Source organism: Pipra filicauda, unplaced genomic scaffold (assembly GCF_003945595.2).
Source record: "Pipra filicauda isolate LSUMZ 115617 unplaced genomic scaffold, ASM394559v2 scaffold4_size7858003_pilon, whole genome shotgun sequence".
Classification (NCBI taxonomy): Eukaryota; Metazoa; Chordata; class Aves; order Passeriformes; family Pipridae; genus Pipra; species Pipra filicauda.
The window spans coordinates 1,127,258-1,256,861 of NW_024104643.1; the positions used below are offsets into that span (position 1 = coordinate 1,127,258).

The 129,604-nt window shown below is 37.2% G+C and overlaps 1 protein-coding gene across 3 annotated transcripts; it reads left to right on the forward strand.

The window, feature by feature from the left end:
• The first annotated feature begins 5,831 nt into the window (after positions 1 to 5,831).
• Positions 5,832 to 119,436, forward strand: PPP1R12A (protein phosphatase 1 regulatory subunit 12A). Of its 3 annotated transcripts, none has more exons than XM_027747743.2 (25): positions 5,832 to 6,163; positions 44,129 to 44,259; positions 61,793 to 61,911; positions 70,268 to 70,427; positions 72,237 to 72,381; positions 74,932 to 75,006; positions 75,417 to 75,505; positions 75,633 to 75,781; positions 79,416 to 79,537; positions 81,898 to 82,113; positions 82,945 to 83,039; positions 85,984 to 86,106; positions 87,627 to 87,788; positions 88,238 to 88,414; positions 91,817 to 91,907; positions 93,408 to 93,605; positions 93,782 to 93,950; positions 95,961 to 96,079; positions 97,275 to 97,340; positions 102,959 to 102,975; positions 104,064 to 104,205; positions 104,884 to 104,988; positions 105,819 to 105,866; positions 110,397 to 110,447; positions 117,000 to 119,436. In XM_027747743.2, exons 1-25 carry the CDS (start codon positions 5,927 to 5,929, stop codon positions 117,084 to 117,086), a joined length of 3,093 nt encoding a protein of 1,030 aa, XP_027603544.1. In that variant the 5' UTR covers positions 5,832 to 5,926; the 3' UTR covers positions 117,087 to 119,436. The 3 variants fall into 3 exon arrangements, with proteins under 3 accessions (XP_027603544.1, XP_039242629.1, XP_039242628.1); XM_039386695.1 differs by lacking the exon at positions 117,000 to 119,436 and adding an exon at positions 112,116 to 114,600; XM_039386694.1 differs by lacking the exon at positions 88,238 to 88,414.
• The last annotated feature ends 10,168 nt before the right edge of the window (positions 119,437 to 129,604 follow it).

Here is a 129,604-nt window from a genome sequence, read left to right on the forward strand (position 1 = left end):
TGTGCTAAAGAACAATAGGAGGTCACCAAAGGAGTCACCTGATGGTTTGGGATGAAGCCTGATCAGTTGAGCTGTAGCCTGAGGAGTTACAGAAGCAGCAGCTTTCCATAGCAAACAAAGGGCTTGTAACAAATTCAGGGGAGAGAAAAGCTGCAGTAGAAGTGTTTATTAGGACACTGAACTACTGGAAAAAAAGTGATTTCTGAGCAAGGAAACTGCTTTCAGTTGCTTCTTTCTGTTGTATTCAGAGACACAGCTCTTTATGAATATTCTTATAATAAGCATTGCTGTACTTTAACAGCCAATTCTCTTTCTTAAGAAACTACTTGGTTTTCACCTTAATGGCTGTCTGAAAAGACTAAAGGATGACATTATTTTTGCGGTGATATAGGTGTGTCACTATGTTACTGCATTGCTAAGACTAATCATGATGTGAGAGCACAGGTATGCCATATGCTCTGCTGGCTCACAAAAATAGAGCCTGTAGGCACCATGAGCAGCAGGGCATACTCCTAGATGTCCAAAATCCAAGCCAAGCCAATTGTTCAGCCACATAGAAATTTTAGTATTTTTAATTTAGAGAAATAACATATTTATATACCCCAAAAATACTTTAAAAGGAAATTCATATACCTTCTGGTAGCAGAAAGGCAGAAATCTAAGTGTCATGGCTGTCAATAACCCTTGAGTGTATGTATATATGCATTGTCAGTGAGAATCTAGGACAGGATGTCTTTCATTTCTATTTGTCCAAAACATCTTCCTGCAGCCCTGGAAGTATATTTCTCAGCTGTGATATGTTCAGAATGCAGCTCACAGGGAACATCTCGCATGCATTTCAGAGGGACAGGTCATTCCATTTAAATCGTGTGTTTCAACAGTAAACTCCTTGACTCAAGACACACACAAAAGTGGGAAAGAAACATTTTAACCTCAGAAATGCTGAGCAAAGGTTCATAAAAGCTACCGTAGGATTGCATGGCCTTTTGGACATCAAAATAAAGCAAAGATCCTTGTTCTCAAGACCAAGAGGCCAAAATGGACAACTGTCATGGCAGAGTGTTTGACACTCTGTCTACATCCACACACATGCAGTATTCCCAGTACTGCAAATACTGAAGAGAAACAGAGCATACATATTTCTGTTACACAACATATGGCCCAGTTCTTTTTTTTTTCATGAAGTGACTAGACAAAACTTAATTGAAAGTAGGAGTGGTTTTATAAAGTCAATGTTATAAAAAAGTATATTTTCCTATTTCTGAAGGATATACTTTTTACTAGCCATGACAATTATTTTTAGCTTAACCTATGTACTGTTGAAATTGTCCACTGAACATATGTCTAACTGAGCAAGTATAGAGAGAGATGGGTACACACAGAAATACGTGAGAGCATCTCTAGGTGACTAAAGTTTAAATGTTATCTTGCATTGCCATTCAGGAACAGAGAGACACCAATCTGTGTAAAGCTCATAGAAGATGCTGGTAGAATACACCACTGTAAATCTGATTCTGAACTGCACAGTTTATAAATCTGTGCTCTGGTTGCTATGGTAGTGTTAGTTTTGGTTTTGGTGACTCAGGATTATGCAGCATCAAAAAGTAACTCACTTCGAAACGTGGGGTTTCTGTGTAAGAATCTTACTTAGAACTGACAAAATCAAAGAGCAAGAAATCTGCTTCGTACATAGTTTACTTGAAAATTTTGATAGCAATTTGTGCATAGTCCTTTTTTTTTCCTTTTTATAAGGAATGTATCTACCAGAGTTTTCACTGTTACTTGTGTAGGTGTGTCACACAATAATAGAGAATACACCAGATTTAAAGATAGAAAAGACTATCAAGTGAAACAATGAAAGAAATGCCTTATTCTTATGATAAGTATCTCTGCCGTGGCCTTTTCATGTGAAAAAAGATTTTTATATTTTCTTATCCTATCTCTCCTTTTACCATCCATGATTATTTAAAAATTCTGTTAGATTTATCAGATAGAAAGTTTTGTGTCAATATATATACAATATTTGTCACTATCCTTTCAAATTACCCTTTTTTTACCAGAGCTGGGTTTGATGAAATTAACTGTGATATATTAGTTTTTCTTCAACGGGGAGAGAAAAATGTTAGGACAAAATTTTTAGAAGCTACACTGTGTCTAATGCTGTTCAAAATGAAAGACAAGACAATAATTATCATGTTGGAGGTCAGAACAAAAATTCTACATCTCAAAAGCTGACTACTTTGGGTAGTGCAAAAGCTTCATCTGCATAGTTCTGTGGTCTAAAAGCCTATGGGAAATAGCTTTGAACAATGGTTGTAACACTTTTGAGAAAAAATGGAAAACCAGAGAGCACACTGATAAGAATCTCATTGCTAAATCATTGTATTGATCACTTGAAGCCTGACATTTAATTAACTGGAAATACATACACACATTGATGCTATCTCTGCAGATGTTTACATGGTTACCTCTAGATGAAAGTAGTCCTACTGAATTCAATCTTAGTATTTGCATGTGGAAAATTACATATTCAATCAGCTTTAGTGCTATGTATATACACACAAACAAAGGATTTAAGAGCACATCTAGTGTGTTGGGTAGTCTGGTAGCATCAAAACAGCCCAATAAAAATAGATCTACTTACTGTGTCCTTAAGTTGGGCACATCAGGCAGCTCAAATGGTTGTGTCTCCTTTTAGCATACTATGATTATTGTAAACACACATGCACACTTATGCAGTCATCTAATTCACTCTTGTGGTATTCTCTTGCAGTAGTAGTGACTCTTTCAGAATCAATTTTATACTCACTTTCAATATGGCCTTCAAAGAGAGTTTGCTTTAGCCCTCTGCACTGATGAATTTCACCCTCCATGCTTACGTAAATAATTGGAAAAGAATATTAGATTTCTACAGCAATTATTACTGGTAGTTACATATGTTTATCTCAATTAGTACTGAATTAGAATCTGTAGACAGTCTCATCTCCTCTCAGCTACACTGATTTTACAATGAAATTGAATGACATTAGAATGGTACGATGAGGTAAAGAATATGAGGCAAAGGCCCAGTATGCCTTTGCTATTGAAGTTACAAACTTTTATGAGAGATATGACATAGAAAAAATAAAAATACAAAAATTAAAAAAAGTTGTTGTTATTAGTAATAATAATTTTATTATTTTTTCTTGCCTTTTTTTCAGTTTTGTTGAATACAGAAAATATGAACAACTGCAGAGATTAACTAGTTTACATGAATGACAGCTCTACTTTTTGGTTAAGGAAGACCATATGCTTTGCTAGATTTAAGAGCCCCATATAATTTTCTCCAGAGCACACAGCTATCTCAGAACGACATATATATTCTACATACATGGAATATCTGAATTTCAGCTGGCTGTACAGCTGAATTATATGTTGTCTGTAGAGTCTGCAAAAAGCCTCAAACATAACATCCAACCATGAGGTGCAACCCGAAAAAATTTAAAAGTCAAGGAAAAATAAAGTCAAGAATGTGGAACATACAAATAGCTGCAGTGTATGGAAACATATTTGCTGAGGTTTTCTGAAAAAGCTGTAGATGAATCAGTGAAAAATGCCCTGGAAAAAGGAATAAAAGGAAAGTATTAGATCTGATCTTTAAAACCAGACTGCGTGATACTTAAGAGCAGAATTGAACTGTAAAACCTCTGCATTTCACTAAGAGGCCAAGAAGAGAAAGTTAGAGTTAAAGGGGGATCCATGACCAGAAAGAAAATGCTGAGCAGGAAAATTTAAATCAAGAAGAGGAGACTGGAGCCTATCAATTTGCCTAGAACTACTTTGTTGCTAATAAAGAACTGACTTAAATATTGCTTGCTGAAATCAGTGTATTACATTCTGCAGCTATATGGTTTCTTGAAGAGTCAAATTGTCAGACAGTCAACTGAGAGAGAGAAAGAGAGAAGCAGCATGTTGGAGAGGAGAGTAGTTGTACAATATCAGAGACAGGGAAGGAGAATGCAGCTTTTATCTTGCTTTACTTTTTTCTGGCTTATAGTTTTCAGGTCCTTAGGAAATGGATTGAGAGTCTGTCCCCAAGGAAGTTTGCCCATGAGGACAAGACCACAGCAGGCGGCTGGAGCCCACGCAAATCCCCTCCTTAGACATGAGTCAGGTGATCCAGCCAAGCTCCCACATGGTAACTATCCATACAGGGCTGATGGTACCAGCACTACACCAAAGCACAACTGAATCACTTGTGTGAGTAATAAAAACTCAAAGACTGCTTTTGAAGTGCACTCTGAAGAGTCAGCCATATTTTCAAACCCAGGAACCTAAAATGTACCCTGGATAGTCACACAGGCTATATACCTTCAATAGGAAGGTATAAATTAGGTGCCAGGTAATCAGTCATCCACCTACTTAACTGCAAATCTTTCTCTGGCAAATCTTTCATCTTGACTACCAGATGTTGTCTTTTGTTCTCAGTCACATTGCGCCTGCAAATTGTCATTGCATGTATCTCATACACTGCTGTATGAGTAAATCTGACAGATACTATGCAAATATCTCCGATGGAAATCTGTTCTGAAAGATATTAAGAACGGCACATTGCTGCAGGCACCTTACAGCTATTACTTCTTGTGAAATGCTGCTGACATCTTTATCAATAAAAATGGAAATAAGAACCCTGAGTTGGCTGTGAGACTGCCCACCATAAGAAGGAGACATTATAATTAGAAAAGTGCAAATCATGCAAAATTTGAAGTGCATGAGGTTTGGTGACCCTCTCAAACTATATTTTGTTTCCTATAGCTGAAAATAAACCCCACATTTTATCCCCAAAGATTATTCCATTTAAAGCAAAATACATATTGCCTTTAGCTAAAGAAACCATGGAAAATAGTTTATTATCTGTAATAGCTTGGTTCCTAGAAGTTGCAACTCCGAACAAAAAAATTTTAGTCTTTGTATCTTCAAATGCTGCACTTGTTTTCTCCCAAGAGAAAGGATGATGTGCTACCCCAGGTTTTCACATCAAGGAAGTGAACTTTAGGCAAAATGGACAATAAGCACAAGGCTTTGTTCACTGTCACACAGAATCACAGAATGTTGAGGAATGTATGTACCTTAAAGATTATCTAGTCCCAAGTCCTCCATGTGCAGGATCACCTCCCACTAGACCGGGTTGCTCAAAGCCTTATCCAGCCTGGCCTTGAACACCACCAGGGTTGGGGCATCTACAGCTTCCCTGGGCAATCTGTTCCAGTGTCTCACCACTGTGACAGTAAAGAATTTCTTTCTCATATCTAGTCTGAATTTCCCGTCTTTCAGTTTGTACCCATTACTCCTTGTGCTGTCACTACGGTTCCTGATGAAGAGTCTCTCTCCGGCTTCCCTGTGGGCCCCCTAAAGGATAGGCGCAAATGTGGAAGGAAGTGTAGGGGCAAATGGCAGCTGGTGCTTTTGTATGTCACGCCGGCCTGACGTAGTCATGTGTAACCTCCCAAAACAAAGGACCCTCAGGAGCTGTCCCATTTCTTTCCTCTTTTCCCTCCAAGTGTCTGCACGTGCCCCGTTTGTCATTACAGGCAGAAACGCGGGTGTTGCTACAGGTGACACAGAGGTCGCACGCAAGGGCTGGCAGCATCTTCAGCTGAGCTGCCCGACGCAAACCACGAACTCCCCCACTTCCACTCCCACCTCCACTCCCACTTCCACTCCGGCACCGCCCATCCCGCGCCGCTCGCGCACGCGCCCCGCCCCCTGGAGCTCTCGCGAGGTTATGCTAACGAGCAGCCACCGCCCCGCCCCTCCGGTCCCCGCCCGCCCCGCGCCCTCCGGCTGGGCGGGTGAGCGCGCGCGGCCGCGGTGCGCTGTGGGATAGTGGCGGTATAAAGTGTACGCTCGGCGCGGCCGGGGCTGAGGGGGCTGGCGCGAGCGGGGCATGAAGATGGCGGACGCCAAGCAGAAGCGGAACGAGCAGCTGAAGCGCTGGATCGGCTCCGAGACCGACCTGGAGCCGCCCGTGGTCAAGCGCAAGAAGACCAAGGTGAAGTTCGACGACGGCGCTGTGTTCCTGGCCGCCTGCTCCAGCGGGGACACTGAGGAGGTGCTGCGGTTGCTGGAGCGGGGCGCCGACATCAACTACGCCAATGTGGACGGGCTGACCGCGCTCCACCAGGTCGGTGCGGGGCTGATCGAGGGGGGCCTGGCCGGGTCAGGCAGGCGGGGAAGGGGGGGGCGAGGCCGGCTGAATGTTTCCCTCGGCGGAGGTGGAGGAGGAAGGGGCCGGAGGCGGCCGCGCTCCCTCCGCTGGGGGGTGTCGGGGCGGGGAGGCGGCGGCGGGGTCGGGCTGGGACAGGCCGGAGGGGCCGGAGCCGAGCCCCGGGGCCGGCGGGGCTGCAAGGGCGGGAGGCTGCGCCCCCTCCCCGCGGGCCGGGCGTCGGAAGGGGCGGCTGGGCCTCTCCTCTGGCGGGGAGGAGGTGCCGCTGACCCCTTTCGCTTTCCCCTGTTGGCAGCGCCTCCCTTGGAGGGCCGGGGGCAGCAGGCCCTGCCCTGAGGGGGTTGCGGGGTCGGGGGCAGCTGCTCTCCGGCGCGGGGGGGTGATTGCAGGTGAGGAGGGCGGACTCGCTTTCCCCGCTGCCCCTTGCCTGGGATCCCGGTAGCAGTTCCCTGCGTCCCCCGTCTCCACGGTTCCGCAGCAGTTGAGCCGATTAAACCCCGCTCGTGTGTGCGAGCAGGAGTGGGGAGAGACGGATCATCTATTTCTCTCCGGTTTCTATGGGGAACCAGTGTTTTGTTCCTTATATAGAAACGCGTATCAATAAGAGGCTGCTTGTTTTCGTTACCGATGGCTCCCGCCGCAGTGGGAAAGCTGAACTTCAAGGGAAGCAGGGCTCTTACATTTTTCTTCCGTGCGTTGGAAAGTAGTAAAAAACCCAATCCATCTCGCTTTGTTCTGGTTGTGAGTATGTGGGAGGGGGTTGGTGCCGAGGGAGATAACTTTCACTTGGGCCGGGGGGGAATGGAAGGGAAACTGGCTATGGAGTTTCCTCAAAATGGATGCTTTGTGCATGTTGAACTTCATAGCAGTCTGATTGGAATCTCAAAACGTTAGCCAAATAAGGAAAGACTGTGGCAATCCGGAGATAATGCGGGTTTGCCTGAATAGTTTTTTTTCTCTAGAAGGCCAAAAGCTTCCACACAATATTAGATTCACTGAATATTTGGAAAACAAAAAATGATCTTTGACAGGCTAGCTTCTCATTCTTAATTTTAGAAGTTCTTCAGTAGTTTAAAAAAAAAATCTTAGTGATTATGAGGTGTAGGTTGATCAAGTAGAAATTTTCCCAAAATGATTAGGTGAGGTAGTTAGGATATTGTTTTTATGCAGCATTTTTCTCGCATAAACCAAAAATGAGATGGTTAGTTTATTTTCTGCATTCCATATAGATTTTTCAAGGGTGTGAGACTCTAGAAATATATAAATTGCCCTGCAATTATCCCCTCCTGAAGATAAAAGTTTCTATCACTCTTTGCTCTGTTTCCTGTGTATGAGTTGTCACTTGCTCCCCTGTAAAGGGTGTTGGTTTACTTTCAGTTGTGAACTGAACTGGAAGAATGAATGTGTGTTGTGGTTAAGCCTGTCAGCATGTTACTGCAGCACAGTTACCTGACTGCAGGCTAGCCTGTCACTTCAGTATGAGTTTTATGTATTTATCCTCCTCTAATCAAGTTATGATTGCTTCATGCTTCCAGGGAGCTCTGTACTAGAAGTCATACCTTAACTGGTTAGATCCTTGGGTCTGCAAGTTACTGTACTCCAGTGATTGGTAGTGATTCGTAGGAAAGGATGACGTTTGGCTGAACTCTATTGTTAGAATAAGAGATGGTGTTATCTCTCTTTACGAAGTCCAGATGGCATTTTCAAAATGTCTTTGATACTATAAACAACAAAGCTTTCATCAGGATAATTCAGCACTTATTCTCTCCTTTTTACCTGTAGTCAGCTTGCCATTTGGAAGGTAAAAGTTGAAGGGAACAGAGGCAAAGATTTACATCACTTCTAAAATTCTCACTCTCCCACCCCCTCTTTAGTGATACCACAGGGTCTTTTCTGCTTTTATGATATTGAAAGCAAATAAGAAGATCGGTTGTAAAGTTATAATCCTCTTGAGGCAGTCCCATAAATGAATGTTGCCTGTTGCTATTTAAGAAAAAGGCATATAACAAATCCCTGCCTATAACCAACTCTGAATGGTTTCACTTCATTATTATCAATAAATCTTATTTTCCTCTAGTATGCCATATAAAAGGTGCAAGTCAAACATGATGCAGTCTATAACATGGATTCATTTAATCAGATTTGGCTGCGGCATGAACAAAGCTGTGTCTGTTCTCAAAGGAAACTTCAGAAGCTTGTCATTCTTCCTCACAGTTTTGACTGACTGATGTCAGTTGTGTCAAAGTCCGTGTTGTTGTGTTTCAGACCGCTATGGTTTGCTGTTGCTTTGTGGGTTTTTGGTTGGTTGGTTTTTTTGTTTCGTGTCATCTGTCAGATCCCATGTAGATGTTACTGCTTCACAGGAATAAATTTATCATAGCAAAGAGAAAATGATTGTACCTCTTTGGGTTGTGTCTTTTTTTTTTTTCTTCCATCAATTTTTTTTTTGCAGTTATGGAGGGCAAATGCATGTGTCTGAAATAGCAATAGAGTTAAATATTTAATATACTGTTTAGCTTCTGATTTTCCTGATGCATATGGCAGTTATAGGAAGAGACTTCAGCTGTGTTTTCTTTTCCATGGCCCAGGTAGTTGGAAGTGCTGAGGGGGAAGTACCATTAATCCTGAAATTCTGATAGACTTCAGATCTGGTCTTTAGTGGAGCATCAAGCTTTTACTAAAGCCATTAGCTAAGCTTTTCCTTTATCAATGGGGTAGAATGCCATCACCATCAGAAAGCTTTATGTGGAATTGTTTCTCTTTCTGCATATGGGAAAGAAAAAATTACAGTTGACTTGGTAACTCAGTTGTGGAAGGGGGGGATTATATTTGTAGATACCTGCTTCATGTCTTGACACTGCCAATGAGTAATTTTGATTTATATTTGCATGTGCATAAATGAGGGGACTTGAGTGCATCGTATCTGAGGATAGGTCAATTAAATTTTTTTGAGATCTTGCAGAAGGGGAAAAACTTGTCATTATGTGATTATTATTATTCCTGTATGCAATGGTGTCAAATGTCACTTACTTTAAGAACTTGTTCTAGCACAAGTTCTCAGATTAGGCCTTTAGCACAAAGGACCAAACTGTGTGTACCATTTTTCTGTCTCAGAGATATGTGCAATGTAGGATATTGCAGCAGAATAATATGTACTCTGCTGCATAACCTGCATTTATATTGTGTGCATGTGTCTGGAAGATCAGAAAACTTACTTTTAGATTAGACCTTAAATTTACAATCAGATGTCAATGTTTACAATGCATTACTTTACTAGAAGTTGGTTTTCAGTGTTGCATTTGCAGACAGTTGTCATGCAGGATGAGATCTAACTTAAAGATAAGTGCAACTTTTCTAATCTCCTTAACAATTGAATGTAACAGGAACTTGAGACAAAAAAGAAGCCCAAAGGTGAGTTGTGACCTTGCAGGTTATTAGTTTCTGCAGAGTGGGGGGGGGTAAAAGTGTCATATTCTGAAATAATGTTAAGAAGAGATAATATAATATTTTCAATAAAACCTGGTCCCTTCGAGGGCAGACGTATTTCTTCAAAGCGATGTTCAGCTCTGTCATCCTGAAAGCTTAACACCTATCCTTCCTTCCTCAGAGTTTAGACTCTCTTCTGCTTTCCCTGGCTTCCATGAAAGAGGACTTGTTTCACTAGCTCTGAGTGGAATTTATTGCTTAGGTGGCTGAAAGTAGTTTATCTAGAAGTTATGTAGAGCTTTGTACAGGAAAGAGGAGCCCACCCTTTCTGGGCAGCACATGGGAAGGCTGTGTGTAGTAGGGAGGGATCACGATGTGGCCAGTTTCCTGGAAGCCTGGATTTCCTGTGCACGCTGCTCCACTGGGAGTATGGGATGTACACTGTGGAGTACCTGCACTCTCCTGATAAAGAAAGTGGCTGAGATTAGACTGTGCTTAGGTATAACAATTTATGCAGCCTGCTTTTTGACTGCCTTTATTCTTTGAGGCTGCTCAGACTTAGGAGATAGTAACCTGGTTTTTGACCTCATTCTCTCTGGTGAGAAGGTGAGTGCTGCAGCCTAATTCCACTACATAGCATGAAAAGAATATGTCCTGATCTTACTTCTTCCTAGGGAGGGTACTACTTTGGAGCTAAGATAAGGGAAATTGTCTTGGCTGTTTGTCTGTGGGGATCATCGAGTACCTGTAGGGGGTGTTACTGGTGAAGGCCCCTGCTCCTTGATGAAGGATTCATGTGCTCTCTTTTCGTCTGGACAAATACAGTTTACTTAAACAATATTCCTTAAAGTCTGTCTCTCTGTATCAAATAGTGGTTTTCTGCAACTCCTCAACTACTAAGCTGAATATGAAGGTCAGACTGTTTTACCAACATTTACGTAGCTACATATCAGTTTGCAGGCAGAGCAGTCTGCAGTGTTAAGTACAAGTTTTGATTTGATGCCACTGTTGAAGGACTCTGCTGCATTGATCCTTTGGTAGTAATTAAGGTGTTATGTGTTTCACTGAAATCTTCCCTTTTCTAACTGAGTAAGGACAGGTGTTGCTGTCTTAATATTTCCTTGAAAAGTTCTGTCAGGACTTCTGTTGGCATATTCTTAGTACTTGATATAGTAATGAGCATTGTTACAGTTGGCATCAACTGTCCTTGTTACAACACCCTTTCAAACACCGAGTGATACCAAAGGTACATAAAATCTACCAGCACTGGATCCGTTTGCCTTAGAACTTGAGAAGAGGGCATTAAGTCACACTGTTGGGATCCTTTTTGATGAATGATAACATGGATCATGTTTGAGCTGGGGCCACAGCATGTCAAGTCGTAAGAGCAAAGAACAGGTTGTTACAGTCTTAAATCTGTAAGGTGTTTGCATCATAGCAGCAGCACCCCAACAACCAAGGGTAAGGAAGGTATGGAAATAGCTCAGAGCTATCCTAGTAAAGTTGCACTCTTTTGGAGGGGAAGCAACCTTGCAATCACCAAATCTCCTAACGCTCTCATTGTAGATGTTCTACAACTGAGAATTTTGGAGAAATTTGCTAACCTTGTATTATTTTATCCCGGCTTTTTTTTTTTTTAAGTTTTCTGTCTGTGCAACAAAACACAGAGAAAAAGAGTCCTGAAATAATGGTAATATTGCCTTCACTTGGTGATTAGACTACAGAGGCATATTTGTTTAAAATCCCTTTTGTAATAGGAGTTGGTTCTTGTGTGGGCCATAGATCTTTCTCTCTGTAGTTACAGTAGCTAGGTTCAGATTGTACAATAAATACTTGTTAACTCTCTACTGATTTTGCCATCTAAGATTTTTTTTTTTTTACTCTTTGAAATGGAGGTAAGAAGAGGAGAAAAAAAGCTGTGATTTTTCATAATATACTGTAAATAGTGAAAATCTTAAATGCATTCAAAAGAATTGTGTTCTTTTTAGTGTTTTATAAAAGAAACAAATAACCCTCTCTTCACCTTTTTAAGTGTATTATTTCTGAGTGGTCTGTCAAGTCTGAACCTGGGATTTCTATGTTTTCTTTTCATTGCTATGGATATTTCTTGTACACAGATAGAATAACCCAAGTGAATTCTAGCATATAGAAATTATTAAAGTATTTAAAGCCAGTTTCCATGTTAGCGTAACTGACAGATTTCTTAAACTTGCTAGTCATGGGGGAAGAGTTCTACATTCCAGTGTAAGGATGAATTCAGCTGGTAGGGCTTTGGTGTTTACTGAAGCTAATGTTCAGGGACAGTTTCTGCTGGTCTATAGATATGAATTTCACCGTAGCATTATTGCTGCTTTTATAGTAGAGCTTTGTCTATGATTTTCTACATATTCTGGTTTCGGTATTATTAGAACACATTTTCATGATAAGTCATCAAAAAGCACCTTGTAAGAGTAGATGAGATGTGCTCTTTTATGTAAGAATCAAACTAATGGGAACATGGTTGAGTCAAGGCCTTTTTGATATTAGCTTTGTAGTAGCAATAATGCTATTTTTTACCAAATTACTGAATTTCAGTTAGCTAAATCTGAGGCTAGGAGACAGAAGCAGTCTGTATAAATCACTAGTACGGATACCACTTAAGTCTTCTGAGGGACCTGTATTCCAGGTTTAAGAATATATTAAATTTTAGTTGGAACAGATAATTTGACAGGGTCCTGTCCAGTTCTTTATTTGTTTATCGCTTTCCTCATACTCTCACTCTCTCAAAGTTATTACTTAGCCTAGTTAGACACTTGCTGCAATCCTCTCAAAACTTGAGAGCCCAATAATTGATAGCCTCTCTCTGTGTGATTGTGTCTCCAAAGGCTGGACTCACACCATGTGAAATTGAGGAACATGCACATATTCTGGCAAATGCTGAAATTTTATCCAGGGATATATTCAGATGAGTTGGATTTAGACCAACTAATATGCTCTGAAAGGAACGTGGTGGTAGTTTTGGACAACTGTAGCAGGAGTACACCTTTTCTGGAATTCTTGCAACCAAGAAATTGTAAATGATATCTTTACTGCTGTATTGTAGTATAAATATAGTTTATAACATGTAAGACATGCAGCATATGAGGACATTTGCCTAACAAATATTATATCAGTGCTCAACAATATGTTTTTCTTCATTGATCTGGGCAATGGTAAAATGCAGACTGGAGTTCAGCTGCAAGGCAGTGGAGCCATCCGTAAGCTGGGCAGCTTCTAATGCTGCTGGATGGGTGGTGACATTCCAAGCTCCTTTACTTTCCTATATGCATTCTTGAAATGACAGTCAATGGAAAGCATGGCATAAGAGTGGCAGCATTCCTCAGCTGTTTCCTTTCTAGTAGTTTCAAAACTGTAAGATAAAACAAGTAGGCAAAAGATGGTCAGGGTACTTGAGGGTATGGGGGAAGCATTGTTGGATTTTTTTTTTTTTTTTTTTTTTTTTTGGCAAGACCTGGTACCCAACTTTTCTGTTTTAGTTGTTTTTTGAGTTCACTGAATCAGCCTCTGTACTTATCCTGGAAACACTGAATCTTTTGATGGCTCTTTCACAAAACCAAAATTAGAGCAATATGATGAAGTTTTTGAACAAGACTGTTTCCCATTTATGCCTGTGTTAGCACTTAACAATAACAATTAACAATATATTTGTTAGACTAATGGCTTCTAAAGGTCTCTTAAACAGAGTGAAGAGTGGAGTTGGCTTTATAAAGAGGGTGAAACCCCTGAGAAAATCTTAACCACTAAATGTAGCCTCACTTTGGGGCTGCATACAAACTTAGGTTTGTCTTCAAGACTGCAAGTAAATAGTTCCTGTACTACCTTAATTTCTGAATATTTATATTTGGTCTGTAACTAGCACATAACCATCTATTTTGATACTAAATTATCTGTAAGCTGTGGTCGTTGGAAATGGTTCTAGCCCCTAAAACCTTCTATTTCACTGATGGTTTTTTTATCTTTTATTTTTAAATCAGTCTGAAATAGCCTTTGATTTATTTTCCTATGTTACGATTGTAATTCAGGCTCTTGAGTTCAAACTCTGACAGCTTGCTTTAATGTGACCAGTAAGCCAGCCAGTGGTGATTACTATGCAAGTTTTAGTTCTGGGGTGATTATTTGTTTAGTTTTGCAGTTTCTGTTTTGCCATACTGACAGTGAAGCTGGAAGAGTAGCCAGAGTTTTCTGTATACATACTTGAGTATTTGAGGTTTCCTGTACATCAGAGAATTATGTGCGAGTCTTGGCCTGTGTTGTGGATCTGAAATATATATATTTTCACATGAATTTCAGTTTCCTGGGGTTGTCCCAAGTTTTAACAAAGGTACTGTTTTTGCAGTATGTTCACAAATATATGCAATTATACATGAATAAGTAGGCTTAATTAAATGAATAATCTTAATGAAATCAATTAGTTTTCCAAAAGAGTGCCTCCCCATCCCAACAATGAAACAATCCAAAACTACTTGTATTATCTCCTCAATCAATTTGAATTTTTATTACCTTCCCTGTGTTCTATACAATATAAGTAACACTGCTTATTGTCATTGCATCAATAAATTATTTTTTAGCTAGTTATGAAAAGTCAGTGCTTTTAAGCTTGTTTTGTTAACCTGTTATTTGAAAATGCTTTTAAACCTGGTGCTTTAGGTTCTGAACTTGCTGCAAATTTGGGCAAAAATTATTGACCTTAGGTTTTAGTCAAAGTGAAAAGTGAAAGTTACGGTGACAGCATTATGTCTGTGGGCCAAATTTGGACTCTTGTTATTAAGGCACAATCTCATTTCTATGAAATTGTATAAAACAATGTCTTTAGAAAGCTTGCCAAATTTCACAATTTGCTACCACTTTTACTTTGTTCAATTACTGTAGCAAGTTGAATTATTTTAAGTCCTAACAATAAAGATTTTTTTTCATGAGGAGTCTGTGCTTTGTCTCCTACTCAGTAGAAAATGAAAGTAAAGTGTGTTACCTCTGAAAGAAGAATTTTTGTGTAATGTCACTTTCTCAGCTTCTGAGTGTAGCAGAGCAGAGAGGGTGAGTTGTGCTAACACGGACTGGCAGTGGCTTTTTGTGGATGAATTTCTCTGGACATGGCTTTCTGGTCACTCATTTTCTGCTTGCTTGCAGCCAGCCTAGCAAAATGCTTGGCACTTGCGTGTCCCTATAGCTATGCCTGAATATGTGTAACAGTGGTACTGGATACTAGCACTTGGATGGTGCAGTGCTTGTTGGGTATTGGTAGGCTTAGGAAGAGAAGCAGCTTTCCTCCACCTCTGCAAAGGAGTAACCTAACAGGTCTAGTGGCTCTTGTGCTTAACACTTCTAAAATACTTGTAAAATACTGAAGGTGGGCTTTGGCCTCATCTATCAAATATGACTCCGAAGAAGGCTTATGAAGTTACTGTATAAACCAAGTTTTACCTATAGCTGTATGTAAATATTGCAGCGGTGATTTTAAAACTACTATTTTTAAGGAAAATACAGAACAACTTGGTGTGAATGCCAGAAGATACATTATATATTTTATGTTTTATCAGTTAGCCACGTAAGATGTGGGGGTGGGGAGCTCTGTCTCGATTGTTTTCTCAGCAGTTAAAGAGATTGCTGTACTCTATAATACAGTAAAAAAGTGTTGATTGTAACTATAACAATAGCATTTGAAAGCTCAAGTGGCTCTTAGGACTTGACTGCTGCAAATAAATATTTTTAGAATTTTTTCTGCAAAAAGCCTACTCATATGAGAATCAGTGTACTGGTGAACAAGTTACCATAGCTTTCTGAAGCATGATCATTAGTATGTTCTGTGGCATAGGGAACATGGAAATGGGAGTTTTTCTGGATGTATATGGAGCAGTTCCTGAGAGAAGATCAACTGTTGGGTGTCAGCTTCAGTTTGACCTATAAAAACTTTACAAAAGCCAGAAAAACCTACAAAAACAAAATGTGTGATTAATAAGATGGTGGATTTTAAAAGCTGTTTGGCATCCTTTTTTAGAGTAAGTGACCTGCCATGTCAGGTGCATATGCTGGATTAAAACATAAAACCACAAAAGCTGTGGCATGGAAAAGCTTGCATGATAATATTCTTGTTAAAGACATTTTGCTTTTAAGTTGGTTTGTACGTGTTTGTTGTTTTTTTAATTTGATTTTTTTTTTTTTAAATTTGAGGGGGTTTTTTTTGTTGTTTTAAACAGCATATAAATTAAAAAGCATTAGTAAAAGTTGAAGGCATGCAAGCTATGGGGATTCAAAGTGAAAAACCAAACAGCACTAAATGTAACTTTCTATTAAGGAGCATTGGCATCAGAGCCATAGTTTCTTCAGTGACATCATTCATCATCAACTACTCAGAGATATGACTTGAAGAGCTGATGTGTAACTTCCCCCTTTTTGGAGATCCTCCAAGGACTTGGTATCTGAGCAGCTGTTTGCTTACCTGCACAAGTACTTAGTGTTTTCAAGACAGAAAATCTCATGACTGCATTTGGAAGGCTTTCTCTTAATTTCTTCTAGGATTTTGAGCACTTCTCATTTGTTCTCTGTAATTACCTAATATTATTTTCTATTGCCAAGATAAATGACTTAAATATGTGAGAATTTTCTTGGGTTTTTTTTCCCCTCTTCATTTTGCTTTGTCATGTTTTGCTGATAATGTATTTGGTAACATGCTTCTATTAATAACATGCATTCTATTAATACTTGGAGGGTGCTTATGCAGAACTTAAGTAACAGCCTGAATCAACTGATTTGGACTGCTTTATTGCAGCTTAAACTGCAAATATTACTTGGGTATTAAACTTTAGGTCAGAACCTTCAATTTCTAAAACAAATATGGTTTAAAATCTGGCTTCAGATGTTTGGCAGTTGAGCTCATGCATGATAGGCTGTAAAACTGAGGAGTGTCACTTAAGTAGGAGTGACATCACTGACTTTTTATCAATACACTTCTGTGCTTATCTTTAGTAGCTGTCCGTGATTCATGAGACCCATATTACATCGTACAGTTGCATAAGTTTCTCTTTTAAGAAGTTCTACTACCTAGAGGAAGTTGGGCATGGGGAGAGTACGATTCCCTCCTTGCTTGAAACACTGTATTCATACAACAACAATACTGTTGCCAGTTTAGCAGAGAATGCAGAGTGGAGGGAAGTTCTTGCTTACAAGACTATGCTAATACAGGATGAGTAGCAGAGAGATGGTGGTCTGCTGGAATAACTAGGCGAAGGTAATGTGTCTGCCCCACTTTCTTTGGGTGAGTGGAGGGGATGAGAGCAGCAACTAATTTGAAAATTACACCTGGCACAGTGTCTAAACTGAAAATTACAATAGGGCCACAAGCTACTGGCTAAATGGGTTGGTCTGTCATGCTGAGAAAATCCTCTCTTTAGCCATCAAGGCATGTGTTTCTGTAGTTGAGCCGGTGGTTCTGGCTACTTTGCTATCTTGGATTTGAATTGTGTGTTCTGATGCTTGTTTAACCTGGGGCTTTTGACTTGTCATCAGGCATCTCTGTCACAGAAAAGCAAGAATCAAAGGGAAGTGCTGCATCTCACTGAATGAGTGGAAAAGGTCAGATTGGACTGGTTACGGTAAAAGCTGTAGGAGCTGCAATATGAAGTAAAACTCACTGAAATACTCGTGCAGAAGATGCTATAGTTACAAGCAGCTATAGTCAAGAAAAGTTACATTTTTGCAATGGAAATAGATATCCCTTATCAGCAGGTATCAGGGGGTTATAGATTAGAGCAAACTCATAGTGATTTTGATTGTTTACGTAGCTTTAGAAGCATTTGGAGATGTCAAACTCTTTGATCTGTTTCACTTAAGGAATTTTTTGATTCTATCCCAAAGAGTGGTAGTGTATTTTTAAAACAGGCTGTTGTGATGGTTATGGTGTAAGTGTATATATTTTCCTCCCCTCCTACTTCGAGTGTAAGTTACATTCTATGGTTAATAGTTCTTAACATCTTGAGTGTCTTTGCAGCTATTAGGAGGAAATGTTTTCATGCCATGTAGTTTATTGACTCTTGTGGTATCTCTTGTGTTAAGGATCAAATATGGAGGTGTGCTGTAGAACCTAGATGTATTGTAGTGATGTAATAAACCTGTAATATCACCATGTCTTCATACTGTTTTTACTAGAGTTTACAGCTGCTAGAGTTACTGTATGAATAGTACAGGTGCTTAGGTTGTTAATAGCGCTCTTCAGCCATAAAACAAAGAGTTAAAATTTCGGCTTTAATTGTCTCTGAATCTTTGCAGTAAACTTCTACAGCATTCTTTTTGAGCTTGGGAATTCAAGTGAATGTCAGCAATATTTTTTTTTTTTTAGAAGAATGTTCAAATTGGCAAGCTTTAACTTTGTACTCTTCATTTTTTCATTGAGTTTGACCTGTGATTTCAAAATATGTCCCACATACAATGAAAGAATTCAGAATTTTTTGTATTGTCATAATTCAGTCATATATTATGCCCGTAGTTGTAACAACTTGTTCTTCCACCAAGTGCCATAAATCAGTAATCCTTTTTTTCCTGAGTTCTTTCAAAGGACTGTGGATATTCTGCACTTGCTAGTTGGCAAACATACGTTGAGTTGTACAGGCCACTCAATTTGGAGACAGAAGTCTTCGACTGCGTGAAGCCAAAGTCCTGACTCTACGTTACTGTGATATGGGATTATTTAATTTATAACTTCATCCAACACTTGAGCTAAAACTGCTAGAAGTAGATATAAAATTCTCCAGTAATAGCTGAATCTCAGTAGTAAAGTTCAGTGCAACTTTTGCCCCAGCTGAGGAAGTTCTAGTGCACTTGCTTTGATGAACTTAGATTTTATTTTGTGCAGGTACTGGCACAAGCAGCTCCTTCAGCTTGTAACCAGCTATGATGTGTAATCAAGTATAGCCAGATTGCTCTGACCTCCTGCAAGTTGGTCTCCTAAAATGGAAGTTATTCATTTTGCAGATGGAAATTGGAGCCAAGCAGCTCTGAATTCCGGGAGACAAATACCGAAGCAAATTCATAACTTTGTTCTTCTGTTCAACAACCAAATGACAGTTATTTGCCACTTGTTTTCAGTCTGTGATTCAAAGATCTTTTCTGTAAAGTCAGCAAATATTTGTATGAAGACAGTGCTTAATATCCAAAGTTTTTTTTGTTAGTTTGTTTAAATAAGTCTTTTTTTCAAAGTCCTCGCTTTCCCTAGCTCCTTCCTTTAAAACAACAAATTCTTGCTATTCCTCTGCCCTCACTTCTGTGGCTGCTGTTACAGGGAGTTTTGTTAATTTGCATTTAGTCACTTTTACAGATGAATGGCAGGAAAGTAGGATAGATTGCCAAATATGTGTGCACATTTTCATGCAGCAGTGATGCTGATTACCTGCAGTTGTAGAAGTTGGTGTAGAACTGCTGATATAAAAGGCCTATTAAAAGTGGCAAACTACATGCTTACAGATGGTAATTCCATGAATCTGTGCTCTGCTGTGGCTCGGTATAACTGTACTGTCTAGGTGAAAGGTTTACTGTTCCATGTGCGGTTTAGCTTTGGAAATAAGACAAAACCTGGGTGAAATTGTATTAGTGCTATGCTACTGTTCTGTGGTGTTCCCAGGGAACTACTTATTTAAATTTATAAAACCATAATTTAACTGTTGTAGAAATCTTTAGTCTTGTGTTGAAGTTTGCTGTATATTTCAGATTTTCATGGAGGCTTCCAACTAGCACTACTTCAGGTTTAGTTTTTGACAAAAATCTGACTTACAGGCAAAGGTAGAGCTGGAAATATATGCGGGCAAACTACCAAACAATTCTGCCAACATGTTCCCAAGGGTCCTACGTAAACTGGAAGAAAAATTATGCAGCCTCCTTAAACTGCAATCCTGGTAGCCATATTGAAACCTTGTCTTTGAAGAAAGAAGGATATTGTATTGTGCCCTAAGGCTGCAAAAAAACTAATACAGTGGCATAAATAGGCAAAATGGTAAGGATCTTTTCCCAATAGGCAGGTCACACTATAAATTCTTTTTGATGAAAAGTGCTTTCTTGGAGGACAGTTAAAAAGGTGAAAGACAAAGTAGAGCTGTGGTTTGATGAGAATTACTAAAAAAAAGTACTTCTACTGGTCCTTGAAGACAAAAACCTGCTATTGCACAGGTTTCACAACCTTTCGAATTTACCTCTCAAGGAGTAGACACTGAGCGTGGTACTACTTTGTTATGAGGTGGGCTGTATTTAAAGTATATAAAGTACCTTTAGATACTGGCTGTTGAGTACCTAGTGGAAGGCTCTACTACTTCTGCCACTGAAGTATCTGGAAGATATTTGTTTAACCTTTGTCCCTTTGCCTGAATACTTTTAAGTGAAACAAAAATGAGAGGGTTTTCTTTTACTTTAAAGATTTTTTTTTTTTTTTTACATCTGAGTTATGTGGCTTTTGATTTATAGGGTCTAAGGAATTCTGACTTCAAGTCCTTGGCCACAGAAGGCAAGTAAATATTTGGAGACAGGATACTTACTACAGTAGTGTACCAAACAGTCTTTTGTTTCTTCTATTCTGGTTGGCCTCTTTTTTTTTTTGTTTTTTTTTTTTTGTTTTTTTTTCCCCTTCCCAAGGCTACCCAAAGGAGAAGAATGACTTTTGCTCTGCACCTCTTTTAACTTTGTACATTTAGCCAACAGTTTTAGAATGCTGTTTGATATTATATTGGCCTTGATAGCTTGTAGTGTGGTCTTTCTTGTTTTAGTCAGTCCAGGCAAGGAGTTTCTCTCCAGTCTAAATGCAAGTATGCAGGCTTCAGTGTGCTGAGCAGGGTTGGCTTTGCTCCATCTATTTCTGGATGTAAGAGCTTACTTTTTTTGGCAGGTAGGTAGGCACGTGTTGTGTTGTAATCTTTCCACCTACTGCAAAGTTAGTCTGGACAGATGCTGTGTGGTCTTAGTTCCTGAAAAGTGTGATATGGAAGCAGGGAAACTACTGGAGAGGAGGAATGGCAGCAGCATACCAAACAGAAAAGGTTTGTTATGGAAAGAAAGTAACAAGTTTTGTTATAGCAAAGTATTCTTTGTTCTGCAAATGTAAAATGCAGTTGCTAACTTTCAGTGCTGTATAAGCAAGCAAATATTTATTTAATACATGTGTTATCTTGCATTACTTTCCTAGAGTTTTCAGAAATCTTATCTTAGATTGTCTTGACTTTTTTTTTTAAAAAGGACATGTGAACAGGTGAGTAAGAGAAGAGGTGGGGGCACTGGCTTGATGAGAAATGAGTTTGAAAAGGAGGTTTGTTTGTTTGGGTTTTTTTTAATGAAAGTATGGTTTAGATTGACTGCTTTGAATAATGATTCTTAGAATTGGATGCAGAAATTTAGATGCTCAGTATAGTTCTTCCAGGAGTATTGTTTGGGGAGATGGGGACTTTAACTGGTGTGCTAACTAATGCTTGTCTGCCTGTTTTGGGGTTTTTTGGTGTGGGGTTTTTTTTTCCTTTTTGAAGACTCTGCTGGTTTTTACTACACTCAGGCAGCTTTTTGGCTACTGAAGCTGAAATCTTTTCCAGAAAACTTGAATTGCTTCACAGATGTGGTTATAGATATTTCTGGAGGTCCTGGTGCATGTTTAGAGCTCCTGGGTGTTACAGTAATACAGGAACTTAAGTGGTAACTGCTGTACTCAATAGCTTTTCTCTCATGGTGTGCCTGACATACAGATACAGGAGTAATTCCTGATGAAACAGTGGCTTCACTTGTCCTAGGCTCCGTATAGACCCGTGGAGACATCGTTCCTGCTCTACAGTGCATCAGACTGGAAGATATGTATGAAGTTTGGCAAGGAAGAATACAATCAAATATATAAAATGTGCTTGCTTGCATTTTAATGTTGAATTCTTGTTGAAGAAAAATAAATTTTATTACTTATTATTCAGACATACGGTGTACTTCTTCTGTATCTGTATCTGTACTTCTTCTGTACCTGGTGAGTTGAGGGGCACTATAGTAATACTGGGGGGGGGGGGAATTGTCCACAGTTCCTGGGCTGTTTGATGTTTGCTTTGTGGTGTTTTGTTTGTTTTTTTCCTTATCTGATGAACTTAGAGTAGTTGGGTAGACATAAGTATTCAAAATTTCTTTTGAATGTGATAGAGTATCTTTCAACAGTCTATAGTTTTTTATAAGTTTTCATTTATGTAGAGCCAAGTTCCTAAAGTAATAAATTAAAACTAAATGGTTGGTTACCTTCTAGAAGTTGTGATGGTATAAATTAAGACACCTGGTGGCAAAAAAAAAAGTGCTTGAAATCCATCCAAAAGGTGTTAAACTGTTGCTATGTGTTACTTGATGGCAAAGAAGGCATGGGTTAAATTTTGTATATTGGTATTTAAGTATTGTAAAGTTTTTGGTTTTTTTTGGTTTGTTTTTTTTTTGTTTTTTTCTTTTTTAAGTAGATAGGCTCTTGCTTCAAGCTCATTGTAATTGTGAATTTCGGCAAATTTTATCTTGCTTTAACCACAGTTCTGTAGTTGTGATGTTCTGAACATACTTAGACTGAAAGCATCCAATAAAAATAAAGGTAGCTTGCAGTAATGGAAAAAATGACTCAGTACAAGTTGAGAACAGAAATTAGCCAAAAGGCAAACAGTAATCCTTAAAACAGCAGCTAAGTTTAAGCACTCCATAAACTAGATTTAAGATCATTCTGTTCTTCTGGTTTTCCAGTTACACGAGCACTTCAGTCGTAGTTCGTGTGTTATTTTTACTAAAATTTCCCATTTTTCCAAACCAATTTCATACTTGGGTGTACTTGTTTGAGGACCATAACCCAACACAATACAGTAATCTGAGATTAAGGTACAATTTAACTGAGGAAACTTATACCACACACTTCAAAATGACACCTGAAGCATAAGGGTGCTGCCAGTTCGTCTTCTGCCAATAGCTGCATATTTCTTTGGAGTAACAAGGAGGTTGCTGGTGACAAAAGGGCCATCAGCTGTTCAGCTTCTCTGGTACTAGTCTGCATGCCAGAGTTCTGAGATGTAGATCAATTTTCAAATGAAAGAAATAACCCATTTCCTTGTGAGCAAGACAAATCATGTATTGCAGTTCCATATTTAACCTTCATTTAGACCTCATATCTTCAGTTCAAGATGCTAAGTACAGGGTGATTTTAAATATTAAGCATCAATGGGGAAGACTGTTGTAATTAGGGAGTCATTGCTTCATAGTTGTGAGTGACACTAGGTCATAGATGTCTCATATAAAGAATCGATGTTGATCAAATTAACAATAAGGTGCTTCTTTCCTTGGATTCTTATTTAATTCAAGCTGTTCTATCTGTACCTTTGCCCAAAGTAAAACTAATAAATAGAATATTTGTCTTAAATTACCCAGTCATATTCTGCAGTGTTATACTCTTGGTAGATGTGTAGTAGGTACCTACCAAAAAAATACCTGGAACACAGCAATTGGGTAACGTTTATTTTACAGACACCTCTTTTGTTACCTCAGTGCTCCCTAAATATGCTTATAAATAACATGACAGGAACTAACTCCTGATTTTATGGCATCCAAATGAGCTCCAGATTACTGAAAACTGGCTTTGTCATTTGGTTTCTTAAGAGGAAGTGAAAATTAAACATAGCTTATTCTTAAAGTTCTTAACTTTTTTCAAGGTGATAATTCTCAGTTTTACACTCATTTTACCTTCCCACATTCACTCTTTGATGATGTTGGCTCCTGTGTGAATGATGTCTCTATTATGCAGATGGTTTAAAGCACAAGCATGCACAGACTTCTTCCCTAGATAGCATTAGCTCTCCAAATAAGAATGGGGAAATTCTGGAGCAAGGGCTTTGGCTTACCTGTAAGGCATTGGCCACATTTCAGTCCATCAATGTTTTCTAGTTTCATTGCTGGAGTCCACCTGAACACAGTGATTTAAAACATCAGGAAAATAAACACAATTCACTCTTTTTTGTTGTCCTATTTGTGATTAAATTGATTTAAGTTACACTTGATAACTTCTTAATCAGCTGTTGCTAATCCTTCTTTTAAGAATGTTGTTAATCCATGTCTGACACCTTCATCGGGAAACCTCAGTTATCAATGCTTGTCTAAGAAACAGTGATTAATTTATTTACAAGTCTTTATAGGCTTCTAGTGCGGACAGTAGTGAGCACAGACTCAAGAACTGGATGTTGCTTCTACACCTGGAAACACTTATACTCCTCTAAATAGCACAACTTCAGAAGAATTATCCATAAGTCTTGCCCATCTGTGGCTCAACTCTACAGCCCTGTATTGGTATACTTGGAGCGTTCTTTTTCAGTGCTCACATTTAAAATCATATATTCTAGATTCTCCTAAACTATAGCTGTAACTTCAATGGATCTTTCCAGTTTTTCCCTATCTCTAGAACAATAAACAACTCCTATCCACGCACACAGTTAGTATCTGTTTTAGGTAAATAAATTGCTTAGCAAAAGGAATTATCTGTGGTAATAACTAAACCTGTTCTACTGCAGTACTTATCAAAGTGCTGTTTCTGGTCTCTTGGATAATTATATACTCTGCTTTTGGAATAGTGTGGTTAAATGCAAACTTCCAGAGCAGCAAGGTGGTGTGATTGTATTTTGTCTCACCACTGTTTTTACTTGCCCTCTTCTTGTGGGGCAACTCTGATACAACTCAGCTCTTTCTTCAACTTGGTTAATTACCTCATCCATTCACAGATGTACTGGTGTCCTATTTTTCATTAGGGCTATGGGAAAGGATTTGCATAACCATCTTAAAGCCCTTTTTTCTGAAACTCAACATCTACATTGATTTTAAGGCAAATTTATACATATTTTATTGTTAAATATATTAACAAAATGGTGTTGTAGAAAAAACAAAGAACCCCCGCAAAGTTACTGGAAGCTTCCTGTCCAGAAAGTGGCAGCTAGTCTGGATCTGAACTTTTCTTCACTTTGAGCTTGGAAAGCTGGGGTTGCATTCTGCTTTCACAACTGTGTACTCTGCAGTTGAGATGCAATTTTGTGATTAGAGTGAGGATGAGCACTGCCCCAGCATGTGATCAAGGTCAGCTGTTGTTAGGTTTTGAAAGAAGAGTGCTTGTTTTCCTTTGTGACCTTACAAGGCTTAAAACTTCTAAGCTGTCTCTTATTAAAGCTTTTAATTTGCTCTGACCTGGATTTTCATTCTTCTCCTAAATGATCGGAAAGGCTGGTGGGCTGAGTTTTGTTGATAATCAGTTACCTTCTCCTCTCACAGTTCCTAGTGCAGCAGGAGTGGTATGAGGAAAAGGAAAGAGATGAACTGATTCTAAAATTTTTAGCTAATGACTGCTAGTGACTGGATACAAGGTCCAGAGTGACTGTGCAGCATCAGCTGATGCCTGTATAGAACCCCACTCCTTGCACATTGTGGCTCAGGATGTGTAAATGCAAAGTATGTGGCTGTTTTAGCAGCCTGTTCTGTCTTAGACCTTAGTGATTTCCTTGGGAAGAAAGTAGTCTATAGCCCAGACTAACTTGGATAGGGAGAAAACTTACTTGCCATCTCATTTCCTTCTCCCTTTTGCCTACTAGCACATTACAGAGGACTTTGGTGTGCTCATGTTATTAGGTCTGCAGCATGCTACAGTTGTGTTGAGTCTTTTGCCTAACCTGATTTAGTCTAATGAGTAAGTCCTCAGCAGAGCAGTAATAGGTATTTTCTGTGCCATTCCTAAGGCCAGGAGTGTGTTAATGTTATGTTGCTTCAGTGTTGGCATTTCATATTTAGTATGGGATTGATAGAGAATAAGTTTGATTCTAGAAGTGTCTCAGTATTGAGCCCTTCCAAACGAAAGCTCACCATCCCAGCTGAGGCATCCCACAGAGGCAATCTCTACCCTTGAAGATTTCTTCTAAATGGAGCCAATATATTTGGCTTTTTGAGTCCAAGCTCACATAAAATGTGCTTTTAGCAAGTTGATACCCTGCAGAGCAAAAATATAGTTGTAGCTACAATAAAGTTATCTGAAGTATCTTGGTATAATGATATATTTTTCTGAAATAAGCATGCATTTACTTTAGATACTTAGGGATGTAGATACTGTGAACTACAGTGCTGTCGTTGTTATAGCCTAAATGCCTACTTAAGCACAGTGCTTACTCATTGACAGCTCCTGTACATTCCCATGCTCATTCACTCTTCTGTAGAGAAGTTTAATTTGTTCACTTGGCAAGTCATGTGGCAGATGAACTTGCAGTTGGAGTGCAGTAACTTCTAAAATACTGGTATATGAACTAATTGAGCAGTCCATTAAATTACTGCTTAGGACAACTCAACATAAGATCTTGAGAAGTGGAGTCTTAGCTCTCCTCTGTGGATAAAATCACATAAATCTACAGCTTCTTATGGGATCTTTTTAATTTGGGGGAATGCTAGTCAAATGAATTCCAGACTTGAGTAGAGGTGGTTCTAGATTCACAGTGGAGCACATAGGTTTCAAAGGTGTTTAGTACTGAGGGCAAATTTAAGATCCAACTAAAATTTCATCTTTTACACAAATGTAGTTGTCATCTCTCCTCTTTGTGTGTGTATTTTTATATTTTCATGCTGGCACATACCTCTAACTTAGGCTTTTTGTATTCCTGTATTTGTCTGTCTAATCCTAAAGTTGGTATATATCTCTTTCTTGCTCCTTCTTTGAGACTGATGTTTCCTTCCATTGTCTTGAAAGCTCCCTTGCCCTTCTCAAGTGGAAGCCCTGCAGTCCTCTTTATTTTGCACCACTGTCTGTTCAAGAATGGTGCTTTCTCTAGTTCTCCCTGTCCTTTCTCTGTAGACTGTGTATTACCATCTCCTTATAAGCACTTGCTCGTTAGAGTTATTCTTGTTGGAATCTGGGCTACAAATAATCTTTCCATGCAGCAAGTTGCTGTCTCAGATGTATGCAGGCTGCAGCCAGTGGCTGGCAGGGAGATTCATTTGCTGTCAGACCCCTGAATTAGGCTTTTCTGGTACTTTTCATGTGCACCAAAATCAAGGGCATTGTGTTTATGAATGCTGCCTGCAGTTTGGAAATTGATCTGGTCTTAATATTATGTAAAGAAATGTATTCAGTTGAATGTTAAGCAGTAGATTCTTCTGGAAGGCTACTTACATGAACTCGGTTAAGGCGAAAGTAGCGCTGTATCTGTAAGGTTTAATTGTAAAGTGTCTTAAAAATGTACTGCAAATGTTCAACTTAACTATAATATATAAACTAAATAGACTGCATGGATCTGATTTGTGTAGGCATTTTCCTTGGGAATCCCAGTACCTTATATGGTCAACTTGCTTTGTAGTTCCAGTGAGATGAAGGCAGCCATCCAACAACAGGGGAAAAAAAAGCCAGCCTGGCTGGCTTTAGCTTTGTCTATAATACCCTGTTTCTTGGCCTCCTTCAGTAGTACAGTAGCTAATTATTAAAACTAAAAGTGTGCAAGAGCCTATGTAGGAAGTAGAAGAGATTTCTTTTGTAGTTGTGACTTTATACTTAAGATTTAATGTTAATTTAGTAAAGAGTAGTAGTATATTGATGATACAGCTTTGTTGCATAATGTACTATTGCCGTCATGTAAGTTGTTGTGCCTTTACTCAAGCTTGTTGTAAAGTGGTGATAATTCCTGTAGCTGTTACAGACAAAGTTTAGCCAACAGAATCCAGCATGCTTTTTTCTGTGTGTTTGGCCTGTTTGTTAACTGCTTGAATCCTAGCACGTTAAGGGTTGGAGTGGACCTTAAAGTTCTTTATCCACTGAGTGGTCCATCCATCAAATCCGTGTCTCTCCAATTCAGAGATAAGGATATTGGTGGAACAGCGTCAAATGCTTTGCATAAATCCAGGTAGATGATGTCAGTTGCTCTGCCCCTGTCCACCAATGCTGTAACCCTGCCAGATGCTAAGAGTTTAAATAAATGCCTTTTGAGGCTTGCATATTAAGGGATTGCTTCAGAGGAATCTGCTTCAGGTTCCTATGGAAAGAGCATCTCAGTAGGGTAGCACCAGTCATTGAAAATGACAAGTTTGTAGTTGAGGTAAGCTACCCTGCATTTACTCTCAAGTATTAGGATGCACATAAGCTTTACTGTAATGCTCCTTGTGGTAATTTGTACACCTGTACTTTAAAAATAACCCTCCTGAATGAGAGGCTAGACTGTTAAACTTAGTCATATCTCTTTATTCAGATACACAGGATCCTGTTTTACAAGAAGTATGATAAATCGAGAATGCAAGAATGTCAGCACCTTTCCTTGGAGTCCTCATAGAAACACAACATATTTTCTATTGCGGAAAAGAAAAATGGAGCACTTTGTCACTTACCTCCTGTGATGAGAGTAGTATCAGTAAAAATGCTATAATGTTAATTTTACTTGTAGTGAAGAGGGTTTTTTCTATATCTGGCTGTCTAAGGCCTTTAGGATTCTTTCAGTTAATCATATAGCTCCAGTGCCTGGTTTGTATGAAAAGGAAAGGCCAGTCTACTGAGATCAGTAATAAGCCATCTCTGCTTGGGCTGATATGGGGCATTCCAATCAGTTTTCAGAAAAGCAGCTTTTGCTTCTTTGTCTTTTGGTTGCAGCTTCTGCTGTCTTGATGTAATGACTTCAACTTATTGTATTAGCAGAAACTGTGAACAGCTGATTCCTATTTACTTTCTCTGTATTATTAATGATTTTGTAGTCAGGTATTGCATGGTCATCAGCATCATTTTGTTCTAGGCTGAAGAGTTCTGGCCTAGTGAGTTCTTTTTCAGGAAGATAGTCCATCCCTTTGGTCAAAACATGGATCTTCTACAAACTCATACTATTTTTGGTTACGAAACTGTAAAGGATGATGGATTTTTTTTTTTAATACAGAATCAGATTGGGAGAAGCAAGCAGAAGGTTTCCTTGGATGAATCTGTGTTTTACTATTCTAGCATTTTGGAGGGTGATAGGATTTTTCAGAAGAAATCCTTTATTCAAGCCTTTTCAGATTTACCAGAAGAGTGCTTCAGAAAAAAGCTGATATCCGACAGAATTTACCAAGACCTAAAGAAAACCCACAGTACCGTACGGTGATATATCTAATTTAATTTTGAGTATGATAATTCAGAGCACAGAAGCAGTACAGATGTCAGGCTGCTGTGGGCTTGTAAAATTCATTTAGAGGTATGCTAGTACTATCTGTGCTGTGACCCCTTTGCCTCCATTAGCACAGAGGAGGAAGCTGTAAGATGCAAAAATAGAGTAGGGGTGTAGGAGTGAGTCAGAAGAGTGGAGGCAAAAGCAAGCTGTCAGATGTGGGCTGGCTGTCACGATGAAACTGAGAGTTGGGAAAATTAATATGTGGAAAAGGAAGTGGGAAAGAAATGCTCATACTGGGAATACTGAAATAATGGAACTCAGGTGTTGGTATATTATATATTAGGTAATTAATGTGAAATCTGTACTTGGACTTAACATGCATTAACCTTTTAATACTCTATTATGTCATCATACCTAGATTATAGGGCCTCATAGAGGATTTGCTCTTGGGGTAGTTCAGGACATCTGAAAAAGATGCTGTTGGTCATGGAACTTCTGCTTTGTCAGTGAGGGGGAAAAGATGAGATTGGCATCTGGGGTAGAAGACTGCAGGGAAATCTGTAGGAACATTGTGTGCTTGTGACTGTGTAATGAAAGAAAACTTTCCTTTAGAGATACGAAATGGTATACATCCCAAAACCTCAGTTCCACGGTATTCCAAATTGTATGGTTAAATTAGGGGATATGGCTTATGATAACCTTTTTGTTTGTTTACCATCTGTAAAATGATAGCTTTTGTGGTAGACACTTTATGAATCCTTCTTATGTCCCTAAATGGTTGGTAAGTGCTGATAGTGGAAGAATGCATGAGAACGTGAGTTCTGTTTGGAACAGGATTTGAGTAGTGCAGGCTGAACTCTGAACAGTGAAGAAAAATCCCTAATTTTGAATAGCTGCACATTATGAAAGCACTGATCATCTAATAGATCGAATGGATCAAGTTCCTTTAGCCACAGGGAAGTAGAGGTCATGTAGGAATAGGTCATAGGTTTGTGGGGCCAATTGCTTTGGCTTAGGTAGCATTAATTAAAGCATTTACTAGGCCTGGAATATTTGACTGTTGAGCCTTACTATTGCTTATATATAGTCTGTGCATAAATGAATATTTAAAGTCAAAGTAGAGTCCTTAGAGAAGCATAAAACTTTAGCACATTTTGCCTAATTTAATAGTGTAAATTCAGCTGGCAGAACAGCTTTCCGCTCTGGGAATTTTTTTGTGTAGGTGTGCCCCCTGTAGAGCAGAAAAAGCAAGCTCAAAGCAGCAAAGGTAGTCTTGCGGCATGTCATGGAGCAGGTTTCTCTTTTCTGTCCAACATGGAGGCAGTCTCTTACCATGCACTCTGAGGTATTTGAAGCACAGCCCTTAGAGTGATGGATAGAGCTTTCTTGAAAATAAATCGAGAACCAGTTTTCAAAACAGTTTGCATTGCAGGAACTCTCAGTTTACAGCATGAACGGTGGACTGTTGAGTAGTAGAGAAAGTCAGATGAGCCTTTATCCATTTGTCTGAACTGAGGAAACTTGGAAGTCTTCCCTATCAAACCCTACCCCTGCCCTTGCCACTGCTCCACCCTCACCACTGAGTGGTTACCCACCAAAACTCTGCAGCGTTCCCCACGCTCAGGCAGTGTGTGTATTTTGTGTACTTTCTCCATATAATCAAATCAGTTTCATTTTTTGTGTTTTAACACTTGTTCTTAGGTATTTATGGGGGAAATGCAGTCAGTAAAACCAGTCCGCATTCCTGTGACTGACCTTGAAGCCAATGTGCTTTTCAACTAGGCTTTCATTTTTGTGCTCTTTAATAATAGTCATCTTTAACTAGCAGTCTGATGTACAAGAAGCAGACTTTAAAACATTCATGATTAATTTTGTGATGATGTGCATACTGCTAAGGTCAGGTAAACAACAGACTTCTGGGTACTTGTTATTTCTTTCATGCTGACACAGTCCTGGTGAAGAGAAGACCAGTGTGTTTTCCACCCTGGTGCAGTTCAAATATGTCAGCAGCCTCTCAGAAGCTAGAAGTCAATACAAATGAGTTACTGCATAATTAGAAATTTAGGCTTTTATCCCTTTCTCCATAATTCTTTTTTGAAAGAAAGTCAGAAATGGCTGCAGCTCCAGGTACAATTGAAGCAGTACTGTACTTTGTTGCCTTGAAAGGGTGTGCTCTTGCTTCTTCCTACCACTATGCTGTTTTCTTTCCCTCCTCCTTTTTTCTTTAATTCAATGGGTGGGGAGGGAGAAAGGGTTGTTTCTGCCTTGCTGGTTAGTTGAATTGGCTAATGGAGAGTCTGACAAATGCTTTTGGGAGTGTGCAGTTGAGAATGAGGAGAGAGACTGGGACCTCCCTGTTTGTCAACAGTGAGCTCGTGTAGAATCATGCCCTGAGTGATTAGTGTATGTTAGCTCAAATGAGTTAGGGTTTGCTAGTTCTGTTGTGCTACCTCCTGCAGGGAACAGAATATTTCTTAAACTCATCTTGAAACATAGAAAAAGGCAAATTATCCAATAGGGTGGTATTTATGAGTACTTTGAAACATTATCATCATCTGAATGTCATAGACTCTAAAGCAGAATATTCAAACGAGGGTCTAATTATTATCAACTAGAATATTGTTTTCATATAACTGCCTAAAATCAAGTGTGGCAGGGAAAGAATCGTGTAATAAACTCACTTAAAATGCTTTCCTAAAGTATGTGTTTTTATCAGCATTTGACTACAAGAGCTTTTACCAAAGCTATATTCTCCTAACCTCCTAAGGTGATATTATGTGCTGCTAAAGAGCGTGGAAAAAATACATCAGTGTCTTTCTTTCACTCAGGTGAAAGCTTCCTGTAAAATGACACTGTTGATGAAGTAATGAGCATAAGAACTTAACCTTTTTTAAGAAATACTTTGGCTTTCTGACAGGTTTCTTTAATGCCTTTTCTCCTTGGAACTCATGTCTGAGCTTCCAAAATCTGGCATGCGGGACTGAGAAGCTAGAGATGAACTGCTGCAGCCTGTGTAAGAATGCATGAATTCCTTGTGCTCTGGCAAAAGAGCAGAGTACACCATGATTTTGCCATGCTAATTTTGGCATGTGTGCTATTATGAGTTACAATTGCTCATCCAGGCACAGTATATTTCTCTTGCTTGCTTGCCTGCTTGGATAAAATTGCTGCTCAGAAGAAGAAATGGAAAACTTAGAATTTACTAGACTACAGGTTTGCCTTTATAGAGATAACTTGGTTTGTGAGGACCAAAGGCGCTGTAGAGGGTGGGGAAAATACAGCTGTATCCTTGCTTTTCTGTCAGCTCTTCCCTAGAACTTGTAGAGAATAAGGGGATGGCAGGCTTGACCTCTTAGTAGTGCAGGTTGTGCCACATAGAATAAGCAGTAACCAGAGCTGTGGCTGGAGAGTCCTAAAGTAATGCCATGTGAGGTGCTGCAGATCTGCTGTCTTAAGTGTTTGGTGGCAGTGGTGAAGGTGGTGTAGCATGAATCAGAGTATACAAACTGATTTGCCTGAATGAGGCTTGAGATGATCTCGGTACTGGAGCACACACAGCAGTTTGAAGAAAAAGAAGCTAATTTTGTAATATACTGATGAAAATTATAACATTCTTAGTATACTGATGCTTTTAATATAGTGACCAAAAGTCAGCATATATTGTTCTTTCCCTTTGTATCAGAGTAAATATGGAGTCAGGCTTGCTTTTCTCTTTAATGCTGTGAGGAGAACAGAAATGCTAGTTGCAGATGCACTCTAGAGAACTGCTTCTCAAAAAGACTCAATTTGTGATGGTTTTTCATGCATTGTGTGCCAAAACAGCAGACTGAGTCTTAGATACGTGATGTAATCAGGGTCTGCTGTGGTCAAAAAAAGAGAAATTGTTTAACTCAGATTTGAGGAGACATATTTAAGGGTGTCCTCTGAACCTCAGGTTCTGCACCTGAGCATTTATGAACAGTTGTTCTGTGTGGGGTCAACTTTTATCTGGCAAGGCTACTGGCTTAAAAACCCACAATGGACCCGTGTTGGTTCAAAACTGTTTCCTGGTGCCCCAGGCCATGGTAGTGAATGTCAAGTGGGTTCAGTGTTGATCAGGTCTGGCTCCATGGTGCAAAAAAAGCAATGGTGCTGTTGGTGAAGGTAGTGAACCTTTTGGAATAGTGTAACTGTTGACACGTTATTGCCTTCCTGCTTATAAGCCTAATGAACCTCAGTTATCTTGGTATCTGTCACATGAATTATTTTTTATTTGTTTGTTTGTTTTTTATTTATTTTATCCAGCACAGCTAACACTTTCAGGCATTTGTGTTACTGCTTTGCAGCGCTGGTACAGTGTAAACAGTCCTTTGCTGTTTCCCAGGTATTTCAAGATCTGTTTAGAAAACAAACATTGGCAAACTTGAAGCTGCATTAAGTTCTTGAATAGTGGCTAGAGAGCTGCCTAAGCACACTTGTGATTTGTATTACCAAGATCTACTGAGTTAAAATAGCGTTTAAAATACGGTTTTAGTGTTTTTCTTAATTACTAGTAGACGAGAAGATATATAAGCCTCATTACACAAGAGAAAACTTTCTGATTCTTTCAAAACACAAAGTAGAAGTATTTGTTGACCAATTTTCTATATTTTTTATATCTATATCTTGTTGCTATTTTTTTCCCATTCTTAACATATTTGAGAACTGCTTTAGTATTCCTGCCCCTGCCAGCCGTGTTTTTTCACTGAAGTTCATAACTTTTGTATCCAAATTTCTACTCTGTTACTTAAAGCTTGTACTATTTATACCCGGTTTTAAATCTGATTTTATCTTGATTTTTCAGGACTTTTATTTTGGGGGGTATTTTGTTTGTTTTTTTAGTTGCTGCCATACTTTTACTTTATTTCTCTACTATTGTAACTTCCTTATCAAATTGCTTTGTCGAATAATGACTTCTGGTCCATGTGATACCCATTCAGAGGACAAAAAAAAGACTTGAAAATCTGCCCTTTTAAAATGCCATGTATTGTGTATATATGGTGATACATACTGTCGTGGATGGATCTAAATAAACAGATTATTTTACTTGTTGTCTCTTGTCTTCCTGTCCGTTTTTCAATGTAATTGGGATGTAAGTGGTTTCTTAGAAACTTGTGATTACTTGCAGTTTCTTCTTTTAATCCGTCGTAACGAGTTTCTAATGGGACAACTGTACCAAAAAATTTCCTGTTTATATAGACCAGAAGGAGTCCAGTGTCCAAACTGGTATTTCTGTCCTGCTCTTTTGGGAGAGAGAAAGTTCCAAAGTGGATGTTGTTGTTAATTTTGTGGCTGGAGATGAGTCGTTAGGCTTCTGTCTCTGTTGGGAAGTACTCGTGACTGTTTTCTTGTGCTGGTGAAAAATTTGAGTACAGTCAAAAGACAGTTGTTGGAGGTGGGACTGGGGTTGCTGCTGGGGCAAAGGAAGCACACACATGCGAGTGCAGGTTTCATCTTTGCTCGAGTGAGGCTTTGCTCAGCAAGTTCACCATGTGGCGAGCCTATTGAAAAGGGTGTTAAGTTACACTGTGGCAAAAATGCCTTTTTTAGAAATTGCAGACCATATCTGTGCAGATGAACAGCTGCATAGCTGGCCTTTGAGAGAGAAGGAGATGGATCTTGAATACTTTTTTTATTCTTTATAATTGACAGAGGCTTGTAGTGCATTTGATTATTATCTCCTTATTTGTTTGCACGAACAGTTTTGTTTATTATTCTGAAACATGCAATGTATTTCATGTAGGTTATTTTAGAAGATTGTTTAGCAAATTTAGCAAAGGCACAGCATGAATACACGCTATTAACTTTGAAGGGATTCCTTAAGTGCCTAGACTGACTTGAATTTGGGCTTTTGGTATATCCTGAGTTGATCTTATCCTTGCAGAGGATTTGAGTTTTGGTTACCTTACTCTGTTGCAAGTACCTTACCTTTTGGAGACCACAGGGACATTTCTTTGTGCAGATTAAATGAGAAAAAAGGCTTTGGACAGGTTGTTCCAAACAATGTTCTGTGTGTACCTACAATGTGGAAATATGAAAATGTATATGGAAATTACCTGACACATATTTTTTAACATTGTCTATATGTTATGTGCTCCCCTGTTGGAAGTTTGAAGGAATTACTCAGAACAGAAAGCATACCAGGTCCCAGTTTCTTCTGATTTTGTTCTGAATATGAAGTCAGAAATGAACTGAGCTATTTTAAAATTAAGTTATGTGTGTACCACAGCCAGTCTTCTCTAAACAGGAAAACTGGAGAGCTGCTACTTGCTTGGGTTTTTTTGTTTGTTGAAAAGTGAAGTTAAAATGCATATGTGCCACTGCTATGTGTAAAACACACTGTACCAGGAGCATAGGTCTGTCCTGAGGAGCATTGAAGTGCTGGTACACCTGGCAAAAGTGTTGTCTGACACCTGCAGGATTGTGGGCACCGGAAGCTGTAGGTTTCTCACCTTATTACCATCTGAATAGACAAAATCCATATTAAATCTAGTTTTAAGAAAGAGCAGTGTTTGATATTTACTCTAAGAGGTTCAGATAATTTGCTTTTGGAGAATTTAACTTAAACTGTATTTAATTGGGTTTTTTTTAGAAGATCCTTCTTTTTTTTGTTAAAATTTTACTGAGACTCTTAGAATACTTTCATCCTGAACCTGCTGATTTGCAACCAATATCAGCTTCAAGACTTAATAGGATTTTTGAAGAGTTGAAATGCTTTGCTATTTATCCAGTCAATTCAGTGGATCATAAATTGAAAAATGTACTGGGATTTACATAAGAGAAGAATAGCTTTTCTTGTCTCAGTCTAGGAGGAGAAGGTAGCAGTGGCAAGATGCTCTTTCCTTAAAAATGGAAAATTATGGGAAACAATTAGTCAAGTTTCCTGTTTAGGTGTAGTCCTACCTTTGTTTAAGTGGTTTTGTGTACAAAATGCACTTTTGATAAACAAATATATTTACCACATTTAAGATTATCTGATTAATGTTTAAGCAATTTGAAGTGCCATTGTCACTTCTAATATAATTCTTCATTCCACATATGACATGATTATATTAACTTTTTACATATAAAATGCGTATAAATATAACTGATGCGTAATTCATACATCATATGTACTAGTTTATTCTATTATGTTAAATTGAATTATACAAATTAGTCATTTATTTGGATAGATTCTCCTGCTTAGGGGGTAAAAAAGTCCTGACTGGTACCAGCCTCATCAGCTTACTGCATCTGCTTTTACTGCTAATATGTTGTATAATGCTAAGGATAAAACCACACATGGCAAGTGCTAATTGAATGAGTATCTTACAGCCTTTTTGTACCTGTAATCTTGGTTTCTTCTGCTAAATGTGCTTTTTATTGTCAAATGTAATGTGTATTAGGAAAGTGAGTACACAGAAAGTCTGTCTTGGTTTCTCTGGTATGCTCTATCAACATGTATATTTTTTCCCTTGATGGGGTGAAGGGTTATCATTGTTTATACTAAATTCAGTGTTATTACTTCTAGTCAGCTCTGCCACTTCATTTAGCTAAAATTAGAAAGCAGTGAGAACTTCCCCTAGATCCTGCTAAAGCAGAAGATTAAACGTCAGTTGATGACTACAATACTAATGCAGCCTGTAAGAGTTAACAGAGGAGCGCTGATAGATGTGGTAAGGTTTACTTTCTTTCAAAGCAGTGCAGTTTTCCACTCTGAAGAACTCAGAACTGTATAAAGGTGATAGTCAGAAGCAGAGGGAAAAAACCCAAAAACTTGGCACGTGTGGTTTAAATTTAATACAAGGAACACAGAGGCAAACAAACCTATTTGTTTATGTAAACGGATTCTTCTAGTAAATTTTCTTGATGACTTTTTGTTAAGAAAGTGTATTAGGGCATATCAGGATGTTAGGTATTTTGGATTGAAAAGGTGCTTGAACTGGCTCATGAACTCAGTTAGTTGCCCATATGCTAAAAACAATTTGTTTACTCATTGAAAAAAATAACTGTTTGAAATATGATTGGCATATTATTAAATTTGACTGGGACAGAAATACATGTCCGATAAAATGCTGCTTTCTCCTTCTCAGATGTAATACTTACACATTGTGTGACCATGAAAAGTAATCGCTATCTGCCAAAGTTATAACAATAAATGCTTAATGAAAGCATAATTGTATAATAGCATTATATTTTTACAGTATGATAATTTTGTTTACTCCTAAACCCTATTTCTTTTCTATGAAGAAAGAGTGCTTCCATACCTGTCAGGAGGTAGATGTGGGTAGAGGATTGTATGTCTCTGTCCTACTGAGCATGGTGCATCAACCACAGGGCCTGTTCAGCCTTGAGAAGAGACATCTGAGTGGGGACCTGATCAATGTCTGTAAGTATCTGAAGGGAGAGTATCAAGAGGATGGATCCAGGCTCTGCTCAGTGGTGCCAAGCAATAGGACAAGAGACAACAGGCAGAAACTGATGCACAGGAAGTTCCACCTGAATCTGAGGAAGAACTTCTTTACTGTACACTGGAACAGATTGCCTTGACAGACTATGGAGTCTCCGTCACTGGAGATATTCAAGAACTGTCTGGACACAATCCTGTGCCATGTGCTCTGGGATGACCCTGCTTGAGCAGAGAGGTTGGACCAGATGACACACTGTGGTCCCTTCCAACTTCACCCATTCCGTGATTCTCTGATTTGTGGAAATTGCCTCAGAAAGCAATGTGCAAAGGCATGGGCTAGAAGAAAGAGAAAGCCACTTGTGAAACAAATGAGCCTGAAATTCGTTTCTGGATGTGACTCCCAAATTCAATGATTTGATAGGTTTCAACAACATGTAGCTAAAATGAGAATCTGTCATATATAATTTGTACATACCTACCTGTCTAAGCCTTCAGGGTTCAAGACAGCTTGTAATTTGCACATTGTATGAGCTATAATACCATGCTGTCAGTCACATTTTCTTTTCTGTATTTCACCCGAGAAACTCATGATCTTTCACCACGTTGACTAAGAAACCTGAATGTGAATTTAAAAGCAAGTTCCACATAATGTACTAGTTTTGTTTTTAAATTCAAAGAAACCAGAGGGAACAGCAGAAGTTGTTTATCAGGTGCTTAATACCACGAGTTTAAGGGAGAGCCTCATTTGTGTGAGCCCAAGGATTGTGTGAACTTCAGACAGAGTTTGCTTCATAGACCAAGGTGCTCCTCACCAACTTGGTCAATATATTGAGCCAGGAGAAAAAGAGCATTCAGGCAAATAGATCTGTGCCAGCATCAGTATCTTAGTTTTTCAATGCTGTCTTTTCCAAAATAATTTTTTTCCATGGCGTCTCATTTTCCCAGGATTGTCTGGGGGGTTTAGGTCAGGGGGGTTTTTGGCAAGTGGTCTTGAGAATTTTCTTTGAGTTGAAATACATGAGTACTATTAAAGTTTAATACTTAACATTTAGTTTGGTGGTTTTAATTAGGAGATAAATTTTAGTGTGCGGATCTCAAGCACTCCTGAAAATAGATTTGCACACAGCTAGAAAGAAAACAAGTATTTATTTGAAAATACATTTGCATGTAATACTAGGTAGCCTGGAATAGCTGGGGTTGTTTCAGCAAGAACAGGAAAGCAGGCATTAGACTAGGTCATTTTTCCATATTATGTCTGTCAGAATGAGTCTTGAGCCATTACTGGGATTGGGAACAGTAAGGGTAGCATCTCTGGTTATAGTAAATAACCTGTTGCAGCCAACGCTCCTCTTCCTCTTATTTGTCTTGGCAGGAGTTTAGAGGGGAAGCTCTATAGCTCTATCTCTATAGCTCTATCTTTACTTGAAACACTCTAAAACCACTTAAATATATGTATCCTATTACAGTCCTGATTAAGAATTATGATTAGGCATTCATTAGGATTTAAATAGTGGAAAGTCCCTATGAGATCAATTTTATAATATGTAGATTATATCAGTCTGAACAGCGATAGATTTTAGTATTTTTCATGAATTGTGCCCATAATTAAACTTATGGATTTAACTAAATTACAAAATAGCAAAGCTTTAGAGCATGTAATTAATTTAGTAATTCAGTGTAGCAAAGTAAACAAGGCAAAATTGTAGTATGGAAATTACATTATGCTCTTACTGCATATTGGGGCTATACAGTTACTGATTTCATGTAGCACCTGGTTTTATCCACCTCTCGGAGATGAAATAAAATCTAAGTGAATTTCTATTGACATATGAATATGACAAGTTGTTTACATGAAGTGGAAATAATAGCTAGAGAAGTTTGAGTTCTGTAATGATTTGTCTATTTTTGGCAATGTTTGACAGTTCTGCAGCATTCTAATTAAGTAACGGTGGTTAATGGTGCTCAGTTTCATAGTCTCTGCATGCCTTCCCCATGAGACTTGAATGGGCATGAAACATTGCATCAGGCTCAAGCAGTGCTTTCTCCTTAGGAGAAAGTGTCTTTTTCACCTGCTTTTGCAGGTGTCTAAAATGATTCTCATTTTCTACACTTAAAAGTGAAATGTTTTGAGAAATTTCTCTGGAGAAGAGTTTGCTGCCCTGCAGTGGAGGAAAGCCTTTGACATGGAAAGTTATGCCAAGATTGACTCACGTTCTGGGGTGAGAGAAATACAAACAGTAAACTTGAAATGCTGGAACTGGCAGAGGCCATGAGATGCTCTTGAAATGATTTGGGAGCTTGAGTTATTTGGTATGGCAACTGTAATTTTAACTCCTTTTTATGGACCAACTCTCCAGTATTTTAAATAGTAGGCCATTCTTAGATGAAAATAACACACAAGTGCAACATACACAAAATATTTACAAAGAAGTTAATTAAAATAATACTAGTCTAGCTAAACAGTAATGTTACTAGTTTAACAAGAATATTTGCACTGTAAACTGTTCCATTTTTATTAGAAAGCATGCTTTAATAAAGTAAAATATTCAATCCTAAAACTAGATTTTGGCAGTAGGCGAGGTATCAGGTATTACCCCAGCTCACTGAAAAATAGAAGCTCTGACTTGTGGTTTGTCTAAATGAACACTTAATTTCATTATTAAGCAACATTTGTCATCTGTAATATTAAATTAGTACCTGAAATTCTGTTACAACACCAAAACTCTCCTGTTTCTACTCGTAAATGTGAACATCAACAGCAGCCTTTCTGCCCTGTATGTACTATATTAAATAGAATACCTGGCCATTTTAAAATACCTGCTTTTGTATTGTTACTTGAATAGTAAATAAGTGTAATAATCCTAATATTTCGTGACCTAATTTGTTGGTAAAAAACTCAAATGTCTAGACCTCATTAGATGCCATTACCTCATTAGATGTTACCAGTAATGAAAAGCAGTAAAAATTGTAGCCCCGCATAAGGTACATACTGTATAGCTCTGCTGTGTGTGCGTGGGACAGTAGCCTAACTGATTGATGGTCTCCTTCCCTACAAGATTCCTGATTTCTAAAAAATAATTACAGACTTGTTTTTCCTGTCTTTTGGGGAGGAGTGCTATCTGCTGTATTCTTTGGCTGAAGAACCAAGCCCTTTTGGTATTCTTTTAAAGCTGTTTATTTTTAAAGTTACTCAGTTATGTCTACCCTTCACCTGTGTTCTTAACACCTGATTGTAATGAGAGCCAGTTGTATCACATGCCACTTGCACTGGGATATGAAGTCATGGTGAATACACTTAAAAGTCTAGCGTGTTTAACAGGTATCTGGTTATCCACTTTAGAGTATTTATGGGAAAAGGTTAAAATGTTGTCCCCAGCATAAATTGGGCCTATCTAGGACTGGTCTGTGTGGGAGCCAGGAGCTGCTGATCTTTGCTGGTATTTGCAGTCCAGGTTTCATGTTATTGTACAAATGGAAAGTGGTTTTTTTTCCTGGACTTTAATATATTTCTTTTGACATTTCATCTCTGTTCTTATCAGAAAAGGTAACTAGACTTTGTATTCTCAACTTTGCTTTGTTTTGCTTCCTTTATGACTGATTAGCTTAGTTTCTAAATTGGTTCCCAGATGAAAAAAGGTTTATATGATTGCATCGTGCAACTGTCATTGTATTTGGGTATCACTGGCTAACTTAGATCAAATTTGGCAGGGGAATGAGTGCTTCATGCAGAAATGCTGCCTTTCTACCAGCTGGTGGAGGCTGGGGATGAGAGACAGAAACCAGTGCATGGGATGAAGGGTATCTTGTGTGTGAGCTCCCCTGTTCTGCTTGCCCCAGGAGCTGGCTGGTGTGTGTGCTCTATAGATGTGGTTTGCAAGCACTCAAAAAGAGCTTTAGGGTGACCTGTTGTTCTGCTAAGTGGTAATTGAGGCTCGAAGTGGGAACTATTGACCATGAAAGGAGAGACTGGGAATGAGGGGAGATGAGCTCTAAGAAATGAGATGAATCCTGAAAGGATTGTAACATGTGGAAGAGGAAAGCCCACAGTTGTCTGTCCTCTGTGCAGATTCTGGGACAAATAATGGTGGGAATTTATCTTTTTGAATCACTCTAACATCAGTGGAACACTTGTTATTTACATCTTGCACGTACGTTGCTTTTTCCTTTGTAATATCTTTGAAGTTGAGGTCTAGAAGGGCAGACTATTTGGAGGCTGTTGCTTTAAGTTTATCATGCTGCTCTGACAAACTTTCCTTTTGTGGCTGAGGTGTCAGTCTTTAACAAGAGGCACTTCTGACACTTGATAAATATTGCTTTTAGAAGTGAGCAGTGCAGTAGAAATGGAAAAACATTGAGATAAAATTTCTTTTATAACATTTGTTTCTTGGCTTTCTGACTTAAGATACCTACTGATAGTCAGAGGTGCCTTTCGTATGGAAAGTGCTGAGACTGATAGGGGCTGCCAAACCACCTGCCTGGGATGCTGTTAAGGAGAAAAAGGGGACATGAAGAAAAGGATACACTATATACGTGTTCTTCAGCAACAGAATCAGTTGTATTTGCTTTTCTTCGTCTTAAGATAGATATTACCTTTTTGGAGGCCTCAGTAAGTTTTCAATAAAATATTTTTCTTGTTATGAGTGTGCTATCTGATAATACATGAGAAGTGTATTTGAGCTCTTCTGATTCTTGCCATGTATGGCACAATAAACTGCCCAAATTTGGTCAAATATTTTTAGCCACTTAGTCATATGTCTTTTAATGTGCTGCATATGCAAGCTTTTGATTCACTTAGCAACAGCATTTTTATGAGTATATCTTGCCAGGTTTTCTTATGTATATTTGAAAAAACAGACAAGAATTCTTCTGTGTTGGGTTGTGTCACAATTAGTTGGTTTGGGGTTGTTTTTGTTTGTTTGTTTGTTTTGGTTTTGTTTTTTTTTTCAGTAGTGCTAATCAATTCTAAGATATCCTTGTTTTCACAGATGATGAATTCTGGAGGATTTTAAGATACACAAGTATGCAGCATATTAAAATATCTAAATTTAAAAATGTTTCTGATAGAAATTTATTTTTCCTTATAATTAACTGGTGAATATTATTATAGATATAGAATATCAGTGGTCAGGCAAACTGGATATCCAGAAAAAGATGGACATGTGGCATGTGTGACATATGGCTCGGTTAGTGTTTCTGTTAAGTGTAAACATCTGAGCTTCTTGAATTTGTTTTCTTTCTGAACTGATTTATGGTCTTGCATTTGATTCCCTTTCATTTAAGTAACCCAATGTCTTACAACAAGAGGCGATTCTCTTCTTTCAAGCTTGTTACTAGTGTATAAGCATTGTACACTGATGATAAGTGGAAGAAATTAAAGGCAATATGCTTGATGAATTTGTAGTCTTTATTGTTGGACTATGTTAAGAAATTATTTTATTAAAAGAATTGCTGATTTACGGATGGATATGACTAAAACGTTTCCAAGACAGTTTTCAAAAATACCTGTAGGTAGGAAGGTTTCTGAATGTTTTCACTCCAGAATGTGGTTTTGTATTTAACTGAAAAACAAATAATGCAAGCGATGTACTGCAGTCGAGCTGCACATTTCTGAGTGAAAAAGTCCAGATGAGACTCGTTAAAACAGTTCTATGTTACATTCTAAACAAAGCCTGAAGTTCATACCTAACTGAAACAAATGGGGTCAAAGAGGGATGATTTGTTGCTGGTTTTGTTTGGCTGGTTAAACTGGGCAGCAATACATCAGTGTAGCTGTTGCCTCAACATTGTAGAATGAAGGAAAGCTTCAGGATTCATCTTGAAATGTCCAATTGCTTAAATAAAGAAATCTGAAGGTTTTTTTTTTCCTTAGTAAAGCAGTATGTAATTTTTTGTCTTCTTAGAAGTATACTGGAAAGTAAAATTTATACCTTAATTGCATTTAATTAGAGGCATAATTCTCTAGAAGGATTTAGGAGCCCAGGAGTAAAGTTCTTATTTCAGCCTTCTGGCTATGTAAGATTGTTGATTTATTAAGCTAAAAAGTTAATACCAGTCTTGTGGGGTCTAGCTGTTTGGAGTTCTTGCTGTCCTGAGATGCAGAGGGACTTTTCTCTCAGTTGCTCTGCCCTTTTAAGGGCAGCATTATGGAAGTTGGCAAGAAAACTCACTGAGCACCCTGTGAGAAAAATACTTGAACACAGAGAAGAAATGCAAAATAGGAGTCAGTTAAGATGGAGGTCTGCAGAATGGCTGTAGTTCTGCATCTGGGCAACACTGTTTGCTTGGTAATTAAGAGATGTGCAGATATGATAATATTTTTGCAATTGCCAAATTGATACTCAAGTAAGTTTTATAAACAGGGATGATTAATAGACTGTTAAAAGATTTATGGTGGTATAGAATATGCTGCATTAGAAAACAGCAGGGGGATGTTGAAATACAATGTAGCATCCCCTTCATACTCCTTAGTCTCAACTGTATTACAGTTGAAACCACATTATGGTATTGTTTCCAAACTACTCCCTGTCTCTTAGTCACAATTCTACTTCATGGTTAGCATGGTTTATTCAATTTTAATATCCACTCCAGTGGCTGAGCTGGGCCTGGGATGGAGTGAGGACCTGGGGGCTTTATAAAGGGAACCTCTTTGTACTAGAGAACAAGGTTGGTAAATGGCTTCTCAGAAAATCAGAATGCATGTACCTGAGAAAATAATATTTTTTGGTTTTGTTAAACTCTGTTTACATTCATTTATTTAAAGTTTTACAAATTTGAAACACCTGCTGTTTATCTCTCAAATTTTTCCTGTCTTGCTGTCAGACCCCAACAAATAAACCATCCTTCCTCATCAAACCTGGAAATACTTACCTTCTCTCCTGAAGATGTTGCTTAAAGATGCACAGTATCGTAGAACAGCTTTAATATGAACTTACTTCTTAACTCTTTCTTTCTTTGTAGGCTTGTATAGATGATAACGTAGATATGGTGAAATTTCTGGTGGAAAATGGAGCAAATATTAATCAACCAGATAATGAAGGCTGGATCCCTCTGCATGCAGCTGCTTCCTGTGGATATCTTGATATAGCAGAGTAAGACTTTTTCCTCTATTTTCGAAATCAATATATTTTGCTAATACATTGTTGGAGAGGCACTAGAAGCAGATGGTATTCATAAATTGTCTTTTTAGTTGCCTCTGGGATGTGTAGTGGAAAAGAATGCTTTTATATTGTGTGTTGGTTGTGAAGTGTGCTCTGTCCATAACTTTGTGCATTGCATTTTCTCTTTCTAACTTTCTTACATTGCATCTTAGGTAGATACAAAGATAAACAAAACATAAGACTGTTTATGACTGTCAGATCATTTTTTTAAATTATTTTCTTCTGTAGAAAGGTTTTTTTGGGGGGAGGCATATGGAGAAAATTCAAATTTACATTTATTAGTAGTCTGAACCATTATCCCAGGATAAGTCTGTGTAGGAGATACATTTTGCAGTTGTGTTTGCAGTCTTGAAACATTTGTTTTTCAGCTGTGGTCTAGAACAGTGACTTTTGTTAGTTATTTTGGTTGTGGAGCAAAATCTTAGAGTTCAAGTTAGATGCCTGTTACGGTATTAGTTAAAGCTTACTCACTACTGAATTCCAGGAGTGGTTTTATTATTCTTGAAGTCTGTTCAAGACCACTGAAGATATGCTAAAATCAGATTTTTCTAAAGGTTGTCTCTTTGAGCCTGAAATAATGATTGATTTGAGAAAATGTGAGGTGTACGTGGTTCAGCACACTGTTGCTGCAGCTAAGCAGGTAACAGTGTCTTTCTAAAGACACTTTGGGTAAACAGACTTTGTTAATTCTACTAAATTCACTGTGATGTCTGATCCAGTGTGAGATTTGTATAAAATATAAAGCAGTATTTTCTCATGTAATCATGTACTAATTACAGTGGCAAAAAATGGAAATGGTGAGTTTGTTCTGTGAGTTTGAGAGTTTTAATTGCCTCAGTCTAAAGGAAAATGAAAAATTCTGGGGACTGGTATATAATTTTCACTGGGAATTTTTTTTTTTGGGTGTTCATACGGTGAAGTGCCTTGTATGTCCTTGGTATAACTGGGGCACTGTGTGACCACAGCATCTGTAATCCGCATTTCTATGCTGTGCAGATGTTTGATGCTGTAATCCGTCTTGCATGTGTATTGGAAGTGTTTACTTGATGACCATACTACGACAATAATTTCCCTACAAACTGAGATAATAAAGCCTCTCTTCAGTTTAGTGGAGATAAAATACCTGCCTTTTTTCCACAATAAGAAAAAGTTGAATAAGCGTTCTTGATTTGGCATTGCAGCTTAACGTAGGCACGTGTTCAGGAAAGAGACAGCAATGTTCCATGTCCACAAGACAGTTTTTTCCTGTTGACTTGAGTATCTGAAATCTATCACCTTTTTTTTATCTCAGAGTGGAACAGAACCTGTGTGCATATTTTCTATAGATAGCTTTACGAGAAATGAGGTTATTGGGGTATAATCCTGTGGGATGTGGGACATCTAAGCTGTTGGAAGAGCAGTGTTTTTAAGGTGCATGGAGTTTTGAAGATAAGCTGTTGAAACATATTTCCATATACAGCTGAGAAGAGTAACTTGACATGGATGTGGCAATACTTAGATCTGATGAGGCCCATGGAGTTTAGATTTTCTTGAAACTGCTTCTCCAAGAGCTCAGCTTCAAATAATGTACAAAACTGAATTCTACAAAGCATAATTTGCAGATGAAGCAAAATTGGGAGAAGGTGAAAGGAACTTTTAATTTGGGTAAATTATGGATCTTATGTACATAGTTCTGAAAAGATTACAGCTAATAGCTTGTCATCTTTCAGTTCTTTATGATTTAGCATTTTTGTAAAGAACATCTTCTGTTCTTTTCCTATTTTCGTGCAAGAGAGAAGAAAGTCAGGGAATGAGTTCTGGTGTTCCCTGACTTTGTTAATGAAAGCCTGGGAGCATCTGACCTGTGCTTCCCTTTCTCATCCTCCTGTGGAACTGCCTATTGCCAGCTTTGTAGAGCTTCTCAAATTGGAGACTCAGCAATCTTATTTCTGCTTCCTCTGCTGGCATCTTAGGTCTTCTTAGGGTTTCCTTCAGATGTAAATAGCCGCAATTTATTTCTCTTGAAATAGCACAATCTTTTAAGTTCTCCAAATATGCAAAATTACTTAATATATAGAATTTGTTTACAATGCTTATATTTTTACAATTCATAAGAAAAATATTGCACGATAGCATACTTTCATTATTTCAGGTTCGCATGTTTCAAAATCAAAAATTATGTCTGAGAAAGAAACTGAGCTAGGAGATGAGGATATTTTCTGTTACGAAATGCATTTTTATGTTTAAAATCTTAGAATTATAGAATAGTTTGGGTCTGAAGGGGCCTTTCAAAGGTCATCTAGTCCAACCCCCCTGCAATGAGCAGAGACATCTAAAACTAGACCAGGTTACTCAGAGTTCCATTCAACTTGGCCTTGAACAATTCCAGGAATGGGGCATCCACAACTTCTCTGGGCAACCTGTTCTGGTGTTTCGTCATAGAATCATGTAAGTTGGAAAAGATCCAAGATCATCGAGTCCAACTTTTGACTGAACACCACCATGTCAACTAAACCATAACACCAAGTGCCACATCCAGTCGTTTCTTCAACACTTCTAGAAATGGTGACTCCACCACCTCCCTGGGCAGCCCATTCCAATGCTTAACCACCCTTTCAGTGAAGAAATTCTTCCTGATGTCCAACCTGAACCTCCCCCAGAGCAGCTTGAGGCCATTTTCTCTTCCCCTGTTGCTGGTTGCCTGGGAGGAGAGGCCAATCCCCACCTGGCTACAACCTCCTTTCAGGTAGTTGTAGAGAGTGATAAGGTCTCTCCTGAGCCTCCTTTTCTCCAGACTAAACAATCCCAGCTCCCTCAGCTGCTCCTCATAGGACAATCATTTCCCTGATCCTGCTGTCCACACTCTTTTTGATACGGGCCAGGATGCCATTGGTCTTCTGGGCCACCCAGGCACACTGTTCGTTCATGTTCAGCCAGCTGATGACCAGCACCCTTGGGTTCTTTTTCCCTTGGGCAGCTTTCCAGTCACTTTTCTCCAAGCCTGCAGGACTGCAGGTGGTTGTTGTGACCCAAGTGTAGGACCTGGCACTTTGTCTTATTGAACCTCGAACAGTTGTCCTCAGCCCATCAGTCTGGTCTGTCCAGATCTCTCTGCAGAACCTTCCTACCAGAAGGGTAGAGCAGATTAACACTCCTGCCCAACTGAGTGTCATCTGTGAGCTTACTGAGGGTGCACTCAACCCACTCATCCAGATCATCGATAAAGATTAATATTAAACAGGACTGACCCCGAAACAGAACCCTGGGGAACACCAACCACCAGCTGAATTCACCATTCACCATCACTGTCTGGGCCTGGCCATCCAGCCAGTATTTTACTCAGTGAAGAATGAATAAAGAGTCCAAGCCATGAGACACCAGTTTCTCCATGAGAGTGCTGTGGGAAACCTTATCAAAAGCTTTGCTGAAGTCCAGGTAGACTTTATCCACAGTCTTTCTCATCCACTAGGTGGGACACCTGGTCATAAAAGGAGATCAGGTTGGTCAACCTGTGCTGTCTGCACCTGATCCCCTGATTGTCCTGTACGTGTCACTCACAGTGAAGAATTTCTTCTTAGTACCTCATCTAAACCAGCCCTCTTTCAGTTTGAAGCCGTTCCCCCTTGTCCTGTCACTACATGCCCTTGTAAGAAGTCCCTCTCCAGCTTTCATGTAGGCTCTTTTAGGTACAGGAAGGCTGCTATGATGTATGTCCCATAATGTACACATTCTTCCTAAGTAGTACCTACAGATGTTCCCGAGTGAGGGCACTCATATGCTGGAGATACGTGAGAAGTACCGAATGTGTAGGTGGTAGGGAGCTTCTTCGAAAAAAAACTCTGGATATCTCAGGGAGCCACCACTTCAGCCATGTTTGGGCACTGGTCCCATGCTGATTGCGAAGGGGCTGAATGAATTCATGGCATGGCCTCCACTTGTTGGGGTTTTATTTTGCTTTTACTAACTGTGCTGTCTGGTCAGTGGGCTTGTCATTGCAGGTATATTCCCTGTCACTATTATCCTCCACTGTGTTCACCAGTCCTATGGCGTCTTCTCCCAGCAGTATCTCCTGTCCCATTTGAGTTTTCTGCCCTTCAGAACAGCTGTATTCTCTTGAGTATGCTTCCTGTCTCTTCTAAAAAAATGAATCTTCCAGTTTAAGAAATGTTAGTCTTAGGGAAGGCCACTTCAACTGAAATATACAGCAAGGGAACATAGTAGAGTGTGAAATAAAGTGTCAGCTGGTTGCACATGGGGAGTTGTGCTGTAAAAGCAAAAATTCTGGTGTGGAGTGCAACTGCTCCTGTTCTTTCTGTAGTTTCTGCTATCTGTAAGTGCTAGGAGTGTTTCAGCTTACTGGAAATTCTTTGAATGCTTTTAATTTTAGAATTGCCTGCTTAAGTTGCTGTTCATCTAGTTTATGATTATGTGAATTACCTTACAAGTAATTGTAATATGAACATGTTTTCAATTATAATTCTTCAAAATTGCCAAAACAGGTGGATTTTGGGTAGCACGTTCTCTTTTTCTATTCATCTCCATTTTTTTCATTACACAAAACTTTACACAAAGGAGCCTTTTTTTCTCTAATGTGCTAGTATGAACTAAAAAGTCAGCATCAAATGCTTTGTAAAATTTTAGTTATGTGGATAAAAACTTTCATGCGGGAGGACTTGAACAGAAATTTTGTGTACATTCTTTAAGATGGTATTTAATGGGTAGGATTAAATTTACCTTTGTAAGACTCCTGTAAAACTATTTTTGTATATCATGAATTATTTTATTTGATAGATCTATTCTACAGTTTAAAAGCATGTATATTTTTTCAGTATCAAGGAACAGACAAATTCCATTTTAGAATGTAAAAAATGTAATGGAGGAGGGAAAAATAGTGGCATTTAGAAAACAATTCTAAAATGCTTCTTTTTTATTTCTCTCTGCTTTGTATTGCACAAGATTCATGTAAAATAAAACTGAAATTATAGAAATTTCTGGTCAAGAATTAAAGTTTGTGTTAAAAATTTATTCTCTTGTGGGTTTTGTAGGATGCCTAGTTGTCAGTGTCTAGTTGATGTATTTCGAACCTTGTTTGCAACTGTACAGTTATACTGCTTAAATATGAATGCTTTTTCATTTTACCCAAAATGAAAGAAGGTGCATCTTCCATCAAGTGTAAGAAAAGCGTTTTTCAAAACCAACTTAGAAGTCAGTGACAGTTACACTTTTGTGCAAAAAAACCCCACAAAACAAAAACTGAAGGAGGAGAGACATGTCTGCTGAGGGCAGAATACCTTCATGTAGTAGATATTACAACAGTTTGCCCAGTGTTGCTGTAGATACTAAAATTCCTCATGGATTCAAGGGTTGAGAAGTCCATGGAGGGTGGATATATAAAAAAAATACAAATGCAGAATATATACGTACAAATGGGATCTGGTTCAGAAAGTTCATGAAAGTAGATGGAAACTGGAAAGGTATTACGGGAAATATAGCATGTATTTGCTCCATTTTTATTCTCTGTGAAGATCTAATTTCTGGATATAGGCTAGTTATTGAATGAATGCTTGAACTAAATCTGTATGTTTGAGAGCCATGTTTGATACACAGTTACATATACAGACCCTAAGACTTAGCACATTTTCAAAATACACCTTCATTATTTTAGAGGTTTTAAAGGGTGAAGCGTGTGATTACAGTCAGAAAGAGAAAATCTTGTAAAGTTCAGAACCTTCTCACTCAGTTTATTTAGGAGGAGAATAGCAGCTTGACCAACTCTGCTGCTCTAAAACCCAGCTCACCCACTTTCCTTCCTTCCTGCAGTATACCTATGTTGTATCCTCTCCTTCCCCTAATATTTAAAGCAGACTTTGTGTGTAACCACTCGCTTGTTGCTGACGCCCAACTGTTCTTCCAGACTCCAGACACCTGAAAGTGAACCCAGACAAACTTGTTTGCTGAAGCCTCGGCAAACCATTGTCCCAGGATGTCCCTATTTTAGTAACAGGCCATTAAGACTAAATGAGTGATCACTGTTTGATATACAGAGGACTCAGAGACAGTCCTGCAAACCTGTAGTTGGATACCTGGATGTTCAGTGATAGGGTGGTTTGCTTACAGCTCTAGTTGGCTTGTGGGGACTGCTGTGGGTGCTGGCTGGCAATGATTCCTGCTTGTGCTCTTCTGACAACAGCTAGTAAAGAGAATCCACTGCAGTTTCACAATATGCTTAATGAGATCTAACTTGAAACTACTGCAGAAGCAAGGAGATACTTTCTTCCGTCCTCGGTTTTACTCACTCCACAGGCTCTTGCCTCCTCTCTTGCATTATCTAATTATCACACAATGTGGGAATTATTAGCATAAGACTAACCTTCACGGAGTTTGGAGGATTTATTCTCTTTCGGAGCAGTGAGCTGACCTGCTTGCCAGCAGCAGTTGGCATAGATATGCAGGTAAAAAAAATATCTGAGCTGCTTTTCAGACATACCTAGCACTTCTGATCAGAAGCGTGGCTGTGTAGAGGTGCCTGTGCAGTGGTAGAGTGCTACGTTTCATCTCCCACTTCCTGAACCTGAAGCAGTTGGTACTGTTGAATGTTCTTTGATGACAAGTGAGAGTGTTGGTGTCAGAAAGTATATTTCAGAGCAGTTGTTTTTAATCCATTTCTCTCAAAGTTTTAATCACTTTATCACCTGAAGCTGTTTCTTACTCACTGGGGATTTTTAATCTCAACTCCTTTAATCTAAATCTTTAGGATTAAACACTTTAATCCTAAAGAGCAAAACATTATTTAGGCAGAGCAGGCCTATAAAAATGCTAGGGATGGCTTCTGTTCCTTCAGCTTTGTTCCCAGTTATGGTTGTAAACAACTGAAGTGATATTATTAATGATACATTCAGAAATGGATCTTTGAAGGATAATCAGAAATTTGGATTTGTGAATGGCAAGGTGAAGTTCGTGGTTTGATATAAACCACATGGAAACTGATTATGCAGGTTGGTATGGGGTTTGGTCTGATAGAGATGCTGCAAGGTGAATGAGTGGCTTTGTCAGGATTCAACACATTTCTTTAAATGACACTAGGAAATGTTAACTGGAGGAGTAGAATTAAAAGGAAAAAGAACCAAATATGAAACTTGATACAACCCATTCAGAAAACGAGGACTTCAGAAGGATGTGTTATAAAACAAACCATGTGACAAAATAAAAGCAGGGAAAGATTTATTCCTAGCCAGAGAAAAACAGCTCTTCTAGAAGAATGACAGACTCTTACAAGTTGATACTGATAAAGACGCAGTGTTTGTTTTGAGAGCTGTGAAAAGGTCACTGCAGGCTTTGGAAGATTGTTTCAGGTAATTAATCTCCATCTGCTGCCATCATTCTGGAAGAATAGATTGGGAAAAAACATTAATGGGAGAGAAAATATGCCAGTATGGTAGTCATCTGTGTAGTGTCCCCTCCCCGCCAGTCAAAAGTGTGATGCTTGTTCTTTATTGGCAACATAAAAGTTTCTCCTTCTCCAAGCTTGTATTGGATATCTGCAAGGATAAAGCTAAATTCTGTTAGATAAAATAATGGGGAAACTTGGAGAAGATCAGTGAGCTAATATCAGTTGGCATTTTTTTTCTGAGGATGTACTGGGGCTGTGTACTGTTACCAGCATGTTTTTGCCACATATATGTACATCCTGTGAATAATTAAATACTGATGAAGTTGTTATGGTTGATGGTGAGATTCCCTTTTTAAAATCATGTCACTATGTGGTAGAATTTACTCTTTTCTACTGTGTAGCTGTGATCTGATGTGTGGATAAAACCTACTTGACAGAAATACACAGTAAGATCTAGTTGATGGGTTAGAGGAAACTATAGGACCCAACAAATTTGTTACCTGTTTGTTCACCTGAGTGTAGGAGACCTGGTCACTCTAGAATGCACAAAGGCAGTGTGTGCTCTCTAGCTGCTTTCTATCAGATTGGGTTACTGTGTGCATCTCTACTTGTGACCGTAACTATTTTTTAGTAAGTATATTGTGTTTCTGTTCTGCTAAGGCTAAATGTACTAGAATTTAAGTTCAGAGATATGTTCCTCAGGGACATATGACTTAATGGAAAGTCAAGGGACTGATGTCCAGTGTAAAGCTCAGAGCACTGAAAAAGAATTTGAAAGTGCAGCTCATGTCTCAAAAAACCATCCTGCTGTGAGAAGTCATGTACATAGGAAAGATCTTACTTATCATAAAACAATGGTTTTACTGGTATTCTGAGAACAATTTAGAGTAAATACCTTACCTCTGAATTCTGAAGTAGAATGTGATACATATGGAAGAGAAGACATACATAAGAGTGATAGATATGGAAATCTGGGAGCTTGGATAGACTCCCCCAAGAAATGTAACACTCAGTTCCTTCCTGACTGGTGTCTTGTGGCCCATTGCCACAGATAAACTCCTATTTTCTAGGTATGACTGGAACATGAGAGAACAGCTCTAGATACATGAGCAACCAAGTTTTGAATTGCACAAATGCTTGGTGAGTATGGCATACTGTCACATGTGTGCGCCTCATCAACTAATTCAAAATTACTGTTTGAGAGAGAGGTGAATCTATGGAATTGTTAGTGCCGTTGACTGTTGAATGTAGTATTTATTCAGTTATCTGGTATAAAAATAAGTTAATTCACAGTAAAGTTGGTTTTGAATATTGATTTTTAGGAGAAAACAAGGATGTGGTATAGATTGTCACTCCTATGCATCTCAGTTTTTACTTTCTTTCAGCTTTTACTTGAGTGGTTTTCTTTGTTGTGAGTTTGACCCTATTCGGGCACTTAGAGTAGACTTTCTAATGACTCTAAAGCAATTTATGACCTGTTTGTCCTTTCTTAAAGCCATGTCTTTTGTTGGCTATCCTAAACTGCGTCATTTCATTGCAAATGATCCTAATCTGTGTGTGTTTTTCTAGCGTTATCCCTGACTGAGGCAGCATAAAAGCTGTTTGAATTCTTCTGAAATGCATGTAAATAAATGTGGTATCTCTAAACATATAGTACTGCTGTGCGTTGATGAGAGTGAGTTATTTGGATACAATTCAGATACTAAGACACAGAAGTGTGGGGGTTTTAAATAACAGCAGATATGACAGAAAAAAAGTATAAAAAAGGAATTATTTGAAACCTCTTTATTACAGATGAGGTACTGCTTATCAAATTTGAATAAAGAGTAGGAATTTCTTTTGGAAGAAATGTGATTTCAAGGAAAATTAAAGTGGACTGGACATGTAACAACTGCTATGAAGTGCAGAATGTTGATATCTAACTAGTGGCCGTACCAAGTTCAATACTACTCAGCAATGCTGAAACCTTCACCTTGGTAGTAATGTTGCCTTGTAGAGAGATATGCTCACTATATTATTACATAATATAATTACAAAGAAGGTAAGTTCTGTGATGTAGTAGTTATGTATACACTAATACCTGTTTAGCACAATAAAAGAATTGATCTTGGCTTAAATTTTTCAGATATAAATGCCAAGAAGCGGCTGTAAGCTTGTTAAGTCCGTACTCATAACTTCCACAGAAATAGGAATCAACAATTACAAATTGTTGTTTGTGGTGCTAATATACCCAAATTTAGCAATTCTGCTTTTGGCACAAGGCAGGAGGGATGGTGAGCTACTGGTGCGATCACCTCTTGTTAGTGGAGAATTAGCTGAGGAAGGTGGGCAGCAGCATAGTTTTCCCTCTTTCTCCTCCTTTTCTGTCTCCATGCTGCTGTTACCTCTTCTTTTCAATTAGTGTAACTCAAAACCAAGTGTTCCAAGCACAGAGAGTGTTGTGAGCTGGAGTTACTGTATGCACTCTGTAGCTGCAACGAGATATTTTTCAAACTCAACCCTCGTTTTTGCACAATAGGGTGCAAACTTTAAAGGAGAGAACACTTGTTCACAAAGTGAAATTAACATCTGATATGCACTTTAAAAACACTTTTTGTTTTGCTTTGTATCATTCCTGCTGAAGTTTTTGCCTGGTATTCATCCTGGCATTGCCAGGCTCAAGTTCTGTCTTTTTTTTTTTTCTTGTCTTTTTTTTTGTACGCAGGTTTACACCATATGTTTCCCTATATGGCTTTCTTCACGTTTTCTACTTTTGCTTTCCTCACTCACTGTTTACTTTCACCTGCACATTGCTCTGCCACCTCTCATATGTCTTTCCTCTGTGTGGATACGGCAAAATATGAAGGCTTAGTTGCTTTTCAAATGCTGCAAGTAGGAATTTTTCCTGTTCCATCTTTACAACATTAATATTTAGGTGGCCACCTATGTACAAATATTTCTAGAGCTTATTGCTTGCTTTTTTCAGAGACACAAGAGGACTAAGACTAACCAGTTACTGTTATCTACACTGTTTCTTTTATGCTCCTGCATACCAAGAAGGAAGACAGATCTCATTCTAGTTACTGTGCTTCCTTGGGCCTAGAAGTTGTAGTGGAGGCTAGGTACAACCTCCTACGTGCAGACCTCAGTGATGTGTTGGTATGCTATGAAATGTTGGCCTCATGATCATAAATATGTTTTTCATACAGGTACAGTATTTAGAATTGACAGTGCTGTTTACATAGGAAGATATTTTTTGGTTTTTTACTACTTTGATAGCTTTGGGAGTAGTTGACAATTTTGAAGCAAAGATGTGTTTCTGTCCAGGATGCCTTTCGTAACAGCTTCACGAGGGAAGATCAGAAGCTGGACTCGATGCTATCTGAAAGAGATACTGCATATTGAAGGACATAAAAAAAGTCTTTGCAAACTGTTTAATAGTTTAGAAAAAAGGCACATGCTGAAATTTGGATTATACTGGTGAAAATAGAAAATGTCCCTTTGCATTTGCTCAGAATCATTTGGCCATTTGTTTCTCAACTATTCTTTGTTATTCTTTTTTTAAACATCTCTAGCTATCTGAAATTGTCACGTTTTGTGTTCTGCAAGAGGAAATCATAAATTTACCTCAGGTCTCTTGCTGATATCAACTGTCCTGTATTTCAGGATAAATAGTTGTCTAGTTATGCCAAATAACCCTAATTAGTCTTATTTAACTTGGTGTTTTGCATAGTTGCTGGCTTGGTACTGCTCATGGTGGGAGCATTCCTATTTAGAAAGTGCTGCAGCATTTTTTTTTCAAGAGAGAGAGTTATGAGTGAAAATCTTCTGGACTTTGTGAAGCATCATAACCTTAAAAGTGCCTGAGTTTTCTCATGATTTGATTTTAATTTAAATGCCATTGCAGAAGCCCATCTTCCTGTGTCAGTCTCTATTCAGTTGTAAATGTTTAGAGGCAGAAGGTTGAGGCACAACAATAACTGACATAATAATAATGCGTGGGATGGCATTTTGCAGAGTGCCTAAATAAGGCACCCCTATGAGTTTGACTTAATTGTTTTTCACGTCATTTAATTCGTTCTTCTTCGGTCATAAAATCATGCAGGAGAAAGGATTCTTGGCCCAACTGAATTTCTACAGTTTTGATTCTGATACTGAATGTGGATAATTTCCTTCTGTAAATCATAAATTCAGGGAAAAAGACAACTGCAGGAATATTTCAGCTGTGGAGAAAGGAGGTCGAGGGAAATGATCTGTCAGTTTTCTCAGAAGGGGGTGAGGAGATTCCCCGTTGTGCAGAGCAGGGGTGCTGTGCGAGGTGCCCCTGCCCAGGCAAGCAGGACTCCTCCACGCCTTGCAAGACCTGCCAGCTGCCTGCCCCATGTAGCACACATTTTAACACTCTCCACCAGGTGATTACAGGGGTTACAACATCCATGGCCAAAACAGTGAAGTTGTGATTTTTTTATCATTACGTTTATATGGGCTTTGAATTATGTGTTTAAAAGTGATTGTAACAGTGTGAGAGTGAATGAGAGTCTTTGAGGGATAGCTGGACACTGGCTGTTCATTCCTATTCAGCCAACTGAGCATTTTCCTTGAAACTTGCCTGCTGATGCAGGGCATATGTGTACTGTGTACCACAGCAGAATTTAGCATAATGTTATGCTAATGCTACTGGATTTGCTTCAGGTTTATATTATTCAAGACATTCAAGAAAAATAAAAAGACTAGGCCTTTCTTCAATATCTTATTTTGAGAAATACATCTTATTAATGCAAAAATCACAAAGAAACTATAATTGTATCTCTCAATATGTTGTATATGCAGGTAGGTATACCTTTGCTTGCCTGGCCTTTAGGTGTTATTTTTGCTGCAGGTTAAAAAACAAAAAAACCCAAACCAACAAACCCAGACCCAAAACAAAACCACATTTGAGAAAGACAAAGTAGCATGAGCTTGAGGTAGCATTTCTGCTTCTGTCTGACGTAATAACAACATTGTTAGGAATTCAGATTGAAAGTGAAACTCTTCTACAGTTAGAAAATATTTAAAGAAACATTTACAGACACTTAAACCAATAGGAGGTCTGAAAAGAGACAGGTTTTACAGTTTTAGTGTATCTTTGACTTTAAAAAAAATTGGAAATAGCAGTATGAAAATTTTATATTTTTTATTTGATAAATATCTCCTGAAGTTGATTGTTTGGCCAGATATATTAGATATATTTTTGTAAGTTATTTGAGTGATTTACAAAGGTGTACTTTTAGAAGTCTATTGATATTTTATATTTAAAAATTGAAGAGTGAAACAATTCTGAAAGGCATTTTAAAAGAAGGCAATTTGAATTCATATTCCAAAGATGTTAGAGTTTTTAATTTGTTTTTACATCCTGTGAACTGTGTGCCAAATTTTTTTCATTGTTGGTTTCTTCAGATGAGGGCTTACACAGCTGCATGAACACAGCGACACTTTCTGTCTCTGGCTCCCTATTATTATTCAGTAAAGAGACTCTTGGAATTAATTTGAACTCCACCATCTATGGATTTTTTTAAAACCAGCTGGGTTTAGCTGAAATGGCTAATTAGTTAGAAGTTCTTGGCAGATCAGTTGTGCTCACAGTTGGTGCCCCCACTTGCCATTAGGCCATGTTTACTGGGAAGACCACATTGGACATGCTTATTTCAATATTTTTTAGGAGGGTCCCTCTCATCAGATTTTAGGAGTCAGGGACTGCTCTCCAGTCTTCTGACCAGTCTGAAGGGGCCACTCGTTTGCCCAGTGAGATCAGTAGGCAGTTTGTAATGAACTGAATCAATTCAGCGAATACTTCTCTCCCTTCCCTGGGCTTACCACCCTTCTGGTGACCTTCAGATTCAGCGAGTACTTAAAGTTAATTATGTCCCTAATGACTTTGCAAACTTGTTCCCAGATGTTGTGAAATGAGCCAAGGTTCGACTGTAAACATATGTCCTTCTTTCTGGTGCTGTGATAAATAATATGAAAATGTTATCTGCAGTGTATCTTGTCTGCAGCTGATAATTTTTAGTAAATCCAAGTTTGAGCATCTCTAGATTCTTAAGTTCTAAACTCACAGGTAAGACTCAACTTCGTATATGAAGTGTTTTCAGAGAGAGGTGTTTTCCTCTGTTTACTTTGTGTCTATATATGCATTTTGTTAATAGATATAAACACAAAAATCAGCTATAAGGGGTTTGGGTTTTTTTTAAATTCAGAATGCAGACCACGTTTCTAGTTAAAATTTTTAACTTCTAGTTCCTGAGTTTGGTTTTCCTGTGGAATATTTGAATTTTTACAGTAATCTCAGAGGTTTGTTATTTATTGTCTCAGATATACTGAGATTCCAACCCTCTATGGATGATATTGAAATGTATTTTTCGTAAAAGGATGGGAGAGAATCTCGGTTTCATAGTAATTCTAGAAAATTAATGTTTCTTTTTTTCCCCAGGTTGTTAGTTTCAGTCCTCAGTAGCTATTGAGGAATATACAGCAGTGATTCCTAAAACAAAAATTTCAACTAGAAATATTTTTACCTTCATAAAAATATGGTATTGGAAAGCAAACTTGTTCTTTCAGTCTTACTGAGACTGCATAGTGCTTGTCATGGAAATATCAGGGCTTAAGTATCAGGAATGATTTTATTTTCTTTTCCTGCTTTTGTCTTTCCTAGTATTCCTGGGATACTTGCAGTTCTCTATACTTAGACCACAAGAGCATCTAAAAGTGGTACCTTTAACTTCTGTGTTAACACTTAAAAGTTTTAGCTCCAAAAAAAAAGCATGGCATGAATCAAGTTACTGTTTCCTTCTTATCTGTTTAGATTTAGAATGAGCACCTACCAATGTGTTACATAGTTATTCTTGTGTAGCTGTCTGTTGAACGTGACCATTTTTCAACAAGTGAATTTCAGAAGATACAAATTTAAGTGCTACACCAAAAGTGTTAGTAGGTGATGGTGGAAATCTTATTTGGTTTTACTTTTTCACTGCATCCACGTTTGTGAAAAACACCTTTTTCTAGATGTGGTATCAAAAGACATGGTTCTGGACTTTCTGTTACACAGCTTCAGTTTCCTTTTCATTGCATCCACGTAGCTGTATCAATTAAGTATCGGCTGAGGAAATGAAGTTATATTATTTTTACGTACTTTAGAAAGATGAAATTTCAAGATGAAGGTAACACCTACTTAAAAAAGGTAAAATACAAGCAATTGTTTCTGTACATTGTTTGGTTTTTTCTCCCAAAAGATGGAAGACTTTTAAAATATGCATACATACCTACACACGCTGTTGCGTTTCAAGATTTTGGTGGCATGGTATCAGAATAACTGAAATGTCAAATACACTCATAAGTTACACTATAAGTTTTAATTAACATTTAGATTGAAGTACAATTCATTCAAAAATTAATTTATTTACATAAACCCCAAAATCTTCTGATTTTTAGGATTATTCTGGTACTAGTTTCTGCTCAGTTATACTTTACAAACTCAGGACATGATGCACTTGGTCATGTTTACCAAGTCCGTTTCGTTTCTGTAAGTGATGCAGAACTAGGTTATCTGCACACCTGCAGTGATTGCTCTCCTTTCCATTGGTAGTGCTAGGTTTCCTAATAAAAGCTTCTATGCTGTAGGTACCAGGTTGACTTCATGCACTGTCTGAACCCTGTCATTGCTTTGCTGAAACTACTTCTACTGTAAATAAAGATAAACAAATGCATATGGGGTAATCTGGATGATGTTGGAAATAGAAAAAAATGTAGATTTCATTACCAGGCTTAAAAGGTGTCTTTAAAATCATTGGATTTTGAATAGTTTGATTTATCATGAGTAATGCTCTTTCATTTAGTTTAGTTGAGGGGGTCACTGTTAATTTTTTGAGAGGGATAGCAGAGGAGAGGCCTAGTTGGAGTGTGTGAAGGAGCGTTTGTAAAGGACAGTTAACACTTCTTCGGTGAGTAGTGTGCTGCCTTTCATCTTTGTTCTGTTTCTTCCATCCCTTTAAATCCCGTGGGCTCTGGGCATTTTCACTCATCCTTCTTTTGCTGACCCAGGAAAACCAAAGCCCTGTAAGCGCCTGCAAAAGGAAAATCAGATAACTCTACTTCTCCAACCTTACTAATCTCCCTAGCTCTGCTGATCTGATGTTGATCTGTAAGCAGCTTCATTTTTGGAGTCTACTTTAAAGGAGCAATTGATCATGAAGTTGTCCATGTATAGAAATAATTACTTTCTGAAATGCTATGCTGGCTTTTTATTAATTCCCTACATTTTCTTATGCATTCTTTCTTTTATCATGTCTATAAGTTGTTGGCTCAGTTGACCAAATACAACTGCTTCAATGAGATATGTATTTGCTTACAGAAGTAGTTTTCTGCTAGAGGTATTATGTGGAAACAGGTAAAAATCAATTTTTTTAAACATCACTTTTTCCTTGTCTATATTAGAACATACACATTTAAAGAACATGACTGTTCACTTGGAATTGTTTAAAAAAGGTATTTTTGTCAGTGGTTGGCTTTGTTTTGACCTTGTAAGAAAGTTGATTTCCCCACTGCTCTTTCTGCCTGCTTAGCAGACAACTGCATAGCAATTACCTGATCTGTGACCGGGAGGGTGTTTCACTTTTGAAACAACACAACTGGTATTGTTGAGAAATGTTGTTACACTGTATTAATTTCTCATTCCCGCGGAAGTTAAATTTTGTAACTGGAGAGAGGTAAGAGTTACAGCACTGCACTCTTTTAAGAGGAATAGTATAAAACCGGCACCACATACCAGCATCAAAGTTGTTGGTGGCAACTGATGATGCATATCCCAAGAGATATGGTTACATTTCTGGGAATTAATTTTCACTTTGTAATCTGTTCATTTTTACCTCTGCTTAAAGTAATTACAGAGGTTTAATAACATGTACTATTTAAGTCATACAGTAAAAAATAGAAATATATGAAAGTACTTGATTCTGAGTTATTGAATAAAGATAAGGAAAATATAACTGATTCCGGATCTAGGACCATAATTAATTGGGAAAAGTTAAGCATCAATTAAGTACTTCAAGTAATTTGTATTAGTGTTGAATAAATTTTGTGATTGTCTCTTGCGTAATTTGGCATTCTGTAATAGTGAAAGTAAAAAAACACTCTTCATTTCATCCACAAATGGATGAGTAATTCTTCACTATTTCCTGATTTTTTTTTTTCTCAAATATATGGAAAATATAAATTAAGCTCTGCAAAGCAGGAGGTATGTTTTCATATGGAGGACGTATGTTTTTTGCTTATGTTGACTCCTGTCATGGCTTAAAGTATTTAATTTGTTAGGGAAGTGGAAATATTAAGTTGCAAGACTGATCTGTATTGATGTTTTAATTGCTTATTAGGCTGTACGTTCTCAATAACTTCAATAGGCCAATGGTTTAATATAATTAAGTAATATAATTCTTGTATGAATTATTGTTGGAATTGATCCATTTGACTTCATTGGAAATTCAGAATTTTGGATTGTTGACTTCTGAGGCAGCAGCACATTAAATAAGAAAACATATAGAGAGGTTGGAATGTGTAAAGTACTGCTTGCTTTCTCCCCCTTGCCTCCTTCTCCACCAAAAGCTGACCTTAGAAATACTTAGGAGAAGAGGTGGTTCTGTTTTTATTAACTTCATGAAGCTGCCTAAGAGATCGGGAGTCATCATTCTGATAAAGTATAGAAACTTCCTGACACTGAATTTGTGAGCTCTAGGGTAAGTGACTAAATAAGAGGAGGTCATGGGAATTGGTGGTTCCACCCCTGTTTACCTTGTGTTCACTTCTGTTCGTAATCCAGCCATTTTGTTATTTCAGTTCTTCCAAGTATGTATTAAACGTGTCAGGAGACAAACTGAAGACCAGAGGGCTATTTGTATTAATGGTTGTTATCTTGAAAAGACATACAGGTATTCAGGGGTTGCAGACAGTTACAAGGGTTTTTACTTACACCTAATATAATTGTTTCTATTAATTGTGTGTGTGCATATGATATGCTATGGCTGCTAATTTTTTTTGCATCAGCTTTGCTATGTTATTTACAGGTTTTATTTCTTTGTCTATTGGCAGGTATTTAATTAGTCAAGGAGCACATGTAGGAGCTGTAAATAGTGAAGGAGACACTCCATTAGATATTGCTGAAGAAGAGGCAATGGAGGAGCTGCTTCAGAATGAAGTAAATAGACAAGGTAATTTTGAAAATGGAAAGATGGTTGTGTTTACTGGACACTAAATGTATTTTTGAAAACTTAAGCTAAATTGGGACTTATAAAGTCAGTTTATTTTCTGAAGAGAATTGTTGATACAGTGTATAGTGTTTAAGCTGTCTTTAAGTGTTTTTGCTCAGTCCAGCCTCTTGTGAAGAAAGAGGTCAGAAGAATTGAACCCAGGTGGTCAGTGGATTCCTGAATTCATTTAACTCAACCAGAATGTAGGTGTCATTCAGATGCTATGGATGGTATTCAGTGCATTTGGGACATGGACTTCTATATCCCAGCTTCAGACTAGGTCTAAAGAGATTCCTGCCTTGGAGAAAAGAGAAATAGGCAGGCAGTTTCAGGATGAGGTCCTAATGCACTCCCACGGTAACAAAGGTAACTGTTTCAGTTGACTACGGGAAAGCCTAGAATAACTAAAACAAGAATAAACAACTATCCTGTATGCCATAAATTAACCCTTGTGTCTAGTTCTGACCTTTTTAATGCCTTTCTACAGCGACAAATATCTAAAACTACTCCTTGGGATAAGGAGTCTTAGACTGCAATTACCTTAGGCCTGAGAACCTGTCATGAGCTTTTAAGTTCCTCCTGGGGTTTTTTTGTGTGCTCTTCTGAAAACAGTATGCAGGTGAACATTCATATAAAACTTAAAGGAGAGATATCAAGTTTTGACATTATTGTTTAATAACATATACCCTAAATTTATGCACCTTGCTCCTAGAAAATGGCTAGTACTGGCAGTAGTGTCTTTACAAGAGAAATTGGACTTTGAAAAAGCATACCGATTTATTTTTCCCTGCTTTTTTCCCCCTCCTTACAGTGCTGTATTCCATATTCCAATCCTCAAACAGGTTTTTTGGTGAAAGGTCTTTGAAAGTTTCTGGGTTTTCTGCTCCACAGAGAAAAGAATATTCAGTTGTTGTTGACTGACCATTCTTGAGTCTGATAGAATTGTGCTGCTATCCCAGAACTTCGATTTACAAGAACTAGGGTGCTGTGGTCTGAGTTACATATTGAAGGGAGATGACATTCAGAGTGAAGATGGAGCCTTTGAAGGGGGTGTACTAGGGGGCTGCATCTCTATAACTTCTAAACCCCTGCCTGCCTCTTAAAAGGCTTCTTCCTGCTTGAAGATGGTTCTTCTTTTATAATGTTGAGTTTCCATGTCTAAAGACAGATTTACATAATTTAACAGTAAACTAGTAATTGCTTTAGGCTTTGCCCTGATTTAATTTGTATGCTTAAACCCATTTAATGCCCAAAGCAAATGGTAAAAAGAAACTGGAAGACATGATATGTGAAATAAGAGATACCTACTGATACACAGAAGTAGACAATAGATTTGCAAAGGCTTTGATTCAATTAATTGATAGTGTTAACAGGAATTTGATTAGCAGTTTTTATACTTAACACACAAAGAGCATCAGATTAGATAGTTGCAAGTATTTTTTTGTCTGTATTATCATTTCTCCATTTTAATTACTTGTTCTCTTTTCTAACAGTACTGTCAATCTTTGCTCAAGAGTTGTTTCTGGAATGTGCCTCAGACTAGATTCTTTAAGGTTGTTTTTTAAATGTTTGACTTCACTGATGTGCAATACTAATTGACTGCAATAGCTGTTTGTAAAATTGGAATTATTTGGGGAACCAACTTTTCCAAAATCTGTTTTATATTTTGTTGCTTTTTTAAAAAGAAATTATTTGTTATATTGGATTTTACATACATTTTTACAATGCATATATTCAACATTACACAGTAATGTTCAGTCTTTGGAAGTTTATGTAAATTATTTTGAACATCCCAATTGTAATGTTAACATTTGCAACCTAAACTAAATGCCACAAATCACTGAAAATTTCAGTGAGGTTTACGTATTTCGTAGTTAAACGTACTATAAACTGTCTACTGTACTGTCTTTAAAAATCTGAGAAGAAGGTACATGTTCCCACACTGTAGCTTTTAGCTTCTAAAGTAATAATTTAGGTTGGTTTAAAATCCTAAATTTCACTTGCTATGGAAAACCTATTTTCCAAGCATTCCTCTGACATTTTTGTCAGTTGGTTTGCTTGGTTGTTTCACAGAAGCAGGGAAGAAGGCATGCAGTATCCCTCCTTCTGAATTTGTGTCTGAAGCTGTAAGAACTCAGGGCTTTTGCCTGCAGAGATGAAATCAGAGGAAATAATTTCATGATTGTGCATGAGAATAGAATAGAAAGGGTATGAATCTGGATATGAACTTGTGTATATCTTACTAAATCATGAGACAGTTGTCTCAGCAATAAGGTTTTAATTATGTGCTTTTGATGGCATCCTTAACTTGAATGTAAACTTAATATTAAATACAAAATGATTATTCAGTCATTATAATGATCACTTAGAGAAGTACCTTATTGTGTATATGTTGTGGCTAGAGAAGTTCAGAGCTTAAATAGGAACTTAATTGTTTCTCCTAATGTGGAATTAACAGTGATGCATTGTCACAGTTTGATCTTTGGCTATACTTGTAGCAGAATATAATTATTCCTCCAGCAGCGGGATAATTCCTATTCCTTCCATGTAATGCACTCTTTCATATCATATAAAGCAATGCCAGTTTTGATAATGCAAGATACCAGTGAGGTCTGTGGAACGGTCAGTCTGGCTCATGTTATGGGTAATGGAAGATCATCCTGTTTATTTTGAAAATAAACAAATAAACCTGAGCGCCAAAATATCCTACCTCTGCATAGGTAAAACATGCAGTGTGAAAAGTAAGTTGACATTTTCTGTAACATTTTTGCCTTCCAACCTTTTCATGTGTTTATTCCTACATTAATTAGTTTCATTTTCGTGTTGCCTCGTTAATGCTGCAAGTACGGCTCCCTAGGTATTGGCAGTCAGAGTTGCTTGGTGGCGAAAGATTGCCTGGAAAGATCAGTCAGGTTCATTGTGATTTCAGATATGTTTAACTGATGACATTTGATGTTTGCTTCTGTTAGAAATCTGAGGAAACCCACCGTGTTAGATCACCCTTTTTACTGCTTTTGCAGGCCTTCTTTCTTTGTAGGAAAAGTGCAAACAAACCCTTCCAGTTGTGCAGCTATTCAGTGGGCAAACTGATCAGTGGTGCACTGATGTACAGATGCCCAAATTTTTGCAGGTAATTGCAAAAATTGTATTTTAAAGACATGTCTTACTACAGGACAAAATGTGGGAGCCTCTGAAGACACTAAATTCACAAAAAATAAATCACAGAATACAATGCAGTTAATTTCTATGTGACATAACAGGCTTAATAAAAGGAAGGATCTGCAATGTTTGCTCATCCTATTTTAGCATTCAGACTCCAGAATCAGATCTGACTAGAGAGGAGATGGTCAGTGATCCAAAATAATCTTGTTGTTTTACAAATTCTGTTGTTGTAAAGAGCATTGGATGTGAAAGAAGAGAGCTTTTCTAGTATTATTATCCAGTGTCTGTTTTTCTTCAGTCATGCTGATCTCCGTACGTGACACCTCTAAATTGCACAAAGGGTTGGGTGCATTTTCATGTGTCCTCTTGTGTTCTGCTGGGCAAATAACATGACTGTTGATACAATGAACTCTGCAGTGATTGTGAACTAATGAAATAGATATCCTGTAACTAAAGCCCTACCACTCTGATAGTAAGGAAAACATTTTTTTACCTTAATCTTCAAAGGGGAATTATTGGCTTAATTATTTTTTAAGCTAAAAACCTAGTTTAGTTTTATATTTTGTGAGAAGATACCTTACATGCTTAGGTAAGATATAAAGATTTTTTGATACAAACACTTCACAGAAAGCAAAATCAAGTTTTTTATGGAAATTATTCTGAATAATGCTGAACAACTATTCCTTTTTCACTCCATATGGTTTAACTGGTTTGTGTATTATTAAAAAACCCTTCTTTTAGGACTTGTTTTGTTGTTTCTGCTTATGGCTGATGCCTTTACCATTGGCCAATCCCATGTATGTAGGTGCCACTGCAATCCTCAAAATGCTTTAGCTTCATCAAAAATATTATTTAGTTTTTCAAAGTGATCCCTCATGTTTCTACTCTACAGTGTTTCAAGACAGAGTTGTGGAAGTTATCTTTTGCCAGTAGTGTAAACTTTTCATTTGCACTGGTGAAAACCAGCAGACTTGAAAGAGATGTGGCTTTAGTCTTGGCCAGCCATGGCCAATTTTAAATGTCGTCTCTCCTCAGGTCTTCAGTAGGATTAACTATAATGGTTTGAAGGTATTTTTTTTTAGCTGTTTATCATCAGATGTCCTCTTAAAACTATTTTTAACTGCTTAAGGAGTTATTTTGAATTATAGGAAACATTCTCAGGAGGTGAATTAGTAGGGAGAGGTGATGTGAGGTGAATCAGGAGTTCATCATACACCGTGGTAGCTATTTATTCAGTAACTTGAAGTCAATCACTACTTTTGTTTCAAGGAAAGAAGCACATGTTCCCCATTCTTAATTATAGGTAATGTAACAGGACTCTCTCAGAATTATTGCTTAACTCAGCTCTATTTATGTGGATAAAATGTGAACTATTACGTTTTTATATAAACATTAACTTCATGAAGTAAAAAGTGGGTTGATCTTCCCTGCAGTATCTATAAAACATGCCTTTATATGGCTGAGTTGTCCTGAAACAATGATTCAGCAGTTAAACTTATGCTGAATTTCATTAAATGCTCACTGAGTGGCACACTGTTTTCAAACCTGTTGAGTACCACTTGTTGATCAGAAAAAAAGTGAAAACATTTAGTAATAAATTATTAATGATTTAAGAAATTGTTAGGCTGCCAGAGAGGTTAATTGTACTGGCGGTGTGAGCGAGTGCTGTGGCTGAGGCTGAGCTGGGAGGCAGCGCATTGCCATCTATGGGCCGTAGGGAGGAAGGGTTGGAAACCTATGATGAAGCGTTTTCTTTTCTCTTGGTATCTTAATAGAGTCTGGAAAACAACAGGAAAGAGAAAGCCCGTACAAGGTATAATAAGGGCTGTTTGCATTCTGTTTTCTGTAGTTAATAATGGGAATTTTATTCAACTAGTCTCAGAGCTCTTTTTCTATGACACAAAGTTCAATTCCCGTTTTCATGCCAGTTATTAATGTGGAATGTTTTATTTAGATTGGCAAGATTGTGGTACTTTCTTCTGTTGAAATATGACCACAAAATTACTGTCTTGTCAAATAATGTATTGATGCAGCCATTACTCCTCTGCAACCATTATAGCTTGTTTGGGCTTTGTTTGTGATACTGATAGAAGTCAATATTCAGTATTAGTTGCTTTTTCTGCAGAAGCATTGCTATTTTGACATAAATCCCTGAGTCTGCAGGCGTATCTGGAAAGTGTGCTTAGACATGACCCATTGGAGACTCAAGATCAGGGTTTGGAAGGAGTTTTTTCTCTGTTCTACCTTTATACAAAATTGCCTCAAAACAACGAGCCATATAGATGGACAGTTTTACGCTGATATTGCTGGTATTGCATCGTATTCTTCAGGTGGAAAAGGTTACTCATACTGATAAGGATTACAGTTGGTCTTCGGGCATGCAAAAGGGAATGGACATAAATATGACAAACAGAGGATGAGATATAAACTATTTATTAGCTATTTATTAGCGCAGTATTGCAGGCCACACTGATATGTAAATAACTGCAGTCTAGAGCATTATTGTCCCAGGATCTGCTGATTTGCACTGCTGTGTCATTCTGAAAGACAAGCAGATGCCAAGACCCAGGAAGTTACAGTTTGCAGTAATTCACACTTCAATATGTAGGAGCCTTCTGGAGGAATGAGAATACAGGATTATCAATGCATTATGGATTCAGAGTTCTTGATCCTCATTCTTCATATTGGTCATAAAATTTTTTAGCTTTTTCCTCTGCTGAGTGTATATCTTCCTGCATCTTGCAGACTCAGCCTCCAGATTATGGTTCTTCATGAGTTTCTGATAAAATGTAATTCTGTTAGTTTTTATTCAATCGTCAAGAATAAAATGATTTTTTTAGTCAATTAAGTGAGTCTAGGAGTTTGGTCAACTGCTTAGAACACTGAATGTTTAACCTGCTTCAATTATTTTATGATACTTTGTAAAACTTTATCTTTTGATTGTCCTTAGAATAAAGTTTTACCAGATTTACTTAGTCAAGAGACTCTCTTCTCCAACTGATCTTTCTTTGTGTTCTGCATTTGTTTGTTTGTTTCTTTCTTTGTTTTAGTTTCTTGGCTTTTGGGGGGTGATTTTTTTGTTACTTTGGGGGGGATTTTGTAGTTTTGTGGGGTTTTGTTTTTTCTTTTTACATATTTGTATATTCCTACATTTCAGGGAATTTTGATATAGGCATGTCATTTTCAAGGGTTTGGCTGCTCTATAGTTGGGGAATTGCAGCAACTATGGAATACTAATTCATACGTAACATAACAGATATATCACTCTGCTGTCCACTGCCTTAAGGGTGTTCCAGCAATGCCCATATAATTGCTTTCAATTTCAGTCAGTTCACTGCTTTGACTTTCTAGTTGCCAGTGGATTGATAAGAGCTTGATGAATCTGTTTTATTATAATCTGTTTTACCATATTTTACACACTAGAATGATGCTTTGCATTACGTAGAATCATCTCTATATTATCTGTGTGTTTTCATTTTGTGATACTAATAATTTCTTTAATGATGGCCACTTTGCTGCATACCTCAATTTCTGCTGCATGTCTAAATGGGCAACAGTCAAGTTGGATTTCATTTGGTTTCCATCCTCTGGGGATTCATTCATCCTGTAAAAGATTAGTAGCTTGCAGTTCCTTTGAAGACATTAGAGCTTGAAATTGCCATTCATTTTAAAGACTGTGAAAATGAATCAAAATTATTAGTTATTTGGAGTAGTTTTGAAAAGAGATGTTCTAGCTTTGCATACTCTTGTTTGGGGTCTGCTTGATGTTGTGCTTTTACTAGTTGGACAGTTAGGAGAGCTGTGTGATAGAAACAAGTGTGCTGGAGAAAAACAGTTTGGGGAGAGATGAAGTTTTGGCGGGAATTACTGAAAGAATGTAGAATTAGATCTGAGTCAAGGGGCATCTATCTTTTAAGTGTTTTGAATCTTTGATTTAATAGGCTATACGGACTATTGTTGAGCAGATCAGTACCTGTTTCTAGATATGTTTTTATTATGTCCAAGTTAATGATTTGCTCTACAAGAAATTAGAAGTCCAGAAGACAGAAGAACAGTATACGTCTCCCAAGTCCGTGCATACCAGTGTCTCAGATTAGAGAAATCATCCAAATAAAATTGTTTTGCTGAAGGTTGGCCCACTGATTTTTCTGTTAAAGGTCAACTCAGATACAGTTTGTAATCCTGATGATCACAGTTACTAAAACGCTTCTCCTTACAAGTTGTCACCATTCAGGCATCAGTAGATAGAACTATGCTTACGCATAGTTCTCTTCAAAATCCCTTTCCTGCTATGTTCCTAAGATTGCTCCATGTAGTAGTAATTAAAAAATGTTTGCAAATATATGTCTGCTTTGCCCATTCAGGGTCTGTAATTCATTTTCATCTGTTTAACACGATGTATATACTTGTTGATGTTATAATATTGGACTGCCTTTCTCCCTTTTCATCAGTGTGTGATAATTTTTTGTGAGACATACTGTAAAAAGTTTTCAGTGTTTTTGGTTTTTTTACTTAAGCTATGAAGTGACATATCCAAAGGGTTGGCTGTTTGAGTATAAGGTTTATGATTCACAGTGATAGAAGATGTCTCCAGAAATGCTGTAGAAAGTATAAAAAATACACCTCCATCTTGTCATCAGTGTTGAAAAGTGAGGCTGTTTCTCTTCCCATAGATAGCTCTTTGTAAAACAATTTTAGTTGTTTTCTACTTTGTACAGATACATCAACTTATATGTATATATAAGACTTATGTTTTAGTGCTAAGAAAGTTAAAATAGAATTTTCCTCTTTTTTTAACAGGTCAGTTCAGTGGTTATTACTGTGATAGTAGACATTCTTAAAATGGAAGAACCAGTTTTAATAGATTGATTTTTACAGTTATTATTTATTTATAATCCTATTTATAAACCCTTTTGTTAAAAAATGCATTATGCATGCAAACTGTCGTATAACACTGGACGTTTCTATAACCTGTTAGGATTCATCTTCAAAAAGATATTCATCTCTAACTCCAAACATTATTCATATTGTTTAGTGGTTATTTTATTGTATCACCTAAACATGGTATAAGATTTGTTACATAATTAAAATGAAGTATTTGAACTAAAATATTTTATGTCCTCTCTTACCCTATTCCTGTCCCTATCTGAATTAGGGGTTGATATAGAATCAGCTCGAAAAGAAGAAGAAAGAATAATGCTAAGAGATGCAAGACAGTGGCTCAACAGTGGCCATATAAATGATGTCAGGCATGCAAAATCTGGTGGTACAGCACTTCATGTAGCTGCTGCTAAGGGCTATACAGAAGTCTTAAAGTAAGTGTGGTTTAAATGGAAACTTCATATTTTCTCATTTTGATGTTATGCTGCTTGGAATTGATAGAATTGGACACTTCTAACTTTTAGGAGTTGTATCTTGAAAAAATCAGTCTCTGAAACAATCTTTTCTCAAAGCTTGATTTTATGTTTTCAAGCACTCATAAATCACGATGCTGTTAGCTTTTTTTTTAAATCATTCGAAATATGAATACAGTGTACACATTTAGCCTGAATACTTATTTAAGAGAAGGAAGTTGATAAAAAAACCTCCCCTGTTTCTAAAACCAACTATGTAAACAAGCTTCAGACCTTTTTGTAATGCCAGTTAGCCTTCCAGTTTGTACATATTTTCAAGACAACATATTTATTTGCAGACCTAAAGCACAGTTTGTAATCCAGACTAAAAGTTTTTACACCTGAAAACTAGGTAATTTTGCATTTTGATATTGTTGAAAATCATGACTCTTGAAAGCTTTCCTGGAAAGCTTCAGGATTGTGGTGTCCCCTAATTGACAGGTAGTTTTTCATTAATATAATACCAATATATACCCCAACAGAAATTTAATTGTTTTTTCCATAAAAGCTCTGCTTTATTTCAGTAAAGCATAATTAGTAATACATTGCTTTACTGTGATTATAGATTTATTTGACTACTTTACCAGTGCTAGGAGCACTTAGGTATTGTAACATGAATGAAAATGAGCACACATCCTGACTGTGAGTATTGCTGCCTTTAAGGTCTGCAGAGCAATTTACTGAATGGGAGTTCTACTTCAAAAAACCCTGATACTTCAACATGACAAAGATAAATTATTCTGTTGGAAAAGAGTAATTTTAATTTTAGAGTAGTATGTGTCTGTAAGGGAGTTTTATCTATAATTGTTCCATGGTTTTCTAGCTCTCTCAGTTATTGTAGTTTTTTGCAGTCCAGTCCATATACTTTTCCTAGGAGGGGAAAAACATATGTGCAGGCAATTTTTGTGATTACTTCAAATTATCAAAAACGTGTACTTTGTATAGGATGCCAGACTGCAAGACTTCACAGCTAAGCATATGTGAAGGTTGCCTTATTGGAGGATACTACTATAAGTATATTGGCTCTTGAGAAAATGGGGGAATTTTTTGAGAAGAATACTTTGTGGTTATGTGATTTTTAACAATTATGGACAGTGGTACAGAGAGCTGTTAGCCCTTTACATAGAAGTGTTTGTTAGGTTAAGTGTCCTTTGTCACTTGGACACTCACCTCAGAACCATGCTGAATTTGAGTACTGAATGCAGGCTGAATGACAGGTCCTCTATTTGAGGAGCTCTGTTCCCTCTCAGAGAGAAATTGAAACACCTAAACACTGGATTGTTGCAAAAATGCTCATGACAGAAGGAGATGCAAATTTCAAGCAACTAATATTAGAATGGGAGGCGGTTTTAAGAGTTTACTAATAAGAACAAAATTTTTTACGTTTTACAACTTTCTTTTCCTTAAAAGGGCTGTTCTCTATTACTACATGTACAGAGAAAATTATCTAACTTTTTTCTATTGCTAATAGAAACAATGCTTTGAAGAGAAAGTGAATAGAGAAGGAAATGGAAAAGACTATTTTTCCTGAATTTTCCTTATAAATATATACCCACTGAACAATGCAAAGGCAAATGTTTCTGTGAGAAGTAAAAATCAATCGTCAATAGCCCAACCAAAATATCTATGATGAAAAAGAAGAATATTATCATAGAATAATTTCATTATTTTTATGACAATTTATTTATCCCTGTCAACAGTGTCAAGATCTGTTTCTTTTAATTTCTTTAGGCTTTTAATACAGGCTCACTATGATGTAAATATTAAAGATTACGATGGCTGGACACCACTTCATGCTGCTGCTCACTGGGGTAAAGAAGAAGCATGTCGCATTTTAGTGGAAAACCTATGTGATATGGAGGCTGTCAACAAAGTGGTAGGATTTTTATGTAATCCTTGTCAAGATACAAAGTTCTGGTCTCTAAAGTGACTTTAGAAGCCAGGGTAAGAAAAGTGATGATAAACTGCTGTTTACTGTACGTGGAGCTTTATATAATGCATGTTTTGTCAAAACAGCATGTTTGTGTTCAAAACTAAATTCTCTGATCGTCTAAATTAATTTCTAGGCCAACATGATGCTTAGTTCTATATGAAATGGTCCATGCAGTCTTTCACATGGAAATTCAAAATCAAAAGGGTTTGTTGGCATTTCAGTGATGCAAAATTAGTGACTTGATGGATTGCATAAAGGATTTCATTTGATCTCTGAAGATGATGATGCCTTTGGTAGTGTTTGAACTCTTAAAATAAGCTTGTGCTGCCATACTGAAGAGTTACTACTATATTATGCTGATTCGGGTGTGCTGGAAGAAACTTTTAGGCATCTCTGGACTCACTAGACATAATTTGAATGCTTCCTAAGCTGTATTTCCTGGACTTCTATGCCTGTGTAGCTTGCTGGCTTTGCAAGATCTTGCTCCCAATAAGTACAAATACTTTCATGATTCACACAGGCATCAGAAGGATCCAGACCTTTTCATTCAACTGTGTAAATGCTGAGCTCTCATTCTTTTCTTTGCAGTGTGTTCTAATCTGCTTCCAGTTTCTGTCAATACTATATATGTAAATTACCTGCCATCTTAAGATGGATTCTTCATTGAATTTTTTCATAAACTTTTAAAAATAAATTAGGAAAATAATGCAGATGCAGACAATGAATTAGCAAATATTTACTCTATGTAAGGGTAAAATTACTGCTGCTTAACATTTTTAGACTTTGTTGAATTTTTATTCCTTACAAATGGAGGATACTTATAATAAAATTAGTGAATTCTGAAATTAAATTCCAGATAGCTTCAATTCTTTCTGTATAATGCTTACAGAACTTAAAAATGTCAGCTGCGTAATTGTATTTTGTATCAGGTAGTCAGACGCAGATGTAATTAATCAAAGCTAGTTTTTCAAATTATGTGTTAGACTTTTTACTGGGACTGTGACAATGCGGATATAATATGCTAGAGAGCACTTTCATACAAGTATGTTCAACTCCACCTAGGCAAGAATAAGAGAGACATAGAAACAATAAGGCAAGAGTAAGGAGACATAGAAATATGTCAGCTGGTTTTTTTTTTGGTATATGGGCTTGTCTCTGCAAGCTAGGAAAGATTTGCCTGTTGTGTTCTTAAGTAAGCTAGTAAACATTTTTAGTTTTGGAGATAAGAAGATTGAAAACTCCTGGATTTGGTTATAGTTGTATGTGCTTAGCACCTTGGAGAACTCAGCCTTTATTGTTTAGGCACTTCAGGTATCAATTGTTGTGAATTTGAGTTTAAATGTAACCTTCCAACTACGGCAGTTTTTTGTAAAGTGACTCTTTGTGGTCAAGGTAGGTCTAACTCCCACTTAACAGCTACCTAAAAATAGAAGGCCATTTTAAAAAACTGTAATCATAATGCAAATATAAACTTGAGATAACAGTTCAAATGTCAAGCTCTTTTGGGTAAGCCTTGTTGAAAAGTGCACATACTTTTGTATGGTCAGAAGCTTTATGGATGTGAAAATTAGTGGTTTCCTGTCTAACCAGTTAAGGTAGCCTTCACAGTGTAATTAGGGATATATTTACCTTTAGTTAACATTTTGAGAAACTGAAATAAGCACAAATAGGAACACCTTTCATTGTTTTTATAAGCTGCTGTGACTGCATTTAAATGACAGCTCTGTCTTTATTGCTGATTATTGTACAGAAGAACTTACTAGACTGATCTTGTCATGATCTTCCAACATCTCATGAAATCCACCCATTATGTTGATGCAGCTGCATATATACCAGTGGATCTAGGAATTTGCATAGGTTCCAGCCTTCAAGTTCATGACCCATGGAAGTCATACACTAAAGATAAATAAGAACAAGTGGTTGTAGCAGATCTTCTCTAAAATGGAATGTAAATTGTAAAATAGAGTTTTGCTGTAAAATGTGAAAGTATGACTACTTAAATTTAGTATAGCTTGTTTAAATATTATAATCGTTAAAAAATCAATCTGTGGTTGATGTGGTAGTCTACAATGAGAAGGATACTGAACTGCTCAGGATCCATCCGTACAACTGCCATTGGGAGCAGTTGTTTGTTTGGAACTAATATTGTGAGAATTATATTCATCAATCTACTTTTCTTTTCCTTCATAGTGGGTTTTTGTTCGCTTCAAAGGACAGGAAAATGTTGTTGTTATGTCTTTATCACTTAAAAAATGTGTTTACTCATCATGTATAGATGGTTTTGTTTCAATTACCCCCAAAAAAAGTAATATTGCAAAATTGTTTTCAAATACTGACAGACTAACAGTTTGCAATAGAGCTTGACTTATATTTTTCAGTTTCTCTCTCTGAATGTGCTCCTTTACCTGCATCATCATATGAGAAGACATTGTAGTCTGTTGTATTTAAATTTTCTTGCACAATTACGATGTTTTACTTCTTCCCCTTCTCCAGGGTCAGACAGCGTTTGATGTAGCAGATGAAGATATTCTAGGATATTTAGAAGAATTGCAAAAGAAGCAGAATCTGGTAGGCCTTGTGCATATATATATATATATGTTTATCGTACGTAGGATTATGGTATTCAGCTCAAGAGAAGCATAAAGATTAAAACCAAAGTTTTGATTTGGCACTTCAATTCAGGTAATCCTACAGCCATCTCACAAGATCTTTTATGCCCTTACTTGGTCAGTTGTGGTAACCAAAGAGCCTTGGAAGAAGAAAAGTGCTCTACTACTTGCCTTGTCCAGTGTCATTTTATGATCTGAAGTATCAACAATTGGAATAACAGTTTCTGAGATTTTAGAATTTTGAACTTTGAAAGCTTATACACACACACTCCAGTATTTGTAATAGTTAGAGAAGATTTCCCTCCATTTGTAATTTTGTCACAGTGATACCATTCTATCAATTAAACTGCATCATTCTATTTTTTGAAGCTTCATAGTGAGAAGCGCGAAAAGAAATCTCCCCTAATTGAATCCACAGCCAACCTGGATAATAATCAGACACAGAAAACATTCAAAAAGTAAGTAAAATAGGAAAAATTATAAGCTCTTAAAAAAAGATGACTTTACAAGCTGTCACAAAGTCCTACTTAACAGGCTTTAGTAAATTTTTTGGAATTTAGTAAGTACTTTTCTTTTTAAACTCAGTAAGGAGACATTGATTATGGAGCAAGAGAAGAATGCAGAGTCTCTGGAGCAAGAAAAAGCAGATGAGGAAGAAGAGGGAAAGAAGGATGAATCCAGTTGTTCTAGTGAAGAGGAAGAGGAGGATGACTCAGAATCTGAAGCAGAGACTGGTACGTTATTTAGAGCATTGCCTTTCTTCAAGTTTTTACTTTATGAATTTACTTATTTAATATCACATGATAGAGAGTTAAGTATAGTACGTTTCACTTATTCTTCTGCATTTCACTAAGCTTCCAGTCATTTTAAAGCAAGTTTATACAAGTCTGAAGTCAAGTCATAACAGATACATCAAACGGATGTGTTTACTGGTGGCTACTTAGGTTAAAGCTATTAACCAGTTTACTTGATTGGCTACTTAACAATTGATACTTTTAATTAGATAGAATAATGTAAGCCTTAAGTGGCATGTCAGAAACATTGAAAAAGAAGATCAAATGAGAAATGAAAGTTTTGTACCAGTATTTGCTTGTGGAACTGGTTTAGAGATTGGATCAGTAAAAGTACAAACATTCTCATTTGCTCTTTCCATCCTGAAGTAATTATCAATTAATCTGGCAATCGTGACTCAGGTATTGATAGAGTAATAGTGCATATATTTTCAGTGTGTACTGAGATAAACTTTTAAAGGTGTTATTTTAATGTTAACAGTTACTTCATATGCAACTTGAGTTAAAGAGGAATGTTCTTTGAAAAGTTTCGGGTTGTATGCAAAGTTGTGTGCGTATTACCCTGTATTTTACTCTTCTATGGAATTTATGGGTTGGTTTTTTCTTGAACAATTTTCAGAATAGCCAATAGTGATATAAGAACAGCATAGTATCATTTTCTTTCAAACCAGAAAACAAATGTCAGCCAATTAGTATTTAAAGATGTATGTTCAATCCTAATAAAGAATTTTAAAATTACAATGCAGCAATAAAATACATAGACAAGGATGTCATTAGAAATAGCTTGTTAATATTTTATACTTACACTTTTAAAAATAAGTGACCATTTTTGGTGAGCTGTCAGTTTTCATTTTAATACATTCTAATTTCTTCACCTGAAAGGTAAGACTAAGAAGGTATTTTAGAACCAATCTATCGTGAACTTTTAATGTAGTTAGAAGTAAAAACAAGTTGCTGAACCAAACTGTCTATTATGGTTTAATTATTTTTTTGTATTTTGAAATAAGCCAGCATTTCACTATTCAGCTGGAAAAATGTCTGTCAAGCTTTGTAATTAGTCTTTTACCTTAGTATACTTGCATCAGTTATTTACTGAGCTTTGCTAAATTCAAACCACTTATAATATATAACATGTAGTAATTTCTCTGTCATTGAGCTGACTGTAATGTCTGCTGAGCTTTATGATTCTGGTAATTGTGTTCTCTTCATTGCCAGTATGTAGTTTGTGCCAGGAAAATTTGACTCTGACACAAGAATTAATTTATGTAAACTTTGGGGGTTTTAATATCAACAAGGCTTTATCATACTTTATTTGGCAAGATAGACTTTAGGCTTTTCCCTGTAGAGCTGCATCTCTGAGTTCCAAGATTGTACTTTCCCTTTCTTTTCCCATTATTCGGCTTAAGGTAGTGAAAGATTTTTTTAGTGAAAAATCTTAATATTTTAAGGAGCAATCTGGTTGTAAAGTGTTCCTTTTTCTGAAGTAGTGGAAACTGTGATTTCTAATCTCTCGAGATATTTTAAATGTTTTCCTAAAACTTATATTTTGTTACATTAGTTATGTGAGAATATAGTTTCAAAATAAATACAATTCTGTCTGTAAGACCAAGAGGGGAATTATGAATACAAAGCTAGCATCTTGCAAAGGGCAGAGAAACATGATGAAAAACAAAATTTTTCAGCAGTTCAGGTTTTGTAACTTACTTTGGGGTACTTTAATGTTTTTTGAAAGTTAGTATTAGCTCAGTCATGAATACAACTATGTTCTTGGTGTCCTAGGAATAATTTCAGAATACAGTTGTGAAAAATCCATTTTTCTCCTTCCATGCTTTTGCTCCAGATAACTTTTTTCTATATTTTAAATCATTTTAATCATTCACAATTTTCCATCAGATCTGCCTGTGCATCATCTCAAATTGTACTGTCAGTCCACATTGTCCTGTTCAGCTTTTTATCATCTAGAATTTCACCATTTTTTTTCAGTTGTGTTTAGAAAGTACTTTCCATTAAGTGGGTAGTCGTGTAAGCTGTTTTTTTGTATTTGTATTTGTTTACTGCGTAAGTCACTTTCAAAACATTTGTTCAACTATGTCCATAACTAAAACAAGTATGTAACAGCAATACTATCAATTATACAATTTCTGGTTGAAGATTGGTACTTTTGTTGAATTTGAATGTAGTTGTGAGAACACCGTATGAAACACTGCATACTTTCCAAGTTAACTGCTCCTATGCTGTATGGGTAGTGTAGATGTAAAGGTGTGTTTATAGTAAGGCCAAAACCAGTGGGGATTGAACCCCATGTTGCTCCATACTGCACAGATAGGAGGTAGCATCCCATCCCAAATAATGTGCAATTTGAATATGTGAAACAGAAGTGAGGTGTAACATTATGAAGCTGAAGCAAATGCAGTGACAACAGTTACTGTATCACAACCATGTCATTTTCTGTATGTTTATATAAGAGGGATTAAGGTACGTAAAGCACAGAGAAAGACTTTTTGGTAGAAAGGACAAAGCAGAAGAGTAGATAGACAGTGAAACTTAGGTAGGAAAAACAGGGGACAAAGAAGGAATGAAGCAAATGGAAAGTCAGCGCTCTGGAAGGCAAGTCCCTGCCTCAGCTCATTCTGGTGGCCAGAATTCCTGGCTGGGTTCTCTGTGCAGTTAATCATTTCTTTGAACTCAACATATACAGTTATCCGAGAATAAATATTTCACTTTGAATTAGCACCTGTCTTCTTTAGTTCAAATTAACTATTACATAATCACAGAATCAAAGAGTAGTCAGGGTTGGAAGGGATCTCTGTAGATCATCTAGTCCAACCCCCTGCCAATACAGGGTCACCTAGAACAAGGTACGTGGGAATGTGGCCAGGTGGGTTTGATTGTCTCCAGAGAGGGAGACTCCACGACCTCCCTGTGTCTGCTACCCTCAGTGTGAAAAAGTCCTTCCTCATGTTGAGGTAGAACTTCTTGTATTTTAGTTTATGACCATCACTTTGTGTCCTGTCACTGGGCACCACTGAAAAGAGTCTGGCACCATCCTCTTGGCACCCACCTTTGAGATATTTATATGCATTAATGAGATCAGATTAGATGCCAACATACCTCCTACAATTTTTTTATGCTCATTAGCTAGCTACTAAAATATAGGCTGTCTGGGGAGACTGTGGAATTTCTGTCTCTAGAGGTTTACAAGACATGTCTCATCAAAGCCCTGAGCAACCTGGTCTGTAGGCAGTATTGACCCTCCTTTGAGCAGAAGGTTGAATTAGGTGATCTCCTGAGGTCACTTCCAGCTTAAATGATTCTGTGGTTTTGTCTCAGCATCTCTGAGTGGTAACACTTCCTGAATACCAAAAAAAACATTACATGCATGACCTTTTAGAAAAAAAGATGGACCTAGATAAGATACAGATTGGGAGTGATGGGGAAAACACTGAGGAATAAATAATAAAATGCTGTTTGTAAAATTGACTGTCAAATTTGTTCAATAGAAATTCTGCTCTGTGTTGTAGAGGTGAAGAAATTGTGAAAGAAAAATGAAAATTAAAATCTTGTAAATATTTTGCAGATAAGACCAAAACGTTGTCAGCTAATAATGCAAATACCACAAGTACACAATCAGCATCGGTAGCTGTGACGGCGCCTTCAGTAGCTGGTGGCCAAGGGCCACCTACATCGCCTGTTAAGAAGGTAAAATAAAATACCTTTTTTGTGATTTTCCATTTCTTTTCTTCTGGGTAAGCATACATTTTTTGATTCTAGTATAAAAAGTGGATTGGGTTAACCAAAGTGAATTGATGAAATTATGCACAGATTCTTAAAATATTTTGTATTCTTCTCCAGAAACTGTGTTCATTTTTTTTTAAATTTTGAATGGTTTTAATTCTAAACTGTAACTTAATTCTAAACAAAGTAGCTGAATGTAAGATCCTCTTAAAAAAAAAAATTGTTGCACAGTGAGTGGAGTTCTTGTTTTTTCTGAAGCTAAACTTCATCTTTGGAAGTCTTTTCTATGTTGGACTCCTCCAAAATTTCTAGAAGCCGCAGTTCTAGTGTCTCTCTGTGTCTGTATTTGTGCAGTAAAAAGTACTGTAGGTCTCATCCCTGTTTCAATATGGTTAGGACCTCATGGAAGAGCTAGATAATTAGGACACATTTTTTCAATGGACAGCTCAAAAAACACACCTAGTAAAGCCATATTGCATGCTTGAAGCTTTTTACAGCTTGTAACTTTACATGACAAGTTAATTTGAATGAACTTTAATTTGGCTTGTCAAAGGAAGATAGGAATGCCTGGGGGAAAAATTACAGTAGATAATAATGCATAGTCAGAAGATGGTACCCAAGTCAAACTTTTAGAATATCAAAGCAGACTGGATAGTAAACTGGTAAGTCTTCATTTGTCAATCATTACAACTTTTCTGTATGCATCATAATGAAAGTGTAACCCACTACTGATGCTTCTGAAAAGTGTGTTCAGGGTATAATGAAGCCACAGTAGAGAGAAAAGACATACTGCTGGGGAAATAGTATGTAGTGTATTTAGCTCCTGGGAGCTTATTGGGGTTATATTTTCCTACTCAAAATAGAATCTAATGATGATTCATCTTACAGAATATCCTTTAATGTAACAGATGCAATTGTGTGATTAAATGACAAGGGGGGTTATTTTTATAGGAAGAAATAAATTTGATTTTAACCTGAATTATAACCTCTTACAAGTTGTTAATACACTATTGTAATTTTATTATGCAGTAATTAATGGTTTATGTTTTGATCTCAAAGGTAAAAGGTGCAGTTTAAAAGTAGTTATCTTCCTAATATTGTATGAAAAGCTCAGGGCCTTCTGTAGCAACAAAATAAATGCACATTTATATCAAGACTGATTATCTTGTAACATAGGAGGTACATGTGATCTAGAGGAGTAGTTGAAGCTCGTATCAAGAACAAAAAGTTTTTAAACTGTTTTTACTAATGAAGGTAAAGCAGCACTGTATGAGTGATCTTTCACCTACTCTTGCACGTGCCTTTTCAGGTTTATACTGTCTGTGCTACTGCAGCTGCTCTTCTGCTCTTACACCATAGATGGCCAAACCATATGTTGCACACAGGCGGTGCAGATGCAGTACTGAGCTTGAATTTGGGTTTTCTTCAGTCTACATGGCATTCAATAGTGCTGCTCTCTGACTGCGAATACTGAAGTAAAGCAGGTTTGGGAGGGTAGCTAAGCCAGCATGGGGTGTGATTAAAGGATATGAATGATATAGAATTAGAAGATAAGGGGTATGTTAGTGTGAATCTTCCAGTATTCTCAACAGTGTGAGGATTTAGGCCATGGACCTTGTTAGATCATAGGCTTTGTTGTTCTCTTCTGTGCAAACTGTAATTCTGCCTCTGAATGAGATAAACTTGCTGTGTTTAGTAGGAATCTGTTACTAGGTTTTTAAGTGTCTTACTGCTTTTGGTATTTTGTGCTATAACAAAGACCTGTGTAACATAAACACAGGTGCAAACTACGTGGTGTTAAAACAACCTTTTGTTTCTGTTTTCCATTCTTTCGATCTTCATCTTTGTCTTGTCTTAATTGGCTTTAGTATGATTTCATTCCTCCTATCATGCCTATCGTGGAGTCAGTAGATCCTGCATCATGGAGGCAGGGCTTGCGCAAAACTGGCATTGTTCTTGTGCCCAATAAGGGTGAAAAATCTATGGTGAGGTTCTTGTGTGCACAGGTTTATGTACAGGTTGCAAAATAACATATTTAATCAAAATGTTAATACCAGATTTGCATGTTTCTAAGTTTGCATCTCAAGTTCACAGTGTGTATTACAAAGTGTGGGTTTTCCTAAGCTAACTTTTAGAGGAGTAGTGTACCTTGACCAGTCTGACATTTCTTATCTCATTGACTAATTTAAGAGAAAAATAGGTTGCCTCTCATTACAACTCCCCTACGAATTCGGCACTTACGATTATTAAAAGCAATTGTGTTCTCAAATCTCTGCAAGGAGCATGAATTACCACAGGTAATGTAAATTTCATCTGTGTTACAGTTTCCAACATCTACAACCAAGGTTTCTCCCAAAGATGAAGAGAGGAAAGATGAATCTCCTGCTTCATGGAGGTTGGGTCTTAGAAAAACTGGTAGTTATGGTGCACTTGCAGAGATTACTGCTTCCAAAGAAGCTCAGAAAGAAAAGGACTCTGCAGGTGTTATGCGTTCTGCTTCAAGTCCTAGACTTTCCTCTTCATTGGACAACAAAGAAAAGGTAGTAATATTAAGTGTAAAACAACATTTCAAGGAATTTATATACCTTTCTTAGTATAGATGTTTGTAATGTATTATAGAGGTAAGATTGTAGTACGCAGCTCTTCTTTACTAACATTCCAGAAAGTTAAATTATGGAGCTTCTGTGTAGTATTTCTTAAAGTGTAATATGCACCTTCATTGCCTGGCGATCTGGAGTACAAGTCTGGCATTTAACCCCTTTTTAGGACTTGCAGTGCTAGTAGTAGTTTTTACACTTTGGGGGCAATAGAGGTTTGATGGTTTTGGCCTCACTTGGAGAATGATGTTGAAAGAATCTTATAAACAAAAGAAGTCTCTTTTGTGTTTGTTTTCATTTCATAGTGATTTTTTATTTACAAAAACTGGTTCTGTAATTAGGCATGGATACACTGAACCAAGTGATCCAGTGTATACACTGAACCACTGGAACAAGTGTTGTTTAGGTAACTGAACAACACAGAACTTGTGGTTCTGTTTCAAGTACAAGTGTTTCTGTGTTTTAAAATTAAGAATATTAATGTACTGTACCATATAAAAATACTGAACCAGTTGCTTTCAGTTATCAGTGTTGGAATTGTACTGCCACAAAGCAGAAAAAAGAGAAATTGAGTCATTTACCTCACTAGAATGAAAACACTAACAGTTTCCTTTCACTACTGCAGTCTTTATAATATTTTACTAAAGCATAAAACTCATTTATATAATCTGGTCACAGTGAATACGTCTGGAGCTGTCAAGGATGATGATTTTCCAAACAATTAGTAGTATAATCAGTAATAGTAACACTTAATAGAAAATACATATCTTTCAGGAGAAAGATGGAAAAGGAACTCGACTTGCATATGTTGCACCTACAATCCCAAGACGACTGGCCAGTACCTCTGACATTGATGAAAAAGAAAACAGGTGATTCTGAAGTTATAATTTCTTTTAAATATAAAATTACTTGATATTAGAGTGACTGACAAACTTCATGTATTTTAAGACAATGCTAATTTATACCATCCTGCTGCATAGATTATGCTAATCCATATGATAATCCAGTTCTTGAAGGTTTTTGGTCTTGTAAATTATAATGACCCTTTTTAAAGTCCAAATTATTCTGTGACAAGACCAGAACTGTGCAATGAGTGTTGCCTCCTGGGGAAAAAATAAAATTCAAAATTTATTTTTTACTGCTTTATCTTGAGTTGCAAAATGCTTCTACTGGGCTCATTATTACTTTTGATAACGATAAAATGATGTGTTTCTTACAGTCTTTGCTTAAAACCGTGTTCTGCGGCAGCAGTACAGAGATCATAGTTAGCTTAGAAAAGCCATTCTTCTATCGTTCTTGTTTACATGTTGACCTTTCATCTTCTTTTGTAGATTTTTATTTTCTTTGCTGATACTTCTATAGTTTTCAGTACAAAAAAAAACAAAAGGTGCATAGGCTTCCTACCTGTTAGGATTTGGGATACTTTCATGTCATATTTACATTGTCAGAATGTAACATGATCTTACCTTAACATAACCATAACTTAACTTTCCCATTTTTCACTTCTCCTGGGACATTTTCTTGAATTACTGTAGAATGCATAGTACAAAACTTAGAGGTCTTCCTAATGTCGTGCATTTTGTTGGATCGTGTCTGGATAGCCGAACATTGAATGACCTGAACTGAAAAGCCTGTAGTTGCTCAAAATGTGCTATTGTAATCCTTGTGTGTAAGAGTGATAATTTCTTTATGCCTGAAGAGGAGTGTCTTTGTTGCTACTCGTGAGAATGGTTTGTTTCGGTGCAAACACAAGATAAATACTGCTTTTTCTTATGTTTGCAGGAAATTGCTGAAGTTTAGTCTCTAGGTGACAAATTCTGTTTTGGAAGAGGAATATCCCAGATCTCGTGCTCCCCTAAAGTGCAGTGTAATTTGTTAGCATCTCTCATTTTTCTTGGCCAGATGCATTTTAATCTGTATTTCTATAATGGGGCGGTTTGGAGTTTCTGTTTGTGCTATCATTCTCTGGAGCACTATATTCTTTGAGACGGAATTTGCCAGTTTTCATTTGTTTATACAGGGATTATTATTATTTTTATTCTCTAAGATCTTTTCAAAAACTCTTGTTCTCTAAAAGTGTCTGAAGTAGAAGATACCTTAGGATTTGGACGAACATTTCTTTACAGTTTTATTTCTTAGAAGCTGTTACTGGTTGTAACAAAGGGATTAAGTTTTGCTTCAGTGTTGAGGTTTATTTGTGTCCTGGATGTGCCAGTCTTAACCATCATGCCTCATTCACAGACACAGTTCCAAAGGTGGTTGTGAGCAATAGCACAGTTTTTCTCATGTGGATTGGGTTAACTTCAGTCCCAAGTCTCATTAGTCCCAGTGCTCGCCAAACAATTGATTTTTCTGAGAACTTTCTGTATGCCTGGGGGTACCAGAGATGAAGCCTGCTTTTAGGCCAGACTGTTTAGGCACCAATACTTTGCCTGGTGTATGTAGAAAACCCATCTTACCTACCTAAAGCCATAAGAGATTTTTGACATTTATTCTGACCTTGTTTACATGTAGAATTTAACCATCTGCCCTTCAGGTACCTTAATAAATTATTAAGGTTTCTGCCTTTGTCACAGATCTCTGTCCTTGTTGCTTATACCAGGTTCTTCTACCTGTCTGAACACCTACTTGTCTCATGTATCGATAATGTAGCGTAATCCAGATAACATCCTACTGTGAGTGATGGAAATGACTTCAAGATGAATCCTAGCTGGGCTTTTAGGTTAACAGATCTCAGACACCCAGCCTCAGTTGAGTAGCCAGTGCTTCAGCAAAAGTGCTGAAGTCAATTGTGTCTTGGCAAAGTGAAACCTTGAGTAATTATGAAAAATTTCTCATGCAGCAGGACCTTTCTGTGTAAGATGATATTCAGTATTTGTGTTTCTCTTTGCTGGTAAGAAATAACACTACACTGTTATTATTTCATCATTTTCAAAAGTTGTTTCCAGCTGCAGAAGTACTAGCAAAATTTTTGTGCAAAAAGAGGTGCATTCTGAGGCCAAAGGTATCTGAACATAAAATAGACCATTGCAAAGTTTTGTTTTATTTTTCTGTACACCTGGTTACCTTTTATGTATAGTTTTGTGAAAGACATGGGGATTTTCCCTTCTGTCTGAACTTTATTTCAAATCTTGAACTCACATTTTTATTAGAAATTCAGTTTTTGCATCTCAGTGTCAATTTTCAGGATAGTTTTTCTAAGTAGATTTTTGCAAGGTTGTTTCTCGCTGCTATAAACTGCAACAACAGTCTGGAAATTCCTGATGACTGAAGTCATGTCAGCTAGTGATACACGGCAGGCCACTCAGGAATGGCTACTGTAAGCCTGTTTACACTAGTCTACAGTATCATGAGTTCTGAAGGTTTGTCAGCTTTTCAATTTCTTATAATATCAAAGAATGAAAAATCCCATTAAATCAGCTACTAAAAAACCCAAGTAGTTTTCCCCTTATTACACTGGATAATCTCAGGGACAAACAGGTAGATATTTTGTTCCTTTTCTGGGAAAAACAAAGCCACCAATGATCACAGATAAAAGCCAACAGTTGATTTTATCTGGTTAAATCCTCTTTAGCAGTTTTCTTTTGATGCTGCTTTTTTCTGATATTTCTAATGGCGTTAGTAGGAATATAGTATTTTTCCACAGGGACTTGAAAATAATTGTCCGTAAAGGTAATTTTATTCCTGTTTGGTTATGTTTATTTTAAGTGTGTTATCCAGGGTTTTAGTTTGAAGCTGCTGTTCAGCTCACATCAAGAACAGCCTTCTTTAATATCTTTAATGTGAGCTTGCTAAACTAAAATCATTTTTCAGAGACTCATCTGCTAGTTCAATACGTGGTGGCAGCTCCTACACCAGGAGAAAATGGGAGGAAGATGTCAAGAAAAACAGTTTGAATGAAGGTCCTACATCATTAAACACAAGTTATCAAAGAAGGTGTGGAATATTCTTTTTTTTTTTTTTTTTTTTTTCAAAGTAGGCTTAAAAGAGGGAAAATATTGTCTCTGAATTTTGTTCTTGCATGACAGTCCCAGAAGTCTTGGGCTGTTCTCCTTAATGGTAAATTATAGCCATACCTCTGTTGAGTATCAGTATCATAGAATGCATACATAAAATTAACTTGAATGCGAAGTAAATGATGAAAATATGAAAATAATTTTCAGGTGTGCAAGTTCCTAACTTACAGGATTTTCTCAGGAGGAATCATATCCTGCAAATATAGGCATGATTAATTTTCCTTCATTGTGTAGTTTCAGTGTAGCTATTTAAGTCAAGTTCTTCATTGTAATTAGTGGAGCAATAAACAGCTCAAATGAATAAATAAGAAAAAAAGTCAAGTAACTAAGCTGCATATTGATATGTGCTGCTGATGTACGTGGTGATGGATACTCAACATTTTTTTGAGTCTTGACATTGGTATTATCAGTGGCATGTAATCAGGCTGTTTCACACAGCATAATCTTAATTCCTTGATAACCTCCTGCCTTAAAAAAAACCTTGTCAATTTTCCTAACTTTAAGTTTAGGAAAGATGTTGCACAGATTTCCTGTTCTGGATGGAAAACATCCACAGTTAATATATAAGAACAATCTTTGCATGTTAGCTTTTACCAGTATTTACACTCCAGTCTTCAAACAAAATGTGCTCACCACTTTTAAATTGCATGTTGTGCTTTAACAATGTATTTCTTTGGTTGTTCTTTTACCATTATTTTTTGTCATTCTAAAGTTGATAGAAAAAAATATCAATTGTAGAATGACAAAGAAGCATCTTTATCCTTAAATCTTTTGCAATTAGTAACAACGATGCTCTGTCTGTCCTAACTGTGGATTGTGCGATTTAGTCATGGGCAAACATTCTGACCTGCTAGCGCAAAATTTATTCAGCCAGAACCAGTGGATAAAAATGTGGAAGCCACTGAGTTCTTTATAACTTGAAGAGCAAGGGAATAACCTGAGTGGGAGGTTATTCTTGCTGGGAATGATTTAAGTGTGGTTTTTTTTTTAAAGGCAGTACATTTAATTGGTTTCAAATTATAAGAGGAGTGACATTTTCTTTTCTGACAAGCTGTGCAGTGAAGTTCTGCATTTTCTGAGGTATTCAGTGTGGGTGAAACAGCAATTTAAAAATGGGACACTGGGGGCCCTATATGAATACTTTAGTAGATGTGATCAAGACAGTCTTACATAAACAAGTGAGATTCCATTCTTTATCTCCTTGTTGTGTGAAGAAATGGTCAGGACTAAGAGACTTCTGCTGCCCTGTGAAGTCATAAATTAAAAGTTCTAATCAAGGAAACAGTTTAAGAAAATGCTTCTTTTGTCCCAGAAGTTTCCAAGACTCATCTGAGGCACAGAATGCATGGGCAGGAATTTAATGGATCATTCCTGCTTGGTGATATTTTAATGAGCAAAGATAAGTAATAAATGCAGACATTGTACTTGTCTCTCCTTCAGTGGCTCCTTTGGTAGAAGACAAGATGATTTGATAAGTTCTAATGTTCCAAGTACTGCATCAACAGTTACCTCTTCTGCTGGTCTTCAGAAAACACTGCCTGCCAGCACAAACACTACTACGAAGAGTACAACGGGTTCTACTTCAGCAGGTGTACAAAGCAGGTAATGGCACCAGCACACTTTTTTTTCTTGTTTTTTTTTGTCAGGTCTACTGTGTGCTTATGTATGTGCATGCGTTCTTGTTTAGTAGATTCTGGGGCTCTGGATTTTTTCACTTTCCTGTTAAATTTGTTTTGATTTTGTACAATTTGGCTCAAAAATTGCGAATGGCTTTCTACTGTGAAGTGACAGCCATATTGGTATAAAAGAATAAATCCAATGTTAGAAAGGTGTGAAGAATAAAAGTTCAGTCATTGTGAACTGCTAATTCTTAATTTATTCAATTTAATAGCTCAAGTTGAGCTTTCATAGTAGAGACATTTCAAAGTCTACCTTTCTTAAAAAAAAAATCCATCCCTCAATTTACATGTTATTAGTTGTTTAGTAAAGTGCTTTCATTGTTTAGCTGTTTCCTTTTCTCTTTTTTTGTGTTGCTGCTTGTTATGCTGTAGTACCTCAAATCGTTTGTGGGCTGAGGATAGTACTGAGAAAGAAAAGGACAGTGTTCCTACAGCAGTGACCGTTCCTGTTGCACCATCTGTTGTAAATGCTACAGCCACTACCACAGCCATGACTACAGCTACTTCTGGCACTGTGTCCTCAACATCAGAGGTCAGGGAGAGACGGAGGTGTGTAAAGGTCCTAAGAGTAATGTTGCTCTTACACAAAAGTTATAATTTTTTTCTTACTTAAAGGAATGTGTTGGTTACCACAGATTTGGACAGTACAGTATGTAAAGCAGTGTTGTTTTCTTTCTGTGTATTGAAACAACAAGTAACATGTCTTGATTTATCTAAGAGCTAAAGTCTAAGAGTACTAGTAGAGACCATTCATGAAATTTAAACTTCAATACTGTATGTTTTTGACTGGCCTTGGGTTCTCATTCAGTATGTGGTATTTTAATATTTATATTTCTGTTAATAGGTTAAATGAATCCTCTTAAAAATACCCATAATGGAACTATGTAAAAACACTGAATTAAAAATAATGAGTAATTATTAATTGCTACAAGTACATTGCTGCTGATTGAGCTAGTGTGTCGCTGGCAGTATGCTAATAAGTTATAGCATAGCATTTTTTCAACTATTTTGTATGGCTGGCAATTCTGAGAAGAGAGTATTGAACCCAACACATTCTGTTTATTTCATTGCATCATTTAGGGTCTCTTCTACTTGAAACATAATTATACAATTGTCAAGGCAATATGAAGAATGAGTAAGAAGCCGAAGTAAATCTTATTTTAAGAATATGCTGTGTTTTTCTGTTTACAGTTCTATGGAGGATGAGTTAAGACTGGTGCATATTTATGTTTCCATAAAGAGTTGTTTCCTGCTATTTATGGAAGCAAAAATAAGATTTCAAAAGATTGTTAATTCCTGTTAGCTTTCCCCAGGTTCTTCTTCTTCTGGATATTTATAAATGTTTATCCTTTAACCCTTCTGCTGAAGTGCAAGTTCAGATTTCTGTGTTGCTCCTGTAATAGTTTTGAAATGTAGCTCCTGTATCAGTGTGTATCTCTGTATGTTCACGGAGGTAATGAAGCTGTTCCTTATTACCCAAGAAACCTGCATTCTTTTGGTTCACTTAAGGCAACAACATTTAAAGCTTTAGGCCTAATTAGGGTAACCTGTTTTCCATAATCTTCCCTCATACCCAAAACTGAAATGAAATAACTTCTACAAAAATGTGGATTATGTTTTTATTCTTTCCCACCATGATTCAGGAAGTGCCCACATGTGCTAATGACAAATTTCAATAACAACCATAGTCAGAACAGGCATTTTCCAAAGTGAAATTTGACTGAACCCAACAAACGAAAAGCAAAACCAACAAAATGCATCTTTTTTTCAAAAATAGTTCAGATTTTAAAATGCAAATGCTATTTCGGTCTTGTATCAGTTGGAAAGGCAAGGAATGTAGAATTAAGGATTTTGCGGTCTTATTGACTCTCCTTGGTGTGTTTATACTGATGTGCACATAACTACACACGCTTTAGATACCCGCAGTTGGCCTGAAATTCCTTGGTTTTGTCTGACTAGGATGACTGTGTAATATATTGTTGCAGATGCATTCTTCATGGTATATTAGGATATCTATTAACTCTTGATAACCAACAACAGTATTTCAAAGATATTAAATAAATAAAGAACACTATAAACTTTTTAGTAATGAAGCAGGTAATGGCACATCCTTTTGGAATAGCTGAAGCTATAGTCTTTGTATGATTTTTAGGTTTGGTTTGGAGAAACAGGGAAGAAAATTACAAACTTGAATCTTTAAATCTTTTTATCATGAATAATACTGTATAGGGAACCTGTGTGGCATCCATAAGGGATGCTAGGGAAGGGCACTTTCTACTCTGACAGTAGCTGCAGTGTGCACCTGGCAAGTTGAAAGGTTTCATTTTCTCTCAGTGAGATTTAAAGTATTTCAGATTTATTGGAAGGTAGGTGTAGGTATGACAGTTACCAAAAACCAATTTAAGTGGGAGAATTTGTAGCAATTTTCAAGCCCTAAAGATTATACCTGCTCTGCAGTCAAAACCTTCTAGGTGGGTAATGTTTCAGGTCATTTTAGCTAAAGCAGCCAGCAGCCACCCTTTTCCTGATGTACATAGGGCCCGGAGCTCTAGGAAAATGGAAAGTCAATGAAAAATGCTATTTGCAAGAGAACAGGATAGGGAAATCAAATTAACATAGTGTGGGTTTTTTGAGATGTGTCATACAATGGGCATTGTTTCAACATTTTTAAGTATAGCAGATAAGTATTTTCCTGTGTTTTAGGGGTACTTAGTTTAATAGAGTTAGAACACAGGTAGTGATATGTAGGTCTGTATAAATGAAGTTTATTTTTAAGTGTTAGAATTGTTTCAATACTGGTTTTAGTATGTGCTAAGGCTAACAAATGTATTATTAGATGATCAAAGAACTTCTCTTTCTATACATAAATTATTTAAGTGTTAATAGATGATGGCATAATCACTAGCCAACTATTGAATCATTAGCCAATTATTCTTAACTAATGACATATAGAAAGAGACAATCGGAAAATATTGCAGAATCTGATCTAAAGAAGCTCAGAGAGGCTTTGTGTTTTAAGCAACCTTTTAGCAACCTTCTGATTTTGCTTTTCCAAAATTTTTTTTATTTTTTCTAATTTTTAGCTAATCTAAGGATTTCAAAACAGTGTGAAATTACAGCAGCATCCCCAGAATATTCTGTAATAGAAAATCAACAAATGCATTAAAAACTTCTAAATTCTTTAATTATGGTTTTACATACGTACAAATATATGTATTTATGCATGTAAAGATATTTATATCTTGGTTGGGTTTTTTTTTACTCTAGTTACCTGCATTGGAGAATTTCTTTAAAGAGTCCAGACTTTGTGTGTCTACTCCAGTAGCCTTTTGGCTTTGATTACAATTACCTGCTTACTCTGCAGGATTTTTGTGGGTTTCATGAGGATTTATTTTCAAGCTCATTTTTTTTAAAGGGAGTTGGTTTACTCAAAGCATAAATGATTCATATGAAAATGTAGTAACCACCTCCTCAAGGACCTTTAATTTCTGGTGCAGTAAGTGATATAATCAGGTTTTCTGCATTAGCTGTACATTTAGCTTTTTCTAAAAGCTTACAAATAATGTTAAAAGTTAATACACACAGATATTTGATGTATAAATGTCTATATGGCTGAATCTCTGAGTTGTTCTATCCCTGAAGAAGTACTTAGTAGGCTAGTGAAATACCAAAAAAGCTGAAGTTATATTTAGAGAAAATGGAAAAAGGAAATCTAAATTAAGTAAGAAAACACTATGTATTTTATTTGAGTTCTAAGACTGCTGTCTTGATGAATAGATTATTATGATATGGATGAAATGTCTAAAATGTAACCTGGTTTATATAGTTAAAGATTTTCTTCTGACTACTTTGGTTTTCAGTCATATCATGTTGTGGGGGTTTATTCTGACCTTTTAATACATTTGTACAAAAACTATCATTTGCCAATTTTGTTTGTAATTAACTCTTTAGATCATACCTCACTCCAGTACGGGATGAAGAGTCAGAGTCCCAAAGGAAAGCTAGATCCAGGCAAGCAAGACAGTCTAGAAGATCTACACAGGTACAGTAGTATTAAAGCTTCTACATTTATGGAATCATACCCGTAACATAATACTTGAGAAACAGGCATAGCATACTGCATTTGCATCCATTTCTAATTCTTTTTCTTCTGTGCAAGGGCTATTGTAAATAAAGTGATTTAGCTGACCAACATATGAATAGCTAACAAGATCCATGACATAGAAAAAATACATTCAGTCTAGCGTCTGTGGAGACAGGAAAGTACTAGGAGAGAGTTTTTTGTTTACTTGCTAGTAATGTAGTATCTAACTGCATGTCTCCTTGCAACATTGCTCTCTCTTAGTTTACATACTGATATATTTGGTGGTTCTTCGCCGTTTCTGTCAGAACTTCCTTACAGTGAGTTGCAACTAGCACAATCCTAACATAGGGAAGGATATGGCAATAGCAAAATAGAGGGAGTATCTCTAATGGTACTTGAGTGCTCTTTGGGCAGTGGAGCAACTACCAACCCCTGTCTGCTGACAGACTGAGAATAAGCAGCATATAGGCCCTGAAAAACAGCACAAAAATACTGTAGCCATTGTCCTGTTTTAAGGCCAAGTCTCTGTCTACATTATTTGCTGATGTTACTTTCAAATCTTTGCAGTTTTAAACTTCTCAAATATTTCTGGTTACCTTTTGTAGTGACAGATCCACTGTTGATACGACTTTATCTTATCAGAGTTATTTTTGCTTCCTAATACTAATTCAGAGCCCTGAATGATGGTTAAACTACAGGCCAACTATTGTTGAATCTTTACAGTAAACAAGCTACCAGGAATTACTCTATTAAAAAACTTTATCAACACGAAAAACAATGAAATAACTGATAAGCTGCAAAGTTGGCTTTGAAGAATAGATTACGAAGTGTTTTGAGCAATGGCTCAGTCAGATGCATCAGCTGAAAAGTGTAGTAGAGAAAAACTGTCTTCAAAAAATTATTTGCTTTCTGAGCTTACTTCAAGACTAGTTTTTAGCCTCAGAATAACAACGAACTAAGAAATGAGTTACAACTTTCTCTAGTGCTGTCAGTGCAATTTTTTATGTCTTGCTGGCCTAAAAATCCAGTTTCAGAGAGTGAATTACAAAGTATTGACATTTCTGAAAATATGATGTGTTATGTTTTTAGGGTTCTTTCAGAAATATTTAGTATGCATATGGTCATGTTGGAAGCATCAGAAGCATCTAGTGGGTTCTTAAATTATCTCTATAGGATCTTCTATGCAATCTGTATCTGTTAGTTCAACTAAAAATTGTCTTGCTGGAGAATCTGTGGTAGATCACATTACAGCAAACACTTGCCACTTATCAGAGGGATGTTTGGTTCCAACATTCGAGAAGAAAGCTTATAGGTATAATAGTAAGAAATTTATTTCTTACTAGATAGATTTCATTTTCTTAAGTTGAATTTTTTGTTTAAAATATTTATGTAATGTGATCACTTTCATTAATATCAATTATATATTAAAATGATGTTTGCTGACTGCTGTTTTCACAGGGTGTAACACTGACAGATCTTCAAGAAGCTGAAAAAACTATAGGAAGAAGTCGTCCCACACGAACCAGAGAACAGGAAAATGAAGAAAAAGAAAAAGAAGAGAAAGAAAAGCAAGACAAAGAAAAACAAGAAGAAAAGAAAGAATCCGAAACTAAAGATGATGATTATAGACAAAGATATTCCCGAACTGTCGAAGAGGTATTTTCATGATGAGTCTCTTTAGGTAGAGAAATTATGTGAATCTCAACTCCAACTTTAATAATTTAATTTTGATACTACTATGAGAATTATTTATATAGTTAAATGTTTTAATATCCCATGGTTTGTATTTGTTAATCTGTGTAAATTAATTTTCACATTTTTCTACTGAATAGCCATATCATCGCTATAGACCAACGTCAACTTCAACTTCTTCATCATCCACCTCTTCACTCTCCACCTCCACTAGCTCTTTATCAACTTCAAGTCAACTAAACAGACCAAACAGCCTTATAGGTATAACTTCTGCCTATTCTCGGAGTGGAACAAAGGAAAGCGAGAGAGGTAGGAGTAATTTTTTGTGAAGGGGTTTTTTTTTGTTGTTTTAGTTCACGAAGGGTAACTTATGTTTCTAGAGATAGTTCAAAATGAGGTGCGATATGTAAGACCACTGGGGATGTACCTTGTTCCCATCTTCTGTAACTTGCATATAGAGAGGAAAGAAGATTTTCTGGAATTGGTGGTGGTTTGCAACTGTTTAGTATTTTTGCATTATTGGGTCATAGAAATGTCAAATATACTGCAGTAAGTATCCACATAATGCTTTCATTTTTGCTTTAACACAGCAACTATAATAAAATACCATATTTCAGAGTCTAAATACTTGCAGGTATTAAGAAGGAATTTTACTTGATTCAATAATTGGTAAATGACAGGGATTTTGTTTCAGTCCTTCTACACTGAAGGACTGGAACGATGCTTTACTGCTTTAAGGACATCTCAGGGTTTCATGAGCAGCTGAAAACAAAGGGAAGGGCAATGCTTCCCATGGTAGTTCAGAATGTTTAATGGAATCATAGTTCTGGATACTTTAACTGGTTTATGTAATCTTAAACTGAGGATTAGATGCATGATACAGAGATCACAAAAAAGCTTTTCTCTGTCACACTTTTTGCCCTCATTTAAAATGTGAATCATCTGCAATAATTCTGAGAGATGTTGTGCCTGATACTTTGCCTGTCAAGGGAGGAGCCTTTGCAGTGTGATCTCCTAGTCCCCCTTGGAGGCTTGACACAGTTGACTTGAGAGAAATACTTTAATTCAAGTTATTATTCAGTGGCTTTAATAGGGTTACTGATTGACATCGATAATTTTGTTCTACAGAGGGTCAAATAAAATGATCTATTGATGAAATCTCTGTGAACTGTATAGCAGTCTTGCCATGTTCCTTAAAATGGTATTTTCTGAGGAAATTGTTGGGGCTAAGCTGCGGGGATATGCCTTCTGAATTTTTTCCCTTTTTCCTAACATGAACTGAAATTTGGATTAAGATTCTTCAGTAATGCATTCTCACTCTAGGAAGCTCTTTCTACACTGTTCTGTGGAAAAGATTTTCATGGGTAAATATTAGCTACAGCAGGTTTTATGTTTTTTCACATTATGACTTCAGAGAACTACATTACCATCTGAAATCCCAGCAGTCAAGTCCTAAGTTATTTAATTACAAAAGGTATATGATCACCACAAATATTTGTGTTTCCCTTCTTTCCTGTTTAATTTTTGCTTCACGCTAAAATGTTTATTTACCTCTGAAGTCTATTGATGGTAGTTTTTAATTTTTAGTGATTAGTGATGCTTCTATCTGAACTCAAATCTGTAGTTGCTTTATTTAATAAAAGAACATCAGACTGAATAGACCATGTGATAATAAGTAAATAACTTTGGTTTGGCCAGGTTTGTTTAAATTTATTTTTTTTTACAAATTACTTGTAAACATACAGTGAAGCAAAGATAATCCTGAGGTATTATGTCTTTTTCAAATTGCAGTTGCATTAATTTTAAAGAAAAAGTCCATCTGTAATACAGTAATAATCTAATGTAGCAGATCCCATTTTATTCTTCCTTAGAGCAAAAATTGAGATGAGACTGATGAAACGAAGGACTCCAAGGAGGACTTAACAGACTTTTAAAAGTTAGGATTTTTTTTAATACTGAATTCTTGATTTAAGCAAAAAAAGCTTGTTTGATGAAGAATGGTGAAGAATTATCTTCTCTTCCTTTGTACTCTTATACATCTGCTGACACAGATGTTTGAATTATTAGGATTGTTGCTACATTGAAACATTTTGTCTAGGTGGCTGAGGTGGAATTAGTATTTACAGTATTTTAGAGCTATATACTGGGCAGTGTATATTACAGAAAACCCTGTATGTGGTAAGAAGCTCTATAGCAGATTTATTTCAGGTAAAAAAAAACATTGCAAGCAAATTAAAGACTGAGAAGTATTACTTCAGAAAATTTTCAGCAAATTAGATTGTGTCATAATTCAATGAATAAGAAAGCTGTTATTAACAGAAGGAGGCAAAAACGAAGAAGAAAAGGAAGAAGATAAGTCACAGCCTAAATCTATAAGGGAAAGACGGAGACCAAGAGAAAAACGAAGACCTACGGGAGTTTCTTTTTGGACTCAAGATGTAAGTAAACTTCGCTTATAGCAAAGTACACTCTTCATGCATAGTGTACCCTTTAAAGAGAGAATACTTTAGAGTAATACAGTATATAACTAATTGTTCTAGGAAAAAAATGCTTTTCTATTTATATATTCTTTTTTTCTTTGTTTTGATGCTTTCAGGAGCAGAATCAAAATTAGGTCTTTGTTTGGTTGATAGTGCTAACTAGAACACTGTAGTAACCATAACTTAGTAGGAATTAATTGTAATCTAAAAAGAAAACATTAATTACTGAACAAATGTTTTATTTATTATGTTGTTTATTATAATCCTGTTAATTATGAGATATCTTAAAAGTTGTGTATAAGAATTTTTTTATAATAAGCTCTGAAATAAATGGAATATATGAGCCAGTTCCCTGTCACATAGCTATATAAATTGATTTTGCTAAGTTGGTATAAGCTCTTTTGTCACATCAACTGCAGAAAATATTAAAAGAGATTGTCAGTTGAATATCAAAATAAGTATTTCATGTGTGTTTAAGTTTTCTTTTCAAATTTTGTCAAACCTAATATGGAATTTCCAGTATGTTATCAAAATTGTGGGGAGGAGGAGAGAGGAGAAGTCCTAACCATGTAATTATTATAATACTGTTAATTACAAGGTATCTCAAAATTTGTGCATAAGAATTTTTTTCTTTGTAAGGTGTTTTTTTCCTTTGCATACAAATGGTTTCTCAGAGATTTAAAGCATTATGTGGATTTCAAGTAACTTCCTTTCTTTGATAAACAACTATTTAGCGTTTATCAATGATCAGCTGAGAACTATGTCTATTACTTTTGACAATGCAATATTTTGCATACATACCAAAGCTGTAAGAAGGAGAGTCGTTATTTGGCACATTACAAGTAACCATGTACTGCTATCAGAATAGAAAGGTTATAGTTGATGTTTTGGGCTCCTCTTCCCTTTTCTTTGTCATAGGATCAATATGTAATGTAAAAGCAAGATTTTCATGTGCCAAATGCAAAGTTAGGTTTTGTCTCCTTCTGGTACTGAAAACAGATATCTCTTTGAGAATTTTCTTCATGTATCCTGTATATTCTCTGTAGAGTATTCTGCTGGTCGTACGTTTTCATATTAAAAGTCTAGAATGCCTTAAAATCTCACTATGCTTTCAACAGTTTAATTATTTTTCCTCTCCCACCTCTTTCACCAGAGTGATGAAAATGAACAGGATCACCAATCCGATTCAGAAGAAGGAACAAATAAGAGAGAAAGTCAGGTAATTTAAGGAAGTTAATTTGTTCATTAACTTTCTAACAGATACGTTTTTATTGTAAAATTTCTGTTGAAGTTGGATTCACATATCAACAGTGGCCAAAACTGATAGTTTTTGACTGCCATTCTGATTATATAGAATTGTCATCCAGACAATGTAGATTAAATTTCTGACAGCCAGGTCAGGGACATGATGCAGCAAGTTATTGGAGGGAGCTTTCAGTTTCTACCCTGCAAAAATCTTTATTTCATCTATACTTTTATTTTCAGGTAAATTACGTCCATTAACTTATGCGCACTAATTAAAACCTTTTAAAATTAAAGCCAGTGCTGTCATTATTATAATTAAAAAATAATATGACAAGTTAATGAAGCATAGAGAGTTGAAGAGCACAATGTATGTAATTTCTCCATTTGATGAAAATTATTTTCTGAACATCCTGATTTAGTATTATTGGTCTTGTTAAAATGTCGGTAGAAGACAGTATAATAGGCTTGATCTGATGGGAGACATCCTTAAAAACTGAATGGTGTGTGACAGTGGGATGAAGAGGTGCTAAAAAGGAATTAGTAACATAAGCTGTACTATAACATGGTATAGCAGAATGTATTTCTTTGAACCTAAAACCTGGAGTAACACACTACAGAATTATAGAATCAGGTTCATTACTGAAGAATAAAACTCAACTGATGATTTCTCTCTTTTTTGTAAAAGCTTCCATTGCACATTTCTTAAATACTGTAGTTAAGAGATTCATTCTGTGCTGTTTTGGTTTACTGTATTTTTTATTTCTGTGTCACATTAATGTAAATGCACAGTCCTGTTTCATTTCCTCCCAGTAGTACCTATTATTCTTAAATCTGTAATTATGCCATATTCTGTTCTGTAGAAATTAATTTTCGTAGAATGTGCATATGGTGCTTCTGTGTAGAAATGGCTGACTGAGAGTGCTTGGACAGGTGCACTTTTTTCTGAGTTAAAAAGTGGCCCAGAGAGTGGTGGAGCTACATCCAGCTGGAGGCTGGTCACGAGTGGGGTTCTTCAGGGCTCAGTATTGGGGCCAGTCCTGTTTAATGTCTTTATCAATGACCTGGATGAGGGGATTGAGTGCACTCTCTATAGAGGGATCTGGACAGGCTGGATCGATGGGCCAGGGCCACTTTTATGAGGTTCAATAAGGCAAAGTGCCGGGTCCTGCACTTGGGTCACAACAACTGCCTGCAGTCCTGCAGGTTTGAGGAAAAGTGACTGAAAAGTGGCGCAGGGGAAAATGACCTGGGGGTGCTGGTCATCAGCTGGCTGAACATGAACGAACAGTGTGCCCGGGTGGCCCAGAAGACCAATGGCATCCTGAGGGTGGACAGCAGGATCAGGGAAATGATTGTCCCCCTGTACTTGGCACTGGTGAGGCCACACCTTGAGTGCTGTGTCCAGCTCTGGGTTCCTCACTGCAGGAAGGACATTGAAGCTGCTGGAGCTTGTCCAGAAAAGGGCAGCGGAGCTGGTGAAGGGTCTGGAGCACAAGTCCTATGAGGAGCAGCTGAGGGAGCTGGGATTGTTTAGTCTGGAGAAAAGGAGGCTCAGGGGAGACCTTATCACTCTCTACAACTGCCTGAAAGGAGGTTGTAGCCAGGTGGGGATTGGCCTCTCCTCCCAGGCAACCAGCAACAGGGGAAGAGAAAATGGCTTCAAGCTGCTCTGGGGGAGGTTCAGGTTGGACATCAGGAAGAATTTCTTCACTGAAAGGGTGGTTAAGCATTGGAATGGGCTGCCCAGGGAGGTGGTGGAGTCACCATTTCTAGAAGTGTTGAAGAAACGACTGGATGTGGCACTTGGTGTTATGGTTTAGTTGACGTGGTGGTGTTCAGTCAAAAGTTGGACTCGATGATCTTGGATCTTTTCCCATCTTAATGATTCTGTTATAATCATGGCTTGACTTAGGAGTCCAAACATTCTCCTTGGCTGTATACTTCCTAAGAAAGATGTTGGTAATTGGTTTCGTTATAAATCAATATAATATCAGATAGGAGTGTATGGAGAGCTCTGAAACAAATTGAATGTATGAACCAGTTCCCTGTCACATAAATTGATTTTGCTAAGTTGATATAAGCTCTTTTGTCACATCAACTGCAGAAAATACTAAAAGAGAGGAAAGAGATATGAGTAAATTAGAATTACAGTGTCAGATGTTCAGAAAATAGTTAACCCATTCAATTCTGCTGATTCTTTAATGTACTGTTATTTGGAAGACAAAGTTTGGAAATGCTGAAAATCTGTATTACTTCCTTAAATGATGCTATTCTTGCTTTTGTTTGCTGATTTTTTTATTGGTTGGTGAAGCTAGAAGCCAGAGGTGGAAAGTGGTAACTGTAAACTTCCAAAGGCTTTGGTGGTAACTCAGGAATTTAAACTAACTAAAGAGAGGAGGTCTTGTGTGCATGCAACAGAGAAAATTAAAGGACCTCAGACAAAATAGTTTCTAGCCTGAATTTTTTAAGGAATCAGAAAAATCATTATTTTATTCATGTTGGAGGTCTTTGAAGGAACTGTCTTGTAAGATTTCAATTTGAATTTCTTGTTTTTCAGTACTTCAGAACTGTCTTTTGTCTCCTTAGCTGATCATTTGTCCATAAAGGAGAGCTATTAAAAAAAAGTTAGACTGCTAAGCACTTTTACAGCTGGATGTTGTTCTCATGAAATTTTACTTAGGCTTTTTAATATTAAGGGCATAAAATTTCTTCAATTAGCACAAAAAATGCCATGTTACTTAAAGGAAAGTGGTGTTCTTAAGGACAGTCTTAGAACTAAGTTTTAGGATAGCCATTTAAAAATAAGGAAGTCAGAAGATTACTTTGGTAGATGAAGGATTCTAAGTCAAAATGTCTTTCTGTGAAGCTTATTTTTCATAATGATGCATTAAAAAAAAAATAAACCCCAAAAACTTAGTAATTTGACTAGATACTACAACTGTGGTTAGGTTATAATGAAATGGACCGGAATTTTATCTTAGCCAGAGATCAGATACGTGATTTCTGAAAGGTGGAAGCTAGCGATGTTAGGATAATAAATGTCATTAGGTCTTCCAGTTTTGTGGAAGTAAACATGAGAAACTAGATTAATAGTGTTGTATTCAAATTTTGTTTTTTGATTTCACTGCTGTGGCACTTTTACAGAAACACTCATTTATAACAGTACAGAAAATTCCACCTGAATTTAATATTTTCATGACCAGTAATTATTGTAGCCTCACTAAAATGTAATGTGCTTGTCTAGAAGCTTAGTGTACTTTTTCAAATATGCAGATTATTTAGGTCTCCAGGGTCTGTATAGAGTAATAGTGCAGGGTCAGGTTGTGTAGGTAAGGATATGTATGTTTTAATTTTTTGTTACTGCTTTTGTGCTACCAGTGTAACTGTGGCTGCTGAGTCTGCTCAGTTCTATGACTGTACAAAGAACACGCATCTCATGTGATTTGGATGCACAGGCATATCTTTGTTGGCATCATTTGTCCTCAGACAAGCTTTATGCAAAGTTTGCAGATTCTCAATTACACTTTTTCACAGATTTTTATCAAATGTCAAAAATTGAACTAAGCAGAACTGACTGATTTTGAAGGAGAAAATAGTGAAAACAGCTAAGACTGCTAAACCACTACCCCCACCAAAAAAACCTCCAAACCAAACCCAAACACATTCTATGAAAAGTGAGGGGAGCAAGAACAGGCATGTGCTTGAGAAATACGAGGCTCTTTCAGTGAGGTATGGAGGCAGGATGGTGCTGGAGCAACAGGAGCAGGGATTCACAGCTTTGGGGGAACAGAAATTGCTGAAGGACAGTTTTTTGAAGATTACAGCGTCCTTATCTGGCTTCTCAGGTTCCCAGCCTCAGCCAGGAAAGCAGGAATGGGCTGCATTTGTGTTTGCCTGCCTCTAGTAATTACTGCTCTCTTGCCTCAGCAGTTCATTTTTTGTCCCCCTGTGTAGCTGGAAAATTTTGTTTCTAAAGTGGTCTCTATGTGACTTAATAACTTGCCTTTCTGTTTGGGAAGCTATAGTGCAGCATGGGAATGGAGATCTGGAAAGTTTTCACATTACCACAGCACCATAGGGAGTCCACTAGAAGCAAAGAAAAACAGCCTTTAGGAAGCGTGTTTGCTAAGAAATATTTAAGAATAGTTTACTTCTCATAGTGGCTGTCCTACATTGTAGTTAAAGGTTAAAAGGACCAGCTTAGCATTTTTTTGCATGCAACAGTCCTTGTAAAAATAGAAAACTAAAGTTTTTATGGACAAAAATTCCTCTCCTCCAGAGAAGGAGTCAATGGAAAAGGGATTTTTGTAGGTTGTTGTTTACATGGTGAAATTCTGTAATCTCACACTGATCATGCTTACACGTAGGATGGATGATGCAAGGTAAGACTCCTGCTTAGATGAGAGTTAGTTTTCTTTTGGCTAGTAGCCTAAAAACTATCTCTGTATAGGTGCGTGCCACCTAACTGTGACATATTCTACAAAATCTCTTAATTCTCAGCATTATTCATGCTCCTAACAGAAAATAGCAATGTTTTATTAGGAGTGGTTAGGCTATAGCATGTACTTTTGATATCCTCTGTGCAGTAAATGTACTTCAAGGTGTCAAAGGGGAAATTGAGTATATTGTGGAGAATGTGGCTGTTTTCCTCTACATATTGAAAAACTACCATTTACTTCTGTAAAAGAAAACCAAGCAAGGCACATCACCTTCCAAAAAAACACCCTATGGGGAGGCTTCAGCCACTGCTGAGGGAATAACATCAGAGGCTGTCCAGGTGATGATACAGCAGTAGAGTGTCTTGACTGAAATGCCTGCACTCAAGATTGTTACTATAATTGGAATAAATTATGAATCTGTATTGACCACCCAGAGGGGAAAAAGGTTTGTATGACTGATGTAATGCCTCACTCTTAAGTCATCACTTCTAATTAAATTTCACTTGTCAAATAAAGTGATTGAATTTTGTGCCTGTGGATTCACCTGGAATGAATGAATGAAAGTAATATAAAAAATGAAACTATGTTATTTAAATAAATAATAAGTACTTCCTTATGTTGGTGGTGTAGTAACTTGTTTCCAGTCATGCTGTGTTGAGTTATCCTGTAGCTTAATTTATATCGTTAGTTTGAGCTGAAGTTATTATAGATATGTTAGAGAAGAGGAAGAAGGAATAGTGAATTCAGGGAACACAGTTCTGATGCCTTTAATAACAGGCAGGCAAATAACAGAATGCACTGACTGCTGAAATTACTGCAGTGTTTAGGGCACTCAAGACTTTTAGAGTGTGATGTTAACATCCTTGTAAATCATATTTTGGCAAGCACATTGTAGCACATATTTCTTTTCTTTTCCAGACATAACAAAATTGAAGCTCGGAAATGTTCAGACAATACCTACTGGTGGATAGCGTGTGCATTTAATATAGTTGTTTAGCTGTACTTGTTCACAGATTATTATATATTGTATTGAATTAAATTACTGACTTTTATTTGATTATTATATTTATATAATATATATATGACTAATATATTTATATTAACTATTATTGAATTATTCTTTTTCTCTTTTTTTTACCTCTTCTCACCTCAGAGTGATAGCATTTCAAGGTATGTGCAGTTTAAACAAATTAATTTAGAACTGTTACACTTTTTCTCCACATGTTGTCATTTTAAGTTCTTTATGTATAAATTCAGCATAACCCCACTAGTTAAGCTGGTTTGAGCTTTAAAGGGCTGTAATGATACTTAAATTTTGTATAAAATAAGATTGTAAAGCTACAGTATTGACATTTTTTTTTTCTATGTGTGGATGGAATACTGAATTTGGGGGAATATATTGAACTCTGTATTTATAGTGCATTGAAGGCAGGCATTTTGTAGAACTTAATGGATACAGTGCTATTCCCCACGGATTTATCAGCATGGAGTCAGCTTTTACAAAGAAGACAAGAGGTTCTTGTTGCCCCTCTTTTAGAATACCTACTGAAAATTTCTTGTGTAACCTCAAGAAAAGTACTACAGCCTCTGAAAATCATATTTCCTTAGGACTTGTTAATAAGTAAATGCTGAAATAGTATTTTTTAAAAGGGTTTGATTTCTTTTTAGACCTTTAGAATTAATTATTGGATTTTATTATGTTCTGTCTCTGCTGAAAATCTGTTAAAATCTGAAATTAGTCTAAACTTTATTAATAGCAGTTGTAATTTAGTGATTACTAGGATAAAGACTGCTGAAGATTTGTTTCATAAACTACTTCTACTGAAATATTAGAGTTCACAACAAAGTTCTGAAATTATGGTTTCTGTAATAAAACTTTGCGAATTCATGTATGCCAGTATTTTAGAGATTACTTTTTTAAAACTCTTCAATTAAACTAATACATTTTTTAAAGAATATGTCCTGTTTATAAATAAAGAAGGATTTTTGCTTGAATTAAATGATTTAATTGAAAATATTTCTCTATATACGTTGCTCTACAGAGTGAGCGATTTGAAAACACATTCACAGAGAATCTTGCAGTACTGAGGGAATGTAAAAATTAAATTTGCATCCGGTTAGAAGGTAGTGGTCTAAATAAAATACATAATTGCATTTGGTTGTTTTTAGCCGGGTAGCAGCAAACTCAGTGTTTGATACAGTGAGTGGTCTCAGTTTGAGCGTGAAGGCAAATTAAAATGAGAACTTTCCTTTTACAGATATGATACGGGCTCCCTCAGCATGTCTTCAGGTGATCGCTACGAGTCAGCACAGGGACGATCGGGATCACAGAGTTATCTTGAAGATCGAAAACCGTACTCCAGTAGACTAGAAAAAGAAGATAGTCCTGATTTTAAGAAGGTATCTGATCCAATAATTTCGGTACAGAAGTAGAACGTTATTACTGTTTTTTATAAACTGTTTGCAAATAATCTCCCATTGCATCACAAACGCTACTTAAAGCAACTAAGATGAATGGAGAAGCAGAGCAACCACTACAGTGGGGAAAAATGCACATTTACAAAACAGCTGCTGGCTTTTGCAGTTTTCTCTTTAAGGAAAGGGAGAAATCCAGAGGAGCCAAGATCCTTTTTTTAATGACAAATACTATCATATTATTTTTTTATTTGATTGTGTCATTAAAGCTGATTTGCACATATGTGAAGCCTTTTATTTTATATGTTTGCTAGCTTACATATATATAAGGTAGAAATATGTTTAGATCTTGCTTTAAAATAGAGGAAGAATTTGTTGAAAAGTTTACTGTGGTGGTGTAATCTGTAAAGTCAAAGAAAAAAAAGTGGCAAGTATTTTTTTACTATGTGTAAGGTAAGTTGTGTGCTCCCTATGCAAAAGCTACTTGTTCCTAGAAATATTTGGTAACAGTTCTTTACAGTGCTTGCTAAACACCTTTATTTTACTTTTTACACTATTAATGTATTTGTTAATTTTACATGCAGTTCAATCATGCTTTTAAAGTTTTTCAGCTAATCTCACTGAATTATTATCTGGTATTTTTTAATGAATATTTTCTTTTAGCTTTATGAACAGATTCTAGCTGAAAATGAAAAACTGAAAGCACAGTTACATGACACCAACATGGAACTCACAGATCTTAAGCTACAGCTGGAGAAGACCACTCAGGTTTGTATAAAACAAAAAAGTATGTACTGAGCTGGCAAAGTAGATAGTAAACCAGAAGCACCCCAGGTTATGGGCCACTCTTTACTAGTCATCAGCTTTGTTTTTTATCCAAAGATGGGAATGGAGAAGAGTACTTCTGTTTCTAAGGAGAAAAAAGTGCAGGATTCTCTTCTTCAGGTGTGAACAAAATCTGTGAGACTGCCTCCTGCCTTGTTAAGTAGTAGTGGTTCTTGCCAGCATGTGTCTGCATGCAACTTGTTTGCAGGGTAGGAATAAACACTTTCTATACTGTTAAGCTTATATTCAAACTGACAGTCAGGATTGATTGATTAATTTATAAACCTGCTAGCAGATTGGCATAACTGCCAGTTCTTCCTGGCTGGTTAGATAGCTTTATCTTGGAAATGAAGAGCAAATAGTGCATTCCAGTTGTGGATAACTGCTGTCGATAACACTGCTGCATACAGTAATACTAAACATGTAACAGAAGTTAGATTTGTCTTAAATTGCTGTTGAAAGAGTATTTCGTGTTCTTAGATCATGCTTACCACAATTTACCTGTTCTTAAGTGTCTTCCATGTGTACCACATAAATGTCATTTAAAAGATATTTGTTTTGAGGCTGTATAGTGATTAAATAAAGGAATGGTTACAGAGGAAGTTCATAATAAATCCATTTCATTCTTTATTTCAGTGTTACTTCCTTGAACACATTTTAAAATGCTTTTGAAGACATACTTCAGACAGAATACAAAAATGTCTAATTGTTTTTCCTCATTTCTGTGTTGTTTAAGAACACATATCAATGTCTTTATTAATTTTGTGTTTCAGAGACAAGAAAGATTTGCTGACAGATCACTCTTGGAAATGGAGAAAAGGGTGAGTTTCTGCCAAAGAATTTTTAAGTACTCCAATTCAGGCTTTAGTTTAGTTTGTTTTGCAACCCACGGCTTGGATATAGTTTAATGGGAACAGAAGACTTCCTTATAACTTGCATTTTTTAGAGGATTTTGGGATTTTAGGTTTTAAAGTGGCAATGAATGTGAGATACTGTGAGATGGAATTACTCTTAAGAATTGCCTTCATGTTGCCTGTTCATTCATGATAACCAGGTTCTAAACCCCACTGCCCTCCAGGGACCTGCTGCTTGTTCCTTTTCATCCAAAACAATGTTGGCATTCCAGAGGGTTAAGCAGATTCAGAGTGTCTCATCTTCTAATGCATTTCCAAGATTCAGTGAATTTAATTTCCTCAGAGCTTTCCAGAGGCACCTGTGTTCTTTCACCAGTTATTGCTGGTAATGAAATAGCTGTTTGTATCTCACAGACATGAGACCTTAAACCTGCAAATGATATAAAATTAGTCTTTATCTGTCTCTTTTCTCACACTATAACTTTTTCCAGAGGGAGTATGATAGTACGGCAGGGAGGGAGAGGAGAAGAAGGAGTAAGCAGTGTGAGAAGAGGGGCGTCAGGGTCAGACAACCCTAAACTGAATGGGAAAGAAGTCATGTAATAAATTCATATGTGAGATAGACTACAGGAATTATTTCGGAAGTTGGGCATATGATAATTTTAGGCTGTAGTTTCATGCTAGTTTAAAATCCAACCTTATAAAAGTTTAGTTTCACAGCAATGTAAAGCAAACTATATTGTTTTTGTGGTGGTCTTGGCTTCCTTCATGACTGTGACCACTTGTTCTTTTCTTCTCCCTTGATCCTGGAGTGACACATTAGAAACTTAAACAGGAAAAAAACCAAGTGGACTTTGACAGTTATAAGTGATATGGTAAACATTTGTTTATCCCTGGTAAACTTTACATTCATTAGCCTTTTGTATTTGCTTTCAGTATTTTAGGTTTGGAAAACAAGTTTTAGTTCTACAAGCCTGTCTGGTGTATAAACAAACAATTGGTAGATTTTATAGGAGCACATGAAGATGTAGAAATACTCTCAGGCACTTCCTGAAGTTTCATTATCTTTACCTTGATAGTCTTTCCAGTTAATTGCAAATTAGCACCTATTTCTCCTTGATTTTTTGAGCATCCTACTGTAAACAGTTAGAAAAGTTTCATCAGCAGCTTTAATTAGTTTCTTGATTGCTATCATGGCCACACAAGTGCACATTTAATTATTTAATAGATTTAGCTGCATCCATTATTATGTAGGTTCCATAGTAATGTATGGAGTACTGCATAGATAGACTTTATTTCAGTTTTAAATTACTGCTTTACTTTTTTCCCAAAACAGGCCATTTCATTAAAACAATTGGCTGTATTAGAAATTCTTGCACCTTTTTTTTTCAAAAAGACATTTAGTCCAACAGGAAAATGTCTTTCAGAAGTGTTATTCTTCCTAGATATATTAGTAATAAAGCTAGCAGGTACAAAAAAATAATGATAATGCTGTATTGCTGAAACATGATTTACACAAGATTTAGATGTTCTTTGTACTTTATAATTACAAATTTCTTTTTGGACAAGAATTTAAATCAGGAATATATTTGGGATTGTATTTCCTGTATTGTTAAAATCTGGAGTTTCTTTTACTTTGAAAGTGACTGAAGCAGGATTCTCAGCTGCTAGTCATCAATAGCTGATCTCTAGAAAAAAGCTTATAAAATTCAGAATTTAAGCATAATTTTGAATACACCTCTATAATGTGTAATGTAACAATATAAATGTAAACAAATAGAAAGAAAGTGTAGAATGTTTGTAAGTATACTTATCCAAGTATATGAATTCACTAAAATAAAATATAAAACTAGAGATGTTTATATAAATTACATAGAGAAAGGGGAGGGGGAAATTGGAACAAATAAAAGGCCAGCAGAGAAAAACCTGAAGGCATCTTTGAACTATGACATTTTCAAGCTGAAACATATACCTTTTCAGTAAAGAAAATGGTAATATGTATTAAACCTGTATTTGCACAGTAGTAATATTTAAAAAATACTGACTTTGAATTTTATTTGGACTGAGCCTTCAGAAGTGAGTTTCCATGATGGGACTTGGTGATGCATTGTCAATATTGTTCATTTGAGAAGTATTTACCAGAAAGAGGCTATTTCTTTGGGGATGGGGGTACAGATTGGATCACAGATGCAAGGTCCTAGCAATATACGGGCAAAAATAAGAGTTTCATTAACAACCTGTCACTCTGACAAATATGCTAAAAGTCCTTTGCAGAATTTTGTATGATATGGTAATAAAACTTAAACTGCCAAGTTTCAGTCTGGATTAGAATTTAGAAAACTGCAGGTCCCTTTAACCAATTTTCCCCAAACTTAGAATTACTAAGCTGGGAATTTGGGTTTTGGAGATGTGTGTTTTTTGGGTTTTTTTTGTATTACTGAATACATGAATATATGTAGGCATATATGTTTGGTTTTACTTTTTTAAAATTGTATAACTCTGGGGTCAGTTTTTCGTCTGTGTGTATCCCTGTACCTCAATCTCACTGCACAAGCCTGGAGCTCCTAGTTGCTTTGATAAATACAAACAAGCTATTGTGTTTTATAAGCTAAGAGACTAGCATGTATTTTTCTTATTTACAAGTTATAAATGTTCCTTGGCATACCTTGCAGAGTTGTGGAAGTTTATCATAAAATTTTAGACTGCATAGATTTCAAACCCTTCCTTTGAGTCCAGGAACTAATCAAATAATACTGGCAAATCTTCCCAGTAAAATTGCAATGTATTGGCATTCTTCAAGGCAGTTCCTAAGAGAGTAAGCAGTTCAGGAAAAAGAGGAGCATAGCTTCAGCTAATTGGAACAGTATGGTTCTACAAAGAATCTTATATCTAGACCAGTCCATTTGTTTCTTTTACATAATGTGAAGTATAAAAAAAGTTAATGAAATAAAGATTTTATTGAATTGGCTTTTATTGCTAATAGTTGTTCTTAGACAACCTCAACATAGTTAAGAAAATGCATCATAAGGCTTAAAAATTTCTAGATACCTGAAATTTTGAAATTTATCTGATCATTCATCCATTCATCTCTTGGTAATTGCAGGAATTGTTGAATATTTCTTAATATAAGAAGACATAATACATGATATTCTATAAAGCTAGATACAATTCTAAGTACTGTAAGATGGCATGGGGTTTATGTTAGTTACTTACATCAGTTAACTTGCTGGTATTTATTATACCCGTTACTATCATTATCAGAAAGGTCTTAACTCGAAGGAGTTAAGTACATTATGTACTAAAAACTGCAGTAATACATTACTTTGATAAAAATTACAGTTGTTTGCTATAATGGGAAAATGTTGGGGTATAACTGCACTGTGATTAAACTAAATTCAAATGATTTATATCTGAAAGGTGGCCGGCAAGAGTCAGTATCTACTGGGCGGTATGATCTAACCAAAGTTTTACACACCTCAGTCAATGCTGCTTGCTGTTTGCATAACACCGTTGTATGCAGATGCATATGTCCACTTCGCAATAATCTGTTGCTTTTGCCTTTCACACTCTGGAAAAATCTGAATGTAGAGTACTGATAACTGCAGCTGCTTTTAAATGAGAAACACTGCATTGTCTGACGCAGGAAAGCAAGCAATCAAGCTATAAATCCCAAATTCTATTGCATTAACTGCTCATCTATCAGATGTGTTGAAAAATAGGTTTAAACAAAATAATATCATTTAGAAATACGGATGTGTGTCTGCACTGCAGACTGCAGTGTAGTATAGAAAACACTAAGCTAGTTTTCAGTAAGCTAGCTTGGTTGTGTAATTAGTATAATCAAGTTCTATAGACAGGATAATTTCTCCTGCTTCTCAGGTAAAAAGGAAAATAAAAACAAAATAAAACTATATGGGAAACGCAGAAAATATTCAGGAAACATTTACTCAAGAAACAGGTGATCTTACGTAGCTAGATTTCTTTGGTATTCAGCTAAGTCCTATAATGTAAATTGGGTGTCTCAGCACTAGGTTGCAGTTTGGGGTGTGGACAGATCCCACTAGGCTGAGACAGATGTTTCAGCTATATTTGTTTGTCTATGAAAGCTTACAATTTTGTGCTGGTATCTTTTAATATTCTTGTTTGTTTCTGATCATTTTCTGCATTTCTTGGATATTAAACTTTTAAAAAAGCCTAGCTCATGAAAAATAAATCCAAACAAGTGGTTCTTACAACCTGTCTAAATTTTTGAAAAGGAAAAGGGGTATATTATGCAGGACTTGATATAAATTTCTATATCTCTTCCTCCTTAGATATTAAAATTCCATATTGACAAAATTTCTATATATCACTGCCACCACAAGTTTCCTGTCCACACTATGCTTTTGGTTGTATGATCTTTGAAACTTGAAGTACTTCACTGTTACCACAGTATTTAGAAGCTGTAATTTTTAAAAAATTGTATTGTTCAGTGTTAATACATACCTTCTGATTTAGGAAAGAAGAGCGCTAGAAAGAAGGATATCTGAAATGGAAGAGGAACTGAAAGTAAGTAAATTATTACACATTAAACTATTAATAACAAAGTGTATCATTATGTCAGTGAGACGTAGTCGGGCAGTATTACTGGTTTCTATAATGTCATTAGAAAATGACAAAGTTCCAGCTGCATGTCATACATAAGTCAGAGAGCTTGTAGTGAAGCTGGCATAAGCAGTCAGACGTGTAAGATTGACAAGTGCTGAGTCCTAGGCTTCTATAACATGTTGGTTAACAAGAAACATTCAGAGATGGTTGGAGTGAAATATATCTTGACTCCATTCAAGATATATGGAATTGCAGTCTGTAATTTTCATGTGATACTCATAAGTTTTATTAGCTTATTAATTACTGTTATTAAATACCATTATTATTCTTAAATAATGGTAGCCTATAATTCCATAGATACTTAAGCATTAAATCTTGCTTCAATCTTTATCTCATCTTCTATATATATTAGACAGCATGTTACAATATCAAAAGAAAAACTTCCATTTGTATACAGTGAACAAAAATCAGGTTTTAGTTAACAAAAAACAGTAGATAGATTTCAGATGTTGACCAATAAGTAACATTTACCATATTGATTTCTGGTTTTTTCAACTATGTGTAAAGTGAATCCCAGAAGCAAAATACTAAAATACTTAAAATAAATTTCATTTCTGGTTTGTTTTTTTTTTTTTCAACCAATCCTCATTAGCAATGTTAAACTCTCTGATATGATTAAGAAGGATGAGAAAGTTGGCAGATTTGTTTTTTATTATGTCCTTTGATATAAATATTGGGCACAGTCAACCAAACTGATGGAATTGAAGTGAAATGTGAAAGCAGCATTATTTTGACATTTGATATTTGTCATTGATTAATAAGAAGTTTCCTTTCAAGCTCATTTTTTAGCTCCCTCTGGTGCTTGGAAACAGCATTAACTTTCAAATACTTTTCATTAAAATACATGCACCAAGTTCTGCTGAAATAATTGAAGCTGACAGGCAGATGTAGGCAGAAGGCAACCGTGATGCCTCTAGCAACCTTGGATTCAGACCGAGATAATTTATTGTAAGGGAGGACACCATGTCTGTGGTTCCTTCAGGGGTCTTCAGAAGTTAAATACTTAGAAAGCAAACTATACCAGAGGACAATAATTGTCTGTCAAAGAGTGGAAGACAGGATGCAAGCTTCTATCATCAGCCTGTAAATTCCTGTTAGGGAAGGTTGGGCTTCTGATAAAAATAAAGAATGTGAATATATTGCTTTCTTCAAAAGCTTATTTTCAATAAGCAGTATGTGAAGGTTTTGAATTAAAGATTAAATACTATTCCTATTGTTTGTCGCATAGTCGTATAAAAGTATATGTTAAATGTGTCATTATTTACAGACTTTTGAATAGGGGATTTAGTTTGTGCAATTAGGATCTTAAGTGAAGAATTCCAGGAATAGCTCTCATTGTTAAGGCATCCTGAACTGTTTTGGAAAACTGTGACTAATCACTGCTGGTTCTTAGATTGCTTTTCAGGAATGTGCCACTTTGATACTTTCCTTTCACAGCAACTTATCTACTTTAAACAGGGCTGTCTCTTCTAAGTTTTCTTTCAGTTTTGCTCGTCTTTAATTCTTTTAAACATAATATATATGTGGATTTTTTTCTTGCTTTCACCCCTTTTTCTTTGATTCCTGCAGACCCTGCAACAAATAAAGCAGATTCAATCTTTGAGACACATAAATGAGCGACTGGTGACAGAGAATAGGGCCTTGACCCGAGTGCTTGCCAAGTTGTCAGGGTCCTGTAGGCAACTGCGTTCTGTGGACTTGTAATTTCTTCCTTCTCCTTTGTGTAGCCAGGCAGGTGTTGACATTCAGTTTGTGCTTGGGCAGAATTTTACTATTAACACCTGTGTGTCAAAAACTGACTTTCTGCTTCTCAGTTCTGGAAGTGTGGCTAAAGCATGATGTCCAGTGTACCAACTACAGGTGTTGCAGATGTGTTGGTATGGTGTGGTATTGCCCTTATTAGCACTGAACCTTGTCCTTGAAGATGAATTGGCAATGATCCAGACCTTTGACATTAAAACCTTGGCTACAATTGAAAGGATTTGAGTTTGCATGAGCATACACTGAAGTCAGTCCCTTATTTTGATGTTTGAGTAAATGCTCAAATAGCTTTGCCTCTAGTTTCCAACAAATTGAAATTAAGATTTGAGCTTTCTTACTGCAGTTTAAGGGAAGTGCATAGAATTGATACAAATCTAGTCTTGACGAAAGAATGTTTGAGAACTGGTTTCAGTACTGTGCATTCATGAACAGTTGCATTAGCAACCTTATTTCTTACATGTGTGTGTTTTAGTGTTTAGGGGCAAATCAAAGTGTTTTGTTTCAGAAATGTGTTGGAATTTCAAGCCAGTTATTAGTTACACATATTAACTTCCCGTGTGGTTCTTGCCAATACTTATATACATCTAGACAGCTTAAAACATCCAGTTTTTAGCACTGTTAAGTTATTGATTTATATTGCTATATATGTAGGCATTCCAGTCATAGATGAGAGTCCTACAGTGCATGGGCTTTAAAAACACAGACACAAAAAAACCTGCCTAGTGTGTCAGATTGGTTCAGTCCCCTTCTGTGAAAGGTACCAATTGTTTTGAGTTTCATCTTGGAAAAAAATTCAAGTCTGTTGTTCTTAGTGTTATTGCAGGGCTGTTACAGAAACCCACTGAAGGTTCAAAACTTCTTTGAGGAACAAAATGTCATTTTATTCTACACCAAATCTATATACCTTTCTTCCTCCTCTTATATAACAACTGTCTAGGCTGGAGGTTTCGGTGAGTTTTTAAGATGTATAGTTGAAAAAAATAAAACACCTCTTGCTAAACTGCTTCCTCTCATCTACCTACCTTCCCACTTTACAAGGAAGGCAATGAGTGTACATTCTGCTCAGAATCTGATCTCAGGTTTTCCCCACTAAGAGGCATGAAATAAAGAGGTTTTTTCCTTTGGCTTGGTGTCTTCCTGGAATTGGACTAACAATAGGATGTGGATAGAAAAGTTGTTCCTGGTCCAGGCCCTGCATTCCTTAATGTCCCCTTGTGTTAACCCTTGCTGAGCAAGTTAGCTCACTGACCTGACTGAAAACAAATCCCTTTATTCTTTATAATACTTGATCCATCTTACCCCAGCATTGTTGAATCACTAAACTAACATGCAGAAAGCAACAGGATCATGCTGCTGCATGAGGAGAGAGAGCTGTCCCTTTAGGGCAGCCTGTCTTACATCAGCCTCAGCAATGTGGTTTTTCAACACAGTTGAGCTAATCTAATGCCTGCTGTCCACATCCATACCATCCTTTTTTACTAGCACTGGCATTCCTTTAACCATGGTAAGCCAGTTCAGGGTGTTAACCACAGAAAAATATTCAGTATTCCCTTCTGTAGAGTGAGTTTTCAATGGCAGATCATTGTAGAGCTTGAGGAGCCTGGGTAGTAAAAGAAAAGCAATGGAAACATAGGAGGAAGGCTTGACAATATGATAGTAGCTTAACCACAGCAGCGTGTCTGAGTAATCTAAGCAGGTACCTTCACAGTTCATGAGTTTTTTGTAATCTTTATTCACCAAGCTGTTTTGTATGTAAAAACTGTTAAATCCTCCAGCAAACACAGACATTATTACTGTATAGATCTGAGTTGGCTCCACATATGTCAAGCGATTATTGAATAATCATTTGCTCAATGACAGCACTGCAAAGTTAGTAGCTAGTCATACGATACAGATAGGCAAAATAGCGCATTTTTAATCTTAGTCAAGAATCTCATCACAAGAAGATACTTCACAATTTTAGTGAGTAACACATTGGAATTCAGAGTGTTAAGTGCAGTGTATACCTATAATTTTACTGAATTTACTGCAAAGGGGACTGTTTCCTGCCTCTTGACATTAAAAGTGTATCTTGTCATCTCAGGAGAAGTTTGAGTACCATAGAAATGCACTGCTCCAAGAAAATGATGTGATTTTGCTAGGTTTAAAGTATGTGGGGATTACTACAGATAAGAAGCGTAAATATTTTAGGTTAGTTGTGCTTATCCTTCCCGATGACTCTCCTGTTATTCATAGAATCATTTAGGTAGGAAAAAACCTCTTGAGATCATCAAGTCCAATCATTAGCCCAGCACAGCCACCCCTAAAACACGTCCCTGAGTGCCACATCTGCCTGGAGGTCTTTTAAATACCTCCAAGGATGGTGACTCCGCCACTTCCCTGGGCAGCCTATTCAGGTGCTTGACAACTGTTTTGGTGAAGAAATTTTTGCTGCTATCCAATCTAAACCTCTCCTGGCACAAGTTAAGGCCATTTCCTCTTGCCATATAACCCTTTTGTCTCCTACCAGTCTTCCCCTATTCTTTAGCAGATTCAGAACGAAAGGGAAAATATTTTCTTAATTCTACCTATTAATCAGGGTTAAAATCTATCTACAGAGATTTGCAGATATATAGTGGTACCAGATTATGTTAAAACTATTTTGTTAAAATAATTCACCAGAAAATATGCCACTCTGTGGGTCTGTCTGTGCATAATTAAGCATTATGGGCTGCAGCTCCCTACTCAGTGAGTTGAAAGAGGATTGCGACATTCCTGGATTTACTTTGAGGTTTCATTGGAATGCATACACAACACTACTTGTTGAGATACCTATTTAACCAGAACAAAGCCAGACTCCCTTGCTTCCCTGTGCATGGCTAGATGAAGGCTGTTGTGGTTTCACCCAGTACCTTTGGTATGAAATCCATAACAGAATGAAAAAGAGGAGGGAAAGGTTTTAATTGGTTTGCTTGAACAGATGACTGTTCCATTGTTTGCTGATACGTGCCATAGAACACCCCAAGTTTATCCTAATATTACAAACGCGAATGTGGTTCATGTGCATATGATCTGGATATGACCCCTATCTTGGACAACAGTAGTTATTTTTTACAGCTCAGAAAACTTAACACAAGTAGTACTTCAATATTGCCAAATGATCGCTTGTGTTGCCCAATTTCTAACATCTTGACATAGTTTTTGAAAGTCATCAGCATTTTCACACCACTTTCTGTTCAGAGCACAGCTCTCACTTAACTGTAATGGAAGCTTCCCTCTGACTCTCTGAACAGCTCAATTTAGGTGGCTTCCCCTAACCTCCAGAATGGAGCAGAGTTGGAATCCAAGGTAGCAGAATAATTTTTACCTATATTCTTGTAGAGACCACCTTTTTTCTTTTTATGATCACCTGTCATCTTCCTTTCACATACTTTGATATTTGCAGGGAGATAAACCTCAGTCTGTAACCTCAGTCATTTTCAGTGCACCATCGTGTTTCACTCTGTGAGAGGGTCTGCAGTTCCATGAACTGAGTGTGGACAGGAATCCTTTCAAGGACAGGTATAAATGAAGCCTCTGGTGTAGTGCACAGTTAATTAACCCAGCATTTTTAAACTTCTCAGTTCTTTCTGTTCCGTAGTAATGTTTTGAATATAATGGGATTGGAAGTACAATTTGCTTGAATAAAATGAAAACAAACTAGTGCCAAGAAAATTTCATCACCAAAAATTGTGTAACAGTTGTTACATAGGTCAGCAGCTGGACTTGGACCTCCTGCCAACACTTGCACTTGAGGTTACTGAGTAACCACTGTGCAGGAATAGGCTGTTACCTCCTGTGTAAACCTGCTGCTAGAATCCATACACGTAATTTAGCCATGACTATGATACGTGCTTTGTTATCAGTGTGTGAATGTAGCTATGGAGAACTACTGAGATTAATTCTGGTTTCTCTGGCAAGTTAAATTCTCTCAGTACCAACCTCTGTGCACTGACTTGTCCTCCTTTCCTGTCTGACCCTGTCCCAACTCTCACCTAACTCAGCTTCTGCCTTTCAGCTTTTGTGCTTGTGTGTCATCCATCTCCTGTGGCAACCGTAACTTGCCATCTCCTAACTTGTATGCCTGAGTATGCAGCCTGGTGTTCTGTGATCTCTTTCAGTGATCTGATCTTGTGTGAACTGTGCTATTCAGGGACATGATCTCAAATTACAGGATATGTGCTTCAACATGAGTTTGGAAGTGATTGGAAGATAAATGCTATGAGCTAACAAGCTGAATCACACTCTATCTGATCAGGATGAAATCATCCAAGAGCACAGTGGTAGAGATGCTTAGCCACAGCATGTTTTTTTGAAACTGTGCAAGTGCAGTGCAGACAAGTCTCTTCAAATTGTTGGTAATTAACTCCCCCCCCCTCTGGAATTTGAAGTATTTCATTACTTTCCTCATGCTATAAATGCTTTTGTCAGAGGCTGGTCATCTGCACTGCTGAGTTTTAGTGCATCTAGTCCAAGCAAATGAAAACTCCTAATCTCTAACTCCTAAATGTATCATGCTAAAAGGTGAGATTTTTTTGAACTGCTGATATGAAGGGCAAGGACTGCCAAGATACCTAAGCTGAATAAAGATTTTTACCCTCAGTGCTAGTGAAGTCTTGCTGCTTTTACTTGGGGTGTAACAGCAAATAACCATCACGTTTCGTTTTTTCATAGATGCTACCAGACCTGAAGGCAGACAACCAGAGGCTAAAAGATGAAAATGGGGCCTTGATCAGAGTTATAAGCAAACTTTCAAAATAAAGGGTTTACTGCAGCAGCAAATAATGGTATTGCACATCACTAGTAACTCCAGTGGACCATGGTATGGCAGTCACTGGAAGTGTGAGAAGATCCCTCGGAGACTGTCATTTTCAGATATCCTGCCAAACACCCTCTTACCTGTGTGTTTTTTTTGTATCAAGATCATTGTTTCTGTTAAAATGCAGCTGCTGAGAAGATAAAATGACTGAGAAATCTTGTTTACAGCCACAGCATAATAAGGAAAGTGTTCAAGGCCAGATACGCCTCAGATATTTAACCAGTAAGCCTTAGTTGTACATAAACACTTTTACATCAACAAAAGCTTTCAGCTCTCACAGAAGACAGTTACTCAATAATGTTTTTGTTGTGCCACAATTCCCAGTTTTTTCCTATACTCAGTTTTTCTTTAAGATTTAAGTTTGGGGTTTTTTTTCCTTCTAAATTTTCATGTACCAGATTTTCTTGTACAGTGTTTTCACAGCTTTACCATTTGCAGAGACCACACGCCCTTTTGAATTACATATTTGTGTAGCTAACTAGAGTTGTATTGTCCAACCACCTGGAACAGAGATGTTTGGTGGAACATTTGCTTTCACTGTTTGTGCAATATGCATTTATTTCCTATACAAAATGCTTTAAAGTCAGTTGAAATTAGAAATATTTTAAGAGTCCTGTTTTCTGCCTTTATTGGTCACTTTAAAAAAAAGAAAAAAAAAGAAGTTTGTAGTGAAAGATGTTAGATCCTGTAATCGTCACATTCATTTGAGCAGGTACTGAGTGATGCTGTATATATAAATGTGTACTGGTTTGATTTTTCAGACCACCACGTGGCATGCTTGAATATATTTCCCTATTGCAAATGTTTGTTATTGCAAATTAGGCTATCCAGAATAGTGTGTTTAACAAAGTTCGTTAATTTTTATGGTATAAAGAATTTAGACATTGTACATGGTATGGAGCCCTATCTTTACAAAAGGTCTAAACTATATAAAATACTTTATTATCTTTTTCTCCCATTTTTTTTCATTTGATAGTGTTCACCATAATAAAAAATGCATAAATATAACTGCTTCACTACATTTCACATACCTGTATTTATCTGAGTGCTGTCCAAAACTGTTGTGCTAGCCAAAGTAACGTACTAAAACATTTGAGAAGCATAACCCATTACACTCACAATAATGTTTATATGCACTGTTGTTGCCATGTGAGAAGGCATCCAGTTTAATAACACCATCATGTCAGACCATTTTATACATTTCAGTGGCCTTTAAAAACAAACAAAAAAAGTACTTAAGTGAAGATCGTTTTTGCTAGAAACAGCTTTTATATTTTCACTAAACCATTCAAAATATGACATCCTATTGGCACATAGTTTATTGCCTAAAACCACTGAACAGATCAGCCATTAAAACAAATTGTACATTGTAAAGCTTGTAGTAGCTATTGTATTATTGATTATACTGTATACTATATTAAATGTGAATTTGTACCCCTTCATTTAAAAAGGTCATGGTGTTCTACTGCCTACTTGTGGGAGGGGGGGTTAATTTTATGGGGGTGGGATATGTTTTGGTAAGGAAGACATGATGTCCTCTCTCTGTTGATTGGTTTTTTGAAGATGTAAGGTTATGCTCTTACTACCAAGCTCAGGATTCTTGATTTTAAAGGTACACGGATAGTTTGAGATATCTTATTGTTATTGATCTGTATGAGAGGTGGGTCTGAACCATAGGGACTTCCATTGTCTTACGCTAACATAAAGAATTGAATGGCTGCAATGTATTGAGTTCTGTTACAAGACAGTTAGGCATATTTTGGATTATATTTGGTAAAGTTTGGGTGCCTGTGAATGATTAAATACATGTTTCTAATATTTTAGTGTTTTATATTTAGGTTATTTATTCTTTATATCTAAAAAATGAATGGCTACTGTGCTATATTGATTTTATTGGTAGTACTGAGCAGACCTTGTATCTGCATGAAACTAGTTGCAAAACCCACTATTTTGGAAAAAAAAATTGTATTTTGACATATACAAATAAAAGGAATACAAACTATTTTAAATGTGTGAAAGTTTTACTGAGAAGACATTGAAATTTGTTATGAATTTAAACCATGTTATAAGTTGCTATTTAAATTCTTTGGTGGGCATTTTTCATTCATTGCATTACTTGGATGCAAAGTTCAAGTACCTTTCAAAGATTGTAATCAGATTGTGATTATTTGCATATCATTGTACATGCACATCTGTAAATGCAACAGTAAAAATGCCATATTTATGCAATCTGTAACAACTTGGACAAATGTTTATATATTTTACATAAACCTGTCTGTGTGCGGAATCTGAGAACCATTTTTTACGTGATGTTAACCGAATCTCACAAAGCAATTGCTAAACTTGTGTCGCTGTCTCATTGTTCTTGATTGTGTTGAAGATCCAACACATCCCCAGAAAATCCGGCTACCGCAGAGAGAAAAATGGGTTATGGACAACTGTTATTATTTAGGAGACAGTCTGCATTCAAGGAATATATTATTGCTGCTGACTCTGACAAGCTTCCTTAAATGATTAATGGCTTCAATGGTTGCTCAAAACAACAACTTAGATTTTCAGGGGACTTGTCACAGTGTGGAAAGGGATCTCCTAAGTCCAGAATTAACATCAAATACACACAGAGGCATGGAATTAGCTTGTGTGGAGAGTGAAGAGAAAAAGGGCCTGCCCAGAACCACCTCCAACCATGAAGGGAGCCATAACCTGGGGTGGAGTGACCACAGGTGGGATAGCAGCACAGGCAGCAGAGAGCAAGGAGAGTGGGGGCAGCGTGGCTGCGTAAGGCCTGCCTGATCTTAATGGCTCCAAACAGTAGTAGTTACCTAGAAGAAAAGACTCAGGAGCTGGAATTTCGTCTTTGCCCATGTTGTCTCCTTTACCATAAACAATTCCCTCTGAGCCTCCCTAATTCCTACACCACTTTCAGACTTCTGCTATTTCCTTGCCAGATCCCAAAATGAGCAGTTACGATTCATATTGTGCAGGTTGGTGCATTTCTTTGCTCTGCACAAAGTACAAAATGTGAATCTCAGATTTCCCTCATTTAGAAATATCTTCCATTCTAAACTTTGGGTTGGGCTCAGATGAACATCAAACTGGTGGGTATTAATCCTACCTGTCCAGAATTCCTAGCCACTGTCTGTCAGCTGCCATAAGAGCAAATGTGTTCCCATATGTGTCCTCTCATTTCTATTTTAGAAAGAGTAGCTATTTACATTTTCTAGACAAGGAAAAATGTGAGCTTTTGGGTTGCTGAAGATACCTGCTCTAGGAGATGTGCATTGAGGGAGAAATTTTAATTATTTCACCCCTGTCATACACAAATGGGCTCCTTATGAGATGGCTCCTACCCCTGCTGCTTGACATAACCAGGAGGTTTACAGATGGCACCACAGAATGCCACAAACATCTGTATGGTGGTAGACTGGAAATCTGCACTAAAAAAAGAGGAGGTGGTGAGAAGGAAGTATACCATGATGTCACACTTGGAAAGGCAACACCATGTCAGAAAATGAATGGTTCACATGGAGAAAGGCAGGGATTGGCATCAGAACAAAACTGGTCCCAAGTCAAGAGTTCAGGGCCCCATCACATCCCAACTCCTGGACAGAAAAAGTTGTCCAGTGCTGCCAACAGTATTTGCTGCTGGCTCATAACACTGCTCAGAGAAGGTATTAATTTATTTTTAAATTGATTATTACACTGACTTGTACTTCATCTGGGTGATCCTGGAAGTGGCTTGACTTTCTGCAGCTGGCTCTTTACCTTTCTTTTATGGCCATCTTGAGGTTTTACTCATCTGTGTAACACATCAGCTCCTCCAGAAAGGTACATGCACCCTTTTGTCTCTGCTGTATTGCTTGTGGTCTTGTGGCAGAAGTATAACTGAAGGTGGCCAAATCTGCCATGCTGGACTGTGGTGCAGCCTCCGTCTGAGCCTCCCCAGAAAGAAGAGTGGGCAAGGGCTCTTCCCCTTTTAGTGGTAGCTTCAGCTTCTCTAACTTTACATGGTGCAGTGTGGCCAGTAGATAATGTTGATGCTTTAATTGTGCATCTGTGAGATTAATAATGTTTTATAGATGAAATTTAATTGCCAGTTACAATCTAGAGGAGTGTCACAGCAAAACGCTACACAAATTCACTACATAATATACAGTTAAAAAACCCAACAAACTCCACAGCCATACAAACATTACAGATTTTTTTGTGGGCCTACTTTAAAGAGGGGGAAGAAACAATTGTCACTGTATTGTAGAGGGTTGCTTTCCCACTTGCTTTAAATCATTGAATAGTTCTGTTGCAGGTCTGCTGGTCACCTCTGTGAAACTACAGGGGTTTTTCCCACATAGGGATAGCCAGTCTGTTGGGGAACAGAACAAATGCTCTGAAGTTTTTCAGAAGAAGCTCTTGTTCATGGTTATGTACACACTGTTACATTTAGATGTGGTGATTCAGCTTCCTCAGGTTCTTAGGTCGAAGGCACTAATAACATGAGTAAAAAAATGCTGGCAACTGCAGTTACTTGCTTTACATCTGTTTTGATTGCAGGAGCAGCAGTGGAGTTGGTTAGAGACTAACAGCAAGTAGCATTGTGCTCGGTCGGCCTCAGCATAGATGTAAAGTAAGGCTGGAACAGTCCTAAAGGTGACTACAGGTTCTTGCACAGAATTAAAAAGCAAAACAAAAAACAAAACCTCCCAAACCCACAATGAATTGCTCACACTTTAAAGGGAGAGCTGCTGCCACACTGATGAGGTAATGAGCTATTCCTGCTTGTGTCAGCACCTCCCCATTTTGTATCACTGATTAGATAGGAAAAGTATGTAGCCTTTAGAAAAAGGAGGAACTGTTCAGTTCTTTCAGCTGAAAATATCACCTGTTGGATGTCTAATGTTTCTCATCTGGCCCAGGGACAATTACAGCAGGAACAAAAGCCCCACATTCCAACTCTTAATTATTTCACCCTTCTTCCTTGGGTTCTACACGTCTGTTTTGCAAGCCTATTAAAGCTTAGCAGAAATGGTTAGCCAAGACCGTGCAATTCATCTCCCAGTGTGGTCTTTTCCCTTTACTTGCTGGAGAAAAAAAAAAAAAACAAAAGCCAAAGTACGGTGTTGGTGGGAAAGAACCTGTTTATTTCCTTGGTCTTCTTCCAGCGTCTTTCTGCACTCCTCCTGTTTCACTACAGAGTCCTTGGAGCAGAGACTCCTCTTTTAGCAAACCAGTGCCTGCTGCGCTCCCTGGAGTGGGATCCCCATCTCCCCCCAAGCAGAAAATAATCCTGTTGCCCTTGTTTGTGGCTGCTTTACATATACCCCTGTTTTAGTGATATGTCTCTAGCTCCAGAAAGGACAGGCCTGATCTGAGGGAGTTGCTACACTGCAGCTTAAATAAAGCTACTGCTTTCTGTGCGTGGTTACCTAGGCCTGTACCCCAAGTCTGCCAAAGAAAAGTGAAGGGGTTAATAGCGGGTCTGTTAGCTCCCAGGATGGAGATATCGACTGGGAAAACTTTCGGGTGTATCCTCGATGATAAGGAAGTCAGTGCGCAGCCCTAATGGAGAAAACAAAGGCAGGCTGTAAAGTTGGTAGGCCTAGGATGTGGGAACTGCAATAAGGCCTTGAGCTTTGCCAAATGTATCGCCCATAGATCCTAGCCAATGAAAACACTGCTGCTTGCCTACCTAAAATAAGGATACTGCTTGCTGCTAGCAAGGGGTATAAAAAAGCAGATGAGAAAATAAAAGAAGGAGACATCTTTTCTGCACATAACTGACTCCTTGTATCTTTATCGGCCGTCACGACTCTACACTGACAGAAAAGAGCATGACTTTTTACATCAGCTGGTACAAAATACACATTTACACAAAATTTACACAGTATACACATCTTGCCACACAGTCTAGTCACTGCTTGGAAAGATTTAATGAAAAAATTTGTTTAAAGATAAAAATCCACATTTACAACTGCTGATGCAGTGGGTGTGATTCTTCAGCTGTTATCAGCTCGCCTCTCTACTTTCAGCTGTATGAAATGCAGCAAATTAGACTAAGTTCTTTCCTCCCACTTAACCCATGGCTATAGGTGATGAATTATGGTAAGTAAATTGCCCAGTAACTCATCCTCAGCTCCCCTTGTATAAAATGCCGATTCTCTATGAAAATAAGAGAGCTTTCACTACAGGTTTTTATGATGCTTCTTTAGTCCAACGTGTAAAAAGAAGGCACAACTCTACTTAAAACTATAAGGGGGAAGGAGCGGAAGCAATGCCGCTGAAGCGCTAATATTATTTCACCAGTTTCTGCCTAGAAATAATGACACCGAGATCAGTTTTCAGCCCGTGGAGGAGCCCCGAGCGGGGAAGGGCCGCTGGCGGGCGGCGGAGCCGGGAGGTGGCACCAGACGGCTTCTCTTTTCCTGGGCTGCTCCGAGGCTCGTCCGCGGCTCCGTCTGGGCTCCCCTTGGGCTCCTCCCGGGCTCCCGCCGCATCCCCCTAGGCGAGCTGCCGCCGTGCCCCGGTCCGTGTGGGTCTGAGAGAGAGGGCAGCGTGGCTTCTGCACTTCCCGTGACACCAGTACGTGGGAATGGCTCAAACGACAGTGGCTCGAGGCAACTGCTGTAAGTTGAGCCAGGTCTAGTATGACCGATGAAATGTGGCAGAGAACAGCAACCTCAAATTCATTGACACAAGGAATGCACTGAGTTAGTCTGAAGGTGGCAAGGACTACTTCTAAATATCTTATACTGAAAGCCTGAGAAAGGATTGTTAACACTCTGGGAAGGGCAGAGCGCTCTTGGCTCAGCTGGTGAGCTGAAATCGATCCCATTAGGAGGCAGAAACTGTAATACAAGGAGGGCCAGTGGGTCTGGCAGGATGGATCCCTCTGTGAGCGCAAGTAGGGACCCACTGCACAGTGAGTACTCCCATACTGTGTGAAGAGACAGACTAGGACTGGACACCTAGCACCATGGGATGGCTCTGCTACAGCTAAGAGGGACAGCAAAAAAAAATAATCCTCTGTATCAAAAGTTGTCAAGCCAGCAGTTCATAGTAGCATTGCACTTGGTTGAAATGCCAAAAGACTGAATAACTCCCTCTTGCTCAACCCCCTTCCAGTATGATCACAATATGTGTTGCTTCTTTTTGTAACCAGAGTGCTCTGTACACTGTGAGGTCCTTGTAGTTCTCCCTTTGCTGCCTTCAGTCTCTCCTCTGGTGCAGCACACCACAGGCAGTCATATTCTCCTCATCTCCTCAGCCTTTTCTTCTTCTCAGCTCTGCATGCATAGGGTTCTGCCCCTATTTCCAATCTACCATGTACAATTATTTTCTGTGCCAGAAAAAGCTTTGAGGTCTAATTACATTCCCTGTTAACCCTGGTGATAGCCATAATAACCAAAAGATCTCAGAAGCCACTTCCCCTGGGACCTTGAGCACTGTCTGAATTTCCCTTTGTATGGGGAGTGGCACTCAGAGTTGCTACATGCAGACACTGAGTACAATAACTCCCTTCATATTTTACTAACAAGTCACTACAAGCTTACCAACATGCCACAGCTGCTGGAGAGAGCAGCCTCTCCTCCATCTTCCGCTCATCTCGGCTGTCAGTCTTCTCACTCACTCCTGTGTGCCACCCTGATCATCGAGACCCTGCCTTGACCATTCAGTTCCCAGCACTCTCATTCAGTCCTTCTCGTACTTGCTGCCTATTTCTGGCCCCTCAGACCACCTCCCATGCTTCTGCTTGCTTCTTGCACTTTCTAATCATTTGCCACTTCTCTCTTGTTTCATTCCCCCTGCAGACTCATCACTGGTTATTTCTGCCAGAGCTCATTGCTCCACAGTTGTATCTGTTGTTGAATCCTCTGCTGTCCACAATTCCTCACTCCACAAGTCCAGCAGCCTCAACACTGTGTGCTCTCCCTCCATCTCTGTTCCTCACCTCCTGCTCCCCCTTTCCTCACACTGCTTTATCTTGAGATTTTCAGATCCCTACTGGTTTCAAAGACCCCATTAGTCTTTTCTTGACCACTGGATCTTTGTTTTTCACTGATAATCTACTCTTTGCTCAGCAGGAGTGTCTCTACCCGGCCACTGAGTTCCCACATACTCTTGGTTATTTCTAATGCAAGGGTTTGGTTTTACCATAAGCTAAACCCACTCCTAAAAGTCACCTGTTCCCACTCAATCCAATCATTCCCCTCCTCAGGAATCATCACTATTTTTCATAGGCCCCTTTCCTATTTTTCTCCACCATACCTCAAAACAGTTTCCAGGGGGAAAGCAGTGAAAGCTTTTACACTTCTTTCTTGTTTTCAACCTATTGAAGTGTTTGCAGGCAAACCATAATTGACTATTTTTTAGTTTTGTTTCATCTCTTTTTGAGTGTCTAACAATAAAGCAAACCCATAAGGGGATGGCTGTTGGGTCCTAATGCTTGACAATAAATAAACTTAGCATTGGCTGTGGGTTTGCTGCTGGGCAGGGTGAAGTATGCAGCTTGTCCTCTTTCAAGTCACTTTTTAATTTAAAACTTCTTTTTAATATGTATTTAAAGCTTGTCATCTTGAAAGAACAAATCATATATATTATGAGCAAATCACAAATTTTTTTTTAAGCATGTCCACATTTGTTTATGTAAAATCATTACAGTGGCACATAGATTTTTTTTTCCAATTGTTCAGAGTCTCAAACTTTTGTCCAAGATGTTTACAGTACGGCCATGTATCACTGAAATAAATTTTGTAATATAAAACATCAACAAAATTTTAACAATAGGAAGCATATTTTATTTTTTATGTTCTTTCACTTCCTTTGTAGTCTGTTTGGTTTCATACACGCTCACTCTGAATTCTTCCAAGTGCTTCCCCCCCTTTGCTTACATTCACTGACACCACACTGCCACTGATTGATTGTTGTTTGTGTTTGCTTTGGACACTTCCAGATGATTGCTACTAATAACCAGTACTAAATTCCTGAAATATCTGCCTGGTTTTTTTTCCAAGGCAACTTCGTTATGGTCCATCATATGAAGCACAGTAGGCCCTAGAAATACTGTGGTGCAGGAGAAAAATAATCTCCAAATGAATGGGTAGCTCAAACAAAGCATTGTAAAAAGCCATCACACTAAATTCTGCATGCATCATCTGCTGCATTTCAGTGAAGGCCAAGTTTCTTAGTCAGCTCTCTGAGGAGATCCCTCAGCCTTAACTATGATTCTTTTGGGGCATAGTTTTGCGCCCGCTGCGCTTTCCTACAGTGTGCAGCTCATCACCTGCCTGAGGTTAGATCAAAAGAATGAGGTATAACAGTTTAACCAAGAGGTACACAGTGAGAATCAAGAGGCCTAATTAATTTTTACTGACTTTGTACTGGTTCATCAAAAAATCAAAATAATTTTTATGAGGCAGAGGGCTGTTAATTAAAACAAAACAAACCCACAACACAACAGCCCTGAAGGATTATGAATTGTAACCAGTACCAACAAGACAAATGACAGTGAGCCAGTAACCACTTGATTTGGTTTCTAATTATTCATTTGTGTACTTATATTTGGAGATACAGAAAGACAGAAACAGAATTGTCGGTGGTGTAGACCAAAATCTGTTTAACAGTGTTTTAAAATTATAATGATTTAGATGTATAGAGGTCATAGAAGTATCTTGAGTTGGAAGGGACCCACAAGGATCATTGAGTCCAACTCTCTGATCCTTGCAGGACTACCTAAAACTAAACCATACGACTAAGGGTCCAGGCATATGGTCAGAGGATGCTGTCTTTAAGAAGAATGAATAGGCTCCATAGGTGCTGGAAACATATAAAAAGCAACAAGGGTAGTGTTATTCAGATAACTTAAGGTTATCTTTTAAGGGTAGCTTACACCTATGATATTATTTCTGTCATATGGATAATTACAGTCAGCTCTTCGTTACCAAGGTGATAGACAGTATCTTAGATGGCACAGCAGCAAGGTAACCTGGCAGCCTCTCCACTAATGAAGATGGTGGCAGCACAGGTGCCAATGTGGTGTATTCCCAAGAACTCAGGGCTCTAGAGGACAACATGACACAAAGACATGCCCTAGAAAACACCTAAGACTAGCTTATGTCCATAAGACTAGAAGAGCTCTCTCTTGTGGAGGAATGCAAAGCTCTATTTTCTAAGCAGTTTGTTCCCAAAAGGGCAAGTGTGGAGCTGGACTAATAAGCCAGTATATAGCCAAATCCAATGCCTCTATGTAATGCTCCCTTACAGCAAGGACACATGGGCATTCTGAAGGAGCATTTAAGTTTGACAGACTCAGTGCTGCTCAACTAGGTAGTATCATACCTTGGAAAATTTGTCCCAACATAAGTCACTTCACTTTTATCTGCACTGAATTCCATCTGCTACTTTATCACTGCCATTCAGTTTGGCAATTTGTTATTTTTCAGTTTCTCAATTTGTTGCGTTTCTTTCCAATACTGTGATTTTGAGGGATCCTCCATAATGAAATGCTCTGGTGTGAAATGCTCCCTAGGCTCATTGACAGTGATACCAAAAGTAGGGAAAAACTGTCTCTTCCGAGTGCTTCTTTTGTATGGTACATCCTGGTGCTACTGATCCACCATGAGGGGATTTGCTTCTATGCCTTTTGCACACTGGTCCTCAAGCATATTTATAGCCTGTCTCACAGCATCCACCTTCTCCTCCCTTCTTTCCCATCAGCACCAGATTTTCTCTACCTCCTTATACCTCACTGTGTAACATTTTGACTCTGTGTCTACTTTTCCTTCCCTACTTCTCAACGAGTTGCTCCAGGGCACACTCGCCCGGTTCACTGTTCAAATCTGGCCCTACAAAGGACCTGTTTGGACAAAAAAAGAGGTTGCTCAATGAACTCTTTCAAAGCTATGCTGACTGAACCTCATCACAAATAGCAAAGAGTAGTAAGACAAGCTAAGTCATGGCTCTGTACCCTCCTACGGTGCAGGACATGAGCAGCAGCAACAGACCATCTTACAGAGTCAGACTGTAAACTGTGGCAGAAAATGTTTCCATCATGCCTTTGAAGTCATCTGCACAGATACTGAATGCATTCCCATCCCCACTGTCATTCTTATCCAACAACTGCCAGCTGGAGACAGATGGCAATCTCTGCATTCATTTTTCATACTGTAAGATGAAATACTTAAAAAAATCAAGCAAACTTCTTTCTGTAAGTTTGTTTTTTGCCTTTTCATACTGCATTCCTCCATCAGCCAGATGAATGAACTTTGCTGCAAGAAACAACACTAGTTTGTCTGTCAAAACAAACCAGTCAAAGAAACTAGTTATTTTTGGTTAAATTATACCAGAGTTCAAGAATAGTAAAACAAATACAGAAACCAGACTAGAAGATGCATTCTAGGATTGATCTTGAAAGCTAATGCCTCCTGATAAATCCAGCTATTTCACAAAGCTCTGCTGTATTTACATACAAGATTTTAAATCAGGCCCTAGCAATTGAAAAAAAAAGGTTTAAGCATCCCATTCAGTAGCACAACAAACATGACAAAATTCGCATTTCAGTAAAAGTGGGATTGTCAGCTTTGTATGAGTTTGCAGGCACAAACCATAAGAAAGCAATCCAGTCATCATTAGAACATAATCAGTTGTTAGAACCTTACGGAGGAAAATCTTGCCAGAAAGTTAAGTGCTGTGACACAAAGCTCCAATGAGGGGGGAGAAAAAGAATAATTTAATTAATTTCTGCAAGAAAAGTTTAGGAAATAAAAAAAATCCATGATAATAGGCTAAGCCTCTCAGAATGGCATGCATACCTCAGAAGTAGCAGAAAGCAGTATTAAATTGAAAAGTGTAGCAGTTCATCTCTATTTAGACAAAACCACCAAAATACCCAACCATTAGTAATGAAAGGTTAAAGAAGAGGAATCAAGAGGGATAATGGTGCTATGCTTAAGGATTATTTTACTTTCAGGGGAGATTTAACATTAGAAATGTCATGGAGCATAGGTGGGAAGTTTACAGGAAGATTAGATGGAAGTTACAACCAGAGATTTAAAGTGAAAGATTTAAAGAGAGGTTTTTGAAATTTTATGGATAAAAGGAGGGACAGAGATTTCTACAAAAAGATGGCAGTAAGATTTCACTAAGTCATAGCAATTTTAAGCAACAGCATTATTAGATAGATAGTGCAGAAATAAGCAGGTAGGTAGGTTAGTTATGGTACAGTGATGTGGGTGAGGATTATCCAGCAGGGAAAATTTAAAGCAGCAGAGAGGGAAAATTTAACGGGACATCACCAGAGCAAGCTTAATAAACCTAGTTTAATAAAGCAGGTAGAACAAGTATGTGACTGAAAAAATTTGTATTGGGAGAAGAAACATGAAGGGTGCTGACTGAATGGACTTCAAAGCGGACCAGATACGGGAAGCAGTAGATAGGTGCACGAAGTGAAAGAGTTTCATGGAAGTTCAGG

Excerpts from the sequence above, each read along its gene's own strand:
- PPP1R12A (XM_039386695.1), top strand. The coding sequence starts at position 5,927 with ATGAAGATGGCGGACGCCAAGCAGAAGCGGAACGAGCAGCTGAAGCGC. Across the intron at positions 6,164-44,128 it reads GGCTGACCGCGCTCCACCAG|GCTTGTATAGATGATAACGT; the intron begins GTCGGTGCGGGG and ends CTTTCTTTGTAG. Across the intron at positions 105,867-110,396 it reads TCTTGGAAATGGAGAAAAGG|GAAAGAAGAGCGCTAGAAAG; the intron begins GTGAGTTTCTGC and ends CTTCTGATTTAG.